This window comes from Agelaius phoeniceus, chromosome 1, assembly GCF_051311805.1.
Source record: "Agelaius phoeniceus isolate bAgePho1 chromosome 1, bAgePho1.hap1, whole genome shotgun sequence".
Lineage (NCBI taxonomy): Eukaryota > Metazoa > Chordata > Aves > Passeriformes > Icteridae > Agelaius > Agelaius phoeniceus.
Window position 1 is genome coordinate 58,462,598 of NC_135265.1, and position 144,179 is coordinate 58,606,776.

Below are 144,179 nucleotides of genomic sequence, written 5' to 3' on the forward strand. Positions count from 1 at the left end.
ACTCAGGTTGGTGTTTAAATTCAGTATGCTGGCATCAAATAAATAGGTGCCAAAGTTTCTAGTTAAGCATGATTGCTTAGGAAAGACAGTTCAGCAGCTTCAATTAAAGTCTTTTGCTATTTTAATTATATTCTGTTGAAGTAGGCAATGATTAAACAGGTATTGGGTTGAAATATCAAATCATTAATTTTTATGTAAGTTGTGTTTTTGATAACTTTATTAGGCATTTAAGGAGTGTATGTCTTGGCTGTCAGCTGATATCCAATACTTATTAAGTGACTAATGTACTTACTAAGAACTGATAAAGCCCCATATATAGTTAATTTTTTAGTCCATGGTTTTCCTGCTTCTTCCAGCCCTGGCTATGAGAAATTATCTTAATCTTCAGCCTAAATGTGTACAAAGCCATGGACCTAAAATGGAATAAGGAATGCGATTGTACAGGCTGGAGCTTATTGTCTTGATAGTAGCTTTATGTAAAAAGAACTGGGTGCCTGGGCATCCTGGTGGACAGTGAGTTAACTGTGAGTTAGCAGTGCATCCTTGTGGCAAAATCAGTCATGCACTCTGCCCTGGATTGTAAGCACAAACACAGCAGGTCGAAGGAAGTCATTACTCTTCTCTATTCAGCACTTGTGAGATGATTTGTGTAATACTGGGTCCAGCTGCAGGCTCCACAGTACAAGAAAGACCTTGACTGAAACAACCCAAGCAGAAGACCACCGAGTTGGTCAGGAGGCAGGAGTACATGATGTGACATAATGGAGAAGTCAAAGGCACTGGATTTGTTCAGCCTCAGAAAGGAGAATACTGAAATCTTTACTTCTGTCCACAAATGCCTAACAAAACGTATAGAGAAGACAGAACCAGAGTGTACTGTAAAAAGATGATGGGAAATAGAAGTTGAAACATGAGATATTATTATTTGATACACATTTTCCCAAGGAAGGTGGTAAAATACAGGATGAGTTTAGTCAGATATGTTACAGAATTGTCTTCTGTGAAGACATTAAGAAATCAACTGTATGAGATCCTGAATAGCCTTCTTTAATTGGACATGCTTGGAGCAGGAAATTGGACTACATCACCTCCCTGAGGTCTCTTGCAACCGATACGATCCTACAATTCGTGGCCAACCTAAAGAAGCTATGCTTTTGACTCAGTTTTGTCCCTGAGGTTTGGCAGTTCTTTTTATACATACAATGTTAGCTGTCAAAGGTGTGTGTAGAGATGCATTAATAAAGTTCTCACCATGTCTTTTCTGGGTTGTCTTGATCTCCCTGAGTTCCCTTTTGAATAGGCTGTTGATTCTCTTTATCATCTTAGTCTTTTTATTCACCTTTTTGAATGCAGCTAGAGTCTCCAGAAATTATTAGCAATTCTATTAATATGCTAATATCTGTGCTACATTTTGTCTTTTTCAAAAAGATTATGATTGGTTAATTGATAGAAGAGGTAATTGTGCAGTCACATTGAAGTGTTCAATGCTCATAGCTCCTTGATGGTTGTTTTGTGCCAAATTTGATAGCTCCTAATCTTTTGCAGTTGTTTATTCTGATACAGCTTTTCTACTCTTTTAATGTTTCCCATTCAGTGGTTTTTATACATTTATGGGTAAAATATCTTCTTGTAGAACAGGAATGAAGGGAAATCAAATTTTCATGTTTTCCTATGACCTTATAAGCTGTGTATGCAATGTTGTAACTCAGTTATGATAAGGCTGTAATTTTTCAGTTGCTACAGTGTTTGCAGATTTTCACTGTTATAGTTAAATTTGAATATTAATTTTGGGGATAATAAGAGCAGCAAATGTTAATATTTATTCATTCTAAGTGAATGAAAAAATTATTTTAGTGCTTCATAACATTTTTTTTGATCAAAGAATGTATAAAATTGAAATAATTTAGAAACACATTGGCTTGAAGAGAGAGCTCTTAATAGTCTGAGATTAATGAGGCATTCTTTAGGTGTTAGCTGATATTTGATTCCTTAATAAGGACATACTTTTAATGGCCAAACAGTTTCTGTCATCCAAAGCTAGCTGAAGCAAGGTCAGTTTATTCTGTGAAATGGACATCTTACCATCTATATCAAGAAGTTAGAAAAAGGGCTTGTTTTTAGAAGCAAAATTATTTGTAATTATTGTAGTGATAGATGTCTTCCTCTTCACATGAATATAAACTAAAAACTGCTACCCTGTAAAATATTTTTCAAAACATTATCCAGGTCTATAAATTAAAAATATAATTATGTGAAAGAAATTACTGTCAATAAAAACTACTTTACAACTATGCACATTTAGAGTTAAGACTTTCCCTTTTTTCTACTAATATAACAGCTGAAGAGTGCAGTTTTGGAATTACTCCATAGCACACTGGCTGTAATCAGGTATTGGTTCCTCTTTGGATGTTCAGTTCAAATTCAGTCCACCAGTAATGTCAGTAATGTTCTTTACCTGCTCTAGGTATTAAGACTCTCTGATTGTTACTGGGTGGGAAGTTTGGCCATTGCAGGTGCAGACTTGGAGTCTAGACATATGTGAATCTGTGACAAGAGTAGTTTTAGGAAAACAGATTGGGCAAGAGAGAGAAAAAGACATGGACTCACAACATAACTGGTGGTTTTAATTTCAGAGTTCATGGAAGATCTTATACCTAGCAGTCTTTTTGTCATACAGAGTGCCAAAAAATATGGGGAACACTGGAAGAGTATGGGTATGATTGATTTCTTGATGCTTGACGATAAGAAGATAGTAAGAAAGGCAGCATACATCTCTACCTCTGTAGATGAAGGTGAAAAATGTGTATTTTATGATTGGTTTTTCACAAATATTAAAATGAATATTATATGTGTTATGTTAAAAAGTTATACTGTATTAATCCTTTTCAGTAGTGTATTAAATATAGTTTTAGGCTATAGCATAATATTAAAATAAAAACTTTGTGATGTAAGATACTTTTTTTGACTAGTGAGAGAAATTCTTCACACGGAAATAACAGCAACAAGACACCTAAATCTCCAAGAGAAGAATTATTGCCCCCTTATCGGAAAAGACAAACTTTCTTCCACCTCCTTCTTGCCTTTAAGGTACCAACAGGATTAAGGAGGAGAAGTTGACAATAACCAGAGAAAGCCCTTTGTTTGAAAAGAATTTTTGAATCATGTATGAGATACATGAATATGCAACAGGCTATTGCTTTTAAGAGTTAATCGTTTGTTAGCAAGCCATGCTTTCAAGAGGAAAGCATCCAAACATTCGTAATTCTATGCTTTTATTGTCCTTTATTGTCCTAAGTGATTTTCCAAATTCTTATTGCTCCAATTTGTATTAATATTTTTATAACCATTTTATTACTATTAAACTTTTAAAATTTTAAAAGAAGTGATTGGTGTTTTTCACATGAATGACATGAAACTGGTCTGGAGTCATATGCATGGTATTGTTGAGCTTGGCTCTATAATTTAGACTCAGAATAGACTCTAAATTATAAGATGGCCAGGAAAAAAGCAGTTTGGGCTGATATAAGGGAGTAAGAGAGCAGGAGGGGTAGCATATGTTCTCAGGAACAAAGGCATTGTCATTCTAGCAGCTCAAGAGTTCATGAGGTATTCAGAGAAGGTAGTGACATGGAATGCAGAAAATGTTCCTCTGGCAATTTCTGCTAAAAGGGCAGAAAATCATGCTTTGCTCTGTTTCTGGGAGGATATTGTCTCATAGTGATGAGAAAAGAGCAGGACAAAATGAGGAAAGGGATGCATAGTCAGTAGTATTCCTGAGCATATTGCAGGCAGGACAGCAACCAACAATATATTTCAAAAACAAATTAAGCTGGCCCAGGCATTTGGGAAGTGTGGGCAGTCATTCTGGTGGCACACTGAGGAACAAAATAGCTTGAAATAAGAATGGGAGATTAGGCAAGCATGAGCTAATGAGTGAAGACTTTGATGAATGGAGAAATATAGGTGAGTTATGCTTGAAGTTATGCTTGAAGGTGAGTTATGCTTGAAGCATAAGCATACGTTATGCTTATGAAGTTCATGATTGCACCAAAGGTGAAGAGGTTTTGCATGCTAGACAATGGAAGAGGGGAGAGATTGGGATGATATATTTCTCCAGACTCTACGTGATGTTTGTTACACTTCGATGAGGCACTATTGGTGAAACCTCCCTCCTTTGCCAGATGTGAGGTGGACGCTCCACCAGAGTCTGGCCTGCTTTGAATTGTAAGCTAAATCACAGAGGTGTGGATGGGAATATGATACACTAACAATTTTGGGTATTTTAGAAGTTCATTTCACGGTGGACTCTGCGTTCTGACAGATTAGCCCAGAAGAAGCACAAAGAACTTCTTGGGTCAAGTACCAGAAGACTTCCTGGTTTTAAGGTGGACAGCATGTTAGCTAACAGCGTGGAGTTACAACCTATCAAGAAACAGATAAATCCTTTAGAGGGAAAATTTTGTTTATTCTTAAGACCAATGAGTGATAGGGGACCAGTGAATTCTGGTTGATTATCACTTGTCCTCTTACTGTAGATATAAATTCCATGCTATTTTTGGAGAGCAGCCAGAGATGACAGAATGGATCCTCTGTTATCTCTGTGAGATACTGTTCCTTTCACTAAACATCGTTCATATATTTCTGTGGTTATAGAACATCGCTTACAAAAGATAGTAACTTAATATTTTTACTACTATTGATAAACCCCATGTGATTTTAATCTATTGAGATTTCAGTTCTAAGGCCAGACACAGTGGTTGCTCAACAGCTTGTTCAGTTTTCAATGCAGATGAGTCCAATGCTAGAATTAACAAATTCAAAAGACTGCTCATGTTTTGGATTGTCCTAATGGCTTTCTGTTTGCTGTGCAGCACAGTAGAATTGTGCCTGGACTTCTGGTATTTACAAGGCAACAGAAAAGAAGACAAATAGTACTGTTTGAATACACAGTGAGAGGAACCCCAGGACAAATTCCTCACTCTTATTATTGGAATGAGAGAACAGACATTTGCACTCAATTAGCAATCCTATTAAATTCTTTAGTTTTGCTGCCATGGCAACCCTAGTAACCATGCAGTATAGGCTACAACAGTGGTCTGGGCCATCTTGAGGCTGAAAAGCTGGACTGTCACACAAGGAGACCTGTATGTTTTACAGAAATCCTTATGAGACCTGAAGGGCTTCTCATAAAAAGCCACATATTCTGGGGCCATGGACTGAATTTCAAATTTCATTCTGAGAATGCTAGTAGTGGGGAAGCATCCTTTACACACAGCTGTGTGGGAGATGACAGCTTGTCATCTAATAATATTTGTGTTGGAAGCTTGTGATTTTGTTTGATGTTTCAAATGAAAAGACTAAGAAGACTAAGAATGAAATAAAGACTGTACTGTTAGACCATGATTACTAATTATCGCAGCATAATGAGTGTGGAAACAGCAAGACCAAGGCTCTGGGTTGCAGTCACACATGGTCTGGAGACTACAGTTACTGCTGGAAACCCAAGGGTGCCAAAAAAAATAGTGAGGTTTTTGCAGAGCTGAAGATCATGGTTGTTACTGGGTATGGAGGAGTAGCAGGCAAGGTAGAAGGCATAAAAATGCTGATGTTGCAAATACTCTTGGCCCAGCAAAACATACAACATTGTTACAACAAAGACTGCTCATTAGTTAAGGCTAAAGAATCTGCATCTTTAAAGAGAGAGTTTATGGCAACTGTAAGTCCCAGAAGTGTAAACTGCATTTCTGAGTCTGCTGGGCAGTGGACGTGTGTCCTTCTAGGAAAGGAGTTCCTGGAAGGAACACCCTGGATATAGTGCTCACTAGAACAGGGGGCTATACCCACAAGTTTACAATGACTATATGTCTGCCAGGAGAGGCCACTGGCAGCATACACTATTTATGAGGGGGTATTTAAAAGCTCAATGTTACTTTTGTACCCAAATGTACCAGAAGAGGTAGAGCAGGAGGCATCCGTGGCGGATGTGCAGCAATGTGAATGGCACATCCAGGTGTTTGGAGCTAGGCAATATGTAGAAGAATACAGATTTGTACATTTAGGCTATCATTTAGGTATCATTATTGAAATTATATGAAATATTTTAACCATTCATGCCAACTGTTCAAACCTGGTGATTATGTTCAGCTTCATCTTGAAGCTCTCAACGTGTACCATCCTCCATATTCTTCCACTACTAATTTAAGCAATATGAAAGCAGAGAGAGTTTTAGACTGCATCAGTACCTCTCCTACAGAGTAAATGAGTTGTGGTTTTGATCAGATTTTCCTCTTGACTATCATTACTATAAAGGAAGTTGAAGGTATATGACGCAGGACTGTTGTTCATCTGCCGCTTTAACCATAGACAAACAGAGATACTTTTTAATTGAGCTAAATGATGGTAACAATAACCTTTGTTTTGCTGAGAGTCTCACAGGACTTAGAGAAGTGACGGATCTGATGTATGTACGTGTGTTTGTGCAAAAGAACTGCCTCAGAAATTGGGATGGTCTGTGCATAGGAAGGTCATATTGATTAATATCTCCTTGCCCAAAGAGCCACTGCATGTTAAATCAGAGTGGGGGAAAGTGTTGGGGTATTTTTAAGCCAAACAATCACCATGAATCTCCCAAGACCTCATTCCTCCTTTCACATGATGAAAATTATCACCGGGTTAGGGATGTCAGAAAGTTACTTAGGGCAGGAAATTTTTGTGCTGTACTTGTATTACAGGTGATAACTGTCTATAAAGACATATTGCCAGCTGTGCTTATCATATGAACCTGCAATTAGTGTAAATGTGAAAGTAATTTGCCCAAGCTGCAGACTGATGTCTGGGAATGTTTGCAGAAGCACAAGGCCCTGGCTGTTAAAAAGCAAACTGTTAATTTGGCTATGATTTTTTCATGAAAAATGAAAAGTTTGCAAGGAAAGCATCAAAGATAAAAATGCTAAAAAAGTTAAACATATTATGGATTGATCTGTAACCTAAACAAAAGCCATGCTTCATTCCCCTGTCAAAATAAACAGAGAAGTGCTATGTTGTTAATTACATAAAGTGTATGCAGAAAACCGAGACTTCCAACTCTTATTTAGTACTATTTATATCATACTCAAGTCCCACACTATTCCATACAGCCTTATTAACCACTTTCCCCTTCCCATTCTTTGATATAATACAGAGAGATTATTCCCTTAGTCTATAGACCACCCCTGCAAAATGTCTATAAAATATGTTTAAAATGTCCGTTGAATTCATTTAGTCCGTTACTTTGGGCTCTATTTCTTGCTTCTTGTTACTGGGCATCAAAGCTAACTCAGGTCAAGTCACTGCTTCCTATAAGGCTTCTCCTCCATTGCCTCAGGTGGTTTCTGCTGTACTAATTCCTGTACTACACAATTCAAATCATAGTTTACAACGATTTAAAGGTATAGCCCTTACAATCTCCATCGCTAGTCCTTTTGGGCCAGGTTATAGTGTTTTTAACATTGCCATGAACTCCTCTCCTTGTCCCCAGCCTGGCAAACAACAAAGGGTTCCCATTAGAATCTGCTGTTAGTGTAGTCCACCTCACAGTCCTGCATGCGCTGCAGGAGATAACTGCTTCACCATGGTCTTCATCATAGTCTGTGAGGGAATCTCTGCTGCCCCTGCTCCAGTGTGGGACCACACCCATGGGAGACAGTCCCTAAACTTCTCCAGTGTGGGGCCTTTGCACAGGTTCCAGTTCTTTGCTAACTGCTCCAGCAGGGCCCCCCATGAGGTCACAAGGCCTTGTCAGCAAACCTGCTCCAATCACAGCATCGCATGGGGTACAGCCTTCAGGCATTCACCTACTCAGGCATAGGGTCCTCCACGGGCTGCAGGTGGGTCTCTGCTCCATCTAGAGTGATTCATGTCATAGTCTATTCAGCTGAAGTTCACACTGGAATTCCACCTGTCCAGTAGAGCAACACAGAAACAGCAGTAACACCCTGGCCATCTGCCATCAGGTATATCACTAAGGCTGTTATCAAGATGTTCCCAGGTACAATACAGGGAGATGATAAGCAGTACAGCAATACAGGAAGCAGCAAAAGCAAAAAACATAGACTAATGAGCACTAGACTAATATACAGTCATAGAAGGGAGCCCCATGGCAAGCACAGGAGCCCGCTGATTACCAGCTAAACAGCACTAATAGCTATAAATTCAATTTAGCACATTCCAGTCAAATCTGTCTTTATCTTAAACACTTTGTGCCTCACATTGGGAGCCAGAAAGCTGTCGTGGCTTAACCCCAGCCAGCAACAAAGCCCCCCGCAACTGCTCACTCACTCCCCTACCAGTGGGATCAGGGAGAGAAATGTACAGGTAAAAGCTAGAAAACTCATGGGTTGACATAAAGACATTTTAATATGGAAAGCAAAAGCCATGTACACAAGCAAAACTGTGGAAACCCAGAGCACTGGGAATATTTGTCTGCTCTGGGATGTCCTGACCCCCAGGGGAGCACTGACTTTGACCCTCATTCATGGAGAAAGTTTCCTAGACTTCAAGATAGACTAGAATCCACAAAAGTGTGAAATAGATTATAGAGAGTAGTGTAGGTGTATCACTTGGTGAGAAATTTAGGTTTTGGGATTTTTAGTATGTTGGGGATGGAAGCAAGATGGAGGGCACAGGGTGTGGTCCTGGGTTTCTTATTCATGCTTCTTCTTCCTTCTTCTTCATGGATTTGGGGGGCATTTTGTAATTGGGCAGAAAAGTCCGCATTGCAGGCTCTTTGGGATCAGTTATTGGATTAAAAGGGAAAATAATCTAGGTGTCAGTTCTTAATTGATAGTTTAGTCTTAAAAGAGCTTGTGAAAAGAGACTGTTAGCCATTTTGTGCCTTCTAATGACAAGCTGCCAAACTCATGGTTGTGAAACTGTTTTGCTGATAAGAAGTAATAAACACCTGAGTCCGAACATGAACTCAAGTGCCTTCAATCCAGACCCCGAGAAACCGATACAAAATAAAACAAGTAATTAATTCACTGCTTCCCAAGGTCAAGCAGGTGTTCAGACATCTCCAGGTGAGCAGGGCGCCATCATGAATAACAGTTACTTTGGAATTCAAACATCATCACTCTAAACATCCCACTCTCCTCCTTCTTCCCCTACTTTATATAATAAGCATTATGTCATATGGTCTGGAATATCCCTTTGATCAGATTGGGTCACCTGTTCTGGCTATGTCTCCTCCCAATTTCCCATGCACTTCCAACTTCCTTGCCAGCATGTCAGTACACAAAGCAGAAAAGGCCTTGGCTCTGTATGAGCACTGCTAACCAATAACAAAAACATCTCTATTATCATCACTGTATTCAGCATCAATCTAAAACATAGTCCTATACCAGACACTGTGAAAAAAGGTAAGTCTATCCCAGCCAAAGCAGCACACAAGACATGTGCTTTCATACTCATGTTAAAAGAAACTAGAGACAGGAAAGTGCTATGTTTGTAATGATATAAAGTGTACACAGAGAAGTGGGATATATATTCCAAATTGTACTCTTTCAATGGAGTTAGCAACAGGACCACAGCAGGATGCTGTCAGCCCTGCCTCTGCCTCTCTCTACCCCAGCTTTGAATCTGCTAAGAAACTTGCAAACTTCTTAGCCAGCACCAAAATGCCCATGATCACCATCTATATATTCTCCCAAAGTAGGCATTTTCTTTCTATTTTTCCATTGTATTGTGCAATGTGGCCTGTATCTTGCTGCCCCAGGAACTGCCACGATCATCCTGGCATCTTGGGTCAGGGTACACAGGGTCTTTTGATCACACTCAGAGGACTAGTGTGGACCTCTTTGCATGGGGAAGAGCTTGCTTGGGGATTTCTTGGTGGCCTTCTAAGACTGCGGCATAGTCCTCTTGCATGTTCTAACTTGCTACTATACCTGTATGTTTTTAGGGTTAGGGGAACTACCTCCTAGACTTCTATTATTACTGCTAATATTGCATTAATATAACAGTGTAAAATCTGTAGACAGCAGTCCTGCACCAGTGTCACAAAAAAAAAAAACAAACATGGAATCTACACATTTCAGGAATACCAGAGGAAAGGTGACTCTACTCCCTTTCTTCCCTCCCCTTGCTTGGATCAATGCTGCATCCATTCCCTGGCTTTTCCAGGTTTCCCAGTCTCTCAGCTAGAAAGAAAGTAACTCATTTCTGTCCATTCAAGCCCAAATACATGCTATATAATTATTACAATCAGTTCCTCCCAGTCTAAATCTATGTAATCTTTCTTGTGGACACTTTATTTCACCTATGCTCTCTTATCCCATTGTGAGGCTGTCTTCTTCAAAATGTTTGTGTTTAAAGGGGGATTTTGCAGTGGTTTCTGAGCTAATTGTGCAATTTCTGACTCCTTTCTCTGATATGACTTGCCTCTTTCCCTGGGTTTGACAAGATGAACAATCAACTCTGACTAGAGAGGTATTTCAGTCTCCTTATTCAAATCCTACAGGAATTATAACTAGCTTAATTTTTCAGGTTGTGTGTATGCACACTTATCACACTTCATACATTTTAAATTATATATATATATATATCAGGTGATGAAGTCTACAGTAATTTTATATATTTAAGCCCTTAATATTTAAAGGAAAAATGTATTCTTACAGGCAACAAAATGTCTAGAGTGGGAGTGACTTAAGACATTTTTTTCTCTCCAGATATATGGTTTTCTATGTAGCAGAGTGATGAGCTGAAAGTTAGCACATCCTAGTTCAAAATGATGCATAATTTCCTTGACTGGGGCCATTTTCTTGGCTCTAAACCAGGCCATATTTCATGAAGAGTTACAAGGCTTTTCTCAGCCCACAGACTTTTCATACAGTTTTCCAAATTTCCATTTAGAAGACAGCTCAAAGTGTAATGCTTTAAAGGATGCTACAACTCAAATTAGGATTTTCCTTTGCATTACAGCATAAGCTTTATTCCTGTAAGGCAAAAGTGGCTGATGTTGAGATCTTATCTCTAAAGAAAAGCTGAGAGAAATGTAGACAGTTTTGAGAAGTTGTGGAGATGTAGACAGTTTTTCTAAAATCAATCAGCATTTCTTAGTCAGCTTGCAGCATACAGTCTCCAGATAACTGTGATCAAAGTCCATATAGCAGGCACAACCTAACTTGTTTTCCTGGGACCACAGTAGTATGTGTCATTGAATGACAGTTAAAAAAAAAAATCTTCTAAAGCCTGGCTTTTGTTCCTGTGTTCTGTGGTTACCAAAAGATGCCATTCCCCCATCAGCTGCTTCTCTGCTTCAAACCTGGGTGAAAAGTTTCCTTTGGTTCTTAGTTAGAAAGGTGCTATTTTATGTGTACTTTACTTCCGCAGGCTATTCTGAGAGGTACTGTCGAACTATATTGCACTGGGTGACAGTATACAACAGTATGAAGACACTGAGGCATGATTTAAAAAAAAATCCACAGAGATTACGCATTCCCAAATATTGTGAAAATTGTGATTTTTAATAAGCAGTAAATCTAATACAAGTTTTTCTTATTTAGTTGAACAAAATTCTACAAAGAGAATTAAGTTAAGCTGGTTAGTATTTCAGCATGACAAGGTGTATCATAATTTTAGTCAATATTCAAATTTGAAGCTGTAACTGCAGCTATTATAGTTTACAGAAAGATTAGCAGCTTTCTATTGATTTGCAAGGTCATTATGTTGGCTAGCTTCCCTGATACATAAAAGATACTTGCTCTCTTTATTGAGAAATAATTGGTCAGAATCAGCTTGTTTGTGTAGACTCACTTCACTTCAGACAAAGCAAAGAAGGTCCTAGTTTTGCCCATGTCCTCTGAGGGTCCTCATTCAGCAGACATATTAAAGAATACGATTTAACAGTCACCAGACAGTTAATTCAAAAGAGAATGTGAAGCACCTAGTTTTAGCATAATAACATGCTATTTGGAGTACTCCAGGAAGAATCCAAGTATTTATTGCCCAAAGGGATTCAACTATACTATTTGCCATGTCCCAAAATAACATCCTTAATGAGCATGCAAGAAACTACTCCCCACCCTTTCTACTGAAAATGTAATACTCAGTGAGAGAACTCACTCTTCCAAGGAGTGCATATCAGTGTTACTTCTCAGTGATGAGGGCTCTCACTGGGCAGAGGGACTCCTAGCATTGAGTTGAGCATAATTTTCCTTTGGAAGAAAAGCAATGTAATTGGATTATGCAGGGGTTTTTCTGCCAAGTACTCTATGTCAGCAGAATAATAAAAGAAAGTTAAAGCAAAGTAATATTAAAGCAAAAATAATATTAAATTCTATTGTGTCATCTTAGTGTTTTACCTGCCACTCATATGAAAAAGTATTGTTCTTTAAGTAACACTTTACATTTTTTTATTATGATTCTATGTTCTCCTTACTTATTTGGCATTATGGAACTAGTTTCACAATTCATTTAAATCTCGCCAATGATTAACCTACAGTGCTTATGTTGCAAGTCAGCTCAATTGTGTATGCTAGCAGATGCCATTGGGAGAATGGAAAGGGCATTTATTTTGTCAGAGAACAACTTCAAGAGATACAAGTGTTTTAAATACTTTCATTATGTTTTCCCTCCCTCAGTTTTCCCTCCCTCAGAGTAGTGGTTCAGCAATGATGAAGAGGAACAGGTGTATGTGAAAGTCATGTTGGTATAAGCAATTTTTTTTTCTACTTCAGCCTGTAGAGAGGTTTGCACTGCAGTCTTTTTTAGTCAGTCACTTCTGTAACTAATAAAATTTGCTCCAGCTGGCACAGACTCTGCAAGTCAGAAAAATTGACTATGCGTATTCTAAGGGTACATCTCCACAGTTTTGGCATCTTCTCCACTCAACAACCTCTCAGCTCAAGGAGTAAGTGAAATGGTATGTCAAGTGGACAGAGAGGGAAAGGATAGAAAAGTTAATTCTGCAAGTGAAGTTGAACAATGCAACAAGAATGAACAGAAATTAGAGCTCAGAGTTCTAAGACAGCAGGGCTGTTATAGGCCCTATAACACAGGCTGAGCCTTTTTCACAGTGAGAGGTGACTTTCATTCTGTTTTATCACCAGGAAAGATAGAACCTGTTTTTATTAATATTCTATGAGTGTTTCCTATATTGCATGGCAAACTACAGGAGCTAGGTTTCATGACGTGCCCATACCACGCAATATTGACACCGTAAGGCAAAAGTAGAAAAGAGAGAACGGAAGTAGAGACTGGAAGCAACAGATATTTTACCAAGCTTTCTAGTTTCTTTCTATTTTTCTTTGTGAAAAAGCAAATTCTGTTGCATCTAGTTGGTGTGGGCTAGTGGTTGCATTTTTACAAAATCAGAAAGAAGTAGTGTGTGAAGAACCTTTGGATGTCATTTAGTGCAGCCTCTTACACTAAGGGCGAACTTCAAGGGTAGAGCAAGTTATTTAGGGCCTCATTCAGAAGAACATCAAGGGACACTCAGGCCTTTCTGCTCCCTTTGGGAGAGGAGCCAAACCACAGTAACAAAAGCTAATACAGTAGGAGATTCTCCAGCCACTGGTTCCACAGTGCCCAAGTGAGACAAGCAGGCCAGCCTCTGGATAACAAAGCTCATGATGAAGCAGAGCTGTAATGGAACTTAAGGCAAGTACATCTCTACTATAGATCACACAGAGACAGAAGGCCCAAGCCTGAATTTAAAGGGAGTTCCTAGATCCAGGGACAGAGAATGTGAAGGCAGAAGTGTCTCAGGTGAGGCTGTCAGCACAACTTTGACCAATTAGTACATTTAGGGTCTTTGAGAACAAATCACTAAGACAGAGAAGGATAGAAACAATACCTTTCTTTGCTAGTTTTCTTCTTAAATGAGGTTACTGAATCACATAAGATCGCTCTCCAAAATAAAAAAAATTCAGCCCTGCTGGATGGAACAAATAAATCTGAAGTCGCAAAAGAAATTTGCCTACTGTGGCCCCTTCAACGATCCTGCTGGATATATGATATTAAGCAATATCATAGGGCATTCCTGGAGTTAAAGTACATAATGTGATTTCTTTGCATCTATTTTTTCTGTAACTTCTAGTCATTGACCGTTGGTACTAGTCCTTGAGACAATCTTTATCCGTTACTTTTTATAGAGTTTGTCAGCTTGTCTGCCAGCTATCTTGCACTTGGAAACTTCTGTTGACCACTGTAAGTTACTGTCTAGAAAGGCAGAATGCCTATTCCAGGTGCCAGTGTCAGAGAGGCCCATGTACACACCTTTTTGCTTTGTTGTTTATCCATCTCATCTGTACAACAAAATAGACAATATGCAGGTTTTCATAAAGTAAATGGAAGCCACAAATTTAAGAAATACAGCTATCTGTCACAACACCTTAACAGTCTACACAACCTCATGGACTAAAAAGCATCACAAACTATCACCATGTAAACTTACTACAGGCCCAACTCAGTCTGAGGATTTCTACAAAGTTCAGCCATGAGTTTTTCCCTTTAGCAAACCAATACAACTCTTGAGTTTCACTCTTTACAGAAGCCACAGGAGTTTACTGAAAGAGGAAATTGTCATGCAAAGGCTGCCCATGAGCCAACAGCATTACTCAGCTAGCAACTCAAGTACAACCAAGTATGTGCATTTAATGAAAAGTGGCTCATTAAAGGATTACAAAGCAAATCTCAATCTCGTTAGAAACCTGTGTGGTGATATCAGCACATGCTCTGCCATATAATTTCTCAGTGAACATGCTATATTGTAATATATTGTATATATTGTAATATATATATCTGCCACTCTCCTAGTTTCCTGAGCCTTTGGTTAGCAGAGATTTATATATGTGCTGAATGGAGGAATAGTTGTTAAATCCACGTGTGTTCCCAGCCTTTTATAAGTAAAAAATACTTGCCACTAATTTTGCAAATATTGTTCAATAACTATACATACACAGGTTTTGATTTTGTGGTGGTATCATAACATGCTTCATATTGTAGTGGATACAACATCCTAAATAACCCATCAAAGGATCCTCCAGTGTTCTCTTGTCAATGTATTTATTATTTTTCAAGGAGTCAACCATGTTGCTTGATGTTATTCTTTCAGTACCATTCTACCTTCATACCAGTTTGTGCTTGTCTATCAGCATTCTCTAATCCTGTAAGACTGAACCAATTTCTTTAATAATGGAGAGGTTATACTGTGTTTCTGGAGCTGCTGCTGGGTATTCTATATTCACAAAGCAGTGTGAATATACCAATATGCTCTTGTTCAACCTGCCTAAAAAGTAACAGTTCACTACTTGAATTGACTGGGTTGGCAATGACTAATTTCATCAGGTTTTCATATAATTCTATTTCCATGTGCTCTGAATGCAAGACAAGACATGCAATCTGATACTTTGCTTCAGGTGTGTCTCAATCACTATAGATATGAAAAGGCACTGCAGCATCTCTGCATGCCCTAGGCATGAACACTTGGGCAATTGATACTCTCTAGCTCTCACAAAGTTAGTCCACTGCAATTAAGATGAACTGTGTTCTAGAAGACAGAAATAACAGACTGTAAGGAATCCAGTAATGGGAGGTTATGATGCCCCTCTTTTCTCATTGAGGAGGCACAAGTAGGTAACAAACTAAGTCTTAAAACAGTATCACTTGGCATGGTGCATGGAACTCTGAAAAACACTTGTTAGACAGGAAATAAAAAGCACAATGCAGCTGGCTTGCATTTTCATCATAGTAAAAAACATTAATTCCTGAAGAGTCAGGAAGATCTGGCAAAGGTCTAACTGAAAAAGCGTCAGACTCAATTTGGGTTACGCTGGATCCTTTTTGGAATTACTGCTTCCCAAAAGGAATTTTCACCTCTTGTAGTCCTGAACCTCAGATGTATTTATGACTGCATTATAAAGCCTTTATCTCTTCAATTCATATTACAAACATTTTCTGCCATTACTTACTGCAATCATTTGTGAACTACAGACTTTACTAGAAAATCTAAATGGCTGATGAAAAATGGGTCTGAGGAAATCCTAATCCTAACCTTCCTTGCTCCCTGTCTTTTATGTTTTTTCTGCTTCTGCTAACAGCTTGAGATCTTTCAGAAAGCAGTTTTGAAATACATAGGAAGTCTATGCAGTTAATTCCATAGAAATTTCCAACCAATTTTCCATTGGTACCAAATCACATGCCTTGACTATTTCTTATGTGGACTGTAACACTTTAACTGTTCGGACACATTATCTTGTCCCCAAAATATACAGATCATGATCATTCCTCAAAACAAAATGATCAGTAAGCGAGTTGCCTCAACTTTCTTCAGCCACTCTTTTTCATCCTTTTTAAGTATTGATGACTCAATATTGACAAGGCCAGTCATTCCCTCTCTTGGAATTTTCCCTATTTTGCAAGATTTCTAAAGACTCTGAGGTTTCTAAAAATGCAACATTCCCGAGTCCAAGAAGTCAATGGCTAGTTTATTTTCAGTTTCACATGCCTAAACTGCATTAGTCCTGATGATGTGAAAATTTGTAAACATTAGTAATTTTTTTCACTCATATAGACTATTAAGCATTCTTCTTTCCTGCTTTGCTATTTCTGACTTTACATTTATCTGTAACAATAAATATATTTTTTTCTTTCTAGTGATTTACTTCTAATATCTTGATAACATCAAAGACAGTACAGGTTTTTAAGGTATTGGTGTTTTTGTGACATCAGTAACTTCCTTAGACAGATGTCTTGTTTTAAATCACAACCTTATTGTTAGCATTAATTTTATCCCTTTACTATTCTTGGTATATAAACTAGTTTCCTATACAGATCTTCATGTGCTCCAGTTTTTAGTTTCTTTTCGGGGCATGCTGTAGAATGTTCACCAAAATCCATTTTTGTTAACAAGAGGAATGACTTCTAAAGGTCCATCTGAATATTTCTGTTTGAATTGGTGCTGTCCTGCTGCATTCCTATCTTTCCAAACAGGAAGATGGTAATGGTGCAGAGCTCTGTGTTTTCAGTTAAAATGAACTTTAACATTAAAAGTGCCCCAAAACATCCTTACCTCTGCAGATAACATTAATATTGGAGATCTGCTGTCATTAGCAATGAAACTATTCTAGTTGCTTTTTTAAGCTTGGAAAAAGGCTGAGGGAAGATGAAGAAATTCTTTTGTTCATGCAGACTCTATTCTTGTTACTGTAGTGACACCATGATTTGAATGGAAAGCCCATTACCACATATCAAAATGTTACAATGCATCTCTCTGTGCCCTTTTCTTGCTGCCCAACTGTGAAAAATTACCAGATAATATTGGCTTTCGCATTTATGTATTAGCTTATGCATGTTCTTAGTGATTATGAGTATTTAGAAATACTATAAATTATAACTCTTTTTAACTGCTTGTTAATATAATCTATCAATTAATATAATCTATCAGCTTAAGTATGCACTGTGTTGCTCATAGAAATAGTAGTGTAATGAATATAATATCTATGTATCACTTATGGAAATAATAGTGTGGTGAATATATTATGTTTTGGACCTTAGTAAAACATAAGATGTAAAAAAAAGGCTTTTATGTAACTAAAAATAGTGTAAGGCTACCTACTGACCAACATGTCCAAGTGATAAGATAACCATGACACAAACCAGAGCACTGGAGGACAATTAGTGAATACCATGTTCAATTTAAGGAGGACATACTAAATCCCTATCAGAGGATGTGAAACAGCAGGATGGAGACACAAGAAGAAATATAATATATTGACCTGACACACAGGATGTCATACAGATAAGCTGGAGTGTGAAGAAGTCAAACAAAGGAGTTCCCAACACATCAGAAAGTTCACAAGAATGTTTGAATAATGCAGGAAATACATGAATATACATGTATCTCAGCAATGTAACAGTATAAAGGCAACATTGTCTGTATACACTGATGTGTTCTTTGGCTGTTGGCTAGGAGCATCCCAGTGCTGAAAATTTGTCCTTTTTTATCCTATTATTAAACTTTTAAAAATTCTAAGCAGTGAATTCTGGTTTTCACAATTTGGAGGTTTCACTGAGATATACCTCAAGTCTCCATGGCTCCGGGGGTCCCAGGCAGGAGGCACCCTGCTTAAAATTACAGCGGCCCACCTGGGCTTTTCCTGCTGCTATGAGAGACTGCAGGTTAACCCTCAGTTGGTAGGATAAAAAGGACAGAAAGAGAAAGGGGAGTAAAACTCTCTAAGAAATCGCATCAATTCCTAAGCTGGTGCATGAAGAACCTAGGTGGGTGAGTATATCACAAAAAGGGGATCGTGAAAAATCTGGGAGTCTGGGTGCGTGTGCATGAGACACGGACAGGGCAGTCCCCGATCTGCCATGTGAGAGCAAAATCTTTTTAACTGCATTTCTGTCCCCCCACGAGGGGCCCGGCCTGTAACAAGACAATGTGAATGTTGGAGGCTGAGTGAGAATCTGGAGTAAGGGAAACTTTAGCCATTTTGCAGTTAAAACAGGGATTAAGGGATTGAAGAGGAGAGGGATTGCCTGTAATTTTGACTGCAGAAATCCTAATTCCAAGGTAGTGCTGCACTTGACCCATGTCTGACAGTCTATAGGAATCTAGGTTATAATGGGCGTTAGGATAGTTAAAAGGTTAACATAGAGCCTTCAATGGCAAGGGGCAGGGCCTAAGCCCCAATATATTCTTGAGACATGACTAATTTGGCTGATCTGGAGTGTTTACTGCTAAGTAGTGAAACACTGCCTGAGAGATTGAGAAATTGATTAGGTCTGGTTGACAACAAGGCTTTTGAGAACCTTGTAGCAGGACCTTTGGAGTTTGTTTATGTGTTGGGTTTTTATAAAAAGTTTTAAGTTGGGGGAATCTTAGAAGGGTTGAAGACAATTTTTAAGGAAAGGGCATTGTATAACTAATAAGCATTGGTACAGGAATATCAGAACCTAACTCAACAAGAAGAATACTTTATTATGGTGTAAATGTGTGTGAGATGTATGTGTATGTCCCTCATTTTGTGTGACTTGCTGCTGAAAGGCAGAGTGCTCATTGTATTGTTTTATAATAAAATTTTTGTGTTGTTTGTATAAGTGTAATTTTGTGTTTGAATTGTGGACCTGGGTGTGAACCTTGGGTCTTGTGTGAGTGTAAAACTTGTCATAAGAGGTGGCATTGTACTGCCTCTCGCAGGAGTGCCTGCTGTCAGGAGTGCCATAGGGCAGAATTGAGTACCAGATCTCAGGTCATAATTTCTGTAGGACATGAAGAAGTGGGTAGCCCAAGGATAAGAGAAGCCTGGAGTGAAGCAGAAGCTGAGTCACGACAGGCAAAGATCATCAAAGTAGTGTGTGAAAGACAGTATTTATTTCCCAGGATTTGGATTAAATCCGAGGAGAACTGGAGAAAAAAAACTGTAAAGAGTGTGTAGTTAGATTCACTTGGAAGCTAAGAAAGAAGATAGGCCACCAGGGTGGTGTGGGAGGTGCTGGGACAAATGAAACAGAATGGAACACAAAGCAAGCAAAAAGAAAGCACCCATGGATATACCTCCCCATAGTCCCCTTGGTATAAAGTTGGCACAGTGGAAGCAGAACCCTGACACAAAGAATAACAATAAGATCAAAATGATACATTATTGTATGATTTAGTGAACTAAAGAAGAGATAAGATCAGACCATTTATTCTCGCCCCTACATGGGTCTTTTGAAAGGGAAATATGCCAAGCCTTAAATACTTATGTAAATGACAAGAAAGGTGTCAGGCAAGGAGAAAAGGATTATGCCACTTGCTCGGGGAAGGTAAACTCTCTGGGAGAAGTGAAGGTGTTTAAATTAGAAGAAGACAAAAAGAGGGACTTCTTAGACTGTCTTCCCCCCATATCTGCCAGCACCCAATGAACCCCCTCAGCCCCCTGACAGGCCTAGTCAGAATACCTGGGGAAGAGCTGCTCAACAGGAGGAATTAAAAAGGGAAGACCAAGCAGCATCACTATGCCCCTTCTAGGAAGTTCCACTGGGAGGGGCACAAGGGGGGATTGGGTTTGTCACAGTCCCACTCAATTCCTTCAAAGTAAGAGCATTCAAAAAGGAATTGAGAGGTCTATTTGAAGACCCTATTGGATTACCAGAACAAGTAGACCACTTTTTAGGGCCTAATATTTATACTTGGGAAGAAATTCATTCTATACTAAACCTTTTGTTTACATTTGAAAAAAGACAGATGATTTGAGCTGCTGGTATGTGAATATGGGAGAGGGAACACATCAACAGACCCCCTGGGGAGGATAAAATGCGACTACAGTCTACAGTGCAGGATGTGGGACCATAATGACTCCAGGGGAAGGCAAAACATGGAAGAATACAGAACATTGATTATCAGGGGAATTAGGGAAACAGTTCCCCCTAATCAGAATGCCCACACAGCGTTTGCAGAGCAAGAAAAAAAAGATGAAACCCCAACTGAAGGGCTGGAGAGATTAAAAAGGAATATGAGGCAGTACTCAAGAATGGATACTGATACAGAGGTGGGACAAACACTGCTAAAAGTGACTTTTGACACATATGCTTGGCCGGATATAAAAAAGAAGCTAGAAGGATTAGAGGATTGGCAAGACAGAGGGTTGAATGACCTGCTAAAGAGGTACGAAGAGATGAAGAGAAAGAAAAGGCAAAGGCTAAGCTAATGGCAGCTGCTATTGCTGAAGGAAACCACTGGGCAAAGACTCACTCCTATAGGGAGGTGAGGCCCCAGTCAGGCCACAGCAAGGGGGCTGGGAGGAAATTAAGGGGAATAGAGCTCCCTTGGAGAGAGGCCCTACAAGGGAAGAAGGGGAATTTAATAATCAGGGCCCAATCTGCCATTTTTGCACGAAAATCGGACACTAAGGATGAAACTGCCCACAGAGAGAAAAGGATCTGAAAGTTTTCAACGAGGTTCAAGAAACAGGCAAATAGGGGGGTCGAGGCCTCTATCTCCTGGGGGCAAAATATCAACAGGAGCCCTTAATAACTTTAAAAGTAGGCCCCCAGGAGGAGGAATTCAAGTTTTTAGTGGATACAGGGGCAGAGAGGACATGTGTGTGTAAAACCCCAACAGAGAGAAAAGCCAATATACAGTTCAAGTAGTAGGGGCAAAAGGGGAAGGATTTAGAGTGCCAGTCATAAAACATGATATTTGAAGGAACCAACAAGATAGGAATGGGGGATGTTTTATTTGTACCAGGGGCAGGATGTAATCTGCTGGGAAGGGGGTTGCAACTACAGTTAGGCATAGGAATCCTTCCAGAAGGGGATAAAATGGTAGTTAAATTCCTCAGGTTAAAAGAAGATGAAAAGCAAATTGAAGTAGTTTGGGCCAAACCTGGAAATAAGGGTAAGTTAAACACAACTCCTATCTATAGTAGTGTAACCACAACAAAGGATACAGCAATATCCTCTCTCTCTCAAAGCAAGAAAAGGGTTGAAAACCGTAAATCATGAATTAATCAAAGATGAAACTTTGGAGCCGTGCATGTCTACCCACAATACCCCCATATTATTAGGTAAAAAAATCAAAAGGGACATAGAGACTCATCTAAGACCTGAGAGAAATAAACAAAAGAACTATAGAATGATATGCAGTAGTACCAAATCCCTATACACTGTTAAGTAGAATTCCTCCATCACACTGATGCTTCAGTGTGATAGATCTCAAAGATGCCTTTTGGGCCTGTCCCTTTGCAGAGGAAAGCAGAGATATATTTGCTTTCGAATGGGAAGATCCTGATACAGGGAGAGAGCAAAAATTCAGATGGACTAAATTGCCCCAAGGATTTACTGAATCCCCTAATTTATTTGGACGAGCCCTAGAAGAGGTACTGCAATGTTTCCCCATGAGCTTTATTGATTCTTTTGTATCCCCAAAGGCCAGAAGGTTTCCAAACTCTGGGGCGGTGGTTTGCTACCTCCCCAATCAGGGGTATCAGGTATATGCAAACTAACAAACACTGGGTCCATAGGTGAGCCTAGAGTTTTTGCTTTTGCCTGTGATGTGCAGAAAGAACAACTATTAGCCTTTTCTGCTGAGACACCTCCCAGATTTATTCTTGATCACATACCCGGCTTAAAGCACCCTGGAATGAGACACTCAAGTTGGGAACAATGTCAGTGTGAAAACTGTGGCCAGCTCTGGCACTGAAGCTCACTCGGACAGCAAGCACGTAACAAAATTTGTCAAGATAAAGGGAAAAGTTCCAGCACTAATCGAGGGCAGGTACCAATTCTAACACTTTGTTGTGGAGTTGAGTGGATGATCCCTGATATTCACGAGCTATTAGAAGCTGAATGGGAGGTACTAAATCAAAAACAGAGACCATATTTTGAATGCAGGCAACCACTCTATATGATGGGGAGATAATAAGACCCTATTCTGAGAGTGAACTTAATAAGGGCTGACTATGTAAGGAACTACAGAGAATCACAAAATGAGAAAAGCAGGTTACATAGGTAATTTTAGGATAAGGAGACCAGAAGGCAAGACCAGATTAACCACTATACTTGCCACCACTCATGTCCACATGCTGTGGCCAGCAACCTCATCAGTCATGGCAGGTGGGGGTACACATTATACTGGGCTTCTGTTACTCCTTATTAATCATGTCACCTTTGGGAATCCAGATGATCCCTGCCACAAATGCTACAGACCACTATACCATGGGAAAACCCAAGGTTCTTACTTTAGCTTTCATACCTTCATTAGCCACCACTGCTGTAACTCCTCTCAGGTAGACACCCACATACAAAATAACCAAATGTATAAAGTTACCAAAACTGTAGGGTCATTTTGCCCATGAGGACACAAATGGGTTTGTTTCCCCATGAGTCAAACCCGAGAATAGAAAAAGGAACAAGATTTGATAAAAGATTTAATACGGGAACAAATAAGGATAAACAAAACAAAGAAAACAGACACAGCAACCCACCACTCTGAAGCCAACTTCGCATGGAGGTTTATATGCAAAACTCAGAGAACAACTGGAAAATGAAATAGAAATACCAAAGTTAGGGGAAAACTTCTTTGTAGATCTGGGAGAAAGGATCAGCAGGGAGCTAAATGTTAGCAGCTGCTGGGTTTGTGGAGGAGCTTTAATATCCGAAGAATGGCCATGGAAGGGTAGTGGTCTAGGCCCAGCTGAACTTCTCAAATGGAACAGATCCAAAATAAAAGGGGATAATCAGACAGAGGGGTGGATATTAAGTTCAGACATAATTGGAGAGGAGTGCCTCTGGCCTATGGGAAGAGAATTTTTAGACAAGGACAGACCTTTTATAAAAGTGTTAAAGTATATAATGGAACTTTCACATGGTGGATCCCTGGGCCAATATCCTAATATTGGACTCAGGAAAGGAAAAAGAATTGTAAATATGAAAAAGAAATTAAACTTTTCCAGTGCAATGACTCAGGGAAAAATCCCTATTATGGGATTCCTGAAATATCCAAATTTTGGGAAAATATGAATTACCAAAGGAACAAATAATGGAAAGCACCAGATGGCTTATTTTGGATATGTGGAAAAAGGGCTTATTCAGAACTTCCTCTCCTATGGAAAGGAAGTTTTAGCCTGGGAATTATACAACCAGGATTTTTCCTGTTGCCAAGCCAAGATGGAGATGATCTGGGAATACTGGTGTATGATGCCTTAAAAAGAAAAAAGAGAGAACTAATTGGAGAAATTGGGGGATACCAAAAGTGGGGTGATGAAGACTGACCACCTGAATGGATAATACAGACATAGGGTCCACCTACCTGGGCACAAGATGGGAGTTGGAGATATTGAATCCCAATTTATATGTTGAATTGCATCATAAGACTACAAGCAGTTGCAGAAATCATACCTAATGAAACAGCAGGGGCCATGGAATGAACAGTCAAACAGCAAAAGCAAACCAGAGCTGCAGTGCATCAAAACCGGTTAGCACTAGACTATTTGTTAGCAGAAGAGGGGGGGGTTTAACACATCTGATTGCTGTCTACAAATTGATGATATTGGGGATGCAGTTTTGGATATAGGCAGAAACATCTGGAAAATAGCCCATGTGCCAGATTCCCAAAAATGGGAATCTATAATGAATAAAGGACAGTTGGAAGATTTTTTTTGGAATATCCTGGTGGAAGAGGGCCGGATTTGTATTGCTATGCAGAATAACAGGTCTAATCTTTCTTCCATGTTTGATCTCATGCTTTATTCAATTAATCACTTATGTAGTCCAAAACATGCAAATAATGACAGTATCCACCAATCCAAAGTTGGGAACCACAGGACGAAAGCAGAAAATTATGGTATTGAGAAAAGAAAAAGATGATGAAAACAAGGCATTTAAGATCTATGAAAAGTATCAGCATGCCAAAAGTGTAGAACTTCATAAGTTGTAGCTCAAGCCAAATACAGTAAGAAAAACGAAGAGGAGGGATTGTGAATTCTGTTTTTCAGGGAATTCTGTTTTTCACTGAAATCTGATTCAGTAAATGCTGTTTTTCAAACCAATTATCTTCACATCTGCCAGCTCACTGCCACTTTTGATGGCCAGAATAATTTGCCTACTCCCTTCTCTGAAGGCCTTTATGCTGTGGGACAGACTGCAGTGTCACATATACATCTTCCATTCCAATGAAGTATAGGAGCCACAAAACTACCAGTCCTCTTCCGAAAGACACAGATACAGACTGAATAAATAGTCTTTCTGGTTTATTCTAGCACTTTGCTAGAAGAACAAGAAACAAGAAAAATGCCCTTGGCTTTTAAATCTGTTTTCTCTACTTTTGGAGTGGAGATGCTACGACCTCCTTTGAGATGGAAGTTAGAGGTAACCAAGAGCTATATCCCATCACTAGTGCTACATCATTAATATTTAATTTGATACACTGCTCATCCACTGACTCTCTAAATCTGCGTCACTGCTGGTCAGAGTTTAAATGCTGACTCCGGCCTGAATCCCAGGACCTTCACCTGTCTACTGCAAAGCATGGCTGCTGTGTAGAAAAGCAGATTTCTGGGAGCCATCTTTATGTCCTGGTAGTACAAAGGCACACAGTGAATTTTCTCCACTTGTCCAAAAGGTGATCATAAATCCCCTGCTTAGGCCTTTTGGATACTCTCATCCCTTCAGTGATCTGGAGGATTAAGGTCCTACAGCCTGGCTCTGGTTTCGTTTGGAAAGCAATTTCTGTCCGGTGGGATCAGAGGAGCAGTAGCCTACTGGTCTTAGCGCTGCAAGGGTAACTGTAAGCCAAGGTTTGAGGAAGAGGGGATGCCCCAGGGCCCGTGCCCCTCCCTTCGGAGTTACGGCCGCAGCGCCATCAGGCGAGCGGTGAGGGGGAAGTGGCGCGCTGCCGGCCACCGCCCCCCCGCTGCGTGAGGAAATGGCTCTCACGTGAGGGAGGCGGCAGCGCCCGGCTCACCCTGCCCGCTGCCCTAGGAGGAGGCGCCAGCGGGTCTGTGGCCGTCTGCAGCATGCCGACGAGCTTCACGGTGGTGCCGGTGGAGGCGCAGGGCGAAGAGCGGCAGCGGGATGGGCAGCAGCGAGAGGAGGAAGATGAAGGCGACGAGAGAGACCAGGGCACTGGTGAGAGAGTGGTGAAGCGCCGGTGGTCAACGCCTAAAGAGAGCGTCGGCTCTTTGCGTGCGGAGGAGCGGGTCTGTGGCGGGCCGAAGGGCCGACAGAGAGTCCCCGAATACTGTGGAGGGGCCGCATCGCCTCTCTGCAGCGAGCGATGCCGGGGCTACCTGTCCAGGTGTAGAAGTGCGCTTCGGGAAAGGGCGAAAGTCTGGCGCCTGGGGTGGCTGAGAGCCTGTTTCTCTTTGTTTCCATTAGTCAGCGCCGCTGGCCGAAAAGAGGAAGTACTTATGGGCGGCTCCAGCCGGGGGAGCAGAGCAGCCCGTTGTCGGGCGCGGCGCCTGCCCGGGGCGGTGTGGGGCGGTCAGCCCGCCTCCCGTCTGCGACGGGAAGCGGGCGGAAACAGCGTCGCCCACGGCGGTTTAAAAAACGGGGAAAATACGTAGAATCAATCGTTTAGGTTGGAAGAGACCTTGAAGATCAGATCATCAAATCCAACCATTAGGCTGTCTTTAAGGCTAACTGCTGTTGGAGCACACTAGAGAGACGGCTAAGAGGCAAGATTCAGACTGTGGAGAAGAGCACAATTTTTCCTGCGTTGCTCCAGGTGTTTGTCCAGCCATGTGCTTTTGCATCAGATATAGCGTCTAGGGTTAAGTAGGTGTTTGCTACGAGATGCCGTCGCGTTCGGAGCCTTGCTTCTTGCTAGGCCTCGTTCCTGAAGTTTCCTGGGGGAGTAGAATCAAACCGGAGGTGGAGCTCGGGCATCGTGAGTGAGGGTCTGCTCAGGACAACCCCTTATGCAGGGGCAGTAGTATTTCTCTGCCAGCTGGGGAAATGGTGATTCTTCACTTGCATGATAAGGCCCTGCTGGGAAACCAGTAATTCTTGTGGCGCTTAACACTTCCTTTTTCCGAAGCGTGTTGCAGCAGCAATACCAAGTATGGTGTGTGAATCTCTGCTAGCCCTTCGAGAGCTAGTTCACATCTTGAACTTTATTCTGGATGCTTTGTTACAATCGATACTTCTGTAAAAGTTTGGGTGGGGGGATTAACTTTGTTACATGATAACAGGTGAATAAATGGGGGTTTGTAAAAGGCATCTTATTTTTGTGGTACAGGTGGCAGATAATTAAGGCTAATTCCGTGTGATGTGGGATATGAATGTAAAGAGATAAACACAGATATTTGACAGACTTAATTTTAGGAAGCTAATATAGTAAAACACCAAGATGACACAGTTGGGTTATTTTCTTCCAAAGCTTTTTACTCTAAAATCTTACTAACCCATTAAAGATATACAATACATATAGTTGCCTTTCCCTAAGTATATTCAAACGATCACTAGTTGTTCTAATAACTGCCTCTTCTTTTTCCGAACTAAATGCAATAGAAAAACCAAAGCAATATAAGCTGTGAAAGTTTAACAGTTTGTTTCTGACAACAAACAACAACAACAGTTTGTTTCTGTGACATCTGTTTGTACTGGATGGATGACTAGCAGTACAGCATTCATCTGGACAAATTTTCTTTTGGTAGAAGAGCTAGTCAGAGAGGCATGTGTTTACACAGGTGGCATGTTAAAATACTGACTATACATACCGGCAAAGTTAGACAGGATTTGTTAGACTGCATGTATATATGAAGTTATATGAAGTATCTGAAAGGCTTGGAACATTTTTAAATCCTGGGAAGGTGAGAGGAAGAGAGGAACTGCTGCTTTCACAGTGGTTTATCACAACCCTAAAGACCAGAGATATATAAAAAAAAAATTATGTGATTAGGTAGTGGTTTGGGGACTAGTAGTTACAATTGCAAGATATATTTAAATACTGTTATGGATCTGTATCAGTCAAGGGGAAGAATTTACGTATGATTCTTCTTGTGTGTTTGTAAAATTGGAAGTAGAGACCAAAACACTGAAAAGGGAAGGCATTGGTTTGTATATAAATTATAGGCGAAGAGTTCTGACCTCATGAAGAGATTAAATGCTACCATCTGACAGAGAGTTTTGGGAAGTGAAAGATGTGCTACTCAGTGTTGCTTTGGGTATTGTATGGAATTGTTAAGTTAATGCTGTATAATAAAATAATTGTTCTTGAGTTATTCTTCTGAAAACTAAAGCATTCTGAAATGTTTGTACTTCTGATAGCTGCTGTAGTTAAGCCCATCTAAAAGCCTGCTGCTCAGAGAAGGACTCCTTGCCCTTCTCACTGCTCCAGCCTTGAGAAAAAGGCTAAGAAGTAAATTATTTCTTTCCTTGTCCTCCTCTGTGTCTGGGTTTGCTTCCTTTTTCCTGCACTTGACCATCAGACGCTTCACTGATCTGGTTCAGCATGCTAAACTGTGAGTAAAGTAAACTGCTGGAGAGGTAAAAATCATTTTGGGTTGAGGTGAGTACTGCAAAAAGTGAGAATGGCTAGGGTTGTGTCAAGGTGAGAGGTGGGTAAAGCTGAGAGCAGAGATGAACATAAAAAAGAGGAGAATGGGAACTTCCCATTTGACTTATCTTTAGCCTATATAGCTCAGCATGTTATTTTGTTCCAGTTGTTTAGAAATCTAGCATGTTATCAGTTTTGATTGAATTGTCTGTCTTAAAAACCAAGTAGTTTTCCCTTGACTGCACTAGTACCTTTTTTTAAAAAAAAACCCAACCTACCAAATACATGAAAACCTGACAAACCTGTCCCATCAAACTCTGCTCATTTTTTTTGAGGGAATCAGTTGTATGCTGTCTAGTCATTAGATCAACAGTAGTTTTGATTTTTATTAGCAAGGCACTTACCAATTAGTGCACAATTTTGTGCATTTATCCCCTTTCACACATTCTTATCTGATAATCATCTATGTGGTAAAGGAGTAACCTGGGATCTTCTTGTTCTATGATCTACACTCCTTCTTAATAATCTGAAATTCCATATCTTCATATTTTCTGACTATATGATACTTTGATGTATGTGAAAGGAGGAGAAGACATTTGTGACTCCCTATGGGGCTGGACTGTAGCATTAGTCACAGTAGTACTTCAGAAAAGGCAGAATACTTCAAGTTAACATGGTTAAGGGTGCAGCCTGCTAACTCAAATGTTCACAAAGTAGCAGAAAGAAGATATGCCTGTCTTCTGTGTCTTTTAATGTGCTTATAATAGACTACAAAGAAGGGTAGTCAGGAGATAGTAAATGGTTGAAGAGGAGAAGGAAATATGAGTGTAGACAGTAAGGTATGAAGTTTTATAAGAAATTCTGGGCTTGATTTGTTTTGGGTGTTTTGTTTGGTTTTTTCACACATAGTTGTAGTGACTGTCTAGATAGACCTGTAAAAATTTTGTAAAGTTGATCAGCTTTTCGTTCCTTAGCAGCTCTGTGTATCAGGTGCTTCAAGACATCGCTAGTATTTTTAGCATCCCATAGTATTAGTTACCTTTCCACAGCAGTTTCTTATTTAGAAACTAATGTGAGAACTAACTCCTGCAAATTCTTTGAAGACCCTCAAATACAAGGAATAGCAATAACAAACCTGATCATCTACAAAGAAGCCATCATATAACTAATGAAGCATGGATGCTGTGAATTTCTGTAAAATGTTACTTATTGGAAAACCAGGGAATAGTCAACACAGTTATGTGTGTGTGTGTGTGTATGTGTGTATATATGTGCAATGGAGGAAGATAATTAATCTCACGGAGAAGTCTAGTGTATTTTCAGTCAACCCTTCAACCTTAACTGCCACAATTGACCATGCTTGCAGCATAGATATTATGATCAGAGAAAAGTAGATTTTAGATGTTATTCAAGGATTTGATCCCAGGAACTAGTCTGTTCCTATCACTGGCATCCATTTAACAGAATTGAAACACTTTTTATGAGTTTAAGACTGGTTTAAAACGTGTAATACATTAATGCATAAACTAGAAAACAGTGACATATGTAATTTGAAAGAGAATTAACAAATTATGCTGCCAGTCTAAAAAGAAACCTTTATAAATTAAAAATATTTGTTTTTAAAAAGAGCTTACAAAATTACTAGAACTATATTTTAAAGTGTTTCTCTGCTACATCTTAAGTAGAACAAATGCCAACTATTTCTACATAAAATCAATGTTTAAAAACTAACTGACTTGCTTAAGGTCTGCTAATACGTACAGATATCTTTTGGTGTGTAAAAGAAGGTTTTTTAATAGTAGATAGGTCTTTGGAATAGGTTAATACTACTTGTTGCTAATCTCTACTGATCTGTTTAGTGGATATATTTTAAAATGAATTTATTTGATAGAAATAAAATTTTTAAAATACTTATTAGATGGAGACATGGGATGTTTCAGTGACTTGATCCTTCCCATATCACTAAGCAGGGTGTTTATTGCTGACAAAAATCCTTCAGCTTAATGATCTTCAGTGAATTCTGTGACTCTCATGTAGTTCCTGTCATGTGCACTCATGCTGCCTGAAGTCTTAATGACTTGTTTCAGGATTAATCCAATGCTAGTAAGAAACAGGATTTGAGGTCTTACATTAAGCTGGGAGGAAGGAACTGTCAGTTTCCTCTTTCAATTCTTGGTACCTGAAGAATCATCAGAGGAGACCCACTTAATTTTCCTTGATCATGAGTGAGCAAGATTTTGAAGAAAACGGGCCAAATCCAAGTGAGTCTCTTTACAAGACAATACCATGGTTCTAATATCTTTCTTACTGAAATAGGAGGTTCCTGTACTTCCAGCCATATTTTAAAGAATTTATAAAGAGCTTTTGCAGTGTTTTCATTAGAAGTAAGTTGTGCTTGATGATAATAGCAGCCTAAGTAAAGAAAAATCCAAGATTTAGCAATGTTGATAACATAGATGATGCATGTAATATTAGAATCATCCATTATGTAAAGAGGTTTATTTACAAGGGGTTTAAATACACTTTGTTTTGCATATCAGTATAACATATAAATTGTGCTTATCATTAATAAAAACACTGGAAGAAATTTGTGATGTAGTAAATATATTTAGACATTAAATTACTAAAAAGAACCCAATAACACGAACCTTTCGAGTTAGGTTGCACTGAATTCTTAAACCAATGTGGCTCAAAAATTGAGGCAAAGTGTGTTCAAACAAGTTTATGGATGCCTTTTTCATAATTTGCATTATAGGAAGACAGTGGCTTTTAAAAATTTGACTGTATTGTAGAACTCCAAGGTGGCTTTTAAAAACATGACTATGTTTTAGAGCTCTAAGGAGTGCTCCTGTATGTGGATTTAGATTAGAAGTGTTAGGATATTTAATTTATAAGATTCTATGACTTCTCTTTTGTTGCCTCCCTATCAAAAACTTGAACATACAGGAAGGAAATACACATGATAGAGAAGATAGAATTACAGATTTTGCTACAGGCAGCTTTCTTGGATGAGATGGTCATATACATCAGTTTTATTGATTTTTAAACTTTATGTATTTTTACCTTAAAAAGTTTTGTTACAGTAACATTAAATGTTTGCTGTCTCTTGTCCAAACAGAATCCTATTTTCATATTCTCAGTTTGCAGTCGCTTGTTCTTAATGTGACCAAATACTATGTGAATGAAAATGTTACCATTGTTTTTATTTAAAACTGTTACGTTTCACCTGTATATGGCTAACCAGAACCTACCTCAAGGTACATGGACTGTGATTAAGGGTTGCCCTTTGCAAACTGTGAAGAGTTAGGGCTTTTCTGTTAAAGGTTATTCCCCAGCTGCAGTTCTGCTTTAAATAACAACATATAAAATTAGCAATTTCTAGTGGGAATCAAAGCTTTTCTAGTTTAACACATGTACTTGTTTGGAGAACAGTTATACATTATCATAGCTGCACTACTGTATTTGAGGTCATCATGTTCAAAAGTTTATGTAACTCTCACTCCTTTGAACAACACTTGCATTCTTTTGCCATATGAAAGCTATCTACTTTTATTTTTCAGATAGATGTTAAACTCTTACAGCATGTCAGAAGAAAAAGGTGCTTGCTTTTTTGGACAAAACATGTTTGAATTCAAAGGTAAACAGGAGCATTAGAAGCATTACTTGGATATGAATCATGATGGCAGACATAGTGTGGGACAGTGAGGAAGCAGTGAATCTGGAAAGGATTTAGGGGTCAGACTGGAATAGAATACCATGACCTTGGTTTAATGCTATGGTAAAGAGGGCTAGCCTGATCCTTGGAGTAGTAGTGACGATTATACTTCTGTAAATAGCATTGACTGAGGCTGGTGTTAGAACACTGTATTTGATTTTCAGAGTTTGATTTTTTTTTTTTTTTTGATGTTGTGTAACTTAAAACCTGTACAGAACGTTTCCACAAAAAAAGTTAGAAAAATGTTTTAGGAATTTTTTTGATTTTTCAAGAGATAGGTTGAGATGATTTAAATAAGTATATTTACCTTCACAGAGAGAAAATACTGTAAGTGGTTAAATTTGGAAGCAGTTACTAGGATGTTAAACCTAGAAGTTTGAAAGAACCAAATTTAAGTAGAAATATGGAACAATTTGAGATTTTTTCAGTATTAAAACCCTTAAGCTTTACATAAATTAAGAGGGTTTTTTCTTATTTCAGTTCTGAAAACATCAAGAAATGCACTGCTTAAATTTCAATATGATTTTTTTAAAGTTATGGAGCTTAGTGATCAAATTAAATTCCTGAGCCTGCAGAAAGATGGGAAATTAGATTAGATAGTCAAATATTTTTGTTCTAATCTCCTGATCAGGCATCACAGTGCAAATTTAGGACCACTTAAATGATAGTTTCCTATCCTCTATCCTTTCTCTGCCACTTTCTCTATAACAAGACAGCTATAACATACATTTTTCATACTCTGCTACTTGTGATTCGGGAGTGGGGAAGGAGGCAGAGGTGGAATTGTTATGAATGCTAAGGAAGTTGTTTCTGTTTGAGTAATTGCTCATTCCTACATTGATTGTCTCTGGTGACAGCATATGCATTTATGTTCAATAGTTCAATTCTTATGAGGAGCAGTATGATATGGGGATGCAGAGTGGTGAGTAGTAAGTGTGAGAGGGAAATTGCAAAATTGTCACAGTTTGAAGGGACTTCTGGAGATTATGTTAGTCCAACCCCTGAATAAGAGGGCCACCTTATTGGCGAAGTTGGCGTCTGCATGTTTAAGCTCTACTGTTGGATTCTGGTTTACACTGTATAAAATGGGCCAGTTTGGATCAGCTTAGAAATTTTTACCTGTTAGCATGCTTTAAAAGTAATCTACTTGTTGGTGTTTCTGAGGATCGCTACTCTGAAACTTCTGAAGAATATCAATTTGCACACCGTGCTGCCTTTTGTGTCTGTGACCAGCACTGAACTGTGATGTGCAAAAATTTTTACCTAAGAAGTTTTGTTTGGTGTGTGGAAGTGTTAATAAAAAATCATCTGATGACAATGTCAGAAAATTTAAGGCCAGAACAGCTCTGGTATAGTTTGTGATAATTTGTGTGGGTTACACTGCATTGGCATTTGGGGGACTAGTGTGTATGGGTGTGCACATTGTAATGATGTGCATCAATGCACTAAATATTATCTTGAGATATATCTCCTACCTTCTCTTCTTGTATTGGAATATAATCCCAATATTACAGGGGGGAACGTGCCTGAGCTCTTCTGGCCCTTGCTGCTTGGCCAGAGGCGGCAACTGTGGTGTTTTCACCTCAGAGACACCCCTGGCTGGCTATATGATGCCCTGGCTAGGCACTGGAACAAGTCCAGACAAGCAGGAATTCAGTTATTACCCTTGATGGAAAGGCTTTAGGCGAGGTGAAGAGGAAAAGGAGACGGATTCTGCCGGAAGGTTAATCCAACGTTTGATTCCATGGTCACAGATCTCTGAATCTTGGTAACAGCTCCCAACAGAATAGGGACTGCATGGTCTCCATGTTTTTTAAGGCTGTGGGCAGGGGGAGGGAAGGGATAGGTGAGCCACCAACCAGGTGGGAGGGGGGGGGAGTCTCAGGGGACAATGACACCTAGATGGGCCAACGACCCCAGGGCTGAGGGGCATCTTTTGAACTTCACCAACCAGACGATGCCCTTGCTGGAATGTTAAGCTTGACGGACAGCACTTAGCAAGGAGGCAAGGGGGCGGGGAAAGGAGAGGTTGGCACATCTGGGGGACTGGGATAGCTAAAACAGGAAATTGCTTCACACTGCAACATTCTTGTAGCTGTATGTCTTGTTTACAAAAAAAATGTCATTGCACCTAATTTCCATTCAGATACAATCACTCATCACAGTGCTTGAGTATATGTAGAAATCAAGAGTAGGGTTTTTTACATCTCCCATCAACACAGCAAGTACCACACAGGCTTTTAGGAAAAGTACATTAGAGTGAGAGACAACTGCTCACTTTGAAAATTTTAAAAGATTTATTAAGCCTTAACAAAAATACAACAAAAGGACTAAATAAGGAAAAAGTTGCAGCACTGGGAGCTGCCTTCGTGGCTGCCTACCATGTGGCTGGTTCATCTTCAAGATGGATGCTCCGTCTTTTATACCCCTGGGGGTTGCATCAGCCAACACTGGCCCCTTCCAAAGTCTGTCAGTCAGCTCTTCTTTGCCGTTCATTGGTGGAGACTGCTTTCTTGTAACTTGATTGGAGGGTCGGGTGTTGTCATGCTGCACCCCCTTAGCAACAAGCTTTTCCATTCCCAACTGCCCCAGGTAAGTGGCACATGTGCATGCCTTCTCTCTACCTGTCCTAGACAACCCAGGCTGTCTGATGGCAACAATACAGAGTAGATGGAAAAGGCAACTATGGGGAGAACAGAAGACATCTAAACGACATTAACATAATTATACAATAATAAAGCTTTTCTTAATTTTCACACAATGTTCATCTCTCAATTGTAAGACCCAATCATCTCATTATCTATCTATAGCAATTAGTCATGGCTTTAGTTTGTCTACTGCTCCAGCAGTAAGCACAGAATTGTGCTGGGTTATAAGAACATTCCGTATCAGATTAAAAATTGTAATAATAATTTTTAAAGTAGGTACAAGGGTAGAAACATAATTTTTAAAACTTAGGCTTTGATGACTTAGTTGAGTGACATGGAGTATGATATTAACAGGCAAATTTTTTCTGTGTCAGAAGACACATGAAACATACCATAAACAAACCCAAAGGGTTTTTTTGGTTATTCTATTTTGCCTTTTTTGTGATCCAAAATGAAATACTAGTCTAGATTTAAGATTTTTGTCTGTAAACCCTCATAAACTGAGTTACTTTCAGAAATCAAGCAACAGAAAGTATAGATTTTTGGAATGCTTCGCTTGCAGAAACTGGATTTCAGAAGAAATGCAGCTGAATGATATGACTGAAACTACATTGGAAGTTCTAATTTTTATTTTATGTTTCACTCAGCTCACACTTGAGAAGTGTTTAAACAGACACAATTTCAAAGAGACCTAAGGAAAAGGTGATTTGCTTGTCAAGCATTGGAATGGGCTGCCCAAGGAAGTGGCTGAGCCATTGTCCCTGCTGATGTTTAAAATATGTGTAGGTGTGGTGCTTAGGAACATTGTTTAGTGGTGAATTTGGCAGTGTTAAGTGTATGGTTGGTCTCAAGGTGCTTTTCCAACCTACATGATTCTGTGATTTGACTATCTTAAAGCTTCCTCATAGAGTTCAAGGGGATAGGGCTGAGATAAACCATAGATGGCTTAAGACTTACTAGTGAAATGAAGTTCTTATTGCTTTTGTGTTCCATGTAACCTCAGTAGAAGTAACTGAAATAGCTTTTTCTATTGTCCACTTGATGCATGAGGGGCAAGATTTACAGGATTTGTGAAAAGTGTTAATCCTGTCTTAATTTGATTCTGGTTTTCTAATGAATAATTTCTTTTCTATTGAATCTTCTTTTGAAGAAAGAATAAGCTAAAGATTGAGATAGTTTGTTTGGTTAATTTCACCACAGATGATGTCTGTGCATTGAGATTCTGAAACTAGTTCTTTCTGCTGAATGGTATAATACATGTCAGTTTGACTTACATGTTAATAAGATTCACTGTATATCTAAACATATTAAATAAGGATACTTCAAAAGGTGGTGGTTTTCAATTTGAAATAAAGGTGATTTTGTTGACAGCAGTGATGAAAACTCAAAGATGTTCATAGGTGTTTTTATGAATATATTAACAAAAAGAAGACCAAGGAAAATATATCCTTTCTTGGATGTGAAGGGTAACATTGTAACAAAGGATGAGGAAATCTGAGGTGCCTTTTTTGCCTAGTCTTCAACAGAAAGACCAGTTATCCTCATGGTGACCAGCCCTTGGAGCTGATAGAGAGAGATGGGGAGCAGAACTGACCCACTATAATCCAGAAAAGTAGTCAGTGATCCACTGAGCCACTTAGACACTCACAAGTGTATGGGGCTGGGTGGAACCCACTAGAGTGTACTTGGGGAGCTGGCAGAAGAGATTGCCAAGCCTCTCTCTATCATTATTGTTAGTCCTGATAAACTGGAGAGGTTCTGGACAACTGGAGGTTAGCCACTGTGGTACATGTATGAGGTTCAGTAAGGCAAAATGCCAGGTCATGCACAACAACCCCATGCAACTTTGAAGGCTGGGAGAAGAGTGGCTTGAAAGTGGTTCATCAAAATAGGACCTCAGAGTGCAGGTCAACAGCTGATTGAATATGCGCCAGTGGTGTGCCCAAGTGGACAAGAAGGCCAATGGCATCCTGGTCCCTGTTGAAAATAGCGTGGCCAGCAGGACTAGGGAAGTGATTGTTGCCCTGTACTTGGCACTGTTAAGGCCACACCTTGAGTTTTGTGTCTAGTTTTGGGCCCCTTTCTTCAAGAAAGATATTGAATTGCTGAGTGTGTCCAAAGAAGGGCAATGAAAAGGTCTGGAGCACAAGTCTGATGTCAAGTGGCTGAGGGAGCTGGAGTCATTCAGCTTGAAGAAAAGGAAGCTCTGGAGATACCTTATAACTCTCTATAACTACCTGGAAGGAGTTGTAGTAGAGTATAGGGGTTGGTCTCTTCTTCCAGGCAACTGGCAATATGGCTAGAGGAAATGGATTCAGGCTGCACCAGGGTAGGCTCAGGTTGGACATGATGAAGAATTTTTTTACTGAAAAGGTGGTTAAACATTGGAATGGACTGCCCAGGGAGGTCGTAGAGCCACTATCCTTGGGGGTGTTCAAGAAATGACTGCATGTTGCACTTAGTGCTATATTAAGATGGCATGGTAGTGTTCAAAGTTTGGACCTTATCTTAGGGCTCTTTTCCAATCTTAATGCTTTTATGATTCTATGGTCCTAATGATTTTATAATTGTTGAAGTAGTCAACAAACTGCAGATGACAGAGTACTTGTCAGTTTGCTTTTTTGGTCACTTTTTCAGTGTTGATTCTCTTTCAAGTGAAGGTAAAATAATATTTGACATGATCAGCATTGCCTATCAAATTGCTGTGCCAAACATACACAAATACAAAAAGAAAACTGTGTTAGAAAAACAGGAGTTTATTGCAGTCTGTCACTACCAGACTATTTTGAAGACTATTATCAGAAAACTTTAAAATATGCAGAATATTGGTTGTAAGCACTGAAATAGGTTTCCTGTTCTTCAGATCCTAAGTTCTGTATTTTCCCGTTTGAAGCCTGTCAGGTGCGTTTAACAAGACTTTTGTTAGAGATGCTGTGCTCTTTTTCGTATTGGAGTAAAGCCAAGTAACTCTGTTTAGAAATAGAAACATATAACGGACAGCTTCACAATTCTCCAATCTACAATTTAAAATACTGTGTAGTGCTGAGATACTGATTTTTATGTCCAGAACTGGTTAGCCAAAATTCTAGTCTTCAACTTCAGAATTATGAATACTGATTAACTTTTTCTTTTTTTTGCTACCCTTTTGGTGTTTAGATTAGTCTAATGATAACCACTGAAAGACTAACTCCAGTGACATTATCATCTATATGAAGGCAAAACAATAATTGAAATTTCCCAGCTCACTTTTTGAAGAGTAATCCTTTCTGAAGGGATTGGAAGTACCCTGAAAGGAGTACCGATATTTAGTTAATAATTACAGGTACCAGATGTCAGTTGGTGAGAAAATCAATAGAAGTAGGGTCTTGGCAAGACTGAAATCAAGCAACCTTATTTTTATTTTAACTTGGGAACATACCTTTTAATGAATGGCTTATAAAAACTTCAGCAGAAATAATGGGTGATTTCAGGAATGGAGCTAAAAGAAAAACAACATTGCAAAAATCTTGGAAAGAAAATGCAAGGTCTTAAGCAAGAAATCCAAGTGCTCATATGCTTTAGCAAAATGGTAAGAGAAATCAGGATGTATTTGTTTCAGGGCAGAGTTGCTCTTTTGTTGTCTGTGAAAAAGCTAATTGAATCTTTCTTTAAAGTACAATGGAGCCCATTAATGCCAATTTCTCAGATAATTTTGTGTGAAACCAGCATGTTCCATATACTGTGAAACATCTCAAGGTGTTAATTCATGAGGGAGATTCTTTTGTTTTAACAGTGTTCCTTCTGCTGACCTTGCATTAACCTTGGTTGGAAGAGTGGTGCCTAACCAGGCTGTAGGACTTGAAGTAGTGAGAGACCAAATATATAATATAGAGAAGCAGAAAAATGAAAGTTGGAGGATGTGGATAGAAGGAAGTATATTGGATGTGTGAATTCATCACCATTTCTTCTCTGGACTGAGGAACTAATTTTAAAGCCCTAATTTTTAGGACAGTTGTTATATTCTGTGTCTCTTATAATAGTATGTGGTTTCTATGTCATGATACCAATAACTATAGTGATACTGTGGAGAGTGGTAGGAAATTAGTGGTGGGAAATCCACAGTCCCTCTTATGTTTGAGGGACTGAGATATATTTCTGTCTGGTTTACAACCAAGATAATATGTTGTGCTGAGACTAGTGTACACATTTGCCAGAGCTTTCTTCTAGGATTTCATGTAGGGAGCAGAGGGAGGAGACAGGGGAAAAGAGTACAGCTTGTTCTCTAACTGTTCCTTAATTTTGTAGTGGAGAGACTGTAGGTGCTATTGCGGTCATCTGTGCATATAAGGGCAAAAGGGCACACAGGCAAAGTGGTGCAGGCAAGGACTTGAGATTATTTGGAAATGCCAGGGTTGTGACGGTATCAGCATGTCATAGTTTTTGTAGTTTGTCGGCTGTAAGGCAGTGAAAGTAATGCTGTATTTTTTGAGAGGTGTGCCAGAGCAGGTCAGTAGAACTACAGGTTAATGCAATTTCTATTTCAATAAGGAATAGATTAAGTACAACATGTCATGGAAGGTTCCCCACAACCTTTACAAAGTAATTCCTTTTGCGTTTCATAAATTCCTTCCTCAACTACTGGAGATTTTTTGAGGGAGTCAGTAAAGCAATAAAAAGGTTAGCTGGAGGGCTATTTTATTCTATACTCAAAACCTTTATGTGTAGTGCAATTATCAAGTGTTTTTAGGGAAACTAGAAAGGGTAGGGGAGAAATCAGTATGTGTGTTAAAGAGTAATAATGATGAAACACTATACCAAGATTAGACTGTTAAACTAAATCTCCTTAAATGTTTAACATCCACATGTCTGAGATGAAAATTGGGTTTGCAGCAACCTGTGGTCTTATTTAGAACCAGCTCTTACCAGACTCTTCTAACTATTCCTTTTATAGTATAATGTATCTTTTTTTTTTTTTTTTTCCTCTTGTTTTTAATTGTGTTACTTTTCCACTAGGGGATGGGATTGCCAGGGAAAGTAGTCCATTTATTAACTGTGCAGAACTGGGCAGAGGAAGCATGTATGAAGGAAAGAATATGGCTCTCTTTGAGGTAAGTTAAATACACCAAAAACATATTTCACCTTTAATGGAGATGAGCAATCACCTGTTTACTTTCTGTCTTAAAATTTAGTGGCAGGGAAAATGAGTTTTAATAACTTTTTCATAGTTTGGTTCCTGCTAACATTCCATTTCAGTGGATTTGAATGATATATAGGCAAGAACAGTAAATATTGGTGTGCATAAATGTGAAGATATGAAATAAGTCTTCGTGCATTTAAATTTTTTGGGCTATGATCTTGACACTGTTAGACAAAGCTACTGGAAGTCAAACGTATTTTTTAAAGAAAGCAGTATTCAGTTTTAAGAGGATTAGCAAAATAATTTGTTCAACGGGGGAATTTTTGTTAAACAGCAAAGCTAAAAAGCAAATCTGCAAGCCAAATTTACAAGCCAGTTGTATTGTCCAACTACAATGTAGAGCACACCATGGCAATTTCTAATGTAAATATCTATTTATTAATGGACATTTCATACCTTTTTAATCAACTGAATTATTACAATCAAATTACTGGAAAAAGTGTATTAATTGAGTACTTTTAAGGGCCACTTTTGCAATTAAGTAGTATTTCTAGTAAAAACCTTAGTTGCTGTGCTCTAGCAGCATCAACTAGTCTTACTCTGATGCTTGCTGTTAACAAAAACAAGGTGCTTCCAACATTGTTTAGCCACCTTGTTGCATTCTACTCAATTTTTTCTTGTTGTTCTCTTACATTTCTCTCTTCTTCCTTTCAAATATCTTTGCACAGGGGACATGGTTTTTCGTCTCACCTGTGCATGACCCAAATAATGTATATTTACTATTTTTCACTGTTTTAGAGAAAATTTTCCTTAGGATCAAACTAATGTTGATCATTAATTGTCTTTTTGTCATGTATGCAATATCTTAGTATTTTTTGACAGGAATGATGGTAATAAAGTTCTGTCATTGAATTTTTCTCCTTCAAGCTCTATTCCATAAAGCCATTTCTAAAACTTTATGTGGTTCAAATTAGTTGCTGTATTCCTCAGTGATGATAATTTGGCCATAGCTGCTTTTTGTCCTGAATCTGTTATTTTGACACATGGCTCACATTAAATCAAGTGATATGAAACCATTATTTTTACGTATCTCAAGTTATAGATATTGCTGTTAACAATATTGCATTGAAAGCCTTCTAGTGATTGCATCACTGCTGGTGTTGTTGTGGTGAAATTTTTTGATACTATGTATGTTTCAGAGTAAGTTTTCTATAATCTTGTTTTTCTCGTGTTTTCAGATGTGAGAGTTGTATAAACTGTTAAAAAGAAGTTTGACTATTATGACCATTATCATTACCTAATCTCCCATACTTTACTTCTTGTCTATGTTTGTCACCCTGATCTCTTGTCTTCTTTCCAGTGTTCAAGATTTTGTATTTAATTGAATTCTCCTGGATCCATTTTTCTTGGAATTCTAATGCTGTGTATTCTTCTGGATTGTATGATATGTTTTAGCATGCTTTTGTTTTGTAGCAGTAAAGAAAGATGGGCTGACTTCTGTGTCAGGTGCTATTATATATGTGCAATTATATGTAATAGATGTGTGGGTATTTTCAACAAGTTAACACTTTGGAAGTAGTATGCCTGGTATAAGAAAATATGTAAGCCTGCAGCACTAGACTTCAGAGAGGTACTTAAGTACTTTAGTGATTGAGAAATCATTTGAAGTCACTTTCTAAACACAAGCAAGGTGCTGGAAAAACTCATGTGCTGGAAAAACTCAAATGACTCAACTCTACCAGTACAATCCACTAAAGACTGTGCTGTGATGAAAATAGATTTTTAAAATTACAGTGGAATTTCTCTAGGTTTTCCTTATATTTGAGCTGCATATTGTAAGGTAACGTAAAAATATTAAAGAAATGGTGCAACATAGCCATGTAGAGTTAAACTTCTAGAAAGAATAGAACCCTCTTGTTGGTTGAAAGCTGACTGGTATTCTGTCATGCTAATTTTTTTATTTGGCTGAATCAGGGCTGACCTGTTGAGTATGTTTGAAGCAGTATCATAAAATGATGACTTAAAAAGAAAATTTATTTAATAAATGCAGTATTCTTCAAAACCCAACAGGAAGAAATGGATAGTAACCCCATGGTGTCATCTCTTCTGAATAAACTAGCAAACTACACTAATCTGACTCAAGGAGTGGTGGAACATGAAGCAGATGAAGACAGCAAACGAAAGGAAGTGAAGGTATTCAGATTTCTAATAATTTATTGAGATAAGAAGTGCATTTTTCAACCTGAAAAGTGAATATGTGGACACCTAAAAATGGGAGTGAGGTTTGTAATACCATGTTTAGAATTGAAGCATTTTTGCAGGACTTGTGTTAATTTGATGTTCTTGTTAGCATGTTTTAGCAAAACTGTGCTGTAAAACCCGTAGATAAAACATGTGCAAAGCTAGGATCTGAAACATGGAGTATACCCAGTTTTTTCTTCTTTCTTTTCTTCTTCCTTGTGACTAGTGCAAGCATCAGTACCTGTTACCTACCTCTAATAAGCATGCAGTAGGACTTTTTGCAGGTTTATTGATATATTTTAACTGCCTAGGTTTTTAGGTAGTTATATTAAGGCAAATTTGAGATGAAACAGATCACTCTTTTAATTCTATAAGCATATTTGCACCTCTTAACATGGTATTAGTTTTTTTGAGTAGTTGTCTTAGTTTTGTGTGTTGGAGTAAGTATTTTTAAAACTTAATGGATGAATTCCAAGAAAACACTTTGTTGCCAGCATCAAAAATATTGTACTTGGGGGAGAGGAAGTCATATGCTCTGTGTGACACATTGCTAAACACACTTGCTAGAAGTGAACTGAATTCATCAAGGGTTGTCTGTCTACTGGATACCCAAAATGTGTATCTGTGTCTGTAGAAGTGGAATGTATGCAATAGTTGGAGTCTGCAGTGGCATGTTGGATTGATCCCTCTGTTAGCAGAGGCTGATTTTGAAGGAGAAAGCTTGGAATAAAGCATGTGACCTGACAGAGTATAAAAACATATAGGCAAGGGAAGAATGATGAGCTGCATGGTGAGCATGGTGACTGAAACTAAGAAAATTAAGGTAGATGCTGGGAAGAGACAGTGCTGGGAGTCACCTGTCTTTGTGTAGGAGAAGGGGTCCTGCTACTGAATTTACATGCCGAGCTATGAAGAAAAGAGGAGAAGTATATGAGAATGAGAAAAAGGAAAATGAGCACAGAGCAGAAAAGACAGAGATAAAAATATGTTTGAAAACAAGGTTAGAACAGCAGCTCATTTGAGTGGAATGGAGCTTTTGAGTGGAAGTTGGTACCAGGACAGTGGGCAAGGGTCAGGGATAAAGGCCAGCTGTTTGTTTAATTTTTTCCTTATCCTGTATTTGTTCATGGGTGTGCTTTCTTTCTGTTTGTCTGGTTGTGCTTGATCTATATTTGTTTCATCTCATCTGAAGATAAACTTCAGATGTGAGAAAAGTAACACTGATCTTCTCACACTTTCCTTACTGTGAACCCCTTTGTCTGTTCAGCTGCTGTGTAGAGGTTTTTGTCAATGCAGCACCATATTACTCCCTCTGGAGCTGACTATGAACAAATGAACATCATGCCCTCGCTTGCAGTTGATCTTGTTTGTGCTCCATGTGGTGGCCTGATAACACAAGTTTTATGTATGTATCTTAATTTAATTTCTGAAATTGTGATAGTTAAGTAGTAGCCTGTCAGAGTAGCATTTTAATAGTGTGATTGAGACAGTGGAGCTGATGCTGCACATGGAAATCGCTCAAGATGCTAAAAATAAAAAATGTAGTCTAAATGGCATTCTATGGTTTCTTACAAATACTTGGAAATTTAGAGTTTTCTTAATAATTTTGATAACTTCCAAAGCATCAATGCTTGCTTATTTATTTAAATCAATTGCCATTTTTCACAGCCCAGGTTGTGATTTAAGACTATCTTGTGTAACTGGAAAGCTACTGTGTATAACTGTTGATTTTAACTAGAGTATTTCAAAGCCTGTTTTCTCTTCATAAGTGTAGAAGACTGAAACTTTAGTGATGAAACCTGAATGCTTTTGTGTATGTCTTGACCTATGATGATCACTAGCAAATAAAAAGTACACATATACTATGTTGTGACAGGTTTTGCAGTTTTTGAAAAAAAGAAATTGTAGTCAGCTCTGCATTACTTCACGCTCTGTCTTAATACCTTGTCTTTTTTTAAAATTGAAATTACTATTGAATATAATTTTTTGTGCCAGCTGTGTGGCAATTTGTGATCAACTTTTTGCAGAATATAAATGATATTTTGATTATGGCAGTAATTTATCTTTAACCTCTAACTTTAGCCTGTAACTGGTATTTCTGAAAAAGTTTGTAAAGTGTTATGATCAACAGATGAAGGGCCATCCTATCCCATCCTATCATTAGGATGACACATCAAGGTAATTTCTGTGGTATCCCTATCAAGGTGTCATCCTAATTTCTGTGGAACAAGAGAGTTTGTTATCACAAATAGTTTTCTCTCTTTTCAGGAATTTTTCTTTATAAATAGCACATGAATATTTGCAAAGCTGGACACTCCGAAGCTACCATTCATTTTCACTTGGCATTTGTTCATGGAGCATTTGTGATAAGTGTTTGTGGAATAAAGTGTTTATAGATTTAAATTTTTTAGTGCAAAGGAATTGATGTTCTCACTTTGTTTCCAGGGTCCACGAATGGGCACCTTTATTGGTGTATATCTTCCCTGTTTGCAAAACATCTTGGGAGTTATCCTTTTCCTGCGTTTAACATGGATTGTAGGAACAGCTGGAGTTCTTGAGTCTTTCATCATTGTGTTCATGTGTTGTGCTTGTGTAAGTTAACCTTATTTTATTTCTTTTTTAAACTCCTGTCCAAATTCTCTGTTGAAAGAGTACTGACACCTTCTAATGTATGAGTATCAGGGAAAATATAACCATATTTAATCATACTGGTAAAATTGTACTGATATTTAACCAATATGGTTCAATTGAGAGAAATGGGTTATATATATAAGCAGTGGGTGTCACGTGTCAGTCTAACCTGTATGGACATTCTTTTGAGTTGATCAAAGTAAGCTTTTATTTAAAATTTTATATGAGTTTTATTAAATCAGCCTTTGGCAAATATTTCATTATTAACTTAGAGATCTGAACTGTTCTGCTTTTTTCAACTTCAGAACAAACTGAATAATAAACTACAAATCAAACCCCACAGCATTGCATCCATAAAGTAATTTTTTAGAATAATAGAATACACTTTTACTAGATGTTGTCATAATAATGTTACAATTAGTTTTCACTACTTTTTAAATTGAAATAATGAACATACTATTTTAAGTATATGCAATGCTCTATATTCTTCCAGTTCTTTAAAGACTGTGTCAAGTGTAAGTTAACTAAATCTTCTGCCTGAAAAGTTGAGTACTTGAGTTGCATGGATATCCCAAATTAAACATCTTGGGGTGAAAAAAAAATCTAGTTACATTTGATTACTGTTTTGCCCAATCTTTAAAAAAAAACCTCCAAAACTCTGGTATTTTAAATTTCCTCTATTTCATCTTTCCACAGACTATGCTAACTGCAATTTCAATGAGTGCTATAGCAACAAATGGTGTAGTTCCAGGTAATGAAGAATTCTATCTTACATGGCAAATTCTTAAATAATGGAAGTTTAAATCTGGGATAAGAAATTCTTATCATTCTCAAATATCAGAAGTAATGCTTTTGTATCAAATGCATTTTTTCTTTTAATTGATTTTATAAATAACTTTTTAATGTGAGATGCAGTCTTTAAGACTGGTTCTTCTGGGAATTGCAATCTGCAGCACATCTTTGTCATCAGTCATTTGATCCTATTTTAATCAAAGATAAGATGTTATAAATTGAATTAATGGAGACTGGTCTTCACACAAAGCAAATTTCTTTACAAATAAGGGTACTACTTTTCTCTCTCCTGAATTTTCCTATTTTCCAGCTAAACCCTGGAGTTAGATATCTTGTTTTCTGCAAGAATAGTAACTGGTTTCATGGCAAAAATATTTTTCTGCATAAACACTCTAGGTTCTGCCCATCTCAAATTTTCAGGATAGATTGATAAATTGATTCGGCTTCATAAAGTAAGAGGATTTTTTTTTAGTTGCAGAATCAATTAACTCTTGAAGCTCTTACCCTTTTTAGTTTCTCAGCACAATAATTGATAGTTCTGGTGTTCAGATATTGGTATGAACTCTGAACTTAAAGTGAAGTTGTTGGGCTATAATAATAGTAAAAGCTATAATTTGTGTAGAATGTAGAGTAATTGTATAATAATTGTATTTCATGGATCCAGTACCATATATGAAATAAAAATTAATAGACAATTTTGTTTAAAATACTCCTGTTTTATAATAAAATTGAGTTATTCAAATCAGTGCTCAGATAACTAAAATGTTCTGCTGTATTCTCCCTCATATTTTTAAAGTTCATTTTAATGGTTTTGTTTAACATCTCTCACAGACTTTGAAGCCTGCAGTTCTTACATGAGACAGGTCTAAATTTTCACTTTTTTTGTTGTTGGTGCCAGTTTCTTAAGAGGAATGGTGCTTGTCCTGAATATATGGAGAAGGCAGAAAGCACATATAAGAACCCAGGACTGAAGGAGACCTAAGCTGCGGAGTCCTTTATTTTGCCTTTATATGCAAGAGCATTCATTATATTTAGTAAAAGAATTGATGATGCATCATAATATCTTTCTTAGTTTCTCATTCATTCATATTGAAAACACTGAAGTCTGTGGAACAGACTGCGCTGGTGAATGGTGGAATCACCATCCTTGGAAGTGTTCAAAAAACAAGGAGGTGTGGTGCTTAGGAACAGGGTGTAGTGGTCGACTCAGTAGTGTTAGGTCAATGATAGGACTTAATGATCTTGGAGGTCTTTTCCAACTTTAGTGATTCTATGAAAAACAGCTTCAGACTCTTCACACTGATATACGTTATTTAAAATTGCACACATCTTTCCTCTGTCTCTTTCTTCCCACAAGCAGGACAAAAATCATTAATTTAAGAGTAGATGGAGAGGGAACCAGAGAGAAGAGTTTTCCTTGAGGGAGTTGGTTGACATTCTAAAAGAAAGAGATGAGCTTGAAATTTAGAGCCTTATTAAAAGGCAAATAGTGCAATGGAAATAGGATGGTGGTGGTGTAGTTTATGACTTAAAGAAAGATGATGCATACGTATGGGAAGTAAGAGAGAAGAATTGAAGAACTCAGGGTAAAAGTGAATATTTTATATGTGGACAAGAAAAAGCAATCCCTTCCCAACACCTTTAAACAGTACTAAAAAACTGTGAACTGTACTGAAAATGGCTATGGTTTAGTATACAGAAAATAGAAAGAATCAGTAGAAAATAATCTGTTTTGTCCTTGTCTCATAAAGCAATTATTTTGGAAATTTATAGTTTGATGGGGAACAGCTTAAGGTTAGAAGCTAAAAATTCATTCATACCTATTTATACCTGTATATCCTTTTCTAATTTACTTCTGTTTAGCTTGTGGAATTTTTCCTCTTCTTTCTTTGGTCTTTGCTTTCTATTCCACAGACAATGCACATGGGGATATTAATCTTGAAATGTGCATTCTAACTATCTAGATGGTATAGACATTGGTTACAGTCTTGTCATGAGTTTGTCAGTGGAGAAACACGCAGTGGTTATCTTGATTATGTTGACTGATGAATGATTCAAATTTTTGTTCTCTACTGCCATCCTTAATCTGAAGTACTGGAGGTGTTTTGTTTGTTTGTTTTGTTTTATTTCTTTGGGGTTTTTTTGTTTTGTTTTGTTTTGTTAAATTCACAGCTGGAGGCTCTTACTACATGATTTCAAGATCTTTAGGGCCAGAGTTTGGTGGAGCAGTGGGACTTTGTTTCTACTTGGGTACAACCTTTGCAGGAGCAATGTATATTCTTGGTACCATTGAAATTTTATTGGTAAGTACTAGTCTCTATTAAGACTAAATGTGTTTGGGCTGTTTCAGGATATTGCTGATGAATTTTCTTAATGGTCTAAAATGCATTCTAGTTTGGTGATTGTTAATGTTTTGATACTACATTTTAGGATGTTGATATTTATTCTTACTCATGACTATTTGAGGAAGTTAAATTCTTATCAGTAATACAAAAATAAATTAAATGCTATTTGATGTATGTTTATTTTATATAATTTGCGAACCAAGCAGAAATCTTCTCTTTCCAAATAATAGGTGGAAAGCATTACCAAGGTAACACACTGCTGCATAATGAAAAGTTGTGGAGAACATGAAGGGCATATCTGTGATGAGGCAATAATAATCAATCACACTTCCTCATTTCAGAACTACTGGCTTTGAATTTTCATATATTTGCAAAGATGCTGTGGAATTCTGCCTGTGTGGCAGTGGCCTGGCTACTATGGCTTTGTTCATCCAGGAGGGGCCAATAATTGGTCATCAAATCAGAAACTGAAGATATGAACAGGAGATACTTAAGAATTCTTTCTTGTTACTTACTATGATCCATGTAATCAAATCCAGGTTTTTTTTACATTTAAATTAGAGATAGTATTCACTAATGCTTGCTTGTGTGATCTGATCTGTCTTGCTTGTTGTCTGATCTACAGCAGTAACACGAGCACATGTTCAATTGTGGATTGAATTTGGTGCACTGTTCTCCCTATTAAGAGGGTCATGCTGGGTTTGTGTTGCTGATAAAAATGTACAAGATCTAGCTACAGAATTTGAAGTAAAATGCTTCCCAGGATATCTGTCAAAGACCTCAGAATAGACCCCTGACATAGCCACAAGGCATGAGTATTGCTTTTTCTTTCACTGGGGCATGGATTATTTGGAGAAACAGAAATCAGTCATCTCCCTGTGGTTTTCCCTGGCAAAGGCTTTGAGCAGCAGGGCAACAAAATCCACAAGAAAATCTTCTGGAGTACCTCCATAGAGAGCCTGAAACTTCTGCAACGTCACAGTGTAGGGTTTTTTAACAATATATACTTTATCTGTAATAATTTTTTTTAGTTTGCTTTCTTTTTCTTCCATGATGATGTGACAATTTTCATATCTTCCAGCATTCTAGTAAATAGTAATTTACTAAATTTAAATTTAATTTAAGAAATTTCTGGTAAATGATTGTCTATGTCTATTTTTGGATTTTGCTTATGAATGCATCAGATCAGCCTCCTGTTCAAAGTTTCTTCCTGCCTTTAGAAATTATACTATTGAAAAATAGTCATTTCTGCAGTTTTTTTGAAGGACCGGAGTTGCCTCAAGCCCTAATATTCAAGCCCTGGTAGCTGAGCAGAAAAGGGTGTTTTTAGGGGTGCTAGAAGAGGGCATATAGATATGGTTGTGTAGTGTAGTACACCAATGTCTTAGAACTAGATCAGTTTGTCTTCTCACACACATTTAACAGTATAAATGCTATTAACAATTTTCAACTTCTTTTCAGGTAGAGCACACCAAAATTTAAGAAAGAGAGATCTGTAAGAGAATCTTGTTTGAAATTGCAGTAGATTGAAATGTCTGGTTTAGCACATGACTAAACTTCTTCACAATAATCTTAAATTGTGCTCTTGCAACTTTAGATTAAAATTTTATGAAGTATTATATAGGGTGTATAATACTGAAAACATTTTTAGTTTATTATACTTTTGTTTGTTTCTTCATATTTCGTTTCAATCAATGGAAGTCCTGTTTATGGTTTGGGTTTTTTCTTTTATTTTTGTCATGTTCTACTTCCTTCCACCACCAAATTCCTTAGCTGTTTTCCCCATTTGGCAGACACATGAATTAGAGGAGTGGAAGATCTTTAATAGGAGATAAGAAGCTGGAGCAAAAGTTGTATCCTATTCTTAATCCTTGTTTTTCTTCACCCTCACCCTTTTCCTTCCTTTATTTCTAGAGTTTTTCGATGCCCAAATTATATGGCTAAACTCATTTGTGAAAGCAAAACTGGTATAGAAGGTTAGATTTTATAGTTCAAGTAAATGATTTAATAAAATGTTCATTATTACATGTATGATAGTTCACCATATCTCTTGCAGACCTATATTTCTCCCAGTGCTGCTATATTTAAAGTGGCAGATGCTGGTGAAGAAACAGAGGCTATGCTGAACAACATGAGAGTCTATGGAACATGTATTGTCATTCTGATGGCCATAGTAGTCTTTGTGGGAGTAAAGTATGTCAACAAGCTTGCACTGGTCTTCCTTGCCTGTGTGATTCTTTCCATCATTGCCATATATGCTGGAGTTATTAAGACTGCTTTTGACCCACCTGACTTTCCGTAAGTGCAATATTGAGTTGTGCGGGTTATTTAAAAGAAAAAAAGTGTGGGGAGGGAAGAGCTACTGTAATAATTTCATGTTTTAAGCTAAATTTCAAAATACAAACACATTGCTTTCAGTGGTAGCTTTATGTAGTTTAAATACCAATGTGGTCATTTGATATTCTAAGAAATATTCACATATCTGAATATTTCTCTCTTTTTCATAAGATATGGTAACTCTAGAAAATGTTCTTTGGTGCTTAAAATTTGGCTGTTATTTCATCCATACCCAAGGCGCAAGAAGGTGCGTTTTGCTGACGGTAAATGTAACTGCTTTATCTAAAGATTTTATCTAAAAACCTGTAGAATAAAGTAAAAAGGTCAAGAAACCATTGTAGCTATTAAGCATTGTTATAAAAAAACCCCATAAATTTAAACTTTCTGTGTTATGAAGAAATTTTAGAAACTTCCATTTCTCCCTTCTTAAAAATGACACATTGAAGTGTTTAAATTCACTTGTATTTGTGAAGGCTTTCCCATTAATAAAATAAAATGTTATTGTTATGCATGACACATTGCTTCTCAAGGTCCTTGATGTGCTTAATTTTTAGCTCAATAGGAGTTACTTCTTCACTCCAGTTATTAGCTGCATTTTACTTTACCCAGTTATATGAGTTGTATTTTTGTGCATATTTTTCTGTTGAAAGATGAAACAAAGTTATATTGCTTAAGACATGATCAGAATAGGCTGATAACTTCAATCTTGTGTGGCACTTCATAGTAAGAGTTATCCTTTGCTGTATGATTGTTACAAATTCAATATTACTTTGAAGTGTTGGTAATTACATTATAAATTGACCATTAGAGTAGTACTTGTGGATTGTTCTGTAGCATTGTTTCACATGTAATATGTAAAACTTTGACCTATTTCTGAATAAAACTTATGGTTCTTACATTAACTTCCAGTGGGGCAATAGTAATATCTTTTTGTCTGTATAGGTAAAAGAGAGTTTATGTGGGTATGTAGCATTGCTGAGACTCATTACCAAGTTCCTGGAGACTTTATATGTGGCTGCTACTGTAATATTATTGTATTGGGGGGAAAACATAAAGAGTTTATTTTCCACTAAATATAATGGTTTACATTTAGAGTCTGCCTCAAAATGAGAAACTCAAGTAGGGTCTAGTGTAATGGTAAGACTGATCTGATGATGGTCATTAAAAAAACCCAAACAAAACAACTTCCACTTAGCTGGTTAGTTAGGTTGATATCACTAACCTCCATTAAGTTTGTCCATTGTGTAGGTGGTAAAATAGTTTACCTCAAGATCTCCCAGTTTGAATCAAACTGAAAGTTTCCATTGCTTGTATTATTTGACCCTGCTGCTATTGAGTCATCAAATCAGTAGCAATTAAAAAGAAAACTAAGCAAGGCAAGTGACAAGATGATCTCTTTAGCAATAGTTTTCTGTTAAATCTGCTGAAATTCCATGAGATGCAATACCTTGAAGCTGTGCTGGTGTATCTGCCTAACCCTCATTTTATATTTGATGTTCCTTCTTTTGTCTTCAAAGATCTATATAATTCAGTTTTTAAGCAAGCCTGGAATCTTAAACATCTTTTGTATAGTTTAACAAAGAAATATACCTAGATCCTTAATGTACTCTGCTGGTAGGAATTTGCTTTTGACAGCTGTTCAGATTTTTCTAATTCTCTTTCATTCCTGAAAAAAAAATTGCTTCCCAATACATGATTCTTTAATGTGTACTCCCATCACTGTTGTTATATTTGGCTCTTTAATCTTCCTGGCTTATTTCCTACCTTTTGGATTGTAATTGTTTTTGAGGATCATCTAAAGTTTTCAGTTGCTTGAAAAGGAAGAGAATGGTTTACTTGTTTAAACTCACTTTTATATTTTCTTCATCAGACTCATCTTTTAATTAAGTTTATTATTTAATTTTACTTCTTTCTTGTAGGGCTGAATGCATCATAATTGCTATTATGTAGTAGTCAAGCTGCTTAAATTGATTATACTTTACCATAAAGAAGAAATATTTGATCCATATTTTAAAGACTATTGATGATAGTTTTAGATGTAGAAACTATATACTGGTTTAGTAGATGTAGTATAGGCCTTAAGGTAGATAGTGTAAATAACAGGTTTCTGAAGAAGTCTAATGGACAAAAAATGGCTTCATTCACAGCCTTGTATTGAAGGAACAATGACTTTCTTTTTCTTTTTTATAGTATCTGTCTCCTTGGAAACCGTACATTGTCAAAACGCAGCTTTGATGTCTGTGCCAAATTTACTGAAAGCAATAACGAAACAAAGACTACACCTTTGTGGCTCCTGTTCTGTGATAGTTCTTTGCTTAATGCTACATGTGATGACTACTTTAGTCTCAATAATGTAACAGAAATTCAAGGAATACCAGGAATAATGAGTGGAGTTCTAACTGGTAAGTTGGAAGGCACAGTGACTTAAAAGTTTTTGGACATTATTAATTTGGCCAATGGCTGGTCAGTAATATAGCGGTCTAGTCTGTGTGAAGGATTGCTACCTTGAGCATGCTTCTTCCTATAAAAGAACCTGGTTTTAGAATCTTAGTATCAAGTGCTTTAATTTGGTGGTAATTGGAGTTTGATAGCTACTCTTTCAAAAGCCATTTTTTAATCAAAATGTGATAAAGTGCTCATCACAGCTTTTTTTTTTTTTTAAATATGTATGCCAAACACACATTTCAATAAGCCATTCATTAATATATTTTCAAACTCTCCTGAGAGGGAACTTGTTTCCACTTCACAGGTGGTGCAATGAGAGTGAAGTTCTGTGGATTGTCCAATGTGTACAAGTTAGTGATTGAATTAGAGAAGAGCAGTCTCCAATGTATAGATTTTATTCTCTTTACAGATCTGTATGGTTGTGGCAGCTTGGAATTCAGATTGCATCAAGTCATAGGCTTCATCTTAAATGTGTAATAATTTGTATTGTACACTCACAAATAATGTCTCTGGGAATGAAATGGTTACTCTGATACCTCTGCTTTGCCTTTCCTTAAAATAAAGTTTGATTTATATAAATATGCTACATAGGCACACTAGACGGTCACTGCTGCCACAGTACTCCAATTGAAAATATCACATATAAAGTGTACAAATACATTAAAAGATACTAAATGAAACATAGGCTTCTCTGAATCAAAATTTGTGGCTATTAAAAAATAATTTTCTCAATGAAAAATGAAATTATTTGCTTGTTACAAGAAATGTAGTTTAGAGTTTGTTTTCTGAGTTTTATGATTTACCATTTGCATATCTACGATTTTTCATGAATAATTTTGTACTTCCTGCCCCAGCTCACAAGTTAGCTGTATGTTACAATTTTTTGCTACCTGTAAGATTTAAATTGTTCTTTTACTTTTGGAGGTTTCAGGCTGAGTATTATTTTTTTTCCTTTGTTCCAACCACTGTTTAGGTGTTTCATTCAACAAGCAATCCTGTATAAAAGTATATTTTGTTAATTTATTCTCATATAATGTTAAGATCTCTAAAGACCAGGAGTCTGCTGAAAGCTCATTGTGAGCGACACACTTTCCACCATTCACTGCTCTTTGCTTACCTGTAGTGAATTTCATCAATTCCATTATATTTACTCATGGAATCTGATGCATTTTTGTTTAGTTTTGTTTTTTTTTTTAAGTTCCTTGCAGCTGTTTTTCCTTCTACAACTTTGAATTAACTGAGAATTGCCAGCAGGCTCTCACCTTGGTACTAGCTCCTATTTTTGGGCTGTTCGAGTGTACTGGATAGCACTGGTTACATCCTGATGGTCATTCTTATAGAAGTTTCCTGGTGGCTCTTCTGCATTACAAAGCTGTACTTCCATTTACTCTTACCTGTTGTTTTCTGTCTTTGAACTGGTTTTTTTTAATCCATGTGAGGAGATTTCCTCTTACCCAATGTCTCGTGTAGATTCCTTGGGTGAGGAATATTTTAATAACATGGGCAATATAGATGGACTGATCCAAGTGGATTGCCTTCATTTATGTTTACCTCAAGGAATTTGAATACTTCTGACAATTTTCTTTTGCAAAAGCTGAGTTGAGGTTTCCCCAGTTTTTCAAAACTAAAGAAAAATTGTGAATAACTACTAAGTTTTGTCCGAAATAAAAAATAACTTCCCTGTTTATTGCCTCTATCAACTGCTATTGTTGCTATTGACTGTTCCTGTAGAGATGCTGCTTATGAGTCCTTAGTTTCTGTGTCTCCCTGAAACACTTTTAAATTAAAGAAATGGCCTTTCATTTGTCCTTGGGTATCAATACTATTTCATGTCAACCTCAGGTATTTCAGTGTTCTTGGAGATTTCAGGCTAAGTACTGCTTTTCCTGCTTTTGAAAATATGCGCTCTGCTTCTGTTCGCTGATTAACATTTCTCTGAACAAGAGCTATTCCATAACAATACATTTCACTATCCTAGTTACACCTAATGCTAAAACTAGGTGTCTTACTTGCTGAGTGTGAACACACATTCTGATATCTAGCATAAGCTTGAGCTCTCGTGGCAGAGATTTCTCAAGGAGAATTTTCTTTCACTTGATGAATTTTCTGCCTTGTGTGAAGACTTTGAAACTGTTCTGGACATTAAAGTTTCTTGAGCTGTGACTGGCAATATTCAGATGCCATGACTGTCTCAGGAAGTGTGCTAAGTCCTCACACCATTTATTTGGCACTCATATAGAGTAAGTATTCATCCCTTATATACCTTCGTGAGTGTTGTCCTGACAATAATAAATCATTCTGGAAGTGGGTGACTAAATAGGCCTATAACCCTAACAGAAATTATGCAGTTCTGTTACTAGCTTTATCAACATTGTTCTGATGGTGGTAGCATGTTGGTCTGATACACTGTACCTGTTCTTGTGTATGTACCCTAAATGTTAGCTGCTAGAGGAGCCTTAGCAATCAAGGAATGGTCCTAGAAGGGTCAAATGTCTGGACTTTTCTGAAAACTTATTATTTTTTCTCACCCTAACTTTCAAGTCCTCTTGGATTATCACTTTTGGGGAAATGAGCATAGGAAAGCTCTGTGTGACATGTTATGAAATGGGAAAGTGATTTCTATTCAACAAAATATCTAAGCCGATTTTACCCATGTGCTGGCATGCACAGTTCTACAGTTAAGTTGTATGCATTGCAGTGCTCAGGTCATTGTCACTCCTGTGTCATGCTGAATAAAGGACACAAGCTGTTGAGTGCTTATTAAGAATTTAAGTGCTTTTGATTGGCAGTTCAAACTGATGTTTTGATTTTCTTCTTATGTTTCACAGGGGGTAGATAGATGCTAATTTGGAGATCTAGTCTTATTTTACATCACTCATCTCTGCGAAAATTCCTGAAATTTAAAATTCTCTTGTTTCATTAACTTCTTATGGCTTCAGTCCTATCTCTAGATCAGTCTGTAACTCCTCTTCATTTGATTGTAGTGATACACATATCATTCCTTAGCAAATAATACTTATTTTCAATCTTTGCTGTGCTTTCTCTTCTGCTTCTCATGCCTACTTCCATATAGGTTACCAATTGTAAGATTTTAGAAAAAAATCTTGGTATGAGTACCCTCTCTTTGGCCACTTATGGTTCAAAGTCCATCTTCTATTGTGCTCAAGGTTACTTTTTGCTATTATAAAGGCTTAGAATACTGTACTGGAATTCCCTAGAGTTGTTCAGGATGTCTGAAAATTGGCTATTCAATCATCCTGGCAGTCCATGGAAATTGTTTATTTCCTTGCTGTAAAATCCTTTGCCTTCTTGACAGGTCAGAAGAGTATCTACTTTGTTTTTTCACATATAATAGGACAACTTGTCTCAATTTCAAATAAGAATCAGTGTGGTCTGTTCTCACAATCTTATCAAAGTACACAACCAGTGTTTTCCACAAATGCAAGCTCTCAAAATTTACTCTTTGACCTATCACTCTTCAAACAAATGCGCTTAGTTTGCTGGGGAATTTGAGCCATATTCTGCTGGGGTTTCTTTGCTTACCAGTGATCTTCTGGAGTCTGGTTATGCTGCTTTTGTCACCATGTGGAAATCTTTTGCCATTAACAGCTGAATCCTGAACTGTTATGCAGGATTCTTCTGTACAGGTGGTGTCAAAGAACTCAAATTACTGTTAAGTAGCATTTCTTTTTCATACTGCTCCTCAAAATACAAGAATAAGAAGTATTAGTATATACTAAGATTCCTTGAACCTGGAGATAAGTTTCCTTATTTTTTCCCAATAGAACATCTGTGTGCCTGTGCAATGCAAGTGTACATTCTACAAATGCATTAGAATTTAATTCTATAATTATATTTTGCTTTAGAGGAAGAGAAAATTTTGCAGGACACATCTCACACTACGCCATTTTTACTAGCATGGGCTGGAGTTACATAATACCTGTTACAACTGGTATTAATCATACTGGGAAATGTCATGATTTTTGTGTAAGAAAAAGGCATCTGATTCCTAGGATTATTGCATTCTCACTAACTGATATCCTGAAACAGAGAGGTGACACTGATTTTGTTTTTTCCCCCACCTTGTAGATAATCTCTGGAGTGCCTATTCAGAAAAAGGATCAATAGTTGAGAAAAAAGATCAGCCATCAGTTGCTGGATCAGAAGAATCAAAAATGGGTGGACTTCCTTATGTTTTTACAGATATCATGACCTACTTCACAATGCTTGTAGGGATTTATTTCCCATCTGTGACAGGTAGACACAACTTTTTTTTTTGCATGAGGATGTGTATTTGTATCTGGGAAAAAAAATTCATGTGAAATTTTTTCATTTTCATCAATCTTATGGGTGACTCATGCTGTTGCAAGTTTCTGTGTCTGAGGTTATGTACCTTCTGGTGCTACGGAGACATTAGTCATGGCTAATGACTTTTGGACGTTATAGGACTCAAACAAGAAATCTGTTTAAGGGCCATTTCTATAAAGAAAGCAAAACCCTCATGTGTTACTAAATGTTTATTCCAAATAAGGTGCCTTTATAACACTTTAATCTTCAAAGGCTTGAGAGAACAGTTTAATATTAAAATGATTCTTCCAGTGTCCAAACTGCCTGGTTAACTGCCTGGGGTTTGTTCACATGTCCAATATTTTGCCACATTAACTGTGTAGACTTTTTTGTCAAGCCTAGACTAGTTGTATTTCATTTTCCTCAGCTCATGCTTGAATGAAAAAACAGACGTTTTTCTTCTAAAGTCCCAGCTGAAGTAATTGTAATATCAAGTAACAGAATAGAATTCCAATAAGAAGTTGCAGCACTGTTTGGTAGTTTATTATGAAGTGGAATTATCTTTGTATTCACTGTTTGAACCCCACTGCTCCCATTTGTTAACATCAGACTCTTACCAACATTTCATCATATCTGACCTCATGGTTATTGTTTTATTCCATGGAGTCTGACAATGTTTTTGCACTGGAACATCTTGACATTAGCTTCCATATTTTTGCTTCCAGTGGTTAGGTCAATTGTAGGAGAGATGGCAGAATTAATTATTGTATAGATTTCTTTCCCTCCTGTCACTGTATGTGCTACAAAATAATTCGGTTCTCTTTTTAGATTCACACGCGTACGTGTGATTTTTCTAACCATTCTTTTTCTTGCCTGCTCCTTTCTTTTTTGCTTCTAAGGCTTTATTTTTTAGTTTATTGATTTGCTTGTTTACATCTGCTTGTTATTATGATGGTCTGTTTAGTAGAAAGTCAGTGCGTTAGGTCATACTGGATAAATTGCCAAGTCCCTATTAATTTGTAACATCCCTTCCAAATAGCAAAATTGCTACTCCTTGTATTTCTTCATTTCAAGAATGATTCTGAGGTAATACTTGAAAAACATTTTTTTAATCTGTCTTTTTACTGACCTTTATAGGATTTGCTTACTCAAGTGGGTAATAACACAGATTTCTGAATAAAATGAAGGTATAAATTGAGGATTTGTGCAGGATTATAATATGCTTCTGTAGCCTGCTCCATTGGTAATCTTTGAGTTAAAGTTGGTTTAAAATTAGATGTTCTTATTTTCTTAGTTATTATCATGGAGTTATTATTAATTGGTTTTATGACATAAATTTTGTCTCTTTTTAAGGTATTATGGCAGGATCAAATAGATCTGGAGATCTAAAGGATGCTCAGAAATCTATTCCTACTGGAACAATTTTGGCTATTTCAACTACATCTTTTATTTGTATCCTTTATACTGTGACTTTTTTCTTAGTCTACATTCTGTAGATTCTGTAGGTATAACAGGTTTTTCACTGGAAAATCATTAGTTTCCTGACTAGGAAATGAATGAAATCTAAACTGAAAAGAAATCTTTGATATTTGTCTAAAATACCAGTATTATTTATAAATATTATGAAAATATGTCAAATTTTATTAATAAATATAGATATTCTACTAGTGCTTCAAATTCCAGTATGTAATTGATGGTTGTAGTCAAGTGATCTGAAGGTTTTTAGCATTAGGCTTCTGTTGGCAGATTATTGTCATACTCAGTATAACCAGATCTTAAAGGAAAAAAAACAGTAATAGTAGTTGTCGGTCCTTCAAAACCTACAGTACACAAGTACATGCTTATTTGTATGAGAAAATGCCTGTTCTATTGCATGCTATATGAGCTGGCTACTTCCAATACTTCACAAATCACTGTGACATACAGTCATAAAGAACATAAACTAAAAAACCGTAGCAGGGAAGAACTAAAAAAAAAAATAAAAAAGCAGCCAGGAAATACACACACGCGCTGCATTGTCATGGACATTTTTATTTCATACCTTGGTGAAGAAAGGTGGGATTTCTTCTATGTGATTTTTTAGAGAGTAATCTTCCTTCAGTCTCAGTAACAGATCTCTCCTGTATAGTGTTGTTTGGCGCCTGTATAGAAGGTGTAATATTAAGAGATAAGTAAGTAATATTCAGCTTCTAATATTACATGGAGTATATGTAATCATATGTTATATTAATAGGACTTATTAATAGGCTCTTGTGTGAAATATCTATATGGTATATATTTCTTTTACTTAGTTTAAAACTGGAGGGAAAGCATGTCTGTCAAACTGAGATGGCTGCAAAAACTGGTCCGGTTATTAGACTGAATGCCTTCAAGAAGCAGAAGCAGAATCTAAGATGAAGTTGAACCAGCCTAATGAAATGTTCTTGATGAAGAAAATCATAATTAGTATTTGCAGAGCTGATGGATGGGGATAAGGGATAGTACTTGGAGAGAGTTAATAGGTTTTTGAGGAACAAAATTTAAAATTTGACAGTTACATGACTAGGGGAGTTAGTAAGAAGACTGCAGTGCACCATCAGACCCATAATTTTCACTAGACTATTTTTTGTTTTAAAATTTGAGTAGTACATCAGGAGTCATGTCTATTTTCAACCATGTAGTTGCCTGACGAATTTAAGGCATATTATGAAGGGAATAAATGTGATGGACACGAGTATGAAGAGAATCTCCATATTTTGATCAATTTCTCCATTAGGAGAAGTTGGTTAATATGAAACTGTTGTCAGGTTTCACAGTTGTTTTCTTGTTGGTGTCTGGTTCTCTTTCCTACTGAGGCCCATGTTTGCTTATGGTGATCAAACAGTGTCATTGGGGTATTGTTTAAAAGGTGGTGAAGTTGATGTTGAGACAACTTATTTCATAAGTCTAGAAGGATAATCATAAGTTAAAAGCTGGATTCTAATCAAACGAATAGAAGAAGCAGCAGGGGGTCCATGAAAGGCTTTTGACACTCTCTCACAGCATCCTCATAGGAAAAATCAAGAACTGTGGACAGTGAGGTGGATTGAGAAGTGTCTGACTGGCAAATCCCAGAGGGTCATGATCAGTGGCAGAGTCTAGTTGGACGCCTGTAACTAGTGGTGTCCCCCAGGGTTCTGTACTGGACCAGTGGTATGACCTTGTGGCCAAGAAGACCAGTGTAATCCTATGGGAATAAATCATGCAGACTCCATTTTCTTCAAGATGGAAAAGCCATTTCTTTATTCACTTGTGTGTGGCTCCAATTGGTTAGTAGTATTGCCAGCCAGGGGTCTATGTACAAATCACAGACAGGAGGGGACTGCTAAGGAACATGTCTCGAGCTGTTGTATTTTCCAGCATCAGTCTCATTACATGGTTATGACAATGGGAAGATGCCAGCAGCTCACATCCCAGGCAGCAGACAAAGAACTTAATGTTACAACTTACTTTAAAAGTTTTTTGACCAATCGCACAAAGCAAAAGCATATTGACAGTAGTTCTATCCAACCACTATAGGCACACATACCTTTGGTTAAAACAATGCTTGCTTATTTCAAATACAGTATCTGCTTGAAAGCCTTAAAACACAATGCACAGAGCTCCATTACTAAGCTTAGAACTTCCTAATATCTGGCTAGATATACTTTTCTGCAGCTTAGGGAGTTATTCTAGACAAGGATTAATAGACAGACCATTGTTCTATTTGTCCTTACTTTTCTACTTCCCATATAAGTTTTTCTGCTGACAAATCTTATGGCTACTGCTTAGCTCTAATTGCAGTTCTGCTGTCTCTGAGGCCTGTCTTTTACAGCTTTCCCAAAGCCCTCTGATTCTGAGGATTCCCACAATTCCTCCTCTCGGTTCAACTAAAAAGGAACCTTCATAACTGTGTTGTTAACTATCTTGTGTTTTGTATCTTTACCATAATATATCTGCTTATTACTTACTTAAAGCATTTCTTTGCTCACATCAAGCATTGCTATATTGCAACACAGCAATTTTAATGCTGTGAAAGTCTAGTCAGTTCAAAGGGCATAAGTCATGTCTGATAACAACAAGTCATTGTTTTTAAAAGTCTCGCCAGTTCCAAGGTCTTAATTCAAAAACTTCCTCTATGTCTATACCTTCATTCACTGTCTCTGTAAGATTTTGAGAACTCTCTGCAAATCCATTTCCTACCTCTTTCTCTTGTATTTTAAAAACTTCTTTGATAGTTTTGTCCATCATTTGTCACACACACCAAAGTATGCAAGATATCACTACTAGTATCACCACTAAAACACCCAACACATATAGACCTATTTTACAAAGTTCCCTTAGCCAAGGTGCAAAGCTCCATGCTTTGAACAAATCATCTAACCATGACCCACCATCTTCTTTAATTTGAGCTGTTAAATCTATCAGCTTTTTTATGCTTTTGTGGGTGGATTCAGAATGATCAGACAGGTTCATACAACACAATCCTTCAAATTCCTCCAACCATGTCCATGTACCAGTAAAAGAAAATCAATTGCTGCTCCATTTTGAAGGGTAGCATGCCTAACACTGTTAACATTTGTCAGCATACCACTGATTGCAGTGGATGTGGCATTAATTTGTTTACTCAGCCAACATCCAACCCAATTTATTTGTTTCAATACCATTGCTGAAGCCAGTTGGGGTAAAAACAAACCTGCTGAAACACTTTTCGCAGCATTCCAACGCATGAAATCACTCTTACAATTCTCATCATAGTGATGAGTAGATCTTGTTCCCCTATGTTTCTTCTTAATGACTGCTTTAGCAGTAGGTGCAATCACAGTGAGCATACCAATGCTACATGGGCCACCTTCAAGGTGTGATGGAATGCTCTGCCAAGCCCTATCTCCACAAATGAACCAATATCTTTTTGGTAATTGTCATGGATATTGGTCAGCCTGGGAAAGCACATCCCAACTGTTTGAATAATTACACCAAAAACTTGAATTTCTCTATGCAAAATAATGGGGAGTGACATTGTACTTTGGAGGATCACGTTCTCGCTAATTGTTAGCTGTAAATGTAAGGCAGAAATCCATTGTTAAAGAACCAAGGATTTCTAATTCTTGGGGTTCAGATACTGCTTTGGGAAGTTCTTTGGTCCAAATGTTCCAATTCAATACAGGATTGCTCCCCCCATTGTCAGTTTTGCCAGGCTGACTATTGAATTGCTTTTTGATCAAGGGCAAATCCTTTACTGGCACACCGACCAGACAGGTTGAGAAAGGCTTTTCTGGTTCTGAGTTAGGCAAACATATGGTATCTGAGCCTGCTGCCTTGGCTAAGGTCACCCAAACATTTGTTTGTGGTTGTTCCACAGGTAGATCTGCACTACAAGAAACAATTAAAACCAACCAACACCAGCATATCACTTGATTTCACTCCATCCTTTTCGTGAACTAATTTTTGACAAAAAATCCTTCCATATATATCAATTTAAAAACTTTGCTTTTGACCTTGAAATAAAATTTGAAAAGCCAAAAGAGGGAATCTACAACATAACAAAACCCACGCTTTTGCTAAAAATTAGGTCTATGAAACCAACAATTCATACATTTATAAATAGCATAAAATCAGAGTTTGCAAGTTCCACCGATGCACCGATGTTCAAGGAACATCAGGCATGACCCGGGATCTCTCTGTTTGGCTCACATCTGCGTACTTGCTTCTACGGCCTTGAGCTCGTCAACATGTTCTGGGGTGCGGTACAGCTTGATGTTTTGCACTGGGACCCACTTAATTCCTGCACCTATAGAGACAGAAGCATACCCCAAGTGATTAATTGGAAAGGACCTTCCCCAAGTGATTTGCCCCAAGTGATTAATTGGAAAGGACCTTCAATTTGTCCTGTCTCAGGGTTTCTAATTAAAACGGGGGGATTTTCTTTCAGTTTCACCTGTGTGTTATTTGAAAAATGCCTAAAAATTGGTGGATTGGGTTCTGGAACAAAGCTGTTTAAAAAATTTAAAACATATAAAGTTTGTCCAACCTCATCTGTGGTGTAACCTCTACTCCCCCCTTCTCTTGATCAAGAATGTATTTTAATGTCTGATGTGCCCTCTCAATAATTGCTTGACTTGTGGGAGAATGAGGAATACCAAAGATTTGACAAACTCCCCAATCCTTTAAAAACATGGCAAATTTTTGAGATATTTATGCAGTACTATTGTCGGTTTTTACTTCTTGGGTGCACCCAATGAAGCAAAAGCTTGCAAAAAATGGTGACAGGCATTACCTGTTTCACCTCTGTGAAGGGAAGCAAAAACTGCACCAGAGAATGTGTCCACTGAAACAATATTTTTAAATTTACCAAAGGAAGGGTATTTAGTGATATCCATTTGCCATAACTGCAGGCTTTGCAAAATTTGCGGGTTGACTGCTCCTGTAGAAACAGAAGGCTGCACAAACTGACAGTCAGGGCAAGTACTGATAATAGCTTTAGCTTGACTTTTGGAAATTTGAAACATTCCACAAGAGCATGTGCATTTTGGTGAAGAAAGGCATGACTGAGTTTTGCTTGTTCAAAAATGTTTGGCAAGATGTTTGTAATAACCACTGTCAGTTTGTCTGCTCTTGCATTTCCTTCCACTAAAAATCAGGAAGTGAAGAATGAGCCCTGATGTGAGAAACAAAATATGGATTAGTTCTATATTGCAAAGTTGTATAAAGACATGAAAGCCAATGATATAAAGTGTCATAACTAACATCCTTTAAAACTCATCCTTCTATTCTTTTAACCACATTAGCAACATAAGCAGAATCTATGATTCAATTAAAAGGTTGTGGAAATAGCTGAAAAGCCCTAACCACAGTGACAAGTTCAACAGTCTGAGGAGATCCTTCTATGTCCGGTCAGCTGTCTGTCTCTGCCCAGACACGTGTAGGATGGTTCTGGGGCAGCCCGTGCTTCAAAGGACGAGTCTGGACTCTTCAGTTTTTCAGTCTTCAGATTGTTTATTATTTCTTATCTACAGAATTTTCTTTCTGCCCAGCAGAGGTCTGACCTGCAAGGCAGCCAAGGGCACTCTGACCACCCACGGGGCGGTCGTGTCTTTTTAGACTGAAAACTACGTACATCATATTTACCTTTATTTCCCAATACCTTTCACCCATATTAGCAAGTGCACCTTCACCATGGACCAATCCCCAAGTGCCAACATCACCACAGAAAATGGATGACAAGAAGAAGAAAGAAGGACAAGACACGCCCTGATCCCTCCATCCTGTCTCCATAACCCCCCTGTACCAAAACCCTAAAATCTATATTTCACCCTGTAAATACATCATTTCTGCACCATTCATTCCCAAGTGACTCTCATGTCCTCAAACAGGTGGCACATCCCTAGAGGGATCAAAGTCAAGCCACCAGACGCTCCTGGCAACATTCCAGGATTTCCGAGCCCCCCAAGGGTTCTCTCAGTAGCTCTGGACATCTGGAGTGATGTGCTAAGTTCCCACACTTCTACTGTTTGAATATCTGATTCCCAAGTTTTATTTGTCTGGTTCAACCAAGTTACAACTGATTTGTGACTTTTGCCAGATCCATCAGTGAAGAAAGATTATTGCATTTAAAGTTCTTCACTTAACATATGTTTCTCTTTAAAACTCAATTTTGCCTGAAATAATTTGTGAGCCAGGTAATGAATAGAACAAATACCTGGGAAGTTTAACAATGCATACTGCAAATCATCAGAATTTAGCATTGCCCAATCAATATAATCTTTTTTCAGTGGTAAACAGATAACTGCAAATTCTTGACCTGCTAGACTTAACAATCTTGTTCTGGCCTTAATTACAATTTTTGCTGTCATCTCTAAAACTGTAAAAATAGTCTTTGGAAACCTATAGGGAAGAAAAACCCATTCTATTATCAACAAAGAATCTCTCTGTGAAGGGTCCCATTGAAAAATGAGACCAAAAAGTTGCATTTTTTTCTCTTCAAATTGAAAAAAAGAAAGGCTTTTGTGGAATACAGCGATGAGCTTGTTGTCTTTGGAGAGCTTCCATGACCTTGTCAAGGGCTGCACGAGCTTCAGGTGTTAGAGATCTAGCAGAGTTGATGTCACAGCTTCCTCTCAATAAATTAAAAGTTGGACCCAGTTCATCATTGGTAATTCCCAAAACAGGCCTGACCCAATTGATTTGTCCTCCAAGCCGTTGTAAATCTTGTAAGTTGTTGACACCAGAGCTGTATCTTCTGTGGTGTAATTGTTTTTTCAGTCATCTTCCATCCCAGATACTTCCAGGGTGGAACTTCTTGGATTTTGGTTATAGGAATTTCAAGTCCAGCATTTTGGACTTCAGGAACAACACTAGCATGTATTTGCTCCATCTCCATCTGTGTTGGAGCTGCAAAGAGCAAATCATCCATGTAGTGTAGAATCATGGATCTTGGATGCTTCTGTTGAACTGGAAACAAAGCTTATGCAACAAAATATTGGCAATGATTTCCAGTGGAATCTCTGCCTGGGTTCTCTTCAGTTGATGACTGGAACTGAAAAAGCAGTCTTGGAACATCATCAGGATGAAGTGAGATGTGGAAAAAAAGTCCTTTAAATCAATGACAGTGAGAGGCCAGTGATTTTGGATCATTGATAGAGGATAGAGAAGGAACTCTAGGTTGAAGAGGTCTCATGTTTTCAGTCACTTCATTGATCTTCAGGTCATGAAGCAACCTCCAGGAGTCCAATGTCTTCTTGTGGATGATGAATACTGGTCAATTCCAGGGACTGGTCGTGGGTGTGATGTGACCTTGCTGTAATTGTTCCTTTACCAATCTTTTAAGAATATTTAATTTTTTCTCTGTCAAAGGCCATTGATCAATCCATGTAGGATGATCAGTTTTCCAGTTCAGCTTTAAAGTGGGAGGTTTCGACGAGGTTTCCATCACAGGCCCACTTCCAGTTTTGTTCCCCATTGGGACAGGACATCTATCCTCCAGACAGTGAGAGGCTTCTGAACAACAAAAGGACGTACTGTCACTGTCATTCCTTCAGAACCTGTAATGTTAATCATGGGTGCACTTTGCAAACACACAGTAGCACCTCCAGTCCCTGTGAGGGAACCTGCAGGAGCTACCAAATCCCAATCACTGGGCCAAAACATGTGAGAAATTACAGTGGCATCTGCACCAGTATCCAGCATGCCTGTAATGTAAATTGTTTTGCCATGGTGAGTCAGGCTGCAAGTTAATTTTGGTTGGTTAAGGTCTAAACATTGCACCCAAAAGACCTCAGGACCTGAGATATCAAATGGCACAGACATAATTGAATTCTTTGGAAAGTTGTTCTGCTTGGGTGTATTCATGGGTAAAAGAAATGCAATAACTATAGGTGTTTTTGGAGGAATTACCAAAGGAGCATTGCATGCAAGAGCTAAAATTACTAGCTCTTCATTACAATTTACTGACATAACAGCTGGAAGGACTGAAAGTCCAAAAATTTTGTTGCTGGCTTTGCCTAGAATCAAAAAACTTGTCTTTGTTGAAAAAAACCTGTTAATTCCAGTAGAAATGCTTTCGTAACAAAAATTATTTAAAAGATGTATCAATTTTCAGGAGGCCAATTCGAAACTTGTACCTGAGGGTATTGGGCTGGGACCATTTGAGGAATGGTTGACTGAGGGACAAATTATTGAGGTACCAATACCATTTGACTGGGTAATTGACTGTAAGGAGGAACCACTACTTGTGTCAAGACTCTTTTTGAGTTTAACGACAAAGGTTTGCCACCAATGTCAAATTGAGAGTGACAGTACTTAGCAAGATGCTTCCCTTTCTGACATTGAGGGGAAAGTTGTTTGGATTGTTTTTTAGGACAATCCTTTTTGTTTTTGTAGGATTTTTTTATAGGATTGTTTTTGTAGGACAATCCTTTTTCACATGTCCTAGTTTACCGCAAGCAAAGCAACAAGCCTTTTTATCAGAGTCCAACTGTACAGTACCAACAGATTTTTTAAAAATTTTTGTTTCTGCTTCTAAGGCCTTTTCAAACTTTTCCATTTGTTGTCCCAAATTTTCTCCCAAAGATTTTGCCATACTATCTCCCAATGTTTTTCCTAACTTTTCTTGAGCTTCTGCAATCTGCTTTCCAAAATCATTAACTTGCACATTAGCAAGATGCTGTGGAGAGGTGAGCTTACTGCAAGCTGTTAGCATCTGTGTTACAGTTGGAGGCTGATCAGGTAAAGTTAAAATAATTTTTCTACATTCTTCATGATCATTGACAAAAGCAGGGTTTTCAATAATACAAGAATGAGCTTTTTCATCTGGACATTGTTTTTCGACAGCTTGGGTTAATCTATCTAGGAAAGAACCAAAGGATTCTAATTCACCTTATCTGATAGTAGTTTAAGCATTTACATAGGTACCAGCTGGCTTAACTGAAAACAAAGCTTTTCTAGCAGCATCTTTAATATCTGTGAGTACTGTCTTTACAGTTTACATCTTTACACTTTACATCTTTAATATCTGTGAGGCTGAGGAAATTCCACTGCCTGATTTTCTGGTCTATGGAAAGGTGGATCACCTGCCATTTGGGTAATATCTATATTCTCATAAGGTGAATTTTCATATTTTTCAATCAATTTATTAAAAGTTTTTTCCATTGTAATTCCCATAAAAGATACTGTGAATTGGTTAAGATCAGGGAAGCCACATTTCAACAATTAGCAGAACTTAGTCATAAGAATTAAATATGCTTTTCAACACATTATTAAAATAAAGAGAAGAAAACCCACTTTCTTTCAAAGCTTGATGGAGTTCTTTTATATCATGGTGAGAGTTTAATATTGTGGATTTACATCATTAAGACCACATCTTACAGGTAAGACAAGGAGTTGTTTATTTGAATCCAAATATTTTTCTAAGTTTTGATTAATATTAGACCAATTAGGTAGTTGAAATGTAAGGTTTACCTCTGATTTAGACTGTATTTTGTTTTTCCCTCTCATCACTCCTGTGTCTGATACAGAAGAACAGGTAGTGTTGTCACAGCAATCAGCTGTCCCAGGAACCCTGCCAAGAAGCTCCAAGCTCTTGGCAGTAGTGTTGGCACAGCAACAAGCTTTCCCGGGAGCCCTGCCAGGAAGAGTGGAGGACGAGAGGTCCACATTCCCAACAATGGCCCCCCTGCTGGAGGTAGCAGCTGAGGAATGTGTTGTATTGGTTACAGGAAGAAAGCCAGAACCTACTAAATCACGTCTCAATTAACTAAATTGGGTCTTTTTAGATCCACACAAATCGGGCTGCTCTCGAGCTGCAGATCCCAAATTTGTATTTGTGACACTTTCCAATGAACTGTTACAGGTTCCACACCATGCCCCTGACAATGGGGATGCAGCTGGAAAACTGTCCACTCACAGCTGCAATCTCAGCATGCTTTCACCACCACCCCCCCCCCCTCCCCCCCCCCCCCCCCCCCGCAGCACAATTGAGACGGGCTTCAAGGCTTCTAAATGATCTGTGTCTCCACAGAAATTTTCCTGAGCTCTCCTGCTTCCACCCCATTCATCTTTCTGGCCAGAGCCATCCCAGCCCTGCTCAACCCCTGACTGCTGCCTGCCACCTCTGTCCTGCCCCCTGCCCACTCCTCTGCAGGCAGAGCCAAATCCACCAGCTATAACCAGAGGCTGGGGTGCTAAAAGCACTGAAAACACTGGAAGAGGCTTTGGGGAGGAATTAGTATGAAAAGAGTTCTTGGAACTGCAAAGCAATCTTCCTGCCTGAGCCCAATCTGAGGGAGTGACTTCCTGGGAAGGGGAAACTGTGGCAGGGGTGTCCCCCACAGCCCCTCAGCCAGGCAGAGTGGATCCAGAGCTCCCCTTGGCAGTGTCCGCCTGCACAACTTCAGAACAAGATCCATCCACAACTTGTTCAGAAGAGGAGCAGGGCACAGAAACAGCAGCCCCTGTTTTGCAAAGCTTCCCCAAACTCTCATCTCCTGGACCTGTTCGACTCCCAACCTCCCCAGAACATGACTGCCAGCCCCCCAAATTCTTGGAACACAACAAAAATCCCAAACGCTTTCCCAGGAATTCTGGGGTCCGGGGATGGATGATTTCACATAGGAATGAGAGGATGCCTGGTCGCAGCATCAGTGATGCAGGGAATCCTGGAGGAAACAGAGGACACAACTGAAGCTGGAAGCTGATTTGATTCCCCTTTCCTGGGGATCAGGTTGCTGTCCACACTGCCTGAGGAAATCCTGTACACGTCAGGAGAAGGGAAGGAACCCCAAACAAAACCCGAGATCCCCACGGAGGAGAATGAAGAGCCAGCACCACTCAGAATTAAAGTCTCAGAACCAGGTGTTCTGTTTTGGTGTTCGAGAAAGTCTCTATTACAATCATACTATTTACAGCTCTCCATTAAAACTCTGGAGACAGGCATTAGTTTGACCAAAGTCTCTTCCTTTTTGAAAGAGACTAGATTGTAAATTTTCCAGTTTATCTGATCCCAGAAATCAAAGGTGAAAGCAGACTTCAAGTCTATATTTTAAATACTTGCTTTTACCCAGATTAATAAGTCTTAGTTTATGTTTTAAGATGTCTGAATATCCTTTATCCTGTAAAATTGTCTCAAGCTGGTAAAAGATACTCAATTCTGTTTTAGATAGATTGTTTCTCATCTCATTGCCCAGAAGCCCCTGAAGTTGCTACTCATCACTTACAATATCAGCTAGAGATGACAAAGGGAATGGTCCATTCCTTCTATTAACAGCCTGGGCCTCCAGCAACAGCACTGTCCACGGTCTTCTTTTTTATTCCTCTAATCTAACAGTCCTCTTCACAAAAGAGCACCATTTATCGCTGGCCAGGGGTCTCTGTATACATCATGAACAGGATGAGACTGCTAAGGAACGCATCTCGAGCTGTTGTATTTTCCAGCATCAGTCTCATTACATGGTTATGACAATGGGAAGATGCCAGCAGCTCACATCCCAGGCAGCAGACAAAGAACTTAATGTTACAACTTACTTTAAAAGTTTTTTGACCAATCGCACAAAGCAAAAGCATATTGACAGTAGTTCTATCCAACCACTATAAGCACACATACCTTTGGTTAAAACAATGCTTGCTTATTTCAAATACAGTATCTGCTTGAAAGCCTTAAAACACAATGCACAGAGCTCCATTACTAAGCTTAGAACTTCCTAATATCTGGCTAGATATACTTTTCTGCAGCTTAGGGAGTTATTCTAGACAAGCATTAATAGACAGACCATTGTTCTATTTGTCCTTACTTTTCTACTTCTCATAATTTTTCTGCTGACAAATCTTATGGCTACTGCTTAGCTCTAATTGCAGTTCTGCTGTCTCTGAGGCCTGTCTTTTGCAGCTTTCCCAAAACCCTCTGATTTTAAGGATTCCTACAAGGAGCTTTCTTACCAATTACTTTATTTGTTAGTAACAAGTTGTTATCCTGTATTGATTGGTCACTGAAACTCCCGGTGTGTACGTGCAGGAAATGTTGCTTGTGAGAGATAGTTTCCATTTTTCTATCTAACGGTGTAAAAACAGTTTATACAGGTGCTAGTTGTTTTTCACCCAGGAATAGATTGTTATGTTAACAAACTGCTCACACCAGAATTGCTTTCGCACAGGAATTTGTAAAGTGCTACTTGACAAGGCCAGCCACTGATTCCAGGAGACCAGGCCTGATCTTATGAGGCCTTTCTTTTATGATTTTTCTACCTTACTGCAACATAATCCTGGTTTGCATTAGGAGGAAGAGCATTGCCAGTGGGTCAAGGGAGATCATTCTTCCCCTCCACTCAGCCCTGGTGAGATTGCATTTGGACTGCTGTGTCCATTTCTGGACTCCTCAGTACATGAGTGACATGGAGCCTCTGGAGGTCCAGTGGAGGGCTATGAAGATGATACAGGCATTGGTGCATCCAATCCAATTGGACCTGGGCTCTTATCAGCGTTGCCAACCAACAGGAAGAAACAATGGGCAGAAATGATGCACAGGAAATTCCACATGAATATGAGGAAGAACTTCGTTACTGTGCAAGTGATTGTGCACTGGAACAGATTGCCCAGAGAGGTTTTGGAGTCTCTGCCACTGGAGATATTCAGGAAGCGTCTGGACACAATCCTGTGCATTGTACTCTGCTTGAGCAGGGAGGTTGGATTAGATGACCCACTGTGGTTCCTTCCAATATTACTCGTTCTGTGATTCTGTGACTTTTACTTTAAAGTGATATTGCTGCATCAGTGAAAATATCTGTTAGTTTTTTCTTCATCATAAATATAAAAGCCAAATCAAACTGCCTAGGAAATAGTAAATGAATTCTGAAATAAGAAATTAAAGCAGAGCTAAACTCATATTTTTGAAATTTACCAGGCAAGCGGGAGGTGAGGGAATTTTGTAAGCTCTTAGCTATCCTTAGAGCAGGTTGCATTGCAGCAAGAATCTTGAGTCCATGAACTTTCATTTACATTGCTGACAGTTCTCACTTGGCTGAAATTCAGCTGAACAGTAAAGTGTGTGGATTTTCAGTCTAAAGACTGGGTTGTGAGGCTTTTTTCATTATGATGGTCATATCTGCAATGAGAAAAAGTAGGTTGTACATTTTTTCTGTTTTTTGCATCTCTTGAAGTTATTCCTATCCTGTGTTTAGTTGAAAAATAGGCATTAGAATTTGAACTAAGAATAATATACAGTTATAGAAATCTTGTTATAGAAGAGCAATATGGGTTTTATCCTATAATTTTGAGGAGTGTGATTTACCTTTTTTTCTTCTTCTGCTGAAAATAGTACACAGTCATGCATCCCATCTTAGGCATAAGCAAGAATTTGAACACAAGCGTACTATATTCACTTCATTTCTGTGTTTCTTGACCCTATTTTTAAAAGTAGGTATGAAAAGACAAAAACCATTTAATTTTCCCTAATTTTTCTCTTCTCTTATTTCTGTAGACTTTTCCTTTTATTAAGAAAAAACTGAACACATTAGGAAAAAATAATGGTGGTATCACAGTAGAGATAGCCTTAAAATTAATTTTGGCTGCTTACTAACAACAGTAAGATGAACAAGAAAAACCTTACTTGCTTTTAAAACAAAACTGCCAGTTCAAAGGAGGGGGTAGGGTGGAATAATTTTTTTGTAGTTTATTCAAGTAATGCCTAAATTAACATAAAGTTGGGTATCTAAAAAAAAAGTGGAGGTAGTATTGGATGGGACACTCAGGACTGTAATGAAAGCACCTCTTCCTGACTTCTACCCACTTGTTTGCTCTAGTAAATTAAAAATTGCATCAGGTTGCACAACAACCAGAAGATGTGCGAAACTCAAAATGGTTGTGTCTGGTAATTTCTCTACTTATTGTATGTCAGTGTCACACTTTTAAAAGGAAAGGCTAATACTTTTTGTGAATCTCCTGCTTATGCCCCAGGGTATACTTGTATATATAGTGGAACAGATTTCGGCAAACTAGTTCCTAGCTCTTACAAGGATCTGTAAGATACAAATGTACATACTCCTGCTACTGTTTTATTCAGAAATGATATCCAATAATTGCTATATCTGCTTAGAGGCAGCACTTAATGTGAAGTGATTATAATGTCTTCTTTAAAACAGCACAATAAAGAGAGATTGCTTGGTTGGGAAATCCTATAGTGCATACTGTAACACAGTGTTTGTTGTCAAAAAGTGCTGCTGTCCAGAAAGATTGAAATGTGGGTGTTGAAGCTATAGTAAAAGTTATTTTAATGCTTACTGATTCTTTTTTTGTTTTGTTTTAATTATTTTTGTTTCCCTTTTCTTTCCTAAGGTTTGGAGAAGCAGTTAATGGAAATCTGGTGGTTGGTACACTAGCCTGGCCTTCTCCATGGGTTATTGTGATTGGTTCATTCTTTTCAACATGTGGTGCTGGTCTCCAGAGTCTCACTGGTGCACCCCGGCTATTGCAGGCCATTGCAAGAGATGGCATTGTACCATTTATTCAAGTGAGATTTTTTTTTGTTCATGTTGTTACAGTATTTTGAAAAAAAAAAATTGACACATTATTTCAGCTGTTCCTGTAGCATGTGAAGAAAAGATTTGGAGCTCAGTTCTATTTGTGTACAATAACTGATCAGGCTATTGTAGGACAAAGTTTGAGCTTCAATATTTTTGTGCAGTGCAATTTAATTATATTTGATTTTACACATAAAAGTTGGTGGTTCCAAACTGAGAATATAGTATTCTATAAATGGAAATAAATGAATTAAGAAGCAATTCATAACTGAACTTCTAGACTCTAGGCTGTGTTTACTGCTCGTATTTGTGAACAGAGTTATTTAATCTCACTGTGGAACTGCATAAAACTTCTCATATTACAGAGATGAAATTCTAATTTTTATTCATTTTTGTAAGGTAAATTAAGTCAGTAAAGATGTAACAATAGAATTCTATCCCATTACTCCAAATATGAAGATTTGTTCCAAGTGCATGTTTTAAGAAGAAATAAATCAGATTTTTCTCAAAGTAAGGGAGCTGGCAAACAGAAGATGATGAGAGAATTCTTGCTGGGCTGCCTCTGCAAAACCTAAACTACACTTGAGTTAAAAATAAGTAAATAAAACTCCAAATGATTATACTGTCTGGAGAGCAAAGCTCTGATGTGTATGGTGAAGTCTGGAGTTTGAAAGCTTACCTCAAGACTTGCAAGACTATCTGTAACAAGAAATAAGTACACTAAATATGCTACGATGGAGGGACTGAGTAGTAGTGGAGTTTGACTTGTCAATGGAAAGGGGCTGTAATGGAGTAAGTTGTAAGTTCTGGGTAGTGTAGAGAAAAAGAAACAAGAAAGATTTACTTTTGCCTGAAGCAAAAATTTGGCAGAGAGAAGGTGACATGATTACATGTCCTGAGAGTTAGACTTGAAAGGAATGGAGAATCAAAAGGAAAGATTTGTGGTTCGGGAAGTGAAAGAAGGAGAATTGAAGAGAAGCAGGATATTTAGAGGATTTGACACTTGAGAATGCACTTGCTGTTTTGGAGTGATACGGTTACTGCATGGATAATCAAGGAAATGGAAAGAGATTATTATAGAAGCAAGACTGACTTATTTAAGAAAAAAACTCTAAAGATTGAACCATGAGTAGAAAAGAAAAGGATTTTAATAAAATAGTAGGAAAATTGATGGAGGACAGGAAGCTAAAAGAAGAGGACAGCATGGAGAATGAATGAGGTCTTAATTTCTGTATTTGTATGGAGGAATATAGAGGAGAATAAATACCACTGGAATCTCAGGCATTTTGCCACCTGTCATCAGTATGGCTGTAGAGAATTCTCCACAAAGGAAATTACCACATGCAAAATGTTTTTTGGTAGGGCACTGTGCAGGATCATAGTCTTGTCTAATTTCTCTTTAAGGGTCAATATTATGTTGGTAAGTACTGAATTGACACCTAATTTCTGTCTTACAAAAGTACTGGCCTAAACTATATTAGCTTTTCACTAGGCATAAATCTCTTATGCATATGTTTTTTAATTTTCTTAAGAATATTTCAATGAGAGCTTCCATAGGACTTCAATGTTATGTAGTCATTGCTTACTTTAGTAAGCATATTTCATATTGGATATGTGTGTTTTGCAATTTTAATTTTGGCTTTTCACAGGATAGATTGCATCATTTTCCTTTGTAACTAATAACTACTTTAAGTTCGAGTTAGACTAAATAAGTTAGTTCATGATTTGCACCAAAGTTTATTACTGTATAATGAACAGCTTTCCCTAATCTTACTATGAACTTGAATTGAACTAGATATTTGGCCATGGAAAAGCAAATGGAGAACCAACTTGGGCTCTGCTTCTCACTGTTGGTATTTGTGAAATAGGAATTTTGATAGCCTCATTGGACAGTGTAGCACCGATTCTTTCAATGTAAGTATGAATGTGATGTTTTATGTTCTTAAGTTAAATATTTTCTATTAAAATTAACTAGGTAATTATTTTTCTTTTTTAAATAATACATGTTGGACTTTGTTTTCTATCAAATTATATTCCTATTTGATCCTGGAGATAATATGAAACAAAAAAATGTTTTGACTGAACTAATTTCTAGGCATAAAGAAGTTTTTCCATGACAGAGGTCTGGAATGCTGATAAAAATATGTTCAAATTTCAAAAAACTTGGATTTTAAAAAAATAATTACTGCTATTTTACGTCAAGTGCATCTAACAGAGACAGACAAGATTCAGTCTTTTAAAATATGAATAGAATTTTTTTTAAATTTATTTTTTCCAGAACATGATACCATCTGAGCCACTATAGAAAAAGAAAAAAATTAACTCTGTCCCAGCCAAAAATGATACACCATGATTGTCAGTTAGTTGCCACGTTTGTCTCCAAAATACGTCTTTGAGCCTCTATATTATGATAATACGATATTTTGAGGCCTAATATTCTGTAAGCAATATTAATATGTGTTTTGTGTTCTCTTGGCCACTGTGAATATAGTATACAGAAAACTGTATACTAGTATACAGGAAACTGGACCTTTCCTTTTTTGGATTGTGTTTATATTTTAATGCACATCTGCCTAGTATGTTTCTCATTAGAAAATGCTCTTCCTTTCTTAACAGGTTTTTCCTTATGTGCTATATGTTTGTAAATCTGGCTTGTGCAGTTCAGACGCTTTTGCGAACTCCCAACTGGAGACCTCGTTTCAAGTATTACCACTGGTAGGGAATATTTCTTCATTCAGAAGAGTTAAAACTAACTATACAGCCCTAAATTTTTAATTTTATTGCAATAATAAAGCAAAATCTCCCTTCTGACTTAAATGAGTTATGATTCATGCACTCAATAAGAGCATAAATTGTTTTCATGTTTTTAGAATAGCGCCATAGTAACAACAGTAATCATGAAAATGTGTGGCTAATATAGATGGTTTGGAAAAGGGTTACAGGATGACATTTTATTCTGCTTAGAAGCCAAGACATTTTCTGTGGGAAAATGAGTATGAAAAACCATGAAATCTGCCTTGTATATATACTTAAGGAGAACTGGTAAAAGTGTTCAGGAAGGTTAGGACAATTTTTATTTTGGTTATGCAAAAAATACACAAACCTAAAACTTCTACAGAAAAAAGTCTCATTCAATACACATCCATTGGTTCATTGATGATGTGATGACTGGTTTTAAAATATGCTTTGGACATTGCATTTGATAACTGAAGTAAACAAACCCTTTAAAAAATGAGTAATACAGAAGGTGAAAGTGTGGGTTTTTTTGGTTTAATCTTTTTTTAACAGGTTAAGAATTTAAACATCTCAAACTAAGATTGGGAAACTTCTTGATTTTTTTCTAACTGTATGTTAAAAGTACATAGCTTTATTAAAAAGAATTCTATTGAGAAATTTTACTGCTGAAATAACCTTAAATACTAGAGCATTTAGTAGATAAGCTGGCGTGATTTTGGGATGTAAGAGTTACTTATGGCTTTTCCTTTTAAAGAGTTGAGTGAAAACAAAATGTTGCAATTTTGGCTTTGATAAAACTTGTTGAATCTGCTCTGTAGTTACATACTAGTTTGACACCTAACCCTCCAAATACATACATTTGGCAACAATTCATTTTTGTATTTTTCTCAGAGACATCAGTGACGCAGCTGTGTGACTACCTCTAGCCAAAGCAGGTGTTGGAATGTTAGCAGGAATTGGGGTGGCATTTTCTTTTCTGAGTGAAAGTAGAGTCTTAGATTAATTCAGGCATGAAAGAGCAGCTGTTGTTTTTTTATACAAACTACAAGACTGATGTCCTCAGAACTTGTAGAAAGCATTCCCTTAGTTTAAATTTGAACTCAGTGCACTAAAGTACCAAACTAAAGGTACCAACCAAAGTTAAATATATCGACACCCCGTCAAATATAGTCAAAGTTAGCTGTAATTTGGAAATTGGGTGAAAACTAATTTGGGAGGTTGTATATGACTAAAAGTATACACAAAACTGTCGATTTTGAGATGATTTACATCTAAATTGGATAAACGTGGGCAAATCAGGCATATAGACTTAAGTTTGGAAATTATTTTGTAATTTTTTCAGCTTACATTCATTCTTCTTCGTAACCTTTAGAAGATTGTTTTCTGTATTCTATTGACTTATGTTATTGGCCAAGAGACAGACCACAACAGAAGTGAAGAATAGAATTGATGAGTCAAATAGAATTTAAACTAATCAACTATTTTTGCTGGAAGTAACAAAGTTGTTTTTTACTGTTTGAATTTTTTAACTTAAATTCAAATCAAGAGTAGTATGTGATAATGTGTTTTGAAACTGAGTTTACTTGGAGGTATTAAAGTTTCAATACTGTATATACTGCAAATGTAGTAAATCTATTGTTATATCTAATTTAGATGCATTATTTATGTCACACAAAGGTTCTGAATGCAATTTTTTCATATAAGCTAAAATTGGGACAATGCATTTTTTATTTTATAATAGCTAAAAAATAGACTTTGAAGGTGAAAAGTCTTTCTGGAAGTTAAATAAGAAATTAACTTTGTAGAACATTTGCATGCCTATTAAAAAAATGGAAAAAAATGGTTTCTTTTAGGACTCTTTCATTCGTGGGGATGAGTTTATGTCTTGCCTTGATGTTCATTTGCTCTTGGTACTATGCTTTGATTGCCATGCTAATCGCAGGATGTATATACAAATACATAGAATATAGAGGGTAAGACCATATATCTTATTTATTCTATATTTAATATCTTTACCATTCAGCAAAAAGCTCTTTTGTATAAAACAGATACAATTGAAGTAATAAAGTTCAGAGTATTCTTTGAAACAAGGTAAGATCTGATCTCTGTTAAGGGTTGTAAGTTTTCTGATTTGAATTTCTCTGGAAGATCTGTTACATACTTTTCATCAGTGAGAACTGACAGAAATAAGAGCAAATAAGTCTGGGAAACTCTCGCTGGAGAAGAGACGATGGTGTAATTTTGGTACTTCAGGAATATTACCTTTCAATATCAAGCAGCAGCTATTACAAGACTGTAGATTATTATTACCTTGTGCAGAAGCTCAAACACATTTTTGTGTGTGTGGACTTGATTACTTTCTAGAATTAATCTTTAAATTGCAACATACTTTGTACTGTATGCATTTGTCAAGAGACAGTCATACCTGTAGGACATGCTGAGCAACTATGAGTCTTAAAGGGCATGCTGTGTTCATAAAAAAACCCAAAAAAAAACCAAACAGCAAAGACCTCAACTAAATAACATATAGAAACACTACAGGTAATTATGATCAGTAAAGGTGCATGCTGTCCCTTTCTAAGGATAGATACCCTATGCTGAAAGAAAATAGTAATATCTTGGAGCAGGAAATTGAAGCTAGGCCACTGTTTTGATGGGTGATTAAGCACAGCTCTAAAGTGGATCAGCTGGTATAAACTGTTCCACCCTGTGGATCCTCCATCTTTTAGTATCTCCATTTCCAGATTAGATGCTTTCCTGGATTATAACACCTCCATTTACAGGTCTAATGATAAGGAAATTAATTTCCCGATTTTAGTGAGGAAGTCAGATCAGATGGTAACAGTTCTGCATATATATATATATATATAAAATATATATATATATAGGTTCATACATAAAATTATGCATAATTCCAAATTTATATATAATTTCTTCAAATGTTGGCACATGCCAGGACATTTACCTTGCTGAAGGAGATGCTTTACTAGAGGTAGCTTAGCTCAGAGAAAATTCATGAGTGAAAATCAGAGGGAGGGAGGGTGGGCAAGGGAGAGGGACCCCATGCCGTTATAGTATCCATTCTCCTGACCAATTTCAATCATCACTATTCTATATTGGAATTAAAAGGACTGGAAAAGGTAGGGAGACTGAAAATGGTCAGGAGAATGGTTGGAGCTTTAGGCTTTCTGGGAGAGAAGCTGGGAAGGAAAGAGAGTGGAGAAGACTACAGTGGTGGTGTTGAGGGCAAGATACGTTATACTAATCCATGTGAAGTCAAGTTTCATTTACTAATTTTGCTGCTTTAAAATAATTCCTTTTTAAGTATCCTTCACTTATTCATTCTAGTGCTAAAAAGCAACTTAAGTAGCTCTCACCATTACAAAAATGCTTCTGAAGTATAAAATAGACCATAGTAAATACTTATAAATATGGAAAAAATTACCTTGAAGGGGTCTGGAACTGCTTCATCTTGGTTAGTCTTCAATCTTGATTTAAGTCTACAAGACAAGGTTTTTTCATGCATTCATGCAAAAAGAGAGTGATCATTTTTTACATCCATTATCCCCCACATGAGAAAAAGTACTTGATCTGTATAAATAAATGGGACCCTGTTAATTGAATCACTTTTGTATCCTGAAGAGCGGAAAAAGAATGGGGCGATGGAATCCGAGGACTGTCTCTGAATGCAGCTCGCTATGCTTTGCTTCGTGTTGAAGACGGTCCTCCTCACACCAAGAACTGGAGGTAGAGTCCTATGTTTCTCAGAGTCACTTAATTCTTGAAATATGGAAATATATTGGAATACTGCTGGTAAAGCAGTGAAGTAAAGATAAAGTGAGATTCACCTTTAAAATAATGTTTTAACTTGGGCATGGCAATTATGTCATTGCAATACTACTATTTTACTGAAACGGAATGTGACTTGTGGTCATCAACTTTGTGGCAAACTAACTTCACTTAAATCCATATAGTGTTGACATGGTTTTCAAAAGTGCAGAAGAATTGTAATGTTTGATTATTTATAGATTTTTCAGAGTCAAAGAAACAGTTACCCTTGAATCTCACTGTTTCTACAGAAGAAACTGCAATTCCATAAGAACAATTCACAATTTTTTTGTTTGTTTGTGTGTATGTTTCCTCTGAAATACATTGTACAAATCTATAGAGGACCCTTTTTTGTTTAAATTATTTTTGTGGTATTCTTTTTATATAGCTTCATTCAATAGTAGCACTTTCTAAATTGCTTATATGCCCTTAAAAAAAAAAATCTCGCATTTTACTGTAATGGAGGAGTTAGATGTCCTCTACTATTTTTGCAATATATTTTATTTAAATTTAATTTTTGTTAAATTTAATTTTCCTCAAAGCCAACTTTAAAAGTTACTTAACATTTAAAAATAAAGGACGTTTGCACATTGTCACTTCTGATGAATGTAATGTGATACTTTAATTCTAGTCACTGCTCAGTGATAGTATCATGGAGTGCAAGCACATGCAGTATTCTGTTGTCCTTCAGTACAATGGCATTACTTTACCATTTTTCCTGGGACTGATGAACTTGGCATCTCAGAAATACCAATGTAATGTAGCGTTGACAATCCTGTTAAACGTTTGACTGCTTCAGTTCCAAATGAGCTTTCTATTGTGTCAGTGTAATTGCTAGAACTGAACGATCTTATTACATCTTAAACTGTGCTAATTTTGAGTACGATCCAACTTGTCATCAGTCTTTTGAATTTGTAGCAATGACAGGAAAAGTATAAAATGTTGATTTGGGAAAAGTAAGTGGATTGAATATTGATTAAAGGAAACAGAGTGCATCCTCATCTAGTATGCAGTTGAAACTGAACTTTGGTTACTCTTAGTATGATTAAGGAGTTGACTGTCCTTTTGTAAGGACCTACGCAGGTAGAGGGGTGGGTCATTTGAGAACATCATGAAAATCCAGGATAGATAACTTGCAGTTATCTTTCTATTCTTACCTGAATATGCCTAGTACAGGCATATTCAGAGCAGTGATACAAGACTGGGAAGCTGCTTTCATAAAAAGGGCCTGTGGTTCCCAGGAGATAGTAATCCAGCAGTGTGTCTTGGCAATGGCATGCTGGACAGGAGGACAAATAGTACATTGAGAAGTAAATATATTGGGGGATATTTATTTTTATTTAGTACTCATTAGAATACATTTAGAATATTTCTTCCATGTTTATGTACCATGATGTAGGAATGACAAACTCGAGTAGATACGACCGCAGATGATGGTTGGAGCACAGGGGCATCTCTCCTGTGGGGAGGGACTGAGGGGCTATGCCTATTCAGCTTGGAGGAGGCTGAAGAGGCTAAAGTTATAACTAACTTATTAAACATACAAAACCTAAAAGAAGGTTACTAAGAAGATGGAGTCAGATTTCCTACAGCAGATTAGAGTTGGAGAATAAGAGAACATGATAAAATAATTAAGCACTGAAGAGGTGACCCAGAGGTTTGTTTCTAGAGATTTTCCATATCTAACTGAATGAAGCAGTAAACAATGTTCAGTGTTTAGTCATTTCAAGCAGCAGGTTGCACCAAATGACATTGGAAGAGTGATTTTATCATTTTCTAGGGGAAACTGGTCTTTAAGGGAACTTTTCAAAATGACATTGTGATGGTTTATGTATTCTGTACCTGAACTGTTGTTTGTAATTGCAAATAATGGCTTACCTACTTAGGAGTTGGCTGCTTTCCATTGAATTAAGCAATTAATCTGCATTTTATTAATTCTTAATTTTAATTTTCCAGTTCTTCCTAATGAATGTGTGTGTGTGCACTAAACTTCTTTTCCCTTTGTTTGGCAGACCTCAACTTTTAGTCTTGTTAAACTTGGATAATGAGCAGTTAGTCAAGCACCCTAGATTGCTTTCTTTTACCTCTCAGTTGAAGGCTGGTAAAGGACTGACTATTGTGGGTTCTGTGCTTCAGGGAATCTACTTAGACAAATGTACAGAAACTCACAAAGCTGAAGAGGTATGTAAAAGAGAGCTTGCAAATACTTGTAATTTACATTAGTATTTAAATGTTGAATCTGGATAGCTTATATATTTAATGAGAACAGACTGTTGTGAAATGCTGAATAAGACATCTATTTTTGCTTTCAGCACAATCAGTGATTATATAAAAAGAATGGATTGGTGTATGTAGCAAAATGTTCTATAAAATTTTCTAATAGGATGAGGCAACACTGATACTTCCTAGCTTTTTCTTAAATATGGAGAGTCCTGGGCTTACAATCAAATTACATTAAAAAAAAAATTTAACACCCCCCTCCAAAAAAAACCAAAACACCCCCCCCCCCAAAAAAAAACCCCAAAAACAACAACAAAAAACAACCAAAACCCAGCAAGCTTTAACAAATTACCTTATAAAGAAAACAGCATATATTTAACAAAATATTTAACTAACAAATGCAAATGTTTGACATAATATCATCCTCATTATGTGATTTTCTACATCCTTCTAGAAATACATATGAGAATCAGGATTAGGAGTACTCTTTACCAGAAAACTGTGAACAGGATCCTTCTTGGGATCCTTTATTTTATTTTTCTATTTATACCATATCTCCAGAAAAAGTAGGCTAGGTAGGAAAAATAGTAAGTTGTTATATAATTTAAAATTATATCCAACTATACCTACAAACACAAGTAAATTTAGTTTCAATTCAATTTCTTTAATAATAATAGTTGTGTTTACTTGCCTATGCAAACTCTCCTCCTCCTATCTTTATAGAGCGGGGAAACATTTGGAGAAACTATCATGTTTCCTGTACTTTTTTGAAATGTCCAAAAGCAGGTTTTGATTGCCATTATATCTTCCATATTGGTTGATTTCTGCAGTGTTGCTCAAAAGAGTACCAGTTGATATGCCTACTATTTTGGTCCAAATAGCCTTCAAAGCTGTGTAAAAACCCATGTGATTTTTTCAAACCTGGTATCTCTTAAATAGATGAGCATTTAAAATCTTGTAATGGACTAGCTAACATAGCTAACTGTCCATTTTCTCACAGTTTTCTTTCTCTTCCTCTTGCTATTCAGTCCTATCCATAGTGGTTTTTAAAATAAGAAAGTATAAAGATAGATTACCTATTTGATATCACATGAAAAGGTTCTAAGAGAACAATTAACTTGAAAACAAGTTGAAAAGTCCAGCCATGCTATATTGTGGAAGTAGTTGTTACTAAACTGTTGCTATCAACATGTATTGGTAGAAAACAAGATGAAGAATACAAAATTAGGCCTTTGAAATAAAACAGGAAAAAACCTTTAAACAGAAACTGTTTACCCACAAGAATTTGAAATGTTATTTGTAGATAGCCTAACTTAACTGTTTTTCTGAGAGATGGAAAATTAATGAGATTAGGCCTCATCCATGAGTTTAACCCATGGATGAAGCCTAATCCATGGGTTTTCTGGAAAGTCAGACCTGATGTTAAGATTTAGGAAACTATTGCTTTTAAATTGGAAATGAAGATGAATTGTAAAAGTTTCAGCATCTGGAGGCCTCATTGGTTCTGGAGAAATTAAACTAGAAAGTGTTTCTAGGAGACCTGTAGAAAATAAAGATTTTCTTCTGTCTGTCATTAAAAAAAAACCCATCTATTTAAACTGATAAACCCTCACAGATATTATTTGTACAGACATACTTGGTATCTTTGCTAGCAAATTCTCTGAAGACTTTTTTCTCTGTTACATGGAGTTTCTGATGTGAAGCTACACTGAGACAGTGCCTGGCACTCTGTGATTTAATCTGTTCCTGACGATTTTTGACAAATTTTGTTTTTTTGTAAAATACAAAATATTTATGTACTAGTTCTTCCTTCTGAAACATGTTGATCTCCCCCACAAGTCACTGATGATGATTGGGGGTTTTAAAGTTATTTAATGCGAAAATAATAATTGCCAAAGCTCATGTTCCCTGGTCAAGCTTGATACCGGTTTGAATGCTTCTTTTAAACTACCTTGTTATGTGTCTTTATGTTTGTCAGTGTTTAAATGGAGGGAAGCTATTCTGAAATTAAAGGAGTGTGGGATACTTAATCTGGTCGGTTTATCTTGTCATTATTTGGACAGTGCTTCCAATTTTCTCCTGCACATCTGTTTTTCTATGTTGGAAGCTGATAAATACTTAGCCTCTTAATGTCAAAGGTATTTAAGAAACTTTGACAGCCTCTTCTTTTTAACTACTTGCATCGCACATCCAAATTCTTCCAATTCCAAAAGAAATGACTGATCATTCCAACCATATGCTGCTTTGTCAGTCACTGGTTTGAATTTACCTGAAGCAGTGTTACTTCATTTATCTTCATCTATGTGTTTTTTTACTCATGTCTTGTTCATTCTTCTTTGGAAGTAAAAGGCTGAATAATTAAAATAATGAAAAAACTGTGTGGTGTCTTTTAGGGTGGTAGCAATTTGGGCTCTAGTTTTCATAGAATCATGTTCATTCTTTTGGAATTAGTAATTTCTTCATATTGGTTATACATTGTTGATATAGTTTTGCTATTATTTAAGGCTGTTATTCCTTCTGGTGTTAATTATCAGTGTTGATGGTTTGTATTTCCCTATGTGTAATTTTCCTATTGCAGAATGTTAAGGCCTTAATGGGTGTAGAAAAGACTAAAGGATTTTGCCAGATTGTGGTATCTCCTAACTTCAGAGATGGAATATCCTATTTGATTCAGTCAGCTGGTCTAGGAGGGATGAAGCACAACACGGTCCTGATGGCATGGCCACAGTCATGGAAGCAGGCAGAAAATCGTTTCTCATGGAAAAATTTTGTTGGTATGTGTTTACTGACTTTCTCATTTGCATTTGTAATTTGACTGTGTGACTAATGTATTTGCTGTGTGGAGGAAATGTGCTACTGAACATCTGGTGGACAATTGAATCTGTATCTGATTTAATCTGGAGTGGGTTTTCTCAGCCCTCTTCAACCACAGGTTTGCTTTTTCTTCTAAGCCGGTTGATCACTAAATTCAGTGTCATGGTTTAGCAATTTAGTGCTCCCAGTGAGACTTTCCAAATCACATTGCTGCTTGCTGTCCCCCTTTGTCTTTCCCCACCTCACTTGGGCTGGGTTGGAGAGAAAAATTTGAGGCACAAAAGGTAAGGACCACAGATTAAAATAAGAACAATTTACTGGACACAGCAATGAAATAAGAAAATTAGCAGTAAGAGCAAGAGTGTTATTAACAGAAAGTATACAAAAAAAGAGTGATTCTCATGCAAAAATGTCCACCATAGAGCTTGACCCAACCATAGCCATGCCACTCCAACCACTCCCTCTGGCTCAGAACTAGTGCCGATCAGCCATTCCTCCTTGGCTTTGAATCGGGCCCATGCTTATTCTACCAGAAGAAACCTCTTCACCTTGGAAGAGACTACCTTAGCCCTGCCCCTGGAAATCACCTGAGGTGGTATAGAATAACCTCTGGGTCCTAGCCATACCCCCTCCTGGCTGTTGCAAAAATTAACTGTGTCCTGGCCAGAAGCAAAACATTATCCACCCATTTTATACCATTTATGTCGTGCCTGGATTCTAATCCTTCCAACTTATATATATATATATATATATATATATATATATGTACATGTACGTATGTATGTATATGAATGTGTGTGTGCGCATATATATGTATATATATACAAACAAGTATCATTTCCACAGTCGCTATCCATTCCTCCAAGATGTCTCTTGAGTCCATTTAGTCCATGACTGCAGGTTTTAAGTGTTTTCCAGAGCAGGAGGGCTGGTTGCAAGCTGCATCAGGAGCTCAAAACTGGTGCATCTGTCGTAGTCCATGCTCATTGTCCATGGTTAAGTCCACTTCTCCATCATAAGCCCATTGCTATGTTGCATCTCTTTTCCAGTGACCTAAGATATGATTGGCCCACTGAGCCAGAAATAATTCAGCCTATGTTGCTACCTAAGAGACTTCATTCTTGGCTGTCCAATGCACCTGTCCATTGTTGCAATGTACTTCAATAGACTGACTTTTGGGTATGTGTGCATCTACATGATGCTTTTATAACCAACTTCTCTACCTAAGCAGCAATGTCTTGCCACAATTCAGCAGCCCAGGTGGCTTTACCTCTGTGCTGCCAATAGGTCTTTTTCAGTAGTTTTAGCCATCCCCACAGAGCATACATGAGTCAGTTACAGCTAGAGCATTGGCCATTTATTTTGCTCAGTGATACTTAAAGCCAGCTGGATGCCATTCAGCTCCGCAACCTGATTTGATCCACCTTGTCCCTCAATAGCTTCTGTGACTCACCACACAGGAGTCCATACAGAAGCCTTCCATTTTCCATGCATCCCTACAATATGAGAGGAACTATCAGTAAAAACAGCATAACACTTTTCTTTTTCAGGTAGCTGATTATATGGTGGGGCCTCCTCAGCATGTATCACCTTTTCCTCCTCTGATTTCCGTACAAAATTTTTACTTTTGGTTTGGCTTGTCATGACTTCTAAGATGCCTGTGTAATTGGGGTTTCCTGTTCAAGCTCACTGTGTGATCAGCATGACCCATTTACTCCACATAACATCAGTAGCATGATGTATGGAAGAGATTTTTCCTTTGAACATTCAGCCCAGCACTGGCAGTCGAATGCCGGGAGGAGCTGTGCTTTGGTGCTAATCACTTCTGAAGATGCTTGAACCTCTTTATAATATGCAGTTGTAATGCCAGTAGCCCTTTTTCGGTAGGGGTGTAACAGGCATCAGGTCCTTTGCATGCTAGATTCCTGAACCCTAGGAATCATTGTTGAGTCTCCCCAGGTACTGGGGGTTTTTGCCAGAAACTCCAGGAAGAAATAATCTTCTCAGCTGCAGCATAGAGCACATTTTTCACATCTTGTCCTGTCCTGACTTGCCAAGGGCTACTGCACGAACAGTCTTTTGTTTCATTTATTCAAAAGCCTTTTGTTGTTCAGGACTGCACTTAAAATCATTCTTCTTCTGAATCATATAATAGAGAGAACTTATGATTTGACTGTGTTCTGGAATATGCATCTTCCAAAAACCCACACTGCCTAGGAAAGCCTGTGCTTCCTTCCTGCTGGTTGGTGAGAATGTAGCTGCTGTTTTGTTGACCCCATCCATGGCAATCTGATGATGTCCATGTTGCCATTTTATTCCTAAAATCTGAGTTTTCCGGGCAGGTCCCTTGATCTTACTTTGCTTTACGGCAAAACTGGCCTCCAAGATGATTTGGGTTATCTTCTCCCCTTTCTCAAAAACGTCTGCTGTGTTGCACCACAAGATGATGTAATCAATGTATTCCAAGTGTTCTGGAGCTTCACCCTTTTCCAGTGCAACCTTGCTTTCTTATAGCAGCAACTCTGTTGCATACTGGCAGAGCATGGGATAGCTCCTTTCTAACTTGCTTGAGCTTGATCTGTCTGCAGTCTTGGACTGCCAAGGCATAGGTCATTAGGGAGGGAAAAAGATGATCTTAATATTGTTGTAATCAGATATATGTCTGAAGCATTGTTTGTTCTCCTTTCATTGATATCAGTCCCAATGAGTTGGCACACAATGGTGGCACATGCTGTACAAATTTCTCCCATGTGGATTGTGTACAATGGACCTCATCTGGATCTACAGAGGACTGTTTGTTATTTGAATCCCTATAGATTACCTTCAGCACAGCTAATTCTCTCATGTACTGGATACCTTTCTCCATGGTGTTCCACCTGCATGGGTGCAGTACTAGGTCATCCTTGAGAAAATACCTTTCCTTCATGCTTGGCAGGACTTGACTCCAGAGGCTAAGAGTTTCTGTTTTTTTCCCAATCCCCTTGCCAATGCTGACATACGAGGTCAGGGATCTCTTCACTACCATCTAGTTTCATATTACAGGCAGCAATATCCCAGCATCAGAGCAGCTAAGTCAATAGGGGCTCACCCGACTGGTGGCTGAAATTTTTTTTGCACATCTCACAGCTCACCTGGAGATAGGGGTTGGGTGATTATCTCTGGCCCTGTCTGTTCCTCGTGTTGTGAGATCTCTCCTTCCTTTTCATCCTTCACTAAGTGAACTAATTTTGTCTTTGATTTTTTTTCTATAAAGGAGTGACTACTACTGGCACAGGTTGTTCCTCTGGTTCAGCTGCAGTTTGAGTGGCCACAGTGCCTGTCAGTCTGCTTTTCTCCTCTTCCCCCTGAGACTGCTGTCTAGTATTGTGGAGTGTCCAATAAATAGTAGCCAAGGCCCAGCATGTTACAAAACTTCACACCTCCCTGGAATTGCCACAGCATTTTTCTGTCAAGTATTCTGTTACTTTACCATGGTCCTGTAGTTGTTCAGGAATGAAGTTCCAAACCACTGGAGCAGAATAATCCTTCAAAAGCTGGCCCATTTTCTCCCACTTGCCTTGATACTCATGATTATACACCCTTCGGACAGATGTCTGAGCAAACTCCTAAGAAAACTCTGTCACTCTAAACATAGTGTAGACTGAGGAGACCTGACAGACTTAGCACAAAGAATATGATTTCCTTAACATCCAAATGGAATTCAGAATTCTCTGAATATAACAGGCTGAAGGGGTTATAAAAGGCCAGGAAAATGGGATGAAAAGCTGGGGAAAATTATCCTCTCCCATTCCTGCCGCAGAGTATGTATGGTTAGTAAATATGCAAAGGTAGTACCTGAGGTAAGAGTAGGAGAGCAACAGTCAATATATATCCCAAATGATCGTCATTGTCTTTGATGTTACCATGTCATAAACTGACATCCCTCAGTATATCAGCAAAGAAATACTGATCCCTCTTCCTACTCTGAAAAATATAATGAGGAGCACATACAGGAATATACACAGGATTAGGTACCACTCCCACTTGAACAGACCAAGCAACATTGCGACCAGTGGCTCCATACCTAAACCAAAAAATGCCTAGATCAAATTTGTTTCCGACCTGCTCTGGGCAGTCTGTTCTTATCTCAACCCATTGTACCTCACCTCAGACACCAAATCAAGATTGTTGTGGCTTAGGAGTCATACTCCCTAATTTAGTGTTCTCACTGACGCACTCCAAATCATGCTGCTGCTCACTCACTTTTCCTTTTCCCCTGAGCCTGGTTTGAGAGGAGAATTAGAGGCACAAAAGGTAAAGATCACAGGTTGAGTACCATTTATTTGAAACAGCAACAATGTTAATAGCAAAAAGAGAGAATGATGCATATGCAAAAATGCTCACCATGAAGCTCCATCTGATCGCATCTCAACCTCTCCCTCTGTCTTAGAGGTTGTGCCACCTCAACCTCTCCCTCTGTCTTAGAACTGGTGCCACCCAACCACTCCCTCCAGCTCAGAATCAGCACCATGCTTATTGGACCAGAAGGAACCCCTTCTCTTTGGAAGATACTCCCCCCGCTTTCAGCAACGGCATTAAGTAGTGTAGAGTAACCTCTGGGTCCTAGCCACACCCCTCTTTGCTATTGCAACAATTAGCCTTGTCCCAGCTGCAACCAAGACACCCAGGATATTCCTCTTTCACCAAGACACCTGGAATATTCCTCTTTTGCCTCAGCAGAATATGGGAGGGTTTAATCTTTTGCATTTAAAACAAAAGCAAAATTTGTGTATGAAAGCTAGGAGTCCTTGATTAAATGTCTTGTTTTCCCTTACAGATACTGTACGAGAAACAACTTCAGCTCAACAAGCACTTTTGGTGGCTAAAAACATTGACTTATTTCCAACAAATCAAGAACGTTTTACTGAAGGAAATATAGATGTGTGGTGGATTGTTCATGATGGTGGTATGCTGATGTTGCTGCCTTTCCTCCTTCGACAGCACAAGGCAAGGACAACAGAAAATGGCTGAGATTTAATTTTCTAGCACTAAATGGTTCTAAGCATGTCTAATTAAATACTCCTTCACCTTGTTCAAATTATGCATAGTAATAGCAATCACAGTGTTACAAACTGTTATTTATGTATCTTTTTGGTAGGTTTGGAGAAAATGTAAAATGCGTATCTTCACCGTTGCTCAAATGGATGATAATAGCATTCAAATGAAGAAGGATCTTCAGATGTTCTTATACCACCTTAGACTAAATGCTCAAGTGGAAGTTGTTGAAATGGTTTGTAATTATATATTTTTAGGGTGCAACTGGGACTGAACTTGGGAAAACAGGTTTAGCTTTTTTCAAATAAAGAGCTATTAGCGCCAATATAGAAATTAAAAAATTGTAGTCCCACGAAAAACAAGAAGTTAAGCATCGTTATCTTACCATGTTACAATACTGCTGTATGTGGTGGTGAGTTTAATGGGTTTTTCAAGTAGACTTTGAGATATTTTATGTGTTAATTCTTACTTTATTTATGACTACTAGTCCACACAGCTGGTTCATTCAGAAGGAAAAGCTTGAATTTTTAGCAAGCAGTGAAATGGAAGGCTAAATGTGCTTAATCTAATAAGCTAAGACATATGGTATGAGACAGGATGGACTTGTCTATGTCTCCAACTGCTGTTAAGAATACCTCTCTAGAATAAGGAATCCCTAGGCTCAAATGAGAGTTGTTCTTGGCATCTCCAACCTCAGCCAGTACTGAAAGCAGGACCTACAGTTTCACAAGTCAAGGTAGTAACAAAATGAATTTGGTAACTTTTTTCCTTTTTAAAATATGGGTCATAAACTGTTTAGGTGAAAGGACAAAAGCTATGTCTGTCTTGGCCCACTTTTTTTGGAAACTAAATATGTAATTTCCAGCACTAAAAGGCGACTAGCATAATGTTCAAAGTAAGACTCGTAGGAAAAAAAAAAACCAACCAAAACTTTTACTCATTCTGAAGTGAGATGAAAATGAGTAAACTGGTTGAAAACTTCTAACTTCTTACCACTCATTTATAGAATCACCAGAACTTATTAAAAAAATCATGCTAATTAATCATAAAACTATTTTAAGAATTGTTTTAATTACTTAGGAAAAAAACTACTTGTGAAAAAATTGAGTGTTCTTTGCTTAGAGTACTAAATATGAAAGTCTCAAATGCTGTGGCATGTACAGTTGAAAGAACATAGAGTGTCATGAAATAGCTCCGACTTGGTTGAATTTTGAGCAGGGGGCAATATAGAAAGTTGTGCTTGTTTAAGCTGGGGTAGAATTAATTTTCTTCATGGTGGCTGGTATGGGGCTGTGTTTTGGGTATGTGCTGAGCACAGGATTGATAATATTGGGATGTTGTTGTTATTGTGAAGCAGAGCTTGCAAGAACCAAGATCTTTTCTGGTTTTTGTACTGCCATGCCAGCAAGGAAGTTGGGGGGGTTTGGGAGGAGACACAGTTGGGACAGGTCCCAAACTGACCAAAGGGCTATTCCAGACCATATGATATCATGCTCAGGATATAAGTTGGGGAGAAGAGGGAAGAAGGGGGGAATGTTGGGAGTGATGCTGTTTGTCTTCTCAGGTAACTATTATGCATGATGGAGACCTGCCCATGGGAGGCAATGAATTAATTCCTTGTTTTTCTTGCTTGAATGCACAATTTTTGCTTTTCCTAATTAACAGTCTTTATCTCAACCCATGAGTTCTCTAGCTTTTATCCTTCTGATTCTCTCCCAAATCCACTTGTGGGGGAGTTAGAGTCTGCATGGGCCTTGGTTGCTGGCTGGGATTAAACAACTACAGAAATACAATTTATTCTTTTCTTCTGTGGGTAATATTTAATTCTGAGAATCTTCCAGAGGATAAGAGATATGTTACAAGTCAGTGACAATACAGGTGACTGGTATAGATTTTTATGTTGTATTTTAGTTTTCAGCCAATATGACAATGTATGCCAGAATTTCTTGCTATGGCAAGAAATGACTTTGTTTATGAACATTTCTCTCTGATCAAAGCATAATGTGTTATTTGTGCCTAACAGTTAGTTACAGTTTTTAAAGAAACAAGTGTCCACACATGCTCAGGTGGCAGCAATGCATACCCAGTTTAAGTAAGTGCTTTCAACTCTCATTTCTGCAGCCTAGTTGGAACAGAATAGTTAGTGGAAAGTCTGTTCCAAGTACCTAAAATTTAGATAAAATCACAATAATATTGTTACAGTAGGATAGTTCACTGTATGAAATTGCTGTTTTAAGAGTAAGCTTTAAGAATGAGGACAGAAGTGATTGATCAATTATATGCTTAGGATTACTCTAATGAATACATCCACCAAATGAATACAGGTATGAGAGATACACTATCTAAATGTTATCCTTGTAAGTAGTACTTTTCTTCTGGTGTTACTAATTCCAATTTCTTTTGCAGTTTGAAAACGATATTTCTGCATTCACATATGAGAAGACACTTATGATGGAACAGCGATCTCAGATGCTAAAACAGATGCAGCTATCAAAGAATGAAAGAGAAAGGGAGGTAGGATCTTCAACTTGACAGGATGTTCTGTGAAAAATCTCAAAGTATGATCTAATGGCTGTAGCTTCTAATCAGTTTCTAGCTAGTCAAAAACTTTCATAACTGCATTTCTCTACAACCAGTTTTACTTGCAAGATTAAAGTTATGTGGGGGAAAAAAAAATTATTTAAACAGATTTTAAGAGTTTTCCTGTTTTTGTTGAGTGCAAGTGTTGATTAACAAAACATTTGAGCATCAGTGTGGAATACATTAAAAGCCTTTCCAAACTTGACATCAGTAGCTAAGATTCATGATTATGCAACTGGACTGATTATCTTTGATTGTAATTTGGTCTTAGCATCATACAATCATTTACATTGAAAAAGACCTTTACGTCAAGTCTGACCACTAACCTAACGCTGCCAAATCCACAACTAAACCATGTCCCTCTTGTTTAAATACCTCCAGGGACTCAACTTCAGCCACCTCCCTGGACAGCCCATTCAAACGCTTGATAATCCTATCCATGAAGAAATTTTTCCTAATGTCCAATCTAAACGTCCTCTGGTACTACTTGAGGCTATTTCCTCTTGTCACTTGTTACTGGGGAAAAGAGACCAATCCCCACCTCACTACAACTGTCTTCCATGTAGTTGAATAGAGTGAGAGAGTCCTTCCTGAGCCTCCTTTTCTCCATTCTAGAGAAGCCTACCTCCTTCAGCCACTCATCATATGACTTACAAATACACCATATTACACAATATAATAGACATTTGTTCAAATCGCACTATGTTTTAGTTTCTGCATTAGTTTGCATATTTTATGAATCAACTCCTTTTTTTTTTTGGAACCAAAATTAGCCCAACAAACTATAATCCTCTAATATGAAGATGGAAATGCTGGTTTTGCTGCTCCCCTATCTTTATTATTTTGCATATTGTACCAACAAGCTTCATTCAGATGTAATTTTATGAATATTTGTAACTTACAAGTCATTTCCTTTTGGTTTGTGCTTCTACCCCCTCATCTATTCTGCTAACTCTTCAGTATTATCAAGACATTTTAGTGATGTAGAAGATAGTGAATGCTCTGGCTTTGCCATCACATAAATGATTTCCATCCCATAGCAAACAAGAACTCCACTGTCTTTAATTGCTCAACTGTATAACAGCTAGATTTTTTTTCTTATGGCTTGTCTTTTGTGGTGTTAATCATACAAGTCCGAGCAGTTTGGGGGTTTTATGTTTTTTTCCTTTTATTTGTCCTCTTCTCTCTATTAATTTTTCCATCTCACATGGTTTTTTAAAGGTTCCTAAAGATGCCTGCTATTGTTACAGTTTATTGCTGTAAAACATCTTTCTTATCCATGTCATGGTAGTTTTCTTTCAATTTGAGCCTGCCTAACATCCTTAAAACCCAAACTTTTCTGTACAACTTATTCAGCCTTATTGTTCCTTTTCTGAACAGTAGTATTTTTCCAGTGGAGTTTATCTGTTGTAGATTTCGAAGGATTTAACTTCCACATGATTAGTGGAAGCTATTGCTCTGTATTCTATAGCACATAAATTGCAGAGAGATGAAAGAATTTCTTCTCAGCTCTGAGCTGGTGGGAATCTGAATTATACTTCAGAATATTGTTTGTTTGGAAGTTTTTATTTCCTTCTATTCCCTCCATATAATTTTCTTTATTACTCACTTTTATCTGAACTTTACCATCACCATTATAGCATCAGTTTCTTCCTTCTTATCAGGCAGGGTAAAATCTGAACATTCAAAACACCATTGAATTTATTTCAGGGTCTGAAGTAAAACCCTTGGTAATTCCAGGAACGTCTAGTACTTACTGCCTTGTCCAAAAATAAAAGTCATATCCATTGATTGTTTCTGATTAGAATATCTAAATCTACCTTGTTCTTTTGTATTTTCATAAGAAAATGTGATTTATTGAAGTGACCGCCAGAACCCAGGCTAACTCTTAGAACTCCGGTGCAACGCCAGGAGTGGGGAACTGCCTCAGTATGGAGATTTACCAGAGGCAGAACCTTTAGAGCCACTTGCTCTAAGATGCCAGACACAAGCCATGACAGGGACCAGGCAGAGGAGAAAGGAGAAGGCTCCACAAGGAACAGTTTATTCCAGATGAAAAGAGCAGGACAAAAAGCCTCCACCTCTATTGTGCAAGGGGTTTTGTTCAGACGCAAGTCAGGAGGTGGATACAAACAGCTAACCAATAGGGAATACTCAGGGGAGGAATGAGGGGATTACATCAAGTGTCTGGGGCCAACTGGGGTAGGAGGGTGGAGAGGATGGGTCACATGGGCCAATGGGGCTTCCAGTAGTAGGGGAATTCCAAAGGGGTGTTGCAGACAGGGATTGGCCCGAGGTTTAAGTGGCAGAGAAGGTTTGGGAATCAAGGGTTGGGATGCCTTGACAGGCAGGGAAAGAGCTGGAACAAGGGGCAGGGAATGGCACGAGGGATAGCTTTGAGGGAGGGTAAAACCAGGGGTAAACCAGCTTGGGGAGAACATGGGGGTACAACAGAATGAACCACTTAACAAGGAATCATTAAAATAAATTTGAACCACAACAGTTTATTTATGTCTTCACTTCTTCTGGAGCTACAAGATTAGTGTATGCACTCAGAGTGCCTGGCCCATTCTTACCCTAATAATTTTTTTTTTAATTAGCTGAGCCATTCTTTTCAATTTTTTGCTGACGTCCAAAACATTTCTTTTATTAGTATCACTAGTTCAAATTAGCATTGCTTTTCATTTTAATATCTGTCTCCAGGCCTTCAAATATAACCTGGTATTCCAGTTTTGAATAGTGAGTGTAGTTTGGTTTCCTGTTACCACCAAGATTAGTACTTTAACCTCACTTTTGTGCTTGCATGCCTTCAAATGAGGCTCAGACCTTCCCGAAGTGGAGACTATGGTTTTGTACAGTGTTTATTTGCTGTTTTAGTCATAAGCATGCTTTTACCCCTGAGCAATCACCCTCATCCTCCCTTCTCCTGTCACTTTTTAAAAACAGAATTGATTTAATCTTGCCTCTGGGTTTTCTTGTAGAACTGGGGATCGAGCACTCATCAGATTTTTGTTTACTTTTTTTGAAAACTTGTTCAATTTGTTTCTATTTGGATATAAATATAATAAGTACCTGCAAAACATAACATAGGCAACTTAGGTATAAATGGTAAATATCTATTTATTTGACTTAGTCAATAGTGCTACAAAGGGGAAGGAAAATGTAGAGCCTCATTCCCTTTCTTGCTTCCATTTTTGGTGGTTGTTGGCTTCTTTCTCTGGTTAATTCTCACTAAGGACTCTTGGGCAAAGCAGTGTTAATCGGACCTGTGAGAAGGTAATAATACTTTGCACCAACAAATTGTCTTGGGTTGTGCTGTTAGGTAAGATTGGCAGAAATTTGGGTGAATGCAGGTGCGTGATGCACGGACAGATGACTATTCAACTAATTAAAGTTGAAAAGAAGGGTATTTATTGCAGCACACTGGACACGTGTGGAATCATTTCCCAATACATGTGCAAGGAGTTGCAGATTCCTGCTCTCTGTTTTGATCTGCTGGTCATGGTCCAAGCCTCTCCTAACTATTTGATTATTCTTAAGGCAAGGTATTTCTATGGTCTCTGCTCCTTCACAAATGCTACATCTATCCCTGTCACTCCTAGCTTCTCTTTCCTAATGTATTTACTACTTTTTAACTAAGGTACTCGATTCTTGCCACCTATATTACTAACTTAGCTTCTTAACTAATTTTAAAATCTTAACTAAAATATGCAATCTTCTACTATTCCAGATATATACCCAGCTCACCCCTCAACTCATCTACAGTATTGAATTATCCTAAATACATTTCCAGCTGACCCCTTGACTGATTACTGTTTCACTGTTTGTGAATAATTAGATTTTTAGGTTTTTAGGTTTTTACAGTTGAAAAGTAGCTTTCTCATATGCTTTTAGTTTTTTCATGCTTTTGATTGTAATTGAGTGAAAAATTTCACCTGAATATATACATATATGAAAGGATGTGGCCCTCAAAAACAAGTGAATATTTGAGCTTCCCATAGAGATGGAAGGACTCAATTGGCTTCCTGTTTTCACAAATGTCTGTAAAGGGACTTCATAACTAACTGCTAAAGATTTAAAAATGTTATCCAGGAGGAGGCAATCAGAGAACTGCTGAGACACTTGGATATTCATAAATCCATGGGACCAGATGGGATCCATCCTAGGGTGATGAGGGAGCTGGCAGATGAGCTTGCAAAGCCACTCTCCATCATTTACCAGCAGTCCTGGCTCACTGGCAAGATTCCAGATTACTGGAAGCTGGCCAGTGTGACTCCCATTCATTAAAAGGGTGGAAAGGAGGAGCCTGTTAATTATAGGCTGGTTAGCCTGACCTCAGTACCCGGCAAGGTTATAGAACAGTTTATACTGAGTCTTCATGCGTTGGTCTGTTGGAAGGTAGGAGGGCTCTGCAGAGACTTGGGATGGTTGAATGGATGGGCAAAGTCCAATAGGATGAAGTTTATTAAATCCAAGTGCTGAGTCCTGCATTTTGGCCCCTGTTAATAACTCCCTGCCATCTTGTAGGCTGGGGATGGTGTGGCTAGACAGTGCCCAGGTGGAAAGGGACTTTGGGGTACTGGTCAACAGCCGGCTGAACATGAGCCAGCAGTGTGCCCTGGTGGCCAAGAAGGCCAGCGGCATCCTGGCCTGTATCAGGAATAGTGTGGCCAGCAGGACCAGGGAGGTCATTTTTCCCCTGTACTTGGCACTAGTGAAGCCACATCTTGAGTACTATGTCCAGTTCTGGGCCCCTCAGTTAAGGAAGAACATTGAGATGCTTGAGCGCATCCAGAGGAAGGCAATGAGGCTGGTGAAGGACTTGGAACACAAGCCCTATTAGGAACAACTGAGGGAGCTGGAGTTGTTTAGCCTGGAGAAAAGGAGACTCAGAGGTGACCTTACTACTCTCAACTTCCTGAAAGGTGGTTGTAGTCAGGCGGGGGTTGGTAACTTTCACCAGGCAGCAACTGGTGGACACTGGTGGACAGAACAAGAGGACACAGTCTCAAGCTGCATTAAGGGAAATAGAGGTTGGATATTAGGAAAAGGTTTCTTATAGCAAGAGTGATAAAGTTCTGGAATGGTCTGCCCTCATAGGTGGTGGAGTCACCATCCCTGGATGTGTTTAAAAAAAGGCTGGATATGGCACTTGATGCCATGGTTTAGTTGAGGTCTCTTCCAACCTAGTCATTCTGTGAATTTTGTGAAAAAGAGCCTTTTGAGCTGATACCACATTTCATCTATTAAAATGAAGAATAATATGATATCTGCTTTTTTCTGTAGACTTTTTTTTTGTCATTGGTAACCTTTTTGTCCCAGATTCAGAGCATCACAGATGAGTCTCGAGGCTCAATTAGAAGAAATAGCTACTCCAGTCCATTGTCCATTGTCCAAGATGCTCAGGCACTGCTGACTAATGATTATCAAGAGGAAGAGGTAGCTCGACATAGTGCTGGCTATGACTAGACATATTTTCCATTGCAACACTTCAAGTACCACTATTGCAAACTGAACTACACATTAACTACAATTTTCTCTAAATTAATTATGTTACCTTGTATTTCTTGTCTTTAGATGATGCTTCTCTGACATGAGCTATATTCTCTTTCTCACACTTATTTTCCATAAAAGAAACACACTTCTGTGACTGCCTGTTTTCTTAAGAGCCAGAAGCAGGGTATTACATTAATAAACATATTTAGTGCTTTCATTGACTTCCTTTATAGTTCCTCTATTGAAGTACTGAAGATTCTCGGAGACTGTACTGATATACTACATCTTTTAAGGAGTGCAAGCCATTTTTATTTGCAAGCTATTATTAACCCATATATGTCATTACTGTGTTCTGTGGGGTGACATTGAAAGGAAATGAACTGGTGTAATCAATGAGTTTGGTGTGCACTTGAAGTGTTGCTCATATGTAAAATGTGTAGCCTAGTTTGTAGAAGTGCTGTATAACTTTGTATTTCCCTTTCATCATGGAGTGAGAGAACAAGCTGTTGTGTTTCATTAATTGAATTTAGTACCAAAATAGCACTAACAAGAATGTGCTTTTGTTGTGTTTGCATTTTTATAAACATGTATTATAGGTCCAGAATTTCTCTTGGTCTCACGGTCTTTCTGAAAATGGCAAATTTTCTTCCATTGAAGCATAGTTGTACTGAACTCATCTTACAGTTGTTCCTTTCAAATTTTAGTACATTGGATACTGCTGCATGGTATTTACAATATTGGCATGTATTTGTTAGCTTTTTTGATTCTCATGATAAAACTGTATTCACAGTAACTTCTGATTTGTGGTCTTGACTCATCATTTAATCATCTGTGAATGTAGGAAGACCATCATACTAAAAGATATTTATGTGAACCTCACAACTGAACTCCAGAATTTGGGAATCCTGAAGGATAGGGACTAGGAAATAATTTAGGGAATATACTGAAGCTCAAAGGCATTTAAAACCACCTGCAATTATAGTTTGTGAACCACTAGAGGAATTGCTTTTCTGAGAATGAAAGTAAAATTCTCATCTGCTTGGATTTTATTTATGGTTTTTATTGACCTGCACGAAATTCTTAATTACCAGGTATGTGGAGGAACCATGACTATGTCTAACATGTGAATAATTAGATTCCCAAATGGAACAGGAGCTTCAACTCATGATTTAACAAGTCTCTGAATAGCTTTCAAAACTGTTAAATATCTTAAACAAAAAGCAAACAAACAAACAATCACAGGATAAAATAAATACCACCTCCAAAATAGAAAATTTCAAAGCACAAAAAGAATCCTGTCCCCAGTTACCAATTCACTTATAATTTTTATAGTCTAAGGTATTGTATTTGTGTTGTATTTGTTGGAAACAGAGAAGCCTATGGACAAAGTATTATGAGGGAAGTAAGTAAATAATGTTTTAGATATTTAATCTTCTTTTCCTCCAAAGAAGCAAGGAGAGTGGAAAATAGAAAACACAATATTCTTCCCACATGCATATGCGCTTTTTTTGTTCTTGAAATTGATTAGAGTTTTTACTGTTAAAAGGGAAGAGAAGACCCCTTCATGGCTAGATTGGTTAGATTTGTTATGTAAAATGCTCTTGTAGGCATAAATCATCTAAATTTATAACTAGACTTCAAATCAGCCAGTCCCATACTGGCATCAGAGATTCATAGTTGTAGTTCAGCTAAAGGCATGTGAAATGGACAACGTTTTCAACAGTATCTGAGAAAACAATGTAACTTGTGAACAATTATAATACTGGCTTTAAAGTTTTTCATTGGCAAAACACCTTGATGTTAATAAAGTACTCTCTGGTGGAATTCAACCTCACTTTAATTCATTACAAAAGTAACATTCCACATAAGATATAGTCTTGCAAATATAAATAAAATATGAACATTTTTACAGGCAATTTCACTTCATGCTGAAGTCACAATAGTCTCATATTTGTTCACAAAGTAAAGGTGCATTTTTCTTCAGCTTCTTTGGTTCTACCACTGTGAAACTCCTTTTCAAAACTGTAATAACATGTAATTTACAAATGCTGATTTTGGCTGAATTTTGGGGCAATTATTTGTTTTGTGGCCAGGCTCAGCTGATCCATGATAAAAACACTGCCCCACGCTCTGCTCCAGCAGTTGAAGCAAGTGTAGCTGTTGCTGTGCCAGAGAAAGTGCAAATGACCTGGACTAAAGAAAAGTTTGTAGCAGAAAAGCATAAAAACAAGGATTCCAATGTGTCTGGCTTTAAAGATATTTTCAACATGAAGCCGTGAGTATGCATATGGTATTTGGAGCTTTTTATTTCATTATGTGTATTTTACTGGGGGGGGGGGGGGGAGTGCTTCTAGTTTGTTGTTTTATCTGGGTTTTGCTTTTTAAGAGATTCTGCTTTATTTAAAATTGGATACAAAAATGAGCTTTCCATGAACTTAAATGTCATCCTTAGAAAAATAACATAGACTTGGGTGGAATGACTGTAAAGAGTCATTCACAAGAATGTTGTGAGTGAAGTTTAAATATGACAGCCTTTAAGCTGTTAACTCAACTTCTGGATTGTACCAGAAAGCATATGTGTTAAAAAGCTTAATTATAACTTTTTATTTCTTCCTGTGGGTGAAAAATTAGTGTATATGTCCCTGTATTTTTATTGTGTTTGGTATTAGAGGGAATTCCAAATAAGCAGATAGCCTTTCAAGACATTTAGCTTGTGTTTTTGATTTTGGCCATGGGGGGTGTTTTCTTGGGAAGAGATGGGAGTGGGATGGGTTGGTTTGTTTGTTTGTTTGTTTGTTTGTTTGTTTGTTTTAATGGACATTCAGCCCTCATCCTGTAAATTAAAGAAATAGAAAACTTGTGTAAATGTAAGTGTATTGCTATATTAAGTATTTCCTGTTTAAATATTCTTTTATGTCTTTTTCTTAAATAGATAAGAGCTACTCCCTGTGTCAAACCAATGTAGTACACACAAAAACAATGACAGAGGGAAATCAGCTTGTTTGTTTCCTCATGTGGTGATTTTAGGCATGCACATGCATCTTTTCTTAGTTCTGCAAGAAAACTGCACTTAGAAACATAGCTTAAATTATTTTCTGCACATGACCAAACCAAAACTGTGGATGTCAAGGGAAATAATATCTAAATGAAACACATCTTAAATCTAGGACTAGTAGGCAATGCAGTTAGACAGCGTATTTAAAATTAATACCTTAAAGTCCTAAGTCCTGAGTCTTGGATTTGCTTTGAGCTCTTTAGAAACAGCTTGCCTTCTGCACGTTCCAAAAATTATTGTGCTCATGCTCTAAAGCATTGTCCTAGGCAGCATTATACTCTAATTATTAGGGGTTTTTAAAATTTATATCTTTGAAATATTTCCTATTACTACTTTAGAATTGTGCAAAACACTGATTTCAGATGTTATTATTTTAAGACTACTATATATAGTTGGTCAGAAATTACAGTTCAAACTTGGTGTGCCTGTACAGTATATTAATATTGTTGACTTTAAAATGTACTACTACTACTACTACTACTACTACTAATAATAATAATAATAATAATAATAATAACAACATTGTTGACTTTACCTGATGGCATAATTTTTTTTTTCTATGCATTTGCTTCCCTTTCACATAGAGAATGGGAAAATCTGTAAGTCTAAATTTCACTTCACCTAAACAACATAGGCTGGGTTCTTTGGTTCTTGTGATCTTGTACATTGTGTGCATGCTTCTAAATTGTAATTTGCAATGCATGTATTTTTTTGTTCCTTGTTTAATACACTCCGATTTAGCATGTCACTGAAAAAATATCATTGTGACTTTTTAATATTCTCTTAAATATGATCAACTTTCTATTCAAGGTAAGTCACAAAACCTGTGTTATAGTTTCTGTGAGAATATAAAGCTTGACAGTACTTCTCTGCACCAACGTAATATTTAGTGTTTTAATTAACTACATTAAAAATGATTTTTTTCTGGAAAAATAAGCTCCCATTGTTCTATAACTACTTGAACAGCAGGGAATATTTGTTCACAAAGGGAACTTTCATGTTTCATCAAAAGTCAGTTCTTGGCTGCCTTCTACCAACCCATGCATGTGTAGAAATAACATAAGTTTAGACATACTTTGGGTATGACAGCACACAAAAATGGAATACTATATCTCTTGAGTGGAACTCACTTGACTGCTCTGCTTTTTTTCAGAGTTCAGAATTTTCTAAATTTTATCTGCTTAACAAATTGAGCTTCTTATAAAAATTTTGGAAGTTTATTTTGTCTACTGTGTATGATTTCAGTTCTACCAGTGCTTGAAGGATAAGTGATGTTAGCCTCAGTTCACATTTTACATACCCATGAGCCTTTATTTCAGTGCTGAATTTTTGCCCACTCTGTCACAAAGTTACACCCTGCTTTTTATTTTTAGTTTAACAATGTTTCAGTTTCAATATTTATGCTTCTCAGTTGGACAATCTTGCCTCTCTTCATAGTTCTTTTTAGTCTTCTCAAAATGCAATTCTGCTTCCAAAAAATGGAACTTCAAGCTTTCCTTTGTTCCATATATAGTTTTTGTACAATTGGTTCTTAGAATAGCTGGCCACCATGATAGAAAATCCCCTGGGAGAGACTGATAAACTCAGTTTTAGAAATATCATTCTCTTATAGCAGGGAAGACGGGAGGTAGCAGAGTATGAAGAATCAATTTAATTGATAGGGCTGGTTTCCACTGGCCACTAAATTTCAGGCCAAATTACTTTAAACTATTTATTTGGGGGAAAAAACCAAACATACAAACCCTACTTTTAGGCAGCAGATTTTGTAGATAAATGGACTAAGGTAGAGTTTGAATATTTTTGTCACACTGTAGCATATTACTCATTTCCAACCTTGGTTAACTCTATACACAGCTGTTTCTCAGGAACTGTAAGGAAACTGTTCTTTTGTTCTGAAAAAACACTGAACCATACAAAAGAGATACTAAAATAAGGACATTTTAAAAACCCTATCAGTTTTTTCTTCTTGTGCACAGATCTAAAACAATTATATTTGTAGGTGAAACATGGAAAATATTAGGTAATGTTGATAGTGTAAAGGGATAAGCTCAATTTAATTTCACTGCTTACTGCCATACAGTTACAACATAAGAAGTTAGCAATTTTTTCAAAATTCTATGGTGTTTCTGAATTTTCTTCACCAGCTGGTAGAATTTAGTAATGTTTCCAAAGGAGCATGAGTAAAATCTTTTACTGTACAACATAAATATTGTGATCTTTCCATTGCATTCCTGCAATTTCATTGTTTGGAAATTCTTGTATAAATCCAGTTTCTTTTTTATGTAAGTCAATAAACAAGAATCCTAGTGGTGCTTGTCTGACCTGTAATATCTATTGAAACCATTTTTAATTCATCTTAGTAAAAGATAATTGACAACTGGAAGATTTGTGCATTTTGACAATTTACTTGGAACTGCTTGAATTTCAGAGTTAAACATTCTTGTCAAAAGGATTGCATTTTATTTCTTTTGAATATGTACTTAATATGTACTTCTTTTGAATATACTAGTATCCATGAAAATACCTTGTTTTACATACTTATAATTTCAAATAAATATTGTATGATTCAATTACTTAAGTGTTATAACAATACTTAAAAATGTTTCTTTGCATGCTAGGAATCAGTCAAATGTGAGAAGAATGCACACTGCTGTGAAGCTCAATGGAGTAGTGCTTAATAAATCACAGCATGCTCAGCTAGTCCTCCTGAATATGCCTGGACCTCCTAAAAACAGAAAAGGGGATGAAAACTGTATCCTCCACTGTATTGATTCCATATTTCATGAAATTGAGAATTTCATTTTTGTGATTCTGCCATCACCTGTTGGGATAACCATTACTAAGTAGGGTAAGCATAAGTCTGCCTATAAGAAAATGACATAAAGAGAGTTAAAAAACAAAAGATAGAAAATCTTGATTGGGGGGGTGGTTTATTGATACAAAGGATTTCCTTAACTTTGAAATAATTTTAAAATTTCCTATTCTTGTCTTTTTTTGTAGATAAGTAGGGCAAAACTAGAATTGTGCCCCAAGTTAGGCTTAACTTCCACTTGAATAACCAGGTAACAGGACAGTAAAGGGTGACACAGAAATACTCTGATGAAATTGTTGAACTTTATTTTTTCATTATATGTCAGACTTTTTGAGAGGTTACCAGGTATTTTATTTCTCTTCTGAGTAAATTCCTTGACCAAATGATATTTCAGACATGGAATTTCTGGAAGTTCTGACAGAAGGTCTAGATAGAGTTCTCCTAGTCCGAGGCAGTGGACGTGAAGTGATCACCATTTATTCTTAATCTGTTTGCATGTGTTTTTCAAACACAACAGACCCCCCACCATAGGAAAACAAAGTTTTTGCCATAATTTGAGCAGCTCTGTTGTCTTCTAGTGCATTGAAAATTAGCTTCAAGCTGAATCTTCTGATGATACGGTTTTTTTTTCCTAGGAAGATATTCTATTTAAATAACATTTTAAGCAGATTTATGTAGAAAATTAATAAATGGTGAATTAATAAATGGTGAATGGCTTAGGATATTTATATGTAGCATATTCTGACACTTCTTAAGCTGTGGTAAAACAAAAAACAATTGGTAATGCAATCATGTTTTTGAAGATATAGAAATGTCAGTGATTTTTGATTATTTTAATCTTTGCTCTGCATCTAAATAAAAGGGAAGGGTTTTAGAAAAGGTTGTCTTTTTTTCTTACCAAAATGCTGCTATGTTGCTTCTTTTGGAATTAGTTGTGGTTCAGGAGCCTTCCTTCAGAGTTATACAGCCAGTCAAATTTGTTTATGAAGTGCATTAAGTGTTTCCCAGAAGTTCGTTATTTGCCATACCTGTTAAAAATAACATTTCTGTATTTAAAATACTTAGGTAGCTGAAACCTCCGGATGATAGTAAACAGATAAGCTGTGTGAGTTCTTTTCTATGAGGTACTGGCAGTTACCATTATTTTGCATGCAATAATGAAAGTGAGAGCATCCAACTTACAGGAAAGCTATGGTGCAGGAACTCCACCTGATTCCAATTTAATTCAACAGTTGATAAACCACCACAAGGTGGTTAATGAAATGCAGTCTCTTGTTTTCAAATATTTATATTTTGAAAATGTTGTATGTATGTGCTGCTGTTTGAAATAAAATCTGCTTTTCTGAACTGAACGAGCTCCTAAATGTTTTTCATTTGAAATTGTTGAGTAGTTTAGTTTAGGTGCTCAATAGAAACCTTTTGCTCCTGTTACAATTCTGTTCCTTTTTAGGCAGTCTTTTTTGTAAATGTTGTTTAAGACCTAAAGTGTATCAGAAGATTGTTCTGCTCTAAAAAGAGTATGTCTGTTTAAACATATAAGCCACTATTTTATCTATTTTATTTTTTCTTTTTTAAAATTCCTTTATAATACAATCAAGATGTCTGTTGCTCAGACTAGAACAAGAGTGATGCAGTGCCCAAGTCCCTGGCTGGGCTCGAGGCCAGTGTTTTTATCATAACACTCAGGTGATGTAAGACAAAGCCTGTCCCTGTAGTTTGATGCACAGGAACAGAGGGAACAAAAAGGTAATCAAGCGGCCCAGTGAACTCCTGATGAGTCAAAAGCACTGCTGGGATACTTCAAAAGGCAATTGGAAAGGCATGCTGCACACCAGAATGTCCCCACATACCACTCGGTGTGACTGCAGCTCTATGCCTTTGGTTAGGAATAGGTTTATGCATAGGCACTCAGAGGTACCTTCAGGGCACACCAAAAACACTCCTTGGTCTTTTAGGTACAATGAAAACACATGGAGGTCCTGTGGACAGATCAGGAGGCATGTGAAGGTTCTATATTTGCACAATATGTCAGTTGAATTAAGAAACATTCTCAGGCCAGTGAGGAGAAGAAAAATTGTAGCAGATGCCCCTACTGCACTCCAGATGGCTCTAAGCTTTTCATGAGACATATTAAAAGGCACTCCTTGGGCTGTGGTGCAGGGCCATCAGCAGGCATTTATAGAACTGATATGTGGGGTTGTGGGTCGGAGACAGAAACATGACACAACACCAGTGGGTCATCAGCAAACAGCAATGAGTTTAATATGTCTGCCCCTTTTATAGGGACTTGGGATTTCCCAGGCTCAGATAGTTGATTGGATGACCTCTCTCTGCCCAGTTCTGGCCAGTGGTGTATCAGCATCTAAGCTAGAATAGGGTTGGCTGGGATCTTTGCTTGGGTTTGAATCCAACCTATCTGTGCCTTATCCAGGGACTTGTTTTCTTCTAGGTTAGTTGAGTTTAGGGGGCAGCTTCAGATCAGCTGCAATGTGACAACAGATGACTGCAGATAGCTTGTAGTAAAAGGAATTATAAAAATTTAGTTTAGAGAAAGGCTTTCAGAGGCATCTGGGACCTACCAAAAGCTCTGTGAGTTCCCTTAGATGCAAGGCAAGACTGACAGAGGTTTCTGTGAGCATACCAGAAGGCATTTGAGAAGCTTGTGGAAGTGGTAGAGAACAAACCTTCAAGCTGGAAAGTACAAAACATTAACTTAGACAGGAAGCTTTTGAAGATCGAACTTCAGAGGAAGATAGGCTTCTGAGACTTTTATATGGGCTTGTGTGTTACAGGGACCACCCGTGCTGTGATGGAGGAGGACATGCAAACACTTACATGCTGACTTCATTTTTTTGAGATTTGCTTGTAAGCTCACAATATTAAGAATTACAGGCTATGAGTTATCAAACACTATGATTTAAAGTGGTGGATAGGTGGGATAGTCACTTGCAAGACTAGTCAGGGCAAAATGCCATTGAGGCCTTTTTTCTGGTGGTAGTTTGTTATATTTCCTAATGATCTCATAAGACAGAGCTACAGGACAATTTTGCCCCTATTCTCACCTGCAAATCTATCTCTTGCAACTTTTAGATGTGTCAAGAAGTGAGGCAAGAATCCATTAACTTACAGCAGTAAACATAGATCATGGATACTATCGGCAATGATGAGAGAGATGGGGAGACTGTGAGATGGTCAAAAGAATCCAAATTTATTGTGGACTACATTGCTTATATAACTATTTTAGGAAGACTAGTAATGATTTAGTACAATACTTGGGTTAATCATCACATAAACAAACATACATTTTACAACATCTCTTGCTTGCAGAAGTCTTGATGTCATTTTCTTTTCCAATAAGTGAGTCTGATTTAATCTTACTGCAATCTTCAAAGCTGTTTGTTCTTGCCAAGGCATCTTGATTTTCAAATGTCTTATGTTAACCAGGTCTAAAGTCCATCATCTGTCTTATGTGTCCCAATATCTCCCTCTTCTCTTTTCAACCAAAACCACTCCTTTAATGCCCTTATTAATAAATCTCTGCATTCATTGAAACAAGCAAGGTATCATGATTAATACAATTATTATCAAAAACCATCATATACCCATCTTAAAAAGAATCTTTTAGCTAAAAACCTTAGCCACTAAAGGCTCAGGCTTGATCTTAAAAAACATTTCTGAAGACAGCCACAGGGGGCGCATTACTGGATTTAGAAAGTCTGCCAAAAGTACAATTGCACCAAAAGTTTTGATTCTCATATCCAAGTTGATAAGGAGAAACATCCCAAGCTTTAGAATTTTTTCTTCCTCTGTGTTTAAAATTAACACAAAAATCCAATTTCACAGAACCCAGGGGCTCTAATTCTTGGGGTTCTGAGGGTGTTTCAGGAAGGTAAGGGGTCAATTTTGATTTGATTTGATTTCAAAATTTTTAGTGTAAATATTAGTGTACAGTTCTGGAGGAGCTATATTCCACCCTATTTTTTTTGTTTTTTAATAACGTGTGTTTCTCATTATGAACATGAAGGCAACATAAAAGCAAAACAATAAAAACAGTAAACTTGTACTAAGTAAAAATAAATTAGATAATATAAACAATTAGTAGTACATGAAAAATAGAAGGGTGATTTGAAATAATGCATTATCAATTTCTTAAACATTGTACTGTTAGAGTTTGTAGTAATTGGCAAGCTTCCTTTTAAAGTAAGAGCTTGGAAAACCATTCCTGGGTAAGATTTCCAAGTTCACTTCAAAAGGAGGTTTACCTATTATAGGTCTAAATTTGGCAAGTCAAAATTACTTGAGTATAGTTTTGGTGTAGAAAACACTTGGGTTTATTGGTATATTTCCCTACAATTAAGGCCAGGACTTGGCCAAGGTCCAGGGTTTAACTGGAAGAGTCTTTTTAATATCTTTTAAAAACCTCTAAGTAATAGCAGTTAGAAAATTTCTTTAAAATAATATGTCTTATAAATAGCTATATAACAGTATGTGGAAGTTTGTAAATCAGCTGGCTTTGTCATTTATCTTTAGCTAAATAGTAATAAAAAAAAGGCATTAAACAGCTTACAACTGATAACAGTCATAATATGAAAATGATACTCATTTTTTAGTACTACTTATAAATAATAAAATAGAAAAAAATGTTCTTATTTCTATAACAAAATAGCTGTATCTCGCAATTTAAATGAGCAAATTCTGACAAAATTAATTTAGGCTTTACGTCATTCACTTGTATAGCAAGCGGGCAAACCTGTGAGTGGTGCGAACAGTGCCGAAACTTGGGGGGAGGTTCCTTGCCTGGCCCCTACTCTAGGGCAGGGGCAGTGGACAGGAAGATGGCTCTGGCCATCTGGTACTTGGCCAGGTGATCATTAGCCACAAACTGGCGACAGTAACTGCTCTCTGAAGTGTATGTGCTCCTTTCTGATTGGTAAAGTCACGTTCACATTATTGCCCGAAAAATTTGTCTATGTACTAGCAGCAGTAGTGTGCAAAGAAACTTCCTTAATATTTATCTTTTTGTGTCTTGGTCCTCATGACCGAACTTTTGAACTTTTCTCCTTTGCGCGTGCGCTTTTGGTCCCTTGGTGCTTATCTGAGTACATCTGTCGGCCTTGATTAGCTTGGAGGCAGAGGAGTCCCTTTATCTGGGCTCTTTTGCATCTCTTGTTCTTCTCTGGTATTGTTCTTTATGCAAGAAACTTCAGAAATTTGCATTTTCCTATGCCCTTTGTACTGTGGCAGAGGTTTCTTAAGTAAAAGGTTAAAATTCAGCACATAGTTCTACAGGCTAAACTTTAAATGCTTAATTCATATTGCTAATTCAAGTGAACTCCAAAAATCTCTCTTTCATACATTAGAGGGAAATCTTTGGTATTAGGCATTTCGGGAAGTCTGTACCTCTCAAATACCTCAGCCAATGGGGAAAGAGAGAAGGGAAATGCAGCTGGGAAATTAGGATAAAAAGGAGGCTGCATCCTCCAAAAATTGGAGAGAGACCAGGGAATGCCTCATGGCCTCTCCCTTTATTCAAATAAAGTAAAAGGACTCCTCTGTCTCCTTTTTGGACATAAACCTCTGATGTTTGTGGATTAATTTTCCTGACAAACTGGGGGCTCATCCTGGGATCTTTCCACTGTCCGGGCGGTGGGCAGCGAGCGGAGCTGAAGGTGCGCCTCACCCAGTTTGGGTGATCAGCTCCTCTTGGTGGTGGCCGGCACTGGGCGATTGATTGGGTTCCTGAGACTGTCCAGAAGACAGACAAATGGTCTACCAGGGGGGGTCTGTGAAGAGTCCACAGGGAAGGACCACTGAAAATCTCACTGGTGAGTAAAATGGGATCTTTCGGGAGTAAACCTGGGAGGGCACCCATGGAGGGTTGCAAGGAGGGTTGCAAGGGTAAAGCTGGGAAGGGCCCCCAGCAAAAGGGATGACGATCCCACATAATACCCCCAGAGAGTCCCTCGAGGGGAATGCTGAGGTCTTAGAACAGATTATATGTTCACCCAGAAGTAACTATGGAGATCATGGTATAATATTTTTATTTTGTGTGGCCAGTGTATAAGTTGCCAGAGGGGCTTATATGGCCACCTTATGGAACAGATAGAATTTGTTTGTGTTGAATTTGTGGAGGTATTTAGAGGAGAATTAGAAAGGATGGATTGAAAGGGAATGTGGATTGATATGGACTAGACAAGCAACAGGAGAAATCTATGTGTTAAGAAAAAAGGGGAGGAAGAGAAAAACGGTGAGGATTGGGATGCAAGTCCCCTGTATCTTCACCTCCCAGAGCAAGGGGATCAGGGAAATGCTGTTCCTATGGCCCCACCTGAGAATAATGATGGTGTGGGGGCAGGGGAGCAGCATATTGTGTCTCTCCCTAGAACTAGAAGAGGAACTCAATTTAGGACATCAGAAGCCCCCTGGACCCAAGAGGCAGAGGTACACCAGTAGTGCCACTCTGCCAAGTTCCTTTGGGGGTCAAGGGGGAGGGTTTGGGTTTGTAATTGTACCACTTACTACCCAGGGTGAGGGTTGAAAAAAAGAATTACCCCCATATTTGGATGATCCCATCAGGGTGGGGGAAAAGATAGAGGAATATTTGGGAAATGCGGATTATACATGGAAGAACTGGGATTTTCTTTTGGGGATTTTGTTTGGCCAAGCGTTGCAGAAAATATTAAGACAATTTACTCCACCCGAGGAATTAGGTTGTTGCAGTATGCAGATGATTTGCTTTCATCAGGGGAACAGGAAAAGGTGGCTGAGGAGGCTACTGTAAAACTGCCTAATTTTCTTGCCAAAAAAAAAAAAAAAGGAAAGATTTACAGTGTCCAGTTGGTAGGAAAAAAAAAAATTCAAATATCTGGGACACATTCTGACTGGACGATTACAGTGTATTTATCCAGAAAGAATACAAGGGATTTTACAAGTACCATTACCCCAGACAAGGAAAGGAGTTCCAGCAGTTTTTGCACTTGGTGGGATACTGCAGAGCATGGATTCAGGATTCTTCTGTTGTGGCCAGACTTTGTGTGACTTTTTAACCCAGGATAGTCCTGGTGTTGTGGTGTGGACACCAGAAGGAGAACAAAGCTTTGGAGAATTGGAGGATGGGTTGATTGATGTCCCAGTCTTGGCTCTTCTGGACTGAGAGGGGAAATTTGAACTATATGTTAAACAGGATCATGCTAAAGGAATTTTGGTGCGAGAGCATGGGGGAACACGGCAGCCTGTAGCTTATTTCTTAGCTGTTAGACCTGGTGACAGGAGGCTGGCCCCATTGTCTGCAGAACTGCTGCCACAGCTCTGATGGTGGCTGAGGCCGGAGGGCTGACAAGGAGAGGGTATCTGACTGGTAAAGTTTCACATCAGATTAAAGCTTTGTTGGCTGAAAGAACCTCTGAGTGGATGACCAGCACTCAGTTGTTACAGTGTGAACTTTATTTGATGGAACAGGAGGATTTAGAATTTGGAAGTGGAGAGGGGTTAAACCCAGCCTCCTGTTCGGATGGTCCTGGGGAGGGGGGCCAAGAGGAGACCCATGGCTGTGTTTGGGTTGCTGGCCTCCAGACCCGGGCTGAGAAGGATTTGAGGGATGCTCCCTGGCCTGAGGGAGAAAGTGTTGGTTGATGGGTCTTCAGGGGTGATAGAGAGGAGAGATTTGCAGGACACTCTATCGTGGATGTAAAGCAATTAGGAGGGAGGAGGTTACCACCCACCTAGTTGGTGGCAACTGGCAGACAGGAGAGCTGTGTGCACTTGTGAAAGCCTGTGAATTATACTGGGACAATACAGTAAATGTTTGATTCTAAATATGCACATAGGTGATACATGCATTTGGGAGGCCATGGGAAGAAGGAGGTTTATTGGCCTGCAGGGGAAGGATGTTAGCTCATGAGAGTTTGATCTCTCACCTATTGGAAGTAGTGAGCTTGCCAAAAAGGGTGACAGCAGTACACATTGCAAGGGAAGTGGGGGGCGGCGGGGGGGGGCGGGGCACCAGGCAGGGTGCTTGGAGGAGGCACTGGAAGGCCGACTGGCTGATGGAGAAGCTCGGAAAGCTGCGTTGTTACCAGGGATCTCTGAGATCGTCTCCTTGCTCCCAGTGATTACCCCGCTGCCAGAGAAATTGTTTTTTCCATCAGAGGAACTTAAGATAACTAAAAAGAGTGGAGCAGAGGAAAAAGGGGATAATTGGTTTACAAGGGATGGTAAGCAGTAGATGCCAAACTGGCCTTACAGTTGTTTAAACAACTTCATGAAGGGAGTGACTGGGGCTCCCGAGGACTGGCAGAAGCCTTCCTCAAAACATATGCCGCTGAGGATCTTTTTGGCAAAGCAGGCTATTGAGGGTTGTTTGATTTGTACAAAACCAATAACAGAGTTACAAAGAAACTTGCCGGGGTTGGGAGGCCTTGGACTCTACATCCCTTCCAGAGATGCCAGGTAGATTTTACTGAAATGCCCAGAATGGCAAGATTTAAATGTCTTCTGGTAATAGCATGCCAGTTAACAAGGTGTCCAGAAGCATTTCCAGCCATTTCAGCAACTACAGGATCTGTTATTAAAGTATTTTTGGAATAAATAATTCCAAGATATAGGATTGTGGAAGCAATAAACTCTGATAGAGGATCTCATTTTACAGGAAAAATTCTTCGAGGATTTATGACTGCTTTAGGGATACAATGGAACCTCCATACCCCCTGGCACCCACAGATTTCGGGCCAAGTTGAAAGGATGAATGCAAAAGTAAAGAGACACCGCCTGAAGCTGGTGATAGAAACTAAGATGCTATGGGTACTGCTCTTGCCACTGGCTTTGGCAAGAATAAGGGACAGGGGAGATATTCAATTATCTCCCTTTGAATTGATGTTTGGCATTCCTTACCCTTGTAATTCTCAACTGTGAAAAATGAATATGATTTGTGTTAACAATTGTAACTATATTGATATTTTAGAAAATATTTGTTAAAAAGTAATAGAGGAAAAGCATATATAATTAGTACCACAAAACAGATGTTTTCATATGTTCATGAGAAAATAGGATGCAAGGTGTAGTTTGAGATAAGTTACATCCCAAAATGGAATAGGCCTCGGGATAATTAGAGAATCGGCCTTGAAATGGATAAAATTGAAATTATTCCAGATATTTATGATATTATAAGGTTTATTTTTGGAATGGGGCACATGTGCAACCTGTGGGGTTCTTCAAAGGACCGTGACGATGAGGAGAAGCCTTCATCAGATGCAACCACCAAAGAGCCAGAAGCCTCCTTAGGAAACAAGCGGAGCATGTGCTGTGTAGTACAGTGACGTAGACTTCAAGAATCAAAAATAGGAGGAGATTTACGGGAAAATATTTATGAGTATGTATTAGCATACAGTATATAAGCTGTGTTTGGGTCCTTTTGCTTTTTGTAGGTGAGGCTGGGTGGAAAGCCCTCACTGTATCCAGATTGATCCATTTTGCTTATGCTTTACCTGAACCACTGCCAAATTTCTTTTTGTAACTACTTGATTATATTTAATTGTATTATTTTATATAAAATTGCTGGTCAATTAAAATTGTTGCTAAATTTTAATCTTATGGTTTATTAACTTAGATGTATAGGACCTCATTCATAACAATTTGGTGCCGAAACCCATGAACTCCAGCCCTGGGGAAGGACGGCTAGCCTTGGGAAGGAGCTTCACACCAGTTTTTAGGTTGTCCTCAGGTTAGACAGGACTCCCTTGGATAAGGAGTTCCAATTACAATAAAGCATAAGCAAAAGAAGCTAGCAATAGGAAGCACACAAAAAGGCTCCCTTAGGAGTGCCAGCTAGAAGTAAGAGTGCCTGTAAAATGTCTTGTATACAAGAACCGTGTAGAAAAAGCAGACTGTGTGAATACCACAGGTTGGGCAGGGGGAAGGCAGGTGTGTGTTAGCATTTGTGTTTCTGTATATGTGTAGGCATGCTTATGACGTGACCTCGCAGTCCTGCAAGGAGCTCAGCCAGCTAAGGAGAGGTGTTTTTATATTTGTGTGAGTGTATGAGACATGACCTAGTCACAAAGCGAGTGTGGACCTCTTAGGGTCACAGTTTCGCAGTCCCACAAGGGGCTCAGCCAGCTAAGGAAGGAAGTGATTGTTTTGTTGTATTAAGTGTTTTGACTAGCCATTGTAATTCCTGTGAGGGGGGATAAGCAGATGAGCTGATCCAGCTGTGTCTTGCATATCTAAAGGGTAAATGAATGAGTGTAGTTTAATTTTAGCAACAGTTATAAAAAAAGCTTAGTAAGTGAAAAAGAAAAAGGAGGATTGTGGAGGCTGAAGCTAGAAAGAGTGAGAGGCGGGAGCATATCAGGGTAAGTGGAATTAGGCAGGAGGAAGTGGCTGACAAGAAAAAAGGAAGTATTAGAGGGGATTAAACCATGAGCGAAGAGTGAGTGAGGATTTCCCAGGTTCTGGGAACTCCTGGTTGTTTACCTGCCAAAAACTAGGGCAAGAGTAATGTCTTGTACCTAGGAGCGAGTGCTGAGCAGGGAGGCTCGCAGGGTTAGTCAGAAACAAGGGGGTTTCTGAGTGGAGTGGGGAGTCCCCTGGGGACGGTAGTAAAGTTTTAACTTGCAATATTTTTAAGAGGTTTGCATTAGCTTTTAGAAATGAACCCCAATACTAGGTCTTGGGGACACATAATAGACATATTAGATAACTTGCAAAATTTAAAGCATGAGCTACAAAAAGTTGTAGAAAAAGTGCAGGAACTGTTCATGTGCAAAGATTGTACGTGTATGAGGGTCAAACATAGAGGAAGGGAAAAAAGTAGAGAGAGAAAAGTTTTCAAAACAAGGAGAAAAACGCAGACGGGCACTAACATTAAAGGATCCACAAAAACATTGAGACATCAGGGTAATCTAAATTCTACCCCTAATGACTCAAGACTTACCTGTTTCTATTGCCCCAAAAAGGGACACCAGTGGAAATTTTACAGGAAAAGGAAGCAAGATAAAAAGAAGTTTCAGGAGGAGTAGGGGTGTCAGGGACTCTATTTAATGAGGACTGAAACACCAAAAGATCCCTGGATAAATATATTAATTGGTCCTCACAATAAAGAAATAATATTTTTAGTAGATACAGGAGCCTCTAGGACCATCATAAGAAAGTTATCCCAAGGATGCAAATTAAGGTGGGACTGTGTCTCAGTAATTGGAGTTGGAGGAGAACCATTCCAAGTCACTGTAATTAAAAATGTACAAATTGAATCAGATGAAAAATATACAGGTTGAATCAGATGAAAAATTTGGGGTAAATTACTAAGAGTGAATTGAAGAGGCACACGAGTGGCAAAACATCGTCCTCTACAAGTTAGATAGCTGTGCCAATGTTGTGCAGCTTCCTTCTTCATCTCTTGGAAGCTGCCACCTCTGTCTCCCAGAGGTGAAGAAGCACCTTCTTCGTGCACAGAGCATTGTGCTGGTAGCAGTGCGCTCCGGAGTGCAGCTTCTGCCGAAAGACGCTTGGGACCAGCGCTTACCTTCAGACAGCTCTGTATCTCCGTATTCTGCATCTCTAGTCGCCTGCATCTTAGCAAAAAGTTTTTCCAGTACGTCTCACAAGGAGAAACTGTACCAGCACAGCAAACGTCCCCCTATCTTCCCCTGAACTTTGTATTTGCTACACATTCAAGAACCACTCGTCTTTCTTAGTTAAGCTGCAGATTGCTTTTACAACGCCCTGCTCTCTGCCCCCTCCTCCCCGAGGCAATTAGACATAGACACATTACAGTCTCTCAAAAGGAACACATCCCGAGAGGTATCACAGTGCTTATGTGTAGCACAGATGCTGAAAAGGGGTAAAGCTGAATAACCTCTCTCAGCCTCAGTCCTGTGCAGATCACAGAAGGCTAAGAATGTAGTGGCACTGCCTCACTGTGTGCAGGGAATTGCAAAAATCCAGCAGCTGTTCATGCACAAGCACAGTCAGCTGCGTATGCCTTTGCTTCTTGAAAAACTCACCAATGCCCTGGATCTTGATCTTTATCCAGATCTTGACCCCTGGATCCTGGTATTTTACCCAAGTGTTCTGATTTGCGTTTTTAAACTTTCTTATGTGACATTCAGAAACTTTTGATCCATACTAGAACTTGTCGTCTTCTGAGAATCATTTTCTGACTACAAATGATACATATCTGCATTTTACCAGACTGTCTATATCTGCTCTTTTACCGTATATGGAATAATTCACCACCTGAGTTTCAATAATTGAAAAAGTCTTCTTACTCAGTTCTATTAGTCTCTATATTTCCTTCACTTTGTCATGTTAATTTGGCAAATATGTGCATGCGGAATGGCTATTGTACTCCCATGGTGAGGGGTGAAATGTGCAGGGTCTTCTAATTTTGTCACTGATTAAATAATACATAATCCCCGCAGGAACCTTGCAGGGTGTCTCTCATTGTCATTGCTTCCTTTTAGTTTCCTTACTCTTCTGAATCTTTCCCTGTCTTCCTACTCACACCCTGAGTAACCAATTTCTAATGTTCCTTCCTATCTGGTTTTACGACTCTTTCTCTGAATTGGATGTTTTTTAATTAAGCCATGCAAAGTTAAATAATTGTGACAAGAAGAGTGCTAAATTCAAAAAACTAATATATTTTGGGGGTTTTATTCACTGAAGAGATAAAAGATGTCTCTTCAAATCTTCCTATGGGAAGACTATCTGGTGAATATCTTGAAAACTGTCTCTGTGAAGGTATTTTGCACACAGTTAACATGTGCAAAAATTACTCTAGTCATTGCTTTAGCAAATTTTAGACACCTTCAGCATTGTGTGTTTTGCAGCTTATAAGGAGAGGTTTCTAGGCCTTGAGGGTGGGCTTTGTCTCATGTAACTTTAGACATTTGAAATTCATCTAGGTATCCTAAATAGTCAAGAGAAATACAAATACCTGCACACAACGGGAGGTGAGATGCATCTTACCATGTGTCTTGAAAAGGGGTATCTATGTGTGAAAGAGATTCTCATCAGAATTCTTCTCAGTACAGTCAAGAAAGTTTAGAGAGTTGATAATTTTATTCTGTGGTATACCCACAGAGGCTGAAGGTCTCTCCATGCTCCAGTGCCTAGCAGTCTCCTCAATTCTTCCAATCCTTGAGTTGAATCCTAGCAGAAAACAGTTTTCTCAAGGTGATTTTTACTAAAAGACTTAATGTTAAGTGGAATCAATCAATTCCTTTTCTGTCAATTCAATAGAAAGTGATCCTAAAGATTAAATACATTTGCTTAGGTGAGAGAAATCATACTCTTTGTAGATGGCATGTATTGCCCAGTATTGACAGCAGAAAGAATCAAAAAAGCATGCAAATAAATGTGCAATGCAGTCAGCAGAACTTCAAGCATACCAGTGGAAAAATATTTTCTTTATATGTAAGACGAACATGAGCGATACATATGAGTGCCTAATGATGTTTATCATTCACATTTAAAATATGAAAGAGGCTAAAATTATGATAGAAGGAATTAATGGCTTTTCATTAGAGTTCTTCTTTAGAGACATGTAACTTGTGTATACACCTTTAGCCGCCTATTAGGTTTCCATCAGCAATTGTTGCATTTTAAATTGCCTTTACAATCTATAAGTTAATACTTTTTGGATTAATTCTTTTTCTAATATTTTCATAAGCTTTCTTTTTGGAACACTGGGAAAAATTTCCAGAAATGGTTCAACTGGCTGCTCTGTCATTTAATATTATAAAGCATTTATGGTGTTTTTTATTATGGTGTTGTTGACAAACCCACTAAAGAAAAGAGTATTCCCATTATACTTCTCCACTCTTTTTTCCATCATTGATCAAAGACAATTTTATATTATTTCCAGAAATCCAGAATACACTCATAATTTATCAAACAGAGCTTCTCATCAGACTTTTAAGAGCAACATGCTCATATGTTTATTTCTGCCATCTTGTTTGAAGGGCAGTTGCCCCACTATTAGAATCTAGACTTGAAAAACAAAAACAAAGCATCTCCTCGTCTACCATCTAGCTCTTTTTCCTGGTGAATTACTTTGTGATACTCTGATACTGGTTGTTACAGATTTTGGTTTCCGGTATTCTTCAGAAAAGTCAAAATATTTAGAAAAAATTTGCCACATTCACAAAACAATGTAAAGAATTCTGCTGTAAATAGTAGTCCCAAGTATCTAGGGAAAAAAGTGTACAATTACTTGGTTACATCTGAAGAGTTTTTTCATGTTGCATTCTAGGCATTAACTTCTATAAAGACTGTTGTAAATTTGATGCACTTCCCAAATCAGAAACTAAATATCTCCAGATATGCTTAGTGAACACTAGAAGTAATAAATACATCTTGTGTTAGAAACAATATAAAACCAAGGGGAAAAAATCCCAAAACCACAAACCCCAAAACCCCAAACCTAAAAGCTCAAACTCACCAAGAAACTAACCAATGAAGCAGTTTATTCCGTTGCCACTTTTTCACTTCTCTTCCACCATGTAAAGGTAGCTCTTGGCAGTTTAAGGAGTTGAAAGTATCCAAGTCTATTTGAAACCATATTGCTTCTGAAAATACTTTGGCCTGAATATTGTTTCTAATATGATTTATGTTCTAAGTAAGTAGCAGCACTTTCTTCTATATGTTATAATTGAAAATATTACTTGTAATTATATCTATGGTTTTAAGTAACTGAACTGTGCAAGATGGTTTGGTTACAGGAATAAATTACTCCTCTTTCTTTATGTACATATATAGATGTGTCTGTACATGATTGTACAAATCATGTCAATTTCTTTTAATTGGTTTAGTTTGTTTAATAGACTTTTCCTATGCTCCAAATTTCACTGATATATTTTGTCAATAACTTTCAAAACATATTGATGAAGAAGCAATCCTCACAATCAATTCCTAACAATTTCCTTTGGAAAAGTGGGTTTTCCCTGAGTCTAGATACCCAAGATTAAATAACCAAATTTTCCTATGGAAAGTAAAGTTTTAAAAGGGTAAAATAAAGACATTATGGAGAGCAAAATTTATTCTACATCATTCATAGGATGTATTGGATATTGTGACAGATTACTGTTTCTTATGAAAACGCTTTAGATTTTCCAAAGAAGAAAGGAAGAAGGATAGTGGGAAAACCACCTACCTTGAAGCAATTGATAGGCAAGTTCCTTTAGTCACTACTTAATGCCTCTGCAGTCTGTAGCATAAGTTCTCCATATTCTATAAGAAAATAGATGGAATAGAAAGATCTGGAGAAGGCGATTCAAATATGTCTGCTCTTAGTCACTACTTCCATTAAGGTTCAAATGAGCTTCCAGCTCAATAGGTTTCTGCCAGATGAGGACAAAGAGTTGTAGTGATGTGCAACAGCCCAGTCTCTGGTCTGTTCTCTTCAGTGATCAGCCTTCTAATAACTTGTCATTTCTACCTGAATTTATAGTGCACGCTTTGCATAGATGTTCCATATGCTGTATTTGCATCTTTATAAGAATGGCTATTTTCCTATTTTACAAGCTAGAAATTATAGACAGGGCACCCTATAGGCTCAACTTATTTTTTCACACCACATTCCTTGAAATGATGTTATGGTTCCTACATTTTAGAAACTTGCAAGTACTAATCCAGAAGGCTTTGATAAAATAAAAAATGCATGCCATAGGTGTGTGCTAAACATGCCATGGATGTCTTCCTGCAAAATATGATCAGTCATCCATGTAATTATTCTTTAGTTGCCATAATACTTTGAAAAAAAATTGTATATAAGCAACCTGAATTAGTCTCAATGGTTCACATGAAGATGCAGTTAGGACAGTTTTTACCAAATCCCTAATTAATTTTATTACCTTCTAGGTAACAAATGCAGGTAATAGATCCAGGAAGAATACCTCTTGACTTTGAGAACCAAAACCTCTTGAACAGAAAAAAGATAGACCCTTCTTTGAGACCCAATAGCACACATCTGTGTGCAGGGGCAGGTGTATCTGTGTGTGTGAATGGCAAGTGCACTCACCCACAAATCAGAGCTAATATTAAGTAATCAACATATAGTAAGTGTGGATGCATATAATTTCCTGATCTTTCTTAATCTGTTTTTTCAAAGGCTAATTTGCTTTTAAAGATTTTCTAGTCAGTTGAAAAATTCTTCTGTGTTTGTGTGAGAATAGGAATCTCCATAAAGCTTGCTCTGTAAGGGCAATCCTTTGTACTAGACAATGAAGATTTAGAATATGATATCTTCATCTGCCTAAATCAATTTCCTTCTTTTGGAAATATTTTTGTTATTCAAAGCAATAACTTTAAAGATGCATTTTAGAAGGTGTAAAAATGGAGATCATCATTTGTATCACAGAAATACAAAGAAAATCCCTTAAAACCATCCATTCCATCATTTCAATTTTGTATTTTTGAATTTCCAATATCTAACTCTACTTCTCACTTTAAAATAATTTTGAATGCTCTGTCTTCACACAGTTTTGTTATTTGTCCATTTCTAAGCTTCAAAAGGATATTTAGGGAAGAGTAATTTACTGTAATTACTTCACAGTTTGCAAATTAACATCAAAGTTGAGGGAAGGAAGGAAGGAAGTGGTGGAAGGAATCAAGTAGGGGAAGAAAGTGGAGGAAGGAAGGAAGTGGCAGAAGGAAGGAAGGAAGGAAGTGGCGGAAGGAAGGAAGTGGCGGAAGGAAGGAAGTGGCGGAAGGAAGGAAGGAAGGAAGTGGCGGAAGGAAGGAAGGAAGTGGCGGAAGGAAGGAAGGAAGTGGCGGAAGGAAGGAAGTGGCGGAAGGAAGGAAGTGGCGGAAGGAAGGAAGTGGCGGAAGGAAGTGGCGGAAGGAAGTGGCGGAAGGAAGTGGCGGAAGGAAGGAAGGAAGTGGCGGAAGGAAGGAAGGAAGTGGCGGAAGGAAGGAAGTGGCGGAAGGAAGGAAGTGGCGGAAGGAAGGAAGTGGCGGAAGGAAGGAAGTGGCGGAAGGAAGGAAGTGGCGGAAGGAAGGAAGTGGCGGAAGGAAGGAAGTGGCGGAAGGAAGGAAGTGGCGGAAGGAAGTGGCGGAAGGAAGTGGCGGAAGGAAGTGGCGGAAGGAAGTGGCGGAAGGAAGTGGCGGAAGGAAGGAAGGAAGTGGCGGAAGGAAGGAAGGAAGTGGCGGAAGGAAGGAAGGAAGGAAGGAAGGAAGGAAGGAAGGAAGGAAGGAAGGAAGGAAGGAAGGAAGGAAGGAAGGAAGGAAGGAAGGAAGGAAGGAAGGAAGGAAGGAAGTGGCGGAAGGAAGGAAGTGGCGGAAGGAAGGAAGTGGCGGAAGGAAGGAAGTGGCGGAAGGAAGGAAGGAAGGAAGGAAGGAAGTGGCGGAAGGAAGGAAGTGGTGGAAGGAAGGAAGGAAGTGGCGGAAGGAAGTGGCGGAAGGAAGTGGCGGAAGGAAGGAAGGAAGTGGCGGAAGGAAGGAAGGAAGTGGCGGAAGGAAGGAAGTGGCGGAAGGAAGTGGCGGAAGGAAGGAAGTGGCGGAAGGAAGGAAGGAAGTGGCGGAAGGAAGGAAGGAAGTGGCGGAAGGAAGGAAGGAAGTGGCGGAAGGAAGGAAGGAAGTGGCGGAAGGAAGTGGCGGAAGGAAGTGGCGGAAGGAAGGAAGTGGCGGAAGGAAGGAAGTGGCGGAAGGAAGGAAGTGGCGGAAGGAAGGAAGGAAGTGGCGGAAGGAAGGAAGGAAGTGGCGGAAGGAAGGAAGGAAGGAAGGAAGTGGCGGAAGGAAGGAAGGAAGTGGCGGAAGTGGCGGAAGGAAGGAAGTGGCGGAAGTGGCGGAAGGAAGGAAGTGGCGGAAGGAAGTGGCGGAAGGAAGTGGCGGAAGGAAGTGGCGGAAGGAAGTGGCGGAAGGAAGTGGCGGAAGGAAGTGGCGGAAGGAAGTGGCGGAAGGAAGTGGCGGAAGGAAGGAAGGAAGGAAGGAAGGAAGGAAGGAAGGAAGGAAGGAAGGAAGGAAGGAAGGAAGGAAGGAAGGAAGGAAGGAAGGAAGGAAGGAAGGAAGGAAGTGGCGGAAGGAAGGAAGTGGCGGAAGGAAGGAAGTGGCGGAAGGAAGGAAGTGGCGGAAGGAAGGAAGTGGCGGAAGGAAGTGGCGGAAGGAAGTGGCGGAAGGAAGTGGCGGAAGGAAGGAAGTGGCGGAAGGAAGGAAGTGGCGGAAGGAAGGAAGTGGCGGAAGGAAGGAAGTGGCGGAAGGAAGGAAGTGGCGGAAGGAAGGAAGTGGCGGAAGGAAGGAAGTGGCGGAAGGAAGGAAGGAAGGAAGGAAGGAAGGAAGGAAGGAAGGAAGTGGCGGAAGGAAGTGGCGGAAGGAAGGAAGGAAGGAAGGAAGGAAGGAAGGAAGGAAGGAAGGAAGGAAGGAAGGAAGGAAGGAAGGAAGGAAGGAAGGAAGGAAGGAAGGAAGGAAGGAAGGAAGGAAGGAAGGAAGTGGCGGAAGGAAGTGGCGGAAGGAAGTGGCGGAAGGAAGGAAGGAAGTGGCGGAAGGAAGAAAGTGGCGGAAGGAAGGAAGGAAGGAAGGAAGGAAGTGGCGGAAGGAAGGAAGGAAGGAAGGAAGTGGCGGAAGGAAGGAAGGAAGTGGCGGAAGGAAGGAAGGAAGTGGCGGAAGGAAGGAAGGAAGTGGCGGAAGGAAGGAAGGAAGGAAGTGGCGGAAGGAAGGAAGTGGCGGAAGGAAGGAAGGAAGTGGCGGAAGGAAGGAAGTGGCGGAAGGAAGGAAGTGGCGGAAGGAAGGAAGTGGCGGAAGGAAGGAAGTGGCGGAAGGAAGGAAGGAAGGAAGGAAGTGGCGGAAGGAAGGAAGGAAGGAAGGAAGTGGCGGAAGGAAGGAAGGAAGTGGCGGAAGGAAGGAAGGAAGGAAGTGGCGGAAGGAAGGAAGGAAGGAAGGAAGGAAGGAAGGAAGGAAGGAAGGAAGGAAGGAAGGAAGGAAGGAAGGAAGGAAGGAAGGAAGGAAGGAAGGAAGGAAGGAAGGAAGTGGCGGAAGGAAGTGGCGGAAGGAAGTGGCGGAAGGAAGGAAGTGGCGGAAGGAAGGAAGGAAGTGGCGGAAGGAAGGAAGGAAGTGGCGGAAGGAAGTGGCGGAAGGAAGTGGCGGAAGGAAGTGGCGGAAGGAAGTGGCGGAAGGAAGTGGCGGAAGGAAGGAAGGAAGTGGCGGAAGGAAGGAAGTGGCGGAAGGAAGTGGCGGAAGGAAGGAAGTGGCGGAAGGAAGGAAGGAAGTGGCGGAAGGAAGGAAGTGGCGGAAGGAAGGAAGTGGCGGAAGGAAGTGGCGGAAGGAAGGAAGTGGCGGAAGGAAGGAAGGAAGTGGCGGAAGGAAGGAAGGAAGTGGCGGAAGGAAGGAAGTGGCGGAAGGAAGGAAGTGGCGGAAGGAAGGAAGTGGCGGAAGGAAGGAAGTGGCGGAAGGAAGGAAGTGGCGGAAGGAAGGAAGTGGCGGAAGGAAGGAAGGAAGGAAGTGGCGGAAGGAAGGAAGTGGCGGAAGGAAGGAAGGAAGGAAGGAAGGAAGGAAGGAAGGAAGGAAGGAAGGAAGGAAGGAAGGAAGGAAGGAAGGAAGGAAGGAAGGAAGGAAGGAAGGAAGGAAGTGGCGGTAGGAAGTGGCGGAAGGAAGTGGCGGAAGGAAGGAAGTGGCGGAAGGAAGTGGCGGAAGGAAGGAAGGAAGTGGCGGAAGGAAGGAAGGAAGTGGCGGAAGGAAGTGGCGGAAGGAAGGAAGTGGTGGAAGGAAGGAAGTGGCGGAAGGAAGGAAGGAAGTGGCGGAAGGAAGGAAGGAAGTGGCGGAAGGAAGTGGCGGAAGGAAGTGGCGGAAGGAAGTGGCGGAAGGAAGGAAGGAAGTGGCGGAAGGAAGGAAGTGGCGGAAGGAAGGAAGTGGCGGAAGGAAGGAAGTGGCGGAAGGAAGGAAGTGGCGGAAGGAAGGAAGTGGCGGAAGGAAGGAAGTGGCGGAAGGAAGGAAGGAAGGAAGTGGCGGAAGGAAGGAAGGAAGGAAGTGGCGGAAGGAAGGAAGGAAGGAAGTGGCGGAAGGAAGGAAGGAAGGAAGGAAGTGGCGGAAGGAAGGAAGTGGCGGAAGGAAGGAAGTGGCGGAAGGAAGGAAGTGGCGGAAGGAAGGAAGTGGCGGAAGGAAGGAAGGAAGGAAGGAAGGAAGGAAGGAAGGAAGGAAGGAAGGAAGGAAGGAAGGAAGGAAGGAAGGAAGTGGCGGAAGGAAGGAAGTGGCGGAAGGAAGGAAGTGGCGGAAGGAAGGAAGTGGCGGAAGGAAGGAAGGAAGGAAGGAAGGAAGTGGCGGAAGGAAGGAAGGAAGTGGCGGAAGGAAGGAAGGAAGTGGCAGAAGGAAGGAAGGAAGTGGCGGAAGGAAGTGGCGGAAGGAAGTGGCGGAAGGAAGGAAGTGGCGGAAGGAAGTGGCGGAAGGAAGGAAGTGGCGGAAGGAAGGAAGGAAGTGGCGGAAGGAAGGAAGTGGCGGAAGGAAGGAAGGAAGGAAGGAAGTGGCGGAAGGAAGGAAGGAAGTGGCGGAAGTGGCGGAAGGAAGGAAGTGGCGGAAGTGGCGGAAGGAAGGAAGTGGCGGAAGGAAGTGGCAAAAGGAAGTGGCGGAAGGAAGTGGCGGAAGGAAGTGGCGGAAGGAAGTGGCGGAAGGAAGTGGCGGAAGGAAGTGGCGGAAGGAAGGAAGGAAGGAAGGAAGGAAGGAAGGAAGGAAGGAAGGAAGGAAGGAAGGAAGGAAGGAAGGAAGGAAGGAAGGAAGGAAGGAAGGAAGGAAGGAAGGAAGGAAGGAAGGAAGGAAGTGGCGGAAGGAAGGAAGTGGCGGAAGGAAGGAAGTGGCGGAAGGAAGTGGCGGAAGGAAGTGGCGGAAGGAAGGAAGTGGCGGAAGGAAGGAAGTGGCGGAAGGAAGGAAGTGGCGGAAGGAAGGAAGGAAGGAAGGAAGGAAGGAAGGAAGGAAGGAAGGAAGGAAGGAAGGAAGGAAGGAAGGAAGGAAGGAAGGAAGTGGCGGAAGGAAGTGGCGGAAGGAAGTGGCGGAAGGAAGGAAGTGGCGGAAGGAAGTGGCGGAAGGAAGGAAGGAAGGAAGGAAGGAAGGAAGGAAGGAAGGAAGGAAGGAAGGAAGGAAGGAAGGAAGGAAGGAAGGAAGGAAGGAAGGAAGGAAGGAAGGAAGGAAGGAAGGAAGGAAGGAAGTGGCGGAAGGAAGTGGCGGAAGGAAGTGGCGGAAGGAAGTGGCGGAAGGAAGTGGCGGAAGGAAGGAAGGAAGGAAGGAAGGAAGGAAGGAAGGAAGGAAGGAAGGAAGGAAGGAAGGAAGGAAGGAAGGAAGGAAGGAAGGAAGGAAGGAAGGAAGGAAGGAAGGAAGTGGCGGAAGGAAGTGGCGGAAGGAAGTGGCGGAAGGAAGGAAGGAAGTGGCGGAAGGAAGAAAGTGGCGGAAGGAAGGAAGGAAGGAAGGAAGGAAGTGGCGGAAGGAAGGAAGGAAGGAAGGAAGTGGCGGAAGGAAGGAAGGAAGTGGCGGAAGGAAGGAAGGAAGTGGCGGAAGGAAGGAAGGAAGTGGCGGAAGGAAGGAAGGAAGGAAGTGGCGGAAGGAAGGAAGTGGCGGAAGGAAGGAAGGAAGTGGCGGAAGGAAGGAAGTGGCGGAAGGAAGGAAGTGGCGGAAGGAAGGAAGTGGCGGAAGGAAGGAAGTGGCGGAAGGAAGGAAGTGGCGGAAGGAAGGAAGGAAGGAAGGAAGTGGCGGAAGGAAGGAAGGAAGGAAGGAAGTGGCGGAAGGAAGGAAGGAAGTGGCGGAAGGAAGGAAGGAAGTGGCGGAAGGAAGGAAGGAAGGAAGTGGCGGAAGGAAGGAAGGAAGGAAGGAAGGAAGGAAGGAAGGAAGGAAGGAAGGAAGGAAGGAAGGAAGGAAGGAAGGAAGGAAGGAAGGAAGGAAGGAAGGAAGGAAGGAAGGAAGGAAGGAAGGAAGGAAGGAAGGAAGGAAGTGGCGGAAGGAAGTGGCGGAAGGAAGGAAGTGGCGGAAGGAAGGAAGTGGCGGAAGGAAGGAAGGAAGGAAGTGGCGGAAGGAAGGAAGGAAGTGGCGGAAGGAAGTGGCGGAAGGAAGTGGCGGAAGGAAGTGGCGGAAGGAAGGAAGGAAGTGGCGGAAGGAAGGAAGTGGCGGAAGGAAGTGGCGGAAGGAAGGAAGTGGCGGAAGGAAGGAAGGAAGTGGCGGAAGGAAGGAAGGAAGTGGCGGAAGGAAGGAAGTGGCGGAAGGAAGGAAGTGGCGGAAGGAAGGAAGTGGCGGAAGGAAGTGGCGGAAGGAAGTGGCGGAAGGAAGTGGCGGAAGGAAGTGGCGGAAGGAAGGAAGTGGCGGAAGGAAGGAAGTGGCGGAAGGAAGGAAGTGGCGGAAGGAAGGAAGTGGCGGAAGGAAGGAAGTGGCGGAAGGAAGGAAGGAAGGAAGGAAGGAAGGAAGGAAGGAAGGAAGGAAGGAAGGAAGGAAGGAAGGAAGGAAGGAAGGAAGGAAGGAAGGAAGGAAGGAAGGAAGGAAGGAAGGAAGGAAGGAAGGAAGGAAGGAAGGAAGGAAGTGGCGGTAGGAAGTGGTGGAAGGAAGTGGCGGAAGGAAGGAAGTGGCGGAAGGAAGTGGCGGAAGGAAGGAAGGAAGTGGCGGAAGGAAGGAAGGAAGTGGCGGAAGGAAGTGGCGGAAGGAAGGAAGTGGCGGAAGGAAGGAAGGAAGTGGCGGAAGGAAGGAAGGAAGTGGCGGAAGGAAGTGGCGGAAGGAAGTGGCGGAAGGAAGTGGCGGAAGGAAGGAAGGAAGTGGCGGAATGAAGGAAGTGGCGGAAGGAAGGAAGTGGCGGAAGGAAGGAAGTGGCGGAAGGAAGGAAGTGGCGGAAGGAAGGAAGTGGCGGAAGGAAGGAAGGAAGGAAGTGGCGGAAGGAAGGAAGGAAGGAAGTGGCGGAAGGAAGGAAGGAAGGAAGTGGCGGAAGGAAGGAAGGAAGGAAGGAAGTGGCGGAAGGAAGGAAGTGGCGGAAGGAAGGAAGGAAGGAAGGAAGGAAGGAAGGAAGGAAGGAAGGAAGGAAGGAAGGAAGGAAGGAAGGAAGGAAGGAAGGAAGGAAGGAAGGAAGGAAGGAAGGAAGTGGCGGAAGGAAGGAAGTGGCGGAAGGAAGGAAGTGGCGGAAGGAAGGAAGTGGCGGAAGGAAGGAAGGAAGGAAGGAAGTGGCGGAAGGAAGGAAGTGGTGGAAGGAAGGAAGGAAGTGGCGGAAGGAAGGAAGGAAGTGGCGGAAGGAAGTGGCGGAAGGAAGTGGCGGAAGGAAGGAAGGAAGTGGCGGAAGGAAGGAAGGAAGTGGCGGAAGGAAGGAAGTGGCGGAAGGAAGTGGCGGAAGGAAGGAAGTGGCGGAAGGAAGGAAGGAAGTGGCGGAAGGAAGGAAGGAAGTGGCGGAAGGAAGGAAGGAAGTGGCGGAAGGAAGGAAGGAAGTGGCGGAAGGAAGTGGCGGAAGGAAGTGGCGGAAGGAAGGAAGTGGCGGAAGGAAGTGGCGGAAGGAAGGAAGTGGCGGAAGGAAGGAAGGAAGTGGCGGAAGGAAGGAAGTGGCGGAAGGAAGGAAGGAAGGAAGGAAGTGGCGGAAGGAAGGAAGGAAGTGGCGGAAGTGGCGGAAGGAAGGAAGTGGCGGAAGTGGCGGAAGGAAGGAAGTGGCGGAAGGAAGTGGCGGAAGGAAGTGGCGGAAGGAAGTGGCGGAAGGAAGTGGCGGAAGGAAGGAAGGAAGGAAGGAAGGAAGGAAGGAAGGAAGGAAGGAAGGAAGGAAGGAAGGAAGGAAGGAAGGAAGGAAGGAAGGAAGGAAGGAAGGAAGGAAGGAAGGAAGGAAGGAAGGAAGGAAGGAAGGAAGGAAGGAAGGAAGGAAGGAAGGAAGGAAGGAAGGAAGGAAGTGGCGGAAGGAAGGAAGTGGCGGAAGGAAGTGGCGGAAGGAAGGAAGTGGCGGAAGGAAGGAAGTGGCGGAAGGAAGGAAGTGGCGGAAGGAAGGAAGTGGCGGAAGGAAGGAAGTGGCGGAAGGAAGGAAGTGGCGGAAGGAAGGAAGGAAGGAAGGAAGGAAGGAAGGAAGGAAGGAAGGAAGGAAGGAAGGAAGGAAGGAAGGAAGGAAGGAAGGAAGGAAGTGGCGGAAGGAAGTGGCGGAAGGAAGTGGCGGAAGGAAGGAAGGAAGGAAGGAAGGAAGGAAGGAAGGAAGGAAGGAAGGAAGGAAGGAAGTGGCGGAAGGAAGTGGCGGAAGGAAGTGGCGGAAGGAAGGAAGGAAGTGGCGGAAGGAAGAAAGTGGCGGAAGGAAGGAAGGAAGGAAGGAAGGAAGTGGCGGAAGGAAGGAAGGAAGGAAGGAAGTGGCGGAAGGAAGGAAGGAAGTGGCGGAAGGAAGGAAGGAAGTGGCGGAAGGAAGGAAGGAAGTGGCGGAAGGAAGGAAGGAAGGAAGTGGCGGAAGGAAGGAAGTGGCGGAAGGAAGGAAGGAAGTGGCGGAAGGAAGGAAGTGGCGGAAGGAAGGAAGTGGCGGAAGGAAGGAAGTGGCGGAAGGAAGGAAGTGGCGGAAGGAAGGAAGGAAGGAAGGAAGTGGCGGAAGGAAGGAAGGAAGGAAGGAAGTGGCGGAAGGAAGGAAGGAAGTGGCGGAAGGAAGGAAGGAAGTGGCGGAAGGAAGGAAGGAAGTGGCGGAAGGAAGGAAGGAAGGAAGGAAGGAAGGAAGGAAGGAAGGAAGGAAGGAAGGAAGGAAGGAAGGAAGGAAGGAAGGAAGGAAGGAAGGAAGGAAGGAAGGAAGGAAGGAAGGAAGTGGCGGAAGGAAGTGGCGGAAGGAAGGAAGTGGCGGAAGGAAGGAAGTGGCGGAAGGAAGGAAGGAAGTGGCGGAAGGAAGGAAGGAAGTGGCGGAAGGAAGTGGCGGAAGGAAGTGGCGGAAGGAAGTGGCGGAAGGAAGTGGCGGAAGGAAGGAAGGAAGTGGCGGAAGGAAGGAAGTGGCGGAAGGAAGTGGCGGAAGGAAGGAAGTGGCGGAAGGAAGGAAGGAAGTGGCGGAAGGAAGGAAGGAAGTGGCGGAAGGAAGGAAGTGGCGGAAGGAAGGAAGTGGCGGAAGGAAGTGGCGGAAGGAAGTGGCGGAAGGAAGTGGCGGAAGGAAGTGGCGGAAGGAAGGAAGTGGCGGAAGGAAGGAAGTGGCGGAAGGAAGGAAGTGGCGGAAGGAAGGAAGTGGCGGAAGGAAGGAAGTGGCGGAAGGAAGTGGCGGAAGGAAGTGGCGGAAGGAAGTGGCGGAAGGAAGGAAGGAAGGAAGGAAGGAAGGAAGGAAGGAAGGAAGGAAGGAAGGAAGGAAGGAAGGAAGGAAGGAAGGAAGGAAGGAAGGAAGGAAGGAAGGAAGGAAGGAAGGAAGGAAGGAAGGAAGTGGCGGTAGGAAGTGGCGGAAGGAAGTGGCGGAAGGAAGGAAGTGGCGGAAGGAAGTGGCGGAAGGAAGGAAGGAAGTGGCGGAAGGAAGGAAGGAAGTGGCGGAAGGAAGTGGCGGAAGGAAGGAAGTGGTGGAAGGAAGGAAGTGGCGGAAGGAAGGAAGGAAGTGGCGGAAGGAAGGAAGGAAGTGGCGGAAGGAAGTGGCGGAAGGAAGGAAGTGGCGGAAGGAAGTGGCGGAAGGAAGGAAGTGGCGGAAGGAAGGAAGGAAGTGGCGGAAGGAAGGAAGTGGCGGAAGGAAGGAAGGAAGGAAGGAAGTGGCGGAAGGAAGGAAGGAAGTGGCGGAAGGAAGGAAGGAAGGAAGTGGCGGAAGGAAGGAAGGAAGTGGCGGAAGTGGCGGAAGGAAGGAAGTGGCGGAAGGAAGGAAGTGGCGGAAGGAAGGAAGGAAGGAAGGAAGGAAGTGGCGGAAGGAAGGAAGGAAGTGGCGGAAGGAAGGAAGGAAGTGGCGGAAGGAAGGAAGGAAGGAAGGAAGTGGCGGAAGGAAGGAAGGAAGTGGCGGAAGGAAGGAAGGAAGTGGCGGAAGGAAGGAAGGAAGTGGCGGAAGGAAGGAAGGAAGTGGCGGAAGGAAGTGGCGGAAGGAAGGAAGGAAGGAAGGAAGTGGCGGAAGGAAGGAAGTGGCGGAAGGAAGGAAGGAAGGAAGGAAGGAAGGAAGGAAGGAAGGAAGGAAGGAAGGAAGGAAGGAAGGAAGGAAGGAAGGAAGGAAGGAAGGAAGGAAGGAAGGAAGGAAGGAAGGAAGGAAGGAAGGAAGGAAGGAAGTGGCGGAAGGAAGGAAGTGGCGGAAGGAAGTGGCGGAAGGAAGTGGCGGAAGGAAGGAAGGAAGGAAGTGGCGGAAGTGGCGGAAGTGGCGGAAGTGGCGGAAGTGGCGGAAGTGGCGGAAGGAAGGAAGGAAGTGGCGGAAGGAAGGAAGGAAGTGGCGGAAGGAAGGAAGGAAGTGGCGGAAGGAAGGAAGGAAGGAAGGAAGTGGCGGAAGGAAGGAAGGAAGGAAGTGGCGGAAGGAAGGAAGGAAGGAAGTGGCGGAAGGAAGGAAGGAAGGAAGTGGCGGAAGGAAGGAAGGAAGGAAGTGGCGGAAGGAAGGAAGGAAGGAAGGAAGGAAGGAAGGAAGGAAGGAAGGAAGGAAGTGGCGGAAGGAAGGAAGGAAGTGGCGGAAGGAAGGAAGTGGCGGAAGGAAGGAAGGAAGTGGCGGAAGGAAGGAAGGAAGTGGCGGAAGGAAGGAAGGAAGGAAGGAAGGAAGGAAGGAAGGAAGGAAGGAAGGAAGGAAGGAAGGAAGGAAGGAAGGAAGTGGCGGAAGGAAGGAAGTGGCGGAAGGAAGTGGCGGAAGGAAGTGGCGGAAGGAAGTGGCGGAAGGAAGTGGCGGAAGGAAGGAAGGAAGTGGCGGAAGGAAGGAAGTGGCGGAAGGAAGGAAGTGGCGGAAGGAAGGAAGTGGCGGAAGGAAGTGGCGGAAGGAAGGAAGTGGCGGAAGGAAGGAAGGAAGTGGCGGAAGGAAGGAAGGAAGTGGCGGAAGGAAGTGGCGGAAGGAAGTGGCGGAAGGAAGGAAGTGGCGGAAGGAAGGAAGTGGCGGAAGGAAGGAAGTGGCGGAAGGAAGGAAGGAAGTGGCAGAAGGAAGGAAGGAAGTGGCGGAAGGAAGTGGCGGAAGGAAGTGGCGGAAGGAAGTGGCGGAAGGAAGGAAGTGGCGGAAGGAAGGAAGTGGCGGAAGGAAGGAAGTGGCGGAAGGAAGGAAGTGGCGGAAGGAAGGAAGGAAGTGGCGGAAGGAAGGAAGGAAGTGGCGGAAGGAAGGAAGTGGCGGAAGGAAGGAAGTGGCGGAAGGAAGGAAGTGGCGGAAGGAAGTGGCGGAAGGAAGTGGCGGAAGGAAGGAAGGAAGGAAGGAAGGAAGGAAGGAAGTGGCGGAAGGAAGGAAGGAAGTGGCGGAAGGAAGGAAGTGGCGGAAGGAAGGAAGTGGCGGAAGGAAGGAAGTGGCGGAAGGAAGGAAGGAAGTGGCGGAAGGAAGGAAGTGGCGGAAGGAAGGAAGTGGCGGAAGGAAGTGGCGGAAGGAAGTGGCGGAAGGAAGTGGCGGAAGGAAGTGGCGGAAGGAAGGAAGTGGCGGAAGGAAGGAAGTGGCGGAAGGAAGGAAGTGGCGGAAGGAAGGAAGGAAGGAAGTGGCGGAAGGAAGGAAGTGGCGGAAGGAAGTGGCGGAAGGAAGTGGCGGAAGGAAGTGGCGGAAGGAAGGAAGTGGCGGAAGGAAGGAAGTGGCGGAAGGAAGGAAGGAAGGAAGGAAGGAAGGAAGGAAGGAAGGAAGGAAGGAAGGAAGGAAGGAAGGAAGGAAGGAAGGAAGGAAGGAAGGAAGGAAGGAAGGAAGGAAGGAAGGAAGGAAGGAAGGAAGGAAGGAAGGAAGGAAGGAAGGAAGGAAGGAAGGAAGGAAGGAAGTGGCGGAAGGAAGTGGCGGAAGGAAGTGGCGGAAGGAAGGAAGGAAGTGGCGGAAGGAAGGAAGGAAGGAAGTGGCGGAAGGAAGTGGCGGAAGGAAGTGGCGGAAGGAAGGAAGGAAGTGGCGGAAGGAAGGAAGTGGCGGAAGGAAGGAAGGAAGGAAGTGGCGGAAGGAAGGAAGGAAGGAAGGAAGTGGCGGAAGGAAGGAAGGAAGTGGCGGAAGGAAGGAAGGAAGTGGCGGAAGGAAGGAAGGAAGTGGCGGAAGGAAGGAAGGAAGTGGCGGAAGGAAGGAAGTGGCGGAAGGAAGTGGCGGAAGGAAGGAAGGAAGGAAGTGGCGGAAGGAAGTGGCGGAAGGAAGGAAGGAAGGAAGTGGCGGAAGGAAGGAAGGAAGGAAGTGGCGGAAGGAAGGAAGTGGCGGAAGGAAGGAAGGAAGTGGCGGAAGGAAGGAAGTGGCGGAAGGAAGGAAGTGGCGGAAGGAAGGAAGTGGCGGAAGGAAGGAAGGAAGTGGCGGAAGGAAGGAAGGAAGTGGCGGAAGGAAGGAAGGAAGTGGCGGAAGGAAGGAAGGAAGTGGCGGAAGGAAGGAAGGAAGTGGCGGAAGGAAGGAAGGAAGTGGCGGAAGGAAGGAAGTGGCGGAAGGAAGGAAGTGGCGGAAGGAAGGAAGTGGCGGAAGGAAGGAAGTGGCGGAAGGAAGGAAGGAAGGAAGGAAGGAAGGAAGGAAGGAAGGAAGGAAGGAAGGAAGGAAGGAAGGAAGGAAGGAAGGAAGGAAGGAAGGAAGGAAGGAAGGAAGGAAGGAAGGAAGTGGCGGAAGGAAGGAAGTGGCGGAAGGAAGGAAGTGGCGGAAGGAAGTGGCGGAAGGAAGTGGCGGAAGGAAGTGGCGGAAGGAAGGAAGGAAGTGGCGGAAGGAAGTGGCGGAAGGAAGTGGCGGAAGGAAGTGGCGGAAGGAAGTGGCGGAAGGAAGTGGCGGAAGGAAGGAAGGAAGTGGCGGAAGGAAGGAAGGAAGTGGCGGAAGGAAGGAAGGAAGGAAGGAAGGAAGGAAGGAAGGAAGGAAGGAAGGAAGGAAGGAAGGAAGGAAGGAAGGAAGGAAGGAAGGAAGGAAGGAAGGAAGGAAGGAAGGAAGGAAGGAAGTGGCGGAAGGAAGTGGCGGAAGGAAGTGGCGGAAGGAAGGAAGGAAGTGGCGGAAGGAAGTGGCGGAAGGAAGGAAGGAAGTGGCGGAAGGAAGGAAGTGGCGGAAGGAAGGAAGGAAGTGGCGGAAGGAAGGAAGGAAGTGGCGGAAGGAAGTGGCGGAAGGAAGTGGCGGAAGGAAGTGGCGGAAGGAAGTGGCGGAAGGAAGGAAGTGGCGGAAGGAAGGAAGTGGCGGAAGGAAGGAAGTGGCGGAAGGAAGGAAGTGGCGGAAGGAAGGAAGTGGCGGAAGGAAGGAAGGAAGGAAGGAAGGAAGGAAGGAAGGAAGGAAGGAAGGAAGGAAGGAAGGAAGGAAGGAAGGAAGGAAGGAAGGAAGGAAGGAAGGAAGGAAGGAAGGAAGGAAGGAAGGAAGGAAGGAAGGAAGGAAGGAAGGAAGGAAGGAAGGAAGGAAAAAAGGAAAAAAGGAAAAAAGGAAAAAAGGAAAAAAGGAAGGAAAAAAGGAAGGAAAAAAGGAAGGAAAAAAGGAAGGAAAAAAGGAAAAAAAATCCCAGAAAAAAACCCTAGAAAGGCCAGAAAAACCCCAAGAAAAAACCCAAGCAAAAACCCTGGAAGGGGCAGGGAAAAAAACCCAAGAAAAACCAGAAAAAAAACCAAGAAAGGCCAGAAAAAAACCCGGAAACAAACCAAATAAAGGCCAGAAAAAAAAACAAGAAAAAACCCAGGAAAGGCCAGAAAAAACACAACAAAGGCCTGAAAAAAATCCAGAAAAAAAGCCAAGAACGGCTGGAAAAAACCCAGATAAAAACCCAAGAAAGCCAGAAAAAAAACCCAAGAAAAAACCCTAGAAAGGCAAGAAAAAACCCAAGAAAGGCCAGGAAAAAAAACCCTAGAAAGGCTGGAAAAACACTGAAAAAAAAAAAAAAAACAGAAATAACCCAAGAAAGGCCTGAAAAAAACCCAAGAAAGGCGAGAATAAAACCGAGGAAAGGCCAGAAGAAAACCCAAGAAAAATCCCAAGATCGGCCAAAAAAAAACCAAACAAAAAAACCCCCAAATTAGGCCAGAGAAATTCCCAAGAAAACCCAAGAAAAGCCAGAGAGAAACCCAATAAGGGCCAGGAAAAGACCCAAGGAAAAACCCAAGAAAGGTCAGAAAAAAACCAAGAAAAGCCAGAAAAAATCCCAGAAACGAACCAAAAAAGGCCAGAAAAAAAACCAAGAAAAAAAACCAAGAAAGACCAAAAAAAAAACCCAAGAAAATCCCAAGAAAAGCCAGAAAAAAACCAGAAAAAAACCCAAGAAAGGTCAGAAAAAAACCCAAGAAAAATCCTAGAAGAGGCCGGAAAAAAACCAAGAAAACCCAGAAAAAACCCAAGAAAGGCCAGAAAAAAACCCAAGAAAAAACCCAAGAAAGGCCAGAAAAAAACAAGAAAGGCCAGAAAAAACCCAAGAATGGCCAGAAAGAAACCCAAGGAAGGCCAGAAGAAAACCAAGAAAAAACCTTAGAAATGCCAGAGAAAACACAAGAAAGGCCAGAAAAAACCCCAAGATAAAAGCCAAGAAAGGCCAGAAAAAAAAACAAAAAAAAACAGAAAAAAACCGAAGAAAATCCAGAAAAAACCCAAGAACAAAAACAAGAAAGGCCAGGGAAAAAAAAAACCAGAAAAAAACCCAAGAAAGGCCAGAAAGAAACCCAGGAAAAAACCCAAAAAACTCAAGAAAAAACCCAAGAAAGGCCAGAATAAAACCCAAGAAAAGCCAGAAAAAAAAACCCTAGAAAAAAACTCAAGAAATGCCAGGGAAAAAAAACTAGAAAAAAATCCAGAAAGGCCAGAAAAAAACCCAAGAAAAAACCCATGAAAAGCCGGAAAAAAAACAGGAAAAACCCAAGAAAGGCCAGAAAAAAAACCAGAAAAAAACCCAAGAAAGGCCAGAAAATATGTACAGATATTCTACCAATGTATGACGAGTCCTAAAGACTTCACAACGATACTACGGAACACTGCTGATGAAGACTGTCGTGAGTCACCGGGTGCTGTGAAAGACGGTTGAGGTTCCCCTCATTTGCCTCATGACCGTCCAGAGGATCAATATTGGGACACTGAGGACACCGATGGAAGATCTGGCCTGCCGGTGGTAAATGAACACCAAAAATCCTGAGGCCCCTGAGCAGAATTCTGGCTTGCCAAGTGATTGTTCACCTCTGTGGCTACAGTGACTGCTTCTAGCAGGGCCTGCCAAGGGGCGAGATGCCCTATATGCTTGCACCTGCTTCGTGACAATAGTCCAGGAGTTTTCCCACCTCTTGGCCAGATGAATTTGCTGGGGCAACTTTGGTAGCCCCCCCATGGAAAATCCTTCATCTGCTTCACTACCACCGTGAGGGAAGAAGATTGAAGCCTCCCTGCCAAGGACTAAGACTGAGACACACGTAATTCTGATGCAGGGGTGCTGGCCTGACTGAAGCAGGATGCCTGCCAAGTGTTGCCTACAGATGTGTTCACTGGACCTAGACTGGTTTCCCATAGAAAGCAGTCCTGAAACAATGGGTCCCACTCACTGCTGATGCTGACTTATCCTGCTGAGAACATGGACTGTCTGTACCCATCTTCAATACCTTTTTCCCCCTCAGCAATTTCAATAGACTTCTTCTTGATTGTATCTGTTCACTCTCAGCCATTTCAAGATCTGTTTCCCCCTCAGCAATGGACTATAACAGAACCTTGAGTTAACCAGGACTATGAGATCTTGCCAACATGACTAGGCAAACTCTGTCAGCTGCACTACGAGGACTGCGTCTCTCCACGTCTGGTAGCTATGCTGCCTCTCTCTTTCTCCCCCTCTTTTCTATTCTTTTCCTCTCCCTAATTCCTTTCATGCATTTGCTGTGGTCATTCTATAAAGGTGCATTTGTTTTGATTGATACTGCAATACCCTTTCTTTGTTGTCTGTTGCACTCTGAGATCAGTTAACGAACCATCACCACCCCCGTTGGTATGAGCGGATCGTGACAATACATTCCTTCAAGCTGAAATTGGTTCTAGTCCATATAAGCACACTGGTAGGTAAAAGTAGACTCTAAAAGATAACATTCAGAATGTATTTCCCTTGTCTTCCCATTAAAGCAAGTGAAGAAAGCAGAGAGGAGATCTTCAGATAACATGCTATGCAAATTGAAAAGATTCTGTCCTTATTTGAAGCAACTGAGAAATTCACACAATGAAATACAGTTCAGACAGATGGAAGGGTCACATATGATGTCAAATCTATACTTTCAATGTTTGAATGAAACAAGATTTCTTGAAGTACAATCCTATAAAATGAAGGTGAATTTGCAGAAGCAATTGAACTGGGACTGTTTTATAAACACGTTTTCTAATTAAACCGAGGATTACAGGAAGGCAACCTTGGAATTAAAAGGATTTAGAAACGTACAAATACCAAGACTGGCAGTTCATTAGCTTTAACAGTCTCTTTAAAATAAGATTTATTTTTAACTTCTTCTTGTAGTAGGTCTGAAGACATTAGGAATGATGCAATAAAAAAAAAAAACAAAACAACAAACCAAAACAAAACCAAAACAACTTTCTCAAAAAGCTTGGAGAAACCAGAGAAATTATGATTTTTAGGGGTGAAGTAGTCCTTTAAAAGTTGTCTCTGGGAAAAGAGATAAAAAACCACTAATTGACTGTGGAGTATATTCAAAACCTGTAATGAAGCATGTAAGGGGCAAGAGCCTGTAATAAAACGACTATGCTGGGTTCATCTGTTGAAAGCATTCCAGAATGGTTGAAATTATGAATCACATAATGTGGGATTAAAAAAAAAAAAGAAAAAGAAAAAAGAAGAAAACATAAGGAAAAAATATTTTGAACATGTTTTTCCATTCCAAGATGGTATAACGGCTTTATTTCATTTTGTTCCTAAGACTGATTTATAGCTTATGAAGTGTTTTACAATCGAGAGTGAGAGTGTTCACACTAACCGTACAATTTGGATGGATCTCTTTTACTTTGCACAGCAGCAGATATGGTTTAGCACTCCACAATTCAGTCCCCAAAAGAGAACGAGTGTGGCAGATTTAACCTAACTGCCCAGTCCACCAGAATGCTGAATTATCTTGAAAAATGCTTTGCTGTATCTCATTATCTGGACATGTCTCCCTAGCTCCACTTTGAGCTCCTTGATCTTTCATCTACAGGATGAGATCCAATTTAGCTTAGCAAGGATATAGCCTTTCAAAACCACATCTTTTATCTTCTGTATTCATGCAAGTACATTTCTACTGCAGGGAACCATTTGGAAGATCCTAGTTGTTTTGTTTCTCAGATATGTTGTTGCATAAAATAGCTCTTCTTTCATTTTTTTCCCTGCTAAAGTATAGGCTCTGTGCTTAAATGATTGTGATGCTAACTCATTATCATCTATTCTTCAGTCGTACAGAGTAGGCAGCAAAGTTTTCTTCTGAGGACATTCTACTCTTTTTATGAGAAATGCTGAAGGTCTGACTTTAGTTGCAAAGGTCACTGATTGACAGGTTGCAAAATTGTTAAGTCTAGTAACAGCAGGAAAAGTGTGCTGTTGCTGTGTCTGTAAATGTCTTGTCAGCTGCTGTTGGGATAAAAAGCATGAGCATAAGCAAAGATATCTGCGTGGATAGAAAAGAAACAAAGACATTTGTTGTGATTTCTGTACTAAGAAACAAGAAGTATGAAGCGCTAATTTCAGTGGCTAAGACAGTATCATCATTGGGCCAGTTCTCTTCAACATCTTTTGAACAACCTGGACACAGCACTTGAAGAAATATTAAGCAAGTTTGCCAAAGACACTAAATTGGGAGGAGCTGTGAACTAACTTCCTTGAGGGCACAGAGACCTTGCAGAGAGATCTTGCCAAATAGGAGAGATGGGAATTATCACTGGCCGGGAGTCGATGCACAAATCACAAAAGGGGCGGGACTGCTGGGGACTGCGTCTCAAGCTGTTGTATTTTGCAGCATCAGTCTCATTACATGGTTATGACAATGGGAAGATGCCAGCAGCTCATGTCCCCAGCAGCAGACAAAGAACTTAATGTTACAACTTACTTTTTGACCAATCACACAAAGCAAAAGCATATTGACAGTACCTCTATCCAATCACTATAAGCACATGTACCTGTGGAAAAAACAATGCTTGCTTCTTTCGAATAAAAGACCTGCTTGTAAGCCTTAAGATACAATGCACAGAGCTCCATTATTAAGCTTAGAACTTCCTAACATCTGGCTAGATATACTTTGCTGTAGCTTAGGGAGTTATTCTAGACAAGCATTAATAGACAGACCATTGTTCTATTTGTCCTTACTTTTCTACTTCTCATCTAATTTTTCTGCTGACAAACCTTATGACTACTGCTTTGCTCCAATCACAATTCTGCTGTCTCTGAGGCCTGCCTTTTGCAGCTTTCCTAAACCCCTCTGTTTTTGAGGATTCCCACAGGCAATCACCAACCAGATGGAGTTGAAGAAGGGCAAGTGCTGGATTCACCACCTGGGACAGGGCAATCCTGGTCTGTGTATAGAGTAGGGAGCAAGAGGCTGGAGAGAAGGGCTGCAGAAAGGGACCCAGGCTCCTGGCCAATGGCAGGCTGAATGTGCATCAGCAGTGCCCTGGAAGCCAGGAGGGCCAAGCCTGTCCTGGGGTGCATCAGGCACAGCATCACCAGCTGAGCAAGGGAGGAGATTGTCTTGCTCTGCTCTGCTCTGCTCTGCTCTGCTCTGCTCTGCTCTGCTTTGGGGCGGCCTCACCTTGGTATTAGAAAGTCCTCACATGAGGTCTACAAGGACAGGACTCAAAGAAATGGCATGCAGCTGAGTCAGGGGAGGTTTAGATTGGGTATCAGGGAAAAGTTTTTAACCAGAGGATGGCAGGGCACTGGAAGAGTCTCTCCAGGGAGTAGTCACAGCATCACGCCTGTCTGAGTTTTGGACATTGCTCTCAGGCATATGGTGTGATTCTCAAGGATGGCCCCAGGCAGGGCCAGGAGTTGTACTTGATGATCCTGATGAGTCCCTTCCAATTCAACTGATTCAACGAATCGATGGTTCTGTCCTGGCCACTCAAGGTATATTGCTTGGTCTCATCAGATTTTGATCTGCTCTTGTTGGTCAGACTTTGTCACTACTGGCTAATGATATTTATCACAAAAGACAAAGTGCCTTTTCTCAATTTTCTCAAGAAATTGGAACATGCACTCTAGAATCCTAAAAAAGTCTTTTCCTTGAAACAACACTGTCTCCTGCCCAGTAGTGTTTCCACATCTTAAGGAGAAAGAAGGCAAAATGAGGGGACGTATTACAATGAAGCATTGTCAATTTTCCAGTTCTTTAGCAGTATATTTGTACCTTCACTATTCTTTTCTATAAAATCATGGTTTTGTATAGCATCTAATTTTCTAGCAAGACACATTTCTGCAACTGAGCCCGTCAGTGTCTGTGAAAATACATTGTCAAAAGCACAAAACATATGAATTGGTGGTGACAAGTGAGGGGAAAAAAAGAGTATGAGAAGCAGCTCTGTGATACTAAAGTGAGACAAGAAGGAGGAGAAGGTGCTCCAGTTGACAGAGCGGAGAATCCCCCACAGTCCCTGGAGGCCATCATCATGAAGAAGGTTGTCTCCCAGCAGTCCCTGGAGAACTGTGGAGGAACACATACCTACACTGCAGCTTGTGGAGAGCTCCATGCCACAGCAGCTGAATGTGCCTTGAAGGAAGCTGCAGCTTGTGGAGGGAGAGAGGGCCAGAAAACCATCCTTGACCTCTTCTTTAGTGGAAGAGTACATACAGCTGTTAAACAGCTGTTAACTCTAATCTATTCTCTTTCCACTTCTTGTCTTAGGTAAGTAAGAAGACAATCCAAGAATTAGAAGTCTAAATTCTTTCACTTGAGGCTCCCATTATCTCTGCCATTCCCTTAAAATTTAGTTTGATATGAAGTAAAACTCATGATAAAGTTCTTAAGGCTTGATGTTCAGAATTTTCAGAAAATAGGGAGTGCAAATAACTCTTGCCACTGTCATTTTTTTCATAAAACGAAAAAAGGGAAATTACTGTTTTCGAAGGACTTATGGAAATCAATTGGTAGAGGTGGTGAGACTGAAGAGTATAATTAATCTGAAAAAAGAATATCATGGAGCGACCTCAGCTGTGTACAAGTTTTTTACCGGGAACTCTAGACTTTTAAACAGACTTGGGACACAATAGTTATCTCTGGGAATATTTTGGTATGTATAGTACATTGATCTTTAAAAAGCTCTCTCTGTTTTACAGTTATGACTTAGGCTTTAAATTTGATGTGAAAAGAAATATTTGTGATTCAGATCATTTCCATTTCTGAAGTATTTCAGTTGTTGACAGTTTTTGCTGTCTCCTGAGGGCAAGAAAATAGTCTTTGTACCAATACTGAAACAAACTAGATGGAAAAATTTGTTTTCCTCTTTCTTTTCTGTCTATTCTAACAGGCACAGCAGCAAGACCACTGCTGTGAGTCTGAGTGGCCTTACCACTCCTGGATGACAAACTTGTAGTATTTTAGTAGTATTTTATTTGCACACATTTCTGATGCTGATTGTTAACTGTTGTGCAGAAAGATCTGTCAACTGTTTTCACAGGAGGACACTTCTGAATTGCTTCACTTGTCTCTGAACCAGAGAACTAAGCTGGCACTCCTTTCTGAGATCTTGCTGTGCTAGCCCCCAAACCCATTTCTTTCAAATGCATTTTACTTTCAATCAAAGCACTTCATTACTTCATGATGTAATCTTTTGTTCTTAATGTTCAGGGGATTGTTTTAGAACGAGAAGAACATACTCCAGTAAGCAGGTAGAACATCTGTCTTAAGCAGTATCCATCACTTGGCTTTGGTTCATGCATCATAACATCTGCAAGGAATGTCATTTACAATCAATAGATGGGCTGGGGTAATGGGCCACAGGTTTAGGAATCTTTCTCCAATTAATTTTCCTTTAAAATTTAGCTCTTATCATTTCAAGTGTGTCTTTATTAAAACAATCAACTATTTATTACCACAATGAAGAACAATCAACAGTGGCTGAGCATCCTACAACAATTCCAAGAAGAAGAATGGTCTGAGCCCCCAGTGCAGCACATGGAGTCTGTCATCAAGCCAGAGCCCTGCAGGTATTTTCTCAGCCTGGAGAAGAGCAGACTCTGGGCAAATTGTTGGAGCAGCTCTCCAGTAGCTGAAGGCAGCCTACCAGAAGGAGGCAGATGAGCTACACAAGGGCAGGGAATGATAGGAAAAGTGTGGATGGCTTTAAAACCTGAAGAGTATGTGTTTCCTTTGGATATTGGGAAGAAATTCCTTGCCAGGAGGGTTGTGAGACACTGGAACATGTTATGGGTGACCCATTCCTGGAAGTGTTCAAGGCCACCTTGAATGGGTCTTTGAGCTTAAGGCGAGCGAGTGGAAGGTGTCCCTGCCAATGACATGGGGGGTGAAATTAGGTGAATTTAAGGTCCCCTTCCAAACCCAACCATTCTATTATTCTATGGTAATATTCATTCTGTGCAGTAGCAGTAAGTAGCTGAAGCTAGAAATAACAGACTATTCATTCTGAGAAACTGCTATCTAATGAGTTTAGCTGTTTGGGTCTCACATATATGTTCCATTTAGCAATACTATATCTAGTATCTAGTCCTCGCTCTTTATCATACACGCAAATATTTTAACATTTCTGACATTTGGGAATTTTCTTTCTTTCTTTCTTTCTTTCTTTCTTTCTTTCTTTCTTTCTTTCTTTCTTTCTTTCTTTCTTTCTTTCTTTCTTTCTTTCTTTCTTTCTTTCTTTCTTTCTTTCTTTCTTTCTTTCTTTCTTTCTTTCTTTCTTTCTTTTCCCACCTTCCCCCACTTACTTCCTTCACTTCCTTCCTTCCACTACGTCCTTCCTTCTACCACATCCTTCTGCCACTTCCTTCCCTCCCTCCTCCCTCCCTCCACTTTGATGTTAATTTGCAAACTGTCAAGTAGTTACAGGAAATTACTCTTCTTTAAGTATCATTTTGAAGCTTAGAAATGAAGAAATAAAAATATTGTGTCAAAACAGTGCATTTAAAAGCAATTTTAAAGTAAGAATTAGCTACTGAAAATTCAAAAATACAAAAATGAAATGATAGAATGGATGGTTTTAAGGGATATTCTTTGTATTTCTGTGATACAAATGAGGATCTCAATTTTTACGCCTTCTAGAAACACATCTTGAAGTTACTACTTTCAGTAACAAAAATATTTCCCAAAGAATGAAATTAATTTATGCAGATAAAAATATCATCTTCCAAATAGTCATCATCAAGTCCAAAAGATTACCCTGCTTTTACACAGTAAGCATTATGGAGATTTCTATTCTCACACACAGAAGAATTTTTCAAATGACTAGAAAATCTTGAAAAGCAAATTAACCTTTGAGAAAAAAGATCCAAAAAAGAGCAGGAAATTATATACGTCCACACTTGCTACATGTTGGTTACTAAATATTGGCTCTGGTTTGTGGGCAAGTACACCTCCCATTCACACACACAGATACCCCTCTTCCTCCTGCACACAGATGTGTGATATTGGGTCTCAAAGAATGGACTATCTTTTAATCTCTTAGATAGGTTTTGGTTCTCAAAGTCAAAGCGTATTATTCCTGAATCTATTACCTGGATTTTTTTCCTAGAAGGTAATGTGTTTGTGTCTGTTCAAAATGGGGAGGAGGGGACAGGGAGCATGGCGAATTGAAAACAACTTGCAGCTTAACTAAGAAAGAGGGATGCTTCTTGAATGTGCAGCAAATGAGAGATCGGGGGCATAATCGGTGAAAGTTTGAAGTGCTAGTAGAGTTTCTCCTTGAGACAGCTTTTAAACTTATAGGCAACAATACTTTAACAATCTCCTGCCTCTTAAACTCACACTAACATTCGACTAGAAGGTGTTTTGGACAACTTTCTTTTGCTTCTTGCTAAACACTATGCAGCAATCTGTGGAAATTCTAGGGCAAGATCAGATGTTTTCTGCACTGGCACAGTTTGTCCTTGCAAGACATAGTGGAAAAGCATTTTGCTAAGATGCAGGTGACAAGAGAGGCAGAAGATGGAGATACGGAGCTCTCCGAAGCTAAGCGCTGGTCCCAGGCGTCTTTCGGCAGAAGCCTCGCTCCGGAGCGCACGGCAAATGGCACAATGCTCTGTGCGGGAAGAAGCCGCTTCATCGCCTCCGGGAGTTGGAGAGAGTGGCACCTTCCAAAAGGCAAAGAACGAAGCCACACAACCCTGGGATTGTGTACGCAGCTTTCAAAGCTAAAGAAAACAGTACCTTACCACTCTCCTGCCTTTTCCATTCACATTACCATTCAAATAGAAGGTGTTTGGGACAACTTTCTTTTGCTTCTTGCTAAACACTCCGCAGACTTCCGTGCAACTTCTAGAACAAGATCAGGGATGTCTTCTGTACTGGCACAGTTTCTCCTTGCAAGACATAGTGGAAAAGCTTTTTGCTAAGATATAGGTGACAAGAGACGCAGAAGATGGAGATACGGAGCTCTCCGAAGCTAAGCGCTGGTCCCAGGCATCTCTCAGCAGAAGCCACGCTCCAGCACACACCACGACTGGCACAATGCTCTGTGCGTGAAGAAGCCGCTTCTTTGCCTCCAGAAGAGCAGCAGCTTCTGAAAGGCGAAGAACAAAGCTGCACAACTTTCTTGATGTTATCTTTTATTGTCTACTTTTACCTACCACTGTGCTTATATCTACTAGAACTAATTTCAGCTTGAAAGAACGTATTGTCTCAATCCGCTCATACAAACAGTGGCTCCTGATGGTTCGCTAACTGATCTCAGAGTGCAAAACACAACGCGGAATGGGTATTGCAGTATCAATCAAAACAAATGCACCTTTATCAAATGACCACTGCAAATGCATTACAGGAATTAGTGAGAGAAAAAGAATGAAAGAGAGAGGGAGTATAGCTACCAAACGTAGAAGGACAGAGTCCTGGTAGTCCAGCCGATGGAGTTTGCCTCTTTCACATTGGGAAGATCTCCAATCTTGGTTGACTCAAGGTTCTATTATAGTCCATTGCTGAGGGGGAAACGGAACAGATACAATCAAGAAGTCTATTGAAATGGCTGAGAGTGAACAGATACAATCAAGAAGGAGTCTATTGAAATTGCTGAAGGGGAAAAAGGTATTGAAGATGGGTACAGACAGTCCATGTTCTCAGCAGGATAAGTGGGACCCACTGTTTCAGGACTGCTTTCTATGGGAAACCAGTCTAGGTCCAGTGAACACATCTGTAGGCAACACTTGGCAGGCATCCTGCTTCAGTCAGGCCAGCACCCCTGCATCAGAATTACGGGCATCTTTGTCTCAGTCCTTGGCAGGGAGGCTTCAATCTTCTTCCCTCACGGTGGTAGTGAAGCAGATGAAGGATTTTCCATGGGGGGGCTACCAAAGTTGCCCCAGCAAATTCATCTGGCCAAAAGGTGGGAAAACTCCTGGGCTATTGTCGCGAAGCAGGTGCAAGCATATAGGGCGCGTCGCCCCTTGGCAGGCCCTGCTAGAAGCAGTCACTGTAGACACAGTTGCGAACAATCATTTGGCAGGCCCAAATTCTGCTCAGGGGCCTCAGGATTTTTGGTGTTCATCCACCACCGGCAGGCCAGAATTTCGATCAGCGTCCTCAGGATCCTGATGTCTGTCCTCAGGACGGTCGTGAGGCAAATAAGGGGAACTTCAGACAGTCTTTCACATGTATCAGAAAATCTATTAACTAAAATGGCTGAAAAGAATGAGTAACATTTAGAATTGAGAAAATAAAAACCAAAAAAAACAACACCAAAACTTTGGAGTAATGTCATTCTAGAGGATGCCATTTATCTATGAGAAGTACAAAAAACTTCTATTTTCAAATGCACTTACTAATCATCTGTTTTTCTCTTTGAATGCTCTGGCACTTACCTGGTTCCTTTTTGAGCTAGTTCAGCTCATTAATCTGGTAAGAAAGCAGTTAAAAATAAACCGAAAAACCTGTGGGGAACAGGATGTCACTTGAGCCATGTTGTAGTGAAGTGTTAGGTCAGCCTTCTATGTTGTAGAAATATGTCTGTCATGTATGAAAAGCAACACATAGCACTATCCTATTTTAAACTTTCTCATTGCTACTGGCAGCCTGAATGATCAAGATGGTTTAAAAACA

The 144,179-nt window shown here is 39.7% G+C and overlaps 1 protein-coding gene across 5 annotated transcripts; it reads left to right on the top strand.

Annotated features, from left to right (window-relative positions):
• The first annotated feature begins 25,328 nt into the window (after window positions 1–25,328).
• On the top strand, window positions 25,329–104,446 carry SLC12A7 (solute carrier family 12 member 7). 5 transcript variants are annotated; one of them, XM_077179586.1, is made up of 26 exons: window positions 25,329–25,590; window positions 39,317–39,411; window positions 41,511–41,633; window positions 44,127–44,273; window positions 45,009–45,063; window positions 47,277–47,407; window positions 49,506–49,747; window positions 51,977–52,188; window positions 56,321–56,488; window positions 57,872–57,970; window positions 58,632–58,689; window positions 72,335–72,509; window positions 74,315–74,433; window positions 75,136–75,234; window positions 77,109–77,228; window positions 78,898–79,002; window positions 81,096–81,264; window positions 83,882–84,077; window positions 88,934–89,103; window positions 89,255–89,386; window positions 91,558–91,665; window positions 97,054–97,170; window positions 99,321–99,502; window positions 100,867–100,881; window positions 102,901–103,034; window positions 103,489–104,446. In XM_077179586.1, the coding sequence occupies exons 1-26, from the start codon at window positions 25,479–25,481 to the stop codon at window positions 103,578–103,580; spliced, it is 3,375 nt and encodes a 1,124-aa protein (XP_077035701.1). In that variant the 5' UTR covers window positions 25,329–25,478; the 3' UTR covers window positions 103,581–104,446. The 5 variants fall into 5 exon arrangements, with proteins under 5 accessions (XP_077035701.1, XP_077035708.1, XP_054497843.1 ...); XM_077179593.1 differs by lacking the exon at window positions 100,867–100,881; XM_054641868.2 differs by lacking the exon at window positions 97,054–97,170.
• The last annotated feature ends 39,733 nt before the right edge of the window (window positions 104,447–144,179 follow it).

Bases quoted from the DNA above. Each gene is read 5' to 3' on its own strand.
- SLC12A7 (XM_077179586.1), top strand. From the start codon at position 25,479: ATGCCGACGAGCTTCACGGTGGTGCCGGTGGAGGCGCAGGGCGAAGAG. The intron at 58,690-72,334 runs GTAAGTAATATT...TTCTTTCCTAAG, and splicing joins GGTGTAATATTAAGAGATAA to GTTTGGAGAAGCAGTTAATG. The intron at 89,387-91,557 runs GTTTGTAATTAT...TTTCTTTTGCAG, and splicing joins AAGTGGAAGTTGTTGAAATG to TTTGAAAACGATATTTCTGC.